The sequence below is a fragment of the Anabrus simplex genome, chromosome 1, assembly GCF_040414725.1.
Source record: "Anabrus simplex isolate iqAnaSimp1 chromosome 1, ASM4041472v1, whole genome shotgun sequence".
Lineage (NCBI taxonomy): Eukaryota > Metazoa > Arthropoda > Insecta > Orthoptera > Tettigoniidae > Anabrus > Anabrus simplex.
The window spans coordinates 675744045-675888223 of NC_090265.1; the positions used below are offsets into that span (position 1 = coordinate 675744045).

Sequence of the window (144179 nt, forward strand, 5' to 3'; positions counted from 1 at the left end):
CACCCACAGGGGAGATAAAGAATTCCGAAAAATCGAAAGAAAAATGAGTGTGTCCACAAAAGAATGGTAGAACTCGTAAATATATTATTATTATTATTATTATTATTATTATTATTATTATTATTATTATTATTGTTGTTGTTGTTGTTGTCCGTCTCTGTGGTGTAGGGGTTAGTGTGATTATCTGACACCCCCGGAAATCCTGGTTCGATTCTCGGCTCTGCCACTAAATTTGAAGAGGGCTGGAACGGGATCCACTCAGCCTCGGGAGGTCAAATTAGTAGAGGAGGAGGGGGGGGGGGAGGTTTCGATTCCCACTTCAGTCATTCTCGAAGTGGTTTTCCGTGGTTTCCGACTTCTCCTCCAAGCAAATGCCGGGATGATACTTAACTGAAGGCCACGGCCGCTTCCTTCCCTCTTCCTTGTATACCGTATCCATTCCAATCCCCCCACAAGGCCCCTGTTCAGCACAGCAGGTGAGACCGCTTGGACGAGGTACTGGTCCTCTTCCCAAGTTGTGTCCCCGACCCAAAGTCTCACTTTCCAGGACACTGCCCTTGAGGCAGTAGAGGTGAGATCCTTCGCCGAGTCCGAGGGAAAAGCCAATCCTGGACGGTAAACAGTTAAGAAAGAAAGGAAATCATTATTATTAACCAGGTAGCGTGACTGCCTCTTATTCTCCAAGGCCCTGGGTTCATTTTCCGGCCAGTTCAAGGATTTTAATTCTGGACTGAGGAGTAGAACGGGGTCCACTTGATACGAGATTTTCTTAAGCTCTTAGTTACAGAAAGAAAGCGCACCGTGGGAAGATGGCGCTACTGACCTAGTGTACATAGACGAACACTGGCTGACTGCCATGGTTACAGAGGTGTCGGGAAATTGATTGATTGCAGATAGATCCCCAGTCCAAAAACATATCGATTATTTTAAAAAAGAGTGCGAGGCAGCTGAGGGGCAGTCCCGCTGGGTTTTTGTGATGCCACCCAAAGCAGGCTGGACTTCCCTGAATTCCTTTCTCTATCACAGCAGATAATAATCTCAGGGGGCTGGGCACTTGGTCAGGACAGAAGTATCTTCAGTTCACTAGTTACGTTCCATTTTAGTGCCCTGCATCTCATCTCTAAAAGTGTTAGTTTTTAAAAAATGCTTAAGGAAAAGAGCAGCAGAAGAGATCAGTGGGTGTCGGGTAATAGGGACTATTCAACAGATGGTGTCATCGTGTACTGTCAAGTTTGCTCAAAGGCAGTGAAATGTGAAAAGAAATTTCAGCTTGAACAGCATTCAAAAAACAACTGCACATATTAAAGCAAAGGAAGAGAAGAACAGCACACCAAAACAACTACTTCTTACACAGGTAAAGCCCAAGTCCTGTGGTCTTAATACATTTTCAAATGATCTTTGTAGGGCTTTCGTATGCAGCAAAATTCCATGGAATAAATTAAACAATCCAGTTCTGCGATCATTTCTCGAGAAATATTGCGTAAATCAAAAAATACCAGATGAATCAACTCTTAGGAAAAATTACCTACTTCCGCTATATGAATCTACCCTGGAATTGATCCGTTTTGATATCGGAAGGAACTGTGTCTGGATATCGGTGGATGAGACAACGGATTCGTGTGGCCGTTACATACCAAATTTCGTGGTTGGTAAATTACATCTAGACGAACCCGGTAAGCCACATCTTCTTGCTTGTAAAGTACTAGAGAAAACCAACCATAGCACAATAGCAAGATTTGTAAATGATTCTCTGCGACTATTGTGGCCATCTGAAATTGAGACTAATTGTTGTAAAGTGCTTGTACTACGCACAGATGACACTTCGTATATGTTGAAAGCAGCAAAGGCCCTCCAAGTATTTTATCCAAAACTCATACACGTAACCTGTTTAGCGCACGGATTACACCGCATTGCAGAAGAAATACGCGCACAGTTTCCAGCTGTTAACAATTTAATTGGACGTGGGAAGAAACTGTTTCTGAAAGCACCAGCTCGTGTCCAGCTCTACAAAGATTGTCTACCTGAAGTTCCTTTGCCACCTGAACCTGTCCTGACAAGGTGGGGGACATGGTTATCTGCAGTATCATTTTATCAGGAACATTTTAATGAAGTGAAAGAAGTGGTTACAAAACTTGAAGATGAACATATTGCGTGTGTCCGTGATGCAAAAGGTGTGTTTGAAACCGCTACTGTTTATCAAGATGTGAATTTCATTCATGCACATATTTCTATACTTCCAAAAGCCATTGAGAGCTTAGAATCTTCTGGTACTCCCCTGCATGAATCACTTGATCTCGTTGAGAAAGCTGCATCTTCGTTGAATTACGCTCCAGGCGAAATTGGAGAGAAGATTAAATGCAAGTTAGAAAAGGTGTTGAATTCGAACCCAGGACTGAAGAAGATTAAGTTAATTAGTCAATACTTGAGTGGAACTAGGGTATCCTTGCCAGATGTATGCTCCGAAACGTTGGTGCCCATGTATAAGTACTGTCCAATTACGTCAGTTGATGTAGAACGATCATTTTCAGCCTATAAACTCACTTTGACGGACAACAGACATAGTTTGTCTCCAGAAAACATTGAAAGACTACTAGTTACCTATTGTGATGCTTCTTTTTGCAATAAATGATACCTGTAAATAGGTAAGTGAATAAAATTGCATGTTTTTAAGAGCATATTTCCTTATTTTCCGTGCATATATTGTAACTTTTTAGTGCATATTTGCATGCATATTTTCAGGTTTTTAGTGCATATAAATCCGGGCCCTAATTATCACAATACAGTCCGGCTCCATGGCTAAATGGTTAGCATGCCGGCCTTTGGTCCAGGGGTTCGCGGGTTCGATTCCTCGTCTTTCATTGGTTAATTCCGTTGGCTCTTCATAATTAGAAACCATTAAGTAGGGCCCCATCCTCATTTACGCGCAGGTCGCCTATACGACGTCAACTCGAAAGACCTGCACCAGGTCTATTCGGAGGCCACACGCCGTTTTTAGACATAATAATATGCACCTTTCATTCTTTCTTTCTTTCTTAATCCGTTTACCCTCCAGGGTTGGTTTTTCCCTCAGACTCAGCGAGGGATCCCACCTCTACCGCCTCAAGGGCAGTGTCCTAGAGCGTGAGATTTTGGGTTGGGAGATAAACTGGGGAGGAGGACAGTACCTCGCCCAGGCAGCCTCACCTGCCATGATAAACAGGGGCCTTGTGTGGGGATGGGAAGATTGGAACGGGGGGCAAGGAAGAGGGAAGGAAGCCGCCATGGCCGTAAGTTAGGTACCATCGCGACATTTGCCTGGAGAAGAAGTGGGAAACCACGGAAAACCACTTCGAGAACGGCTGAGGTGGGTATCGAACCCCGCTCTACTCAGTTGACCTCCCGAGGCTGAGTGGACACCATTCCAGCCCTCGTACCACCTTTCAAATTTTGTGGCAGAGCCGGAAATCCAATTACTTTTACGCAATTACTTTCCAACTCTGATTAACATAAAGCCTCAGAATTTGCCTGGTGTGAACATGGGAAACCTCGGAAAACCGTCTTGAGGGCTGCCGACGGTGGGAATCGAACTCGCCATCACCCGAATACAATCTCACAGCTACGCAACCCTAACTGCGCGGCCATCTTACTCGGTATGAAACCTACATCTTAGGCCGCTATTAGCCGTGGGCAACTAGTTCGCCACTAGTTGCCAGAGGATTTAAGTACCGGGCGATCAGTGGCGCAACTTGTGAATAATTGCTCGGTTCATACCGGGGAATATTCAGTTAATAGATTGGCGTCCTACGAAGAACTTCTTATTCTTGCTCTTCTATTAAAAAGGAAAAACCGAAGGGTTAGGAAAATGCGGAAACATCCTATATTTGTTTCTGGACTGACTAGTGGATTACTCAGTCTTACCATAAATACTGTCCCAACTTTTGAGGGTGGCTGTTCTTCCGCCCGAACGAGGGAATGGCTACAAAACCGGTATCGTGAGGCGTGAGTCATTGTTGGTTGAGCTGCAGAAGTGTACAGTTGTCACTTTGAAGTTTTCAAGATGGAATGGGGGAGTATGAGGATTGTGTGGCCGTGATTGCGTTACACAAGGTAGGGCAAGCACCAGGGGAGATTTTCAAAACCCTCCAGAAGCTGAAAATTAGTAAGAAATTTGTTTACCGCACTATAAATCGATTTGTTGAAGTTGGAACGATGAGAGATCGCCCGCGGCAAGGAAGACCACGCACAGTACGAACGCCAGAACTCATCAAAGCAGTGGCGGCTCGTGTGCAACGAAATCCGGTAAGGAGGCAGTCAGGGATGGCTCGTGAGTTACAGATATCAAAAATGTCTGTCTCGCACGTTAAGCATTAACCTGGGACTTCATGCTTACAAACGACGCAAAGGACATCATCTGACAAATGATCTGAAGCGCCAGAGGCTCCTTAAATCAAAGCGCTTACTTAAGCGTTACGCGGCTAATGGTTATCGTCGAATCCTGTTTACGGATGAAAATATTTTCAGTGTTGAGGAGACTTTCAACGCCCAAAACGACAGGGTATATGCCCATTCCTCTAGAGAAGCTGGTGAAAAGGCTCCAAGGATCCAGAAGGGTCATCATCCCTCATCAGTTATGGTGTGGTGGGGTGTGAGCTTCGAGGGCACAACGGAGCTCCATTTCTGTGAAAAGGAAGTCAAAACTTCAGCTAAAGTGTACCAGGAGGCAGTGCTTGAGGGACTGGTCAAGAATCTCAACAACACCCTCTTCCATGGACGGAACTGGAGCTTCCAGCAGGACTCAGCCCCAGTGCACAAGGCACGGGCAACCCAGCAGTGCTTGGAGGCAAATGTTCCCGATTTCATTTCCACTTCAGATTGGCCGTCTGCAAGTCCAGATTTAAACTCTTTGGACTACAAATTGTGGTCCAAGCTTCAGGAGATGGCTTGAAAGAAAAGACATTCCAATATTGAAAGCTTAAAGCAGTCTCTTCGGAGGCAGTTGCAGAATTTCCAGTTGATGTGTTGCGTATAGTAATGCCATTGATGAGTGGCCACAAAGACTTAAGGCCTGTGTGCGTGCAAATGGTGGCCATTTTGAATAATTATTTGTGGTTATGGTTCATAATGCATCTATGTAACACTTGTTATTAGGATATTAAAATATCTCTAACCATTTTGTGTCAGTAAACTTAAACGTTTGGGACAGTATTTATGGTAAGACTATGTATATTACACATTGTTTGATGATCTAAATAAGGATGACAGTAAATTTTTAAATTACTTGCGCATGTCAAAGTCGTCATTTTACGAATTGCTCGGCTTCGTAAAAGAAGAAATAACGGGAAACGACACAGGACTAAACAAGTGTTTCCCAGCTGAGCTGTAATTCACAAATATAGCCATATAATGGATCAATGGTACTTGTAAATGTAAACGATTATAGAATTTTTATTTGTATTACTTAATTCCATATAAGAGTAGTAAACGTTTTATAATACTCACATACCGGGCGAGTTGGCCGTGCGGTTAGGAGCGCGCTGCTGTGAGCTTGCATCCGGGAGATAGTGGGTTCGAATCCCACTGTCGGCAGCCCTGAAGATAGTTTTCCGCGGTTTCCCATTTTCGCACCAGGCAAATGCTGAGGCTGTACCTTAATTAAGGCCACGGCCGCTTCCTTCCAACTTCTAGCCTTTTCCTATCCCATCGTCGCCATAAGACCTATCTGTGTCGGTGCGATGGACAGCCACTAGCATATATATAATACTTACTTAGAATATTCTTCTCGCCTACGGGTTTTGCTTAGAATTCTGGAATCAAGTTCTTTAAAATGCTGTTCCAAGAATTCAGTGTTTCTATTTTGTCGGTGTAAGCTTCAGTTCTGGAATCCCAAGTGACCGGTTTTCATTCTACTTCAAAAATGGTCTTCAGTATTTATTTGACTTTCAAATAATTTTGCCATCTCCTTCATTTGCTGCTGTAGTTTATTTGATGTCTCCATGTTCAATAAATAAACTATCACAATAAGTAAAATATTCACTCTACCACAGCACGAGACCAAACAAGGTAATGAAGAGAGATAATGGTTAGGTGGTGGATCGTTGACTCAATTGCATTCCATCTTCCGCATTACGTCAAGCTGGTATGAGAACACGAACTTCAGTGACGTTTTCATATGCGCGGGGAGGTGGCGCAACTAGTCGCCCACGGCTAATAGGCTGCATTTACTGCAATGCCCCGTCACGCATTTGAGCAACTAAAAGTCGCCAGAGCAGTTGCCGGCAACTAGTTGCTCAGTTGCGCCACTAGTCGCCCGCGGCTAATATGCTCCGTTTGATCCAATGGTCCGTGACACGCCAGGGCAACTAGTTGCCAGGGTTGCGTTCACAAAATACGACTCCGAGTAGAGTTGGAGTAGAGTAGAGTATCGCGGAGTAACTGGTAAAGTTAACTCTGAGTAACGGTATTTCGTGAACGCTTCGAGTGAATACAGAGTAACAGAATATGGCTAATCAATTAAGGAAGGTTATTTGTTTTACCATGACCTCATTTGCGAGGAATTTAATGTCTCATTTCTAGGCGAGTTTCTTCATAGCAGCGTGCTATATGAGTTATTACTACTTTCCTCACCAAGTTGTGCCTTAAAACAGTATCCGTTATTCTTTACCTCGTAGGAACAATCTGATTACATTGACGATGAATATCAATAGATCGGCTCGGGAATGATGCAGGATAGGCCATTTAGGACAACTAACTGTAAAGATTATGTTGTTAACAACTACGACGAAACTGAATTTAAACAACATTTCCGATTGCCGGATCAGCATTCGAACGTGTACTCAGAATCATTGGCCCTAAACTTTTTAAATCCAAAATCGGGGAACGAGGAAGACCATTGCAAGACCCACGAAAAAAAATTCTGGTTGTAATTTGGCTCTTAGCACCTGATTCGTACATATCGGTTTCGTGAGAATTATAAATGCACTGTGTGGTATTTCTGATCGTATAATTAAATGGTCTCGTTCAGAAGGTCATCTAAAATATTAAAAAGTTACGTTGCATTTTCCCAAGGAAATCTCATAATGTTGAGGTTAATAAATCAGCTGCTCATTCATAACATGGGTTTTCTTATAAAAATTCAATCATGTTATTTCCGCCGATTATTAAAATTGGCACGGTGCCTATTTTTCCTGTTTTAAACGAAAATATCCCCTTCTTTATTCAATACATAACGCCCTTCTTTGTCAACAACTAAAAATAATTTGAATTCATTGCCATGTCAATATAGCCGCAGTTAATATTTCTCACCGCCACCAATGAATGCATTACTGCGCATGTCGAGTTAAATCTACCCACCTATTTACGCAGAGTAAAAAGAGTATACTCTAAGTTAACTCGAAAGCATTTTCTGAACGCCTTGTAGAGTTGACTCTTTACTTTTATGAACGGATAGAGTTAACTCCGAGTTTACTCGGAGTTGGAGAGTAGTATTTTGTGAACGCAACCCAGAGGATTTAAGTACCGGGCGATCAGTAGCGCAACTTGTGAATAATTGTTCTGTTCATACCGGTTAATAGTCAGTTGAGAGAATGGCGTCCTACAAAGAACTACTTCTTCTTGCTCTTCTATTAAAAAGGAAAAACCGAAGAGTTAGGAAAATGCGGAAACATCCTATATTTTGTTCTCGACTGACTAGAGGATTATATTATACATTGTTTGACGATCTAAATGAGGATGACAGTAAATTTTTCAATTACCTGCGGATGTCAAAGTCGTCATTTTATCAATTGCTCGGTTACATAAAAGAAGACATAACGGGAAACGACACAGGACTAAACAAGTGTTTCCCAGTTGAGCTGTAATTCACGTCTTCTTCTTCTTGAAAGATTAATGGGCACTTTATATTCACCCAGTCACATTATGTAATTCACTAATATAGCCATATAATGGATCAATGATACTTGTAAATGTAAACGATTATAACATTTTTATAGGTATTACATATTTCCATATAAGAGTAGTAAACGTTTTATAATATTCACCTAGAGTATTCTTCTCGCCTACGGGTTTTGGTTCGAATTGTGGAGTAAAGTTCTCTAAAATGCTGTTCCAAGAATTCAGCGTTTCTATTTTGTCAGCGCAAGCTTCATTTCAGGAACCTTAAGTGACCGGTTTTCATTGTACCTCAAAAATGGTTTTCGGTTTTTATTTGACTTTCAAATAATTTTGCCATCTCCTTCATTTGCTGTTGTAGTTTATTTGATGTCTCCATGTTCAATAAATAAACTATCACAATAAGTAAAATATTCACTCTACAACAACACGAGACCAAACAAGGTAATGAAGAAAGATAATGGTTAGGCGGATCGCTGACTCAATTGCATTCCATCTTCTGCATTACGTCAAGATGGTGTGAGAATACGAACTTGAGTGACGTTTCCGTATGCGCGGAGTGGTGCATCTATTTTTTTATAATAGGCTACATTTACTGCAATGCCCCATCATACATTTGAGCACCTAAAATTCGCCAGAGCAGTTGCCGGTTGCTCAGTTGTGCCACTAGTCGCCCGCTGCTAATAGGCTCCATTTGATCCAATGGTCCGTGACTCGCCAGAGCAACTAGTTGCGTCATTAGTCGCCCACGGCTAATAGCAGCCTTATCCTTGATATAATTCGTTTTTCTTCAATAGGTAAGGTAAAGGTGTATTCTGCCCGAAGGCAGGTCCGAACTTCCGCAGAGGTGTGCCTGAGCCGGAATTCAACGTGCGGTAGGGTGGACATTTCCTTTCCGCTCCTCCATTCCCTTATCCCCACCAACAGCGCGTGGCAACTCATCAAATCTTGACTACGCCCAATGTTGCTTAACTTCAGAGATCTCACGGGATCCGATGTTTCAATACGGCTACGGCCGTTAGCTTTTTTTAGTAGGCCTGTAATATTTCAGTTAATTCGCAAACCAGTGACTGGCCATAACGCTTTTGCAAAGTCCAATAACAATGGCAGAAGAAGACGAAAACGTTTTAATATTACACTGGGTTCGCAGATTATCGGCCTCTTGGCTACGCCGGAGAGCTAAACTGGCCAGATTTGGTGACTGCTGGATGCTATTTGTATGTTGTTGCCGTGGTATTTCTGGAGATGTGATTGCAAAATGGTGGGAAGTGCTATTCTTTGGATGACTGCAATGAGTGGAGGATATTTGTATGAATTGCGATGCGTGAACGGGGGTACGACTGAATGAATTTGTGAATGGATGTATGGAATGAAATAGCTGAGTAGCCCTAAAGCTGAGTATGAACGGATGAATAAATAAATTATAAAAGGGAGATAAAAAAGAAAAAGAAAAAGAGGCTCTTCAGTTTCTGGAATGTCTTTGTGCAGGCCTTTTCTAGATAAAGCGACGGCCTCATACTTATAAAACTTAAATTCAAGGTTTACTAAACCTAAACTACCGTACTTAATAAATAATGGGTACAGAAATATATTACAGTTGTGCGCTGTATAGTGACCATGAATTTATGCAAGATGAGCTCACTTCCCTTTGCCGTCATGCTATATGGTCGTAGAAACAAAAGAATTCCCACTCGAGCATGAAACATACCTCTGGTTAGAATCATCTCAGGCTGGAATCTACAAGACAAAAACAAAAAGATGACGAGCTATTATGAAACACTCCGAACAAGGTAGCTCCCTGCAACTTTGCGTTTTGTAGAAAGTTTATTCTTCACAAGATTGCGCAAATGATGGAATAACCACGGGCTATGGAGGCCCGAGATGGGAACAAAAATACTTCCATTTCTGTGCCATCACTTCAGTCAATCCTATTCGACATCCCTTGATCAAATCCCGCTCAGCCTCCTGTGGGTGGAGGAGGTAGAATGCATCCAGCATTTTCAACCAGTCGCAAGAGGTGTCTGAAAGGGAAATCCCCCACGAGTTCTCATCCTGGGAACGTGAATTAGCGACAACGGCCCCCCTAGCTGAGTCTAGATTACTTTAATTTGTACCAGGTTCCTCACTTTCATCGTTCCTATTCGATCTCTCATGGACAACACTAGTTCTCCTCCTAAGAGGAAGTGCAACTAGGCAAACATCCACTACATAACAGTAATCAGAGAGAAAAATGGAAGAGATTCGACACTTCGAAGGTATTAGCCAATAACGTTGGGATCGGAAAAGAACAAGATTTGACCAAGCAAGGTCGGATGCGAGTACGACTGAATGAATGTATGGAGTGAAACAGCTGAAAATGAGGAGCCTGACACATGTGGAAGCAATGCCAGGACTCAGCTGAGGGCCCCGTGGCCACCAATCCACGGTTCCAAATTAAGAGCCCCTGGGGCCCCTTTTAGTCGCCTCTTATGTAGGCTTGTGAGGTCTACGGCGTTTTTCATTTTCATGTCCTTCTCTTTCTTTTGGCGATACCTTCGTTTATAGAGTTTTACTTTCTCTTAAAACAATAATCACCGCCACATTTTCAACAGCACAACAGCAAATCCCACTCTCAAACAGGAAGTTTGCGAGTACCGCTCTTCTTCTTCTTGAAGTGCCATGTCCGTAAGCGGACGTTGGCAATCATATTGACTACGTCATCCTGTTGATGGCTGATCTGAAGAAAACTGTTGAGAGAAGCTCGAACGACTGACATATGTTTCATGACCGGAGCATAGGCGAGTTTCCGAGTCTTGAATGTGTTGATAATCACCCGCTCCTATCCTATTTGTGTCAAAACGTCCTTGTTTCGAGTCAGCTCTACCCAGCTGATCCGGAGCATATGGTGATAGCACCACATCTCGAATACGTGTTATTTTCTCAAAGAAGCTTCTGCCAATGTCCATGATTCTGCTCCGCAAAGAAGGGTTGAAAAAACATAGCAATGGAGAAGACGTATTCTGAGGTCCAGGTTGAGGTCGCGGCTTTTGACAACTGTCTGGAGCTTTATAGAATGTGATTCTCGCCTTCTCAGTGCGGCACTTAGCTTCCAGGGATTGGTCCCAACATTCACTGACTGGAGATCCAAGGTAAGTCATCTTTACAGCTCTCTGGAGAAGTATTCCTACCATCGACATGCCACCGGCTGCGTAGCCACGATCATGAAGTTTTGTCTTCTCGACATTCAGCCTCATATTGCATAAGACCAATTTCATGTTTTTGCCCTATTGAACTTACTAATAATAGTTACAATATCTTGTTTTTATATCCACCTTATTCAATACATAATACATGGATATAAAAACAAGAAATTGTAACTATTATTCAGCCTCATCCCAAACTCCTCACACACCATCATAACGTCACCCAGTAGCCTCTGTAGTCCTTCCTAGCTATCAGCAATCGGCATAGCGTCATCTGCATATCGAATGTTATTGATCAAACCCTCCGTTGATGCTCATGTTATCTTTGATGACACCGAGGGCTGTTCGGAATAACAACTGAAGGCGACAGTATACACCCAGGTCTCACTCCCCTCTTCATTTTGACCTCTTCTGTCGTCCGATTCCCGACTCTGACGTGGCTCTCTCGGTTGCCAGTAATGATTGGCTATAATGTCTGGCCGGTCAACCCGGTACAGCAATCCAGTAGAGCGTACTGCAGCAACTCGACGCCGAATGTTGGGCGGCGGTAAATAACCGGACTCCCTGAGGGGACCTACAGCTTCGGAGGAATGAGCTCTTTCAGGTGAGGTGATGGTCCCCTCGGAGGAGGAAATGCCATTGGATACCATCTTCGAAGGCAGCAGCTGGCTTACCTAATACTGGCCAGGAGATACTCTTCAGAAGTAGATCACTGGTTCTGGACTGAACATGGACCGACACAATGGAGTCCATTGTAAAATAGTTCTAAAAGCAGTGTAGAAGGGAACGGGAAACATCACACTACACTTTCCCCAGAATAATCAAATGGCTGGGTTCCTTACTAGGATGATAACTTATTATTCCTTTATTATACTTTGTTCTCGATATATGGGATTCCCAAGACACAATGACCAATTGTCAGATTTCTTCTAAGCGAAGAATGTGACAAGATATGATCTACATTATTCATAGTGTTTGCTAAAGCCAGGATATTGATTGCTCTAATTTTTTAAGATAAATTACAAAATATAAATAAATAAATCTATATATATATAAAATAACATGTCCTGACTGACTGATTCATCATCGCCGAGCCAAAACTACTAGACATAAAGAAATGACATTTTGGGGATACATTAAAATAAACATGTAGGTGTTCGCTAAGGGAGGATTTTTGGATTGGGATTCCCAAGACACAATGACCAATTGTCAGATTTCTTCTAAGCGAAGAATGTGACAAGATATGATTTACATTATTCATAGTGTTTGCTAAAGCCAGGATATTGATTGCTCTAGTTTTTTAAGATAAATTACAAAATATAAATAAATAAATCTATCTATATATATAAAACTAGCAAGGTACCCGTGCTTCGCTACGGTATTATACTGAAATTTGTAATTGAATGCTTATTGTTTTAGATATATAATCCGCCGAAATTCGCGGTCTGACACGTTTTCAGCGAGAATCCACCAATATTCCCGATCTGACTCGTTTTCTATTAGATTACGCCACGTTTCCTCCCATTTTTCAATCTTCCATTCCAGCAATCGATTTCGTACTTCCCGGGCTAGGCTCAGGTATTCTTCCCGGTCAGTTGGGTCCGTAAATCTTTGTCAGACCGTATTTTATTTTAATCATTTTTAATCTGGATAAAATCCTTCAGGAGATCCGGCGTGGTGTCTTATTGGGTGCCTTGGCGGCACTGAACCCGCGGCCGGACTGCATTCTAAGTCATTACCCGTCCAGGAGCCGTTTCCAGCGCGGTCCGCACATTTGACGACGGTCCGGAACATTATTATTATTATTATTATTATTATTATTATTATTATGATTATTATTATTATTATTAATAATGTTATTCTTCTTCTTCTTCTTATTATTATTATTATGTGTTGCTGGGATGAATGATGACAGGGAAAACCGGAGTATCCGGAGAAAAACCTGTCCCGCCTCCGTTTTGTCCAGCATGAATGTCACATGGAGTGACCGGGATTTGAACCACGGAACCCCAGCTGTGAGAGGCCGGCGCGCTGCCGCCTGAGCAACGGAGGATCCTTATAAGTACATTAAGAACAGTAAAATCAATTGGTCTCACCTCCTTTTACACCCCACCGCCGTTAGTTTTTACTGCTAACCCCCCCCCCCCCCAAATTAAAAGAACGCGTGTTTCTTTATGTTTAAGGGAGATTCCAAACACCAATGTTCACGTCTATTACCTTCCGTTTTGAGATATAAGTATCCCCATAAATATAATTTACTTTTGTCACTTCATTTCAAATTACTCCCCCCCCCACCCCTTAGTGAATTTTCCCGCAAAAAATACTTGTTTCTTTAATAGTGAAGGATCTTCTAAATACCAATTATCACGACTCTAACTTCTTCACTTTTTGATTTATGTGTCCTCATGAAAGGAATTCAACTCCTTTACACTCCCGCCCCCCAAGATGGTTTCCCCCCCAAAACGCGTTTTTCTTCGTTTTTAAAGGAGATCCAAATACGAATTTTCACGTCTGTAACAACTTTAGTTTTTATTAGATGTATATATTCTCATACAATTAAAGTCAATTAATTTTCCAATTCTTTCACCCCCTCCCCCCGCTTCATTGGATTTTCCGAGAATACGTGTTTCTTTACTTTTAAAGCAGATTGCAAATATCAAATTTCACGTCTGTAACATCTTCATTTTTAAGATATCAGTAGCCTAATTAAAAGAATTCAACACCATGTTCAGTCAATTTCACCCCCCTCCACCCAAGTGGTATTTCCGAAAATTAAAAATATACGTTTCTTTAGGTTTAATAGAGATAAAAATACCATTTTTCACTTCTGTAACATGTTAAGTTTTTTTAGATATACTGTAAAAATTCTCATTTTAAAATTTCACCCTTTTTGGGTTCCCCTTAAATGGAGTTTCCAAAAACAAATCACCTATGTTTCTTTACATTTACAGGAGATTCCAAACACCCACTTTTTACGTCTGTATCATTTTACGTTTCCAAGATAATCTTTCAAAAATTTACCCCAATTTGTCACTTCTGTTTAACCGCCATTAATAGGATTTTCCAAAAACTAAAAAAATACGTGTTTCTTTATTTTTAAAGGAGATCCCATATACAAATTTTCAGTTCTGTAATATCTTCCGTTTCTGAGATATATGTATCCTCATTAAAGGCATTCAACCCATTTTTCACCCTTTTACACCCCTCCTATTGGGATTTACAGTAAACAAAAACATACGTGTTCTTTTATTTTTAGAGGAGATTCTAACTACCAATTTTTACATCTGTAAATTTTAAAGTTTTAAGATGTACACACATTCATTTTAAAAAATTCACCCCCCTTTTCACCCCTCAATATTTGGATTTTCCAAAAACGAAAAAATACGTGTTTCTTTACATTTAAAGTAGACCCCAAATACCAATTTTCAGGTCTGTAATATCTTCAGGTTCTGAAATATAAGTAGCCTCATTAAAGGCATTCAACCCATTATTCGCCCTTTTACACCCTTCCTATTGGGATTTTCCGAAAACAAAAGAATACGTTTTTCTTTATTTTTAAAGGAGATTCTAAATACCGATTTTTACATCTATAAACTGTAACAGTTTTGAGATATAGATACACTCATTTTAAAAAATCACCCCCTTTTCACCCCCCCATTAACTGGATTTTCCAAAAACAAAAAAATACGTGTTTCTTTATTTTGAAAGGAGATCCCAAACACCAATTTTCAGGTCTGTAATATCCTCAGTTTCTGAAATATAAGTAGCCTCATCAAAGGCATACAACCCCTTTTTCACCCCTTTTCACCCCCCCTATTGCGATTTTCCGAAAACAAAAAAATAATTGTTTCTTTATGTTTAATGAAGATTCTAAATACCAATTTTTACATCTGCAAACTTTAAAAGTTTGGAGATATAGATTCACTCATTTTAAAAATTCACCCCCTTTTCACCCTCCCATTAATTGGATTTTCCAAAAACCAAAAAATACGTGTTTCTTTATTTTTAAAAGAGATCAAAAGTACCAATTTTCAGGTCTGTAATATCTTCAGTTTCTGAGATATAAGTACTGGTATCCTGATTAAGGGCATTCAACCCATTTTCCTCATTTTCACCCCTTTTCACCCCTCCTATTGGGATTTTCTGAAAACAAAAAAATATGTGTTTCCTTATTTTTAAAGAAGATTCTAAATACCAATTTTTACATCTGTAAACTTTTAAACTTTCGAGATATAGACACACTCATTTTAAAATTTCACCCCTCTTTTCACCCCCTTAGCGAAGGAATATCCAAAAATCCTCTCTTAGCGAGCACCTACATCTTAATATGAATATATCTCCAAAATTTCACTTCTTTACGTCCAGTAGTTTTGGCTCTGCGATGATGAATCAGTCAGTCAGTCAGTCAGTCAGTCAGTCAGGACAAGTTATTTTATATATATAGATAACTTGTCCTGACTGACTGACTGACTGACTGACTGATTCATCATCGCCGAGCCAAAACTACTGGACATAAAGAGATGAAATTTTGGGGATATATTCATATTAAGACGTAGGTGCTCGCTAAGAGAGGATTTTTGGATATTCCTTCGCTAAGGGGGTGAAAACGGGGGTGAAATTTTAAAATGAGTTGCTCTATATCTCAAAACTTTAAAAGTTTACAGATGTAAAAATTGGTATTTAGAATCTTCTTTAAAAAAATGGAAACACGTATTTTTTTTGTTTTCAGAAAATCCCAATAGGAGGGGTGAAAAAAGGTGAAAATGGGGAAAAATGGGTTGAATGCCTTTAATCAGGATACCGGTACCTATATCTCAGAAACTGAAGATATTACAGACCTGAAAATTGGTACTTTTGATCTCTTTTAGAAATAAAGAAACACGTAATTTTTTGTTTTTGGAAAATCCAATTAATGGGAGGGTGAAAAGGGGGTGAATTTTTAAAGTGAAGGAATCTATATCTCCAAACTTTTAAAGTTTGCAGATGTAAAAATTGGTATTTAGAACCTTTATTAAAAATAAAGGAACACGTATTTTTTTGTTTTCGGAAAATCGCAATAGGAGTAAAAAGGGGCTAAAAAGTGGTTGAATGCCTTTAATGAGGCTACTTATATATCAGAAACTGAAGATATTACAGACCTGAAAATTAGGGTTTGGGATTTCCGTTAAAAATAAAGAAACACCTATTTTTTGTTTCTGGAAAATCCAATTTAGGGGGTGTGAAAAGGGAGTAATATTTTAAAATGAGTGTACCTATCTCAAAATTTTTAAAGGTTATATATGTGAAAATTGGTATATAGAATCTCCTTTAAAAATAAATAAACACACGTATTTTTCGTTTTTGGAAAATCCAAATATTGGGGCGTAAAAAGGGGGGAGGGTAAATTTTTTAAAATGAGTGTGTATACATCTTAAAACTTTAAAATTTACAGATGTAAGAATTGGTAGTTAGAATCTCCTCTAAAAATAAAGGAAAACGTATTTTTTGTTTCGTTTAAATCCCAATAGGAGGGGTGTAAAAGGGTGAAAAATGGGTTCAATGCCTTGAATGAGGATACATATATCTCAGAAACGAAAGATATTACAGAACTGAAAATTTGTATATGGGATCTCCTTTAAAAATAAAGAAACACGTATTTTTTAGTTTTGGAAAATCCAATTAATGGCGGTTAAACAGGAGTGACAAATTGGGTGAATTTTTGAAAGACTATATCTACAGAATATCTTGGAAACGTAAAATGTTACAGACGTAAAAAGTGGGTGTTTGTATCTCCTGTAAATCTAAAGAAACATAGGTGATTTGTGTTTGGAAACTCCATTTAAGGGGAACTCAAAAGGGGTGAAATTTTAAAATGAGAATTTTTACAGTTTATCTCAAAAAACTTAACATGTTACAGAAGTGAAAAATGGTATTTTTTATCTCTATTAAACATAAAGAAACGTGTATTTTTAGCTTTCGGAAATACCACTTGGGTGGAGGGGGGGGTAAAAGTGACTGAAAATGGTATAGAATTCTTTTAATTAGGCTACTGATATCTCAAAAATGAAGATGTTACAGACGTGAAATTTGATATTTGCAATCTGCTTTAGAAATAAAGAAACACGTATTCTCGGAAAATCCAATGAGGGGGGGGGGGGTGAAAGAATTGAAAAATTAATTAAATTAATTGAATGAGAATACATACATCTAATAAAAACTAAAGTTGTTACAGACGTGAAAATTCGTATTTGGATCTCCTTTAAAAACAAAGAAAAACGCGTTTTGGGGGGAAACCATCTTGGAGGGCGGGAGTGTAAAGGAGTTGAATTCCTTTCATGAGGACACATAAATCAAAAACTGAAGAAGTTAGAGTCGTGATGATTGGTATTTAGAAGATCCTTTACTATTAAAGAAACAAGTATTTTTTGCGGGAAAATTCACTTAGGGGGGAGGGGAGTAGTGTGAAATGAAGTGAAAAAAGTAAATTATTTTTATGGGGATACTTATATCTCAAAACTGAAGGTAATAGACATGAATATTGGTGTTTGAAATCTTCTTTAAACATAAGAAACAAGCCTTCTTTTAATTTTTTGGGGGGGGGGGGGTGCCGGTAAATAAACTTAACGGCGGTGGGGTGTAGAAGGAGGTGAGACCAATTGATTTTACTATTCTTAATGTACTTATAAGCATCCTCGGCAGCGCGCCGGCCTCTCACAGCTGGGTTCCGTGGTTCAAATCCCGTTCACTCCATGTGACATTCGTGCTGGACAAAACGGAGGCGGGACAGGTTTTTCTCCGGATACTCCGGTTTTCCTGTCATCATCCATTCCAGCAACACATAATAATAATAATAATAATAATAATAATAATAATAATAATAATAATAATAATAATAATAATAATAATAATAATAATAATGATGTTCCGGACCGTCGTCAAATGTGCGGACCGCGCTGGAAACGGCTCCTGGACGGGTAATGACTAAGAATGCAGTCCGGCCGCGGGTTCAGCGCCTTCTAGGCACCCAATATGACACCACGCCGGATCTCCTGAAGGATTTTATCCATATTAAAAATGATTACAGGAAAAGATGGCAAAGATTTACGGACCCAACTGACCGGGAGGAATACCTGAGCCTAGCCCGGGAAGAACGAAATCGATTGCTGGAAAAGAAGATTGAAAATGGGAGGAAACATGCCGTAATCTAATAGAAAACGAGTCAGATCGGGAATTTTGGTGGGTTCTCGCAGAAAACGAGCCAGACCGCGAATTCCGGCGGATTATATATCTAAAACAATAAGCATTCAATTATAAATTTCAGTATAATACCGTAGCGAAGCACGGGTATCATGCTAGTATATATATAAAATAACATGTCCTGACTGACTGATTCATCATCGCCGAGCCAAAAGTACTAGACATAAAGAAATGACATTTTGGGGATACATTAAAATAAACATGTAGGTGTTCGCTAAGGGAGGATTTTTGGATATTCCGTCGCTAAGGGGGTTGAAATTTTAAAATGAGTGTACCTATATCTCGAAACTTTAAAAGTTTACAGATCTAAAAATTGGTACTTAAGAGTCTCCTTTAAAAATAAGGAAACACGTCTTTCCCCCGGAAAATCCCAATAGGAGGGGTGAAAAAGGGTGAAAAATGGGTTGAATGCCTTTAATGAGGATACTTATATCTCAGAAACTGAAGATATTACAGACCTGAAAATTGGTATCTGTGATCTCCTTTAAAAATAAACAAACACGTATTATTTTGTTTTTGGAAAATCCAATTAATGGGAGAGTGAAAGGGGGGTGAATTTTTAAAATGAGCGTATCTATATCTCAAAACTTTAAAAGTTTACAGATGTAAAAATTGGTATTTAGAATCTCCTTTAAAAATAAGAAACGCTTTTTTCGGAAAATCCCAATAGGAGTGGTGAAAAACCAGTTGAATGCCTTTAATGAGGATACTTATATCTCAGAAACTGAAGATATTACAGACCTGAAAATTGGTATTTGGAATCTCCTTTGAAAGTAAATAAACGTGTATTTTTTGTTTTTGGAAAATCCAATTAATTGGGGGGGGGGTGAATTTTTAAAATGAGAGTATCCATATCTCAAAACTTTAAAAGTTTACAGATGTAAAAGTTGGTACTTAAAAATAAAAAAAACATAGGTGATTTGCTTTTGGAAACTCCACTTAAGGGGAACTAAAAAGGGAGTGAAATTTTAAAATGAGCATTTCTACAGTATATCTCAAAAACTTAACATGTTACAGAAGAAAAAAATGGTATTTTTTAATCTCTATTAAAAATAAAGAAGCATGTATTTTTTGTTTTCGGTAAAACCACTTGGGTGGGGGTAAAAGTGACTGAAAATGGGGCTGAATTCTTTAAATTAGGATACTGATATCTCAAAAACTGAAGATGTTACAGACATGAAATTTGGTATTTGGATTCTTTTAAAAATAAAGAAATGCGCAATTTTGTTTTCGGAAATCCACTTAAAGGGGAGGGGGATTGAAAAATTACTTGAATTATTTGTATGAAGATACTATTATCTCAAAAACGAAAGATTTTGCAAGCGTGAAAATTGGTATTTGGAATCTGCTTTAAAAGTAAAGAAACACGTATTCTCGGAAAATCCAATGAAGTGGTGGGGGAGGTGAGAAAATTGAAAATTTAATGGAATTAATTGTATGAGGATACTTCCATCTAATAAAAACTGAAGTTGACACAGACGTGAAATTTGGTATTTGGATCTTCTTTAAAAACAAAGAAAAACGCGTTTTGGGGGGAAATCATCTTGGGGGCGGGGGTGAAGAGGAGCTGAATTCGTTTCATGAGGACACATATCTCAAAAACTGAAGATGTTAGAGTCGTGATAATTGGTATTTAGATCCTTTACTATTAAGGAAACAAGTATTTTTTGCCAGGAAATTCACTTAAGGTGGGGGAGGAGTGTGAAAGGAAGTGAAGAAAAGTGAAATCTTTATATGGGGATACTTATATCTCAAAACTGAAGGTAACAGACGTAAACATTCGTATTTGGAATCTCCTTTACTCATAAAGAAACACGCCTTCTTTTTTGGCGGCAGTGGGATGAAAAAGGAGTGCAGACCATTTTACTGTTCATAATGTACTTATTCTAATCATAAACCGATCATTTTAAATCTATCCTTGGCTCGTTTTCAAGAGCCATCTTACCGGGCGAGTTGGCCGTGCGGTTAGGAAGGCCCAGCTGTGAGCTCGCATCCAGGAGATAGTGGGTTCGAACCCCACTGTCGGCAGCCCTGAATATGGTGTTCCGTGGTTTCCCATTTTCACACCAGGCAAATGCTGGGGCTGTACCTTAATTAAGGCCACGGCCGCTTCCTTCCCATTCCTAGGCATTTCCTGTCCCATCGTCGCCATATGACCTATCTGTGTCGGTGCGACGTAATAGCAAATAGCAAGAGCCATCTTAGAGTAGATTAGAGTAGATTCTCCTGGCATAGAAAAATTTAAACACATTTGAAATAAACGATAGGAATTATATTCACCATGTAATTGTTCACCTCTATAATAAGGTCAATAATGCATGGAAGTGTATCATTCGTATCGCCAAAAATCCCGCCACTTGCCAACGCGCGAGAATGGCGCTGGTCACATTGTCAGCAATGAAAATGGCAGCATATGTAATTTACCGCCATGTAGCGGTCTTACACCTTGCTGCGGGGTCCAGGACATTAATAATAATAATAATAATAATAATAATAATAATAATAATAATAATAATAATAATAATAATAATAATAATATGTATGTTCAGTCTTCAGCCCTGAGGCTGGTTGAATCCTCTATTTTTTGCTAGTTGTTTTATAGTTATTATACATGGACAGAAAAGGACTAGAATTGGGAAAGTAGTGGCCGTAGCCTTAATTAAGGCACAGCCCTAGCACAGCTACGCGACCCTAACTGCATGGCCAACTCACTTCATAACATTTTGTTTCAGAACAGCTGTAATGACAGGGGGAAACCCGATCTCTCTGTGTTGTGAACATTTAGCATACGTAACATATGATGTAATGCCTAAAAATTACTTTTCTAACATCTCATATCAGACTGAAGTAAAAACTATGTGCTATAATACCACATAAGGGTGTGATTGTCCGGCTCCATGGCTAAATGGTCAGTGTGCTGGCCTTTCATTACAGGGGTCCTGGGTTCAATTCCAAGCAGGGTCAGAAAATTTAACCATCAATGATTAATTCCACTGTCATGGGGGCTGGGTGTATGCCTTGTCTTCATTATCATTTCATCCTCATCACGATGCGCAGGTCGCCTACGGGTGTCAACTCAAAAAGACCTGCACCTGGCGAGCCAATAATGTCTTCGGTCACTCCCAGCAATAATAGTCATATGCCATTTCATTTCAGGGTGTGATTGATTTATCTGGTATTAGAACTAGGCATCAAATATGGCAACTTTATGAATGTGTCAACTGATATATCAGTAACAATGTAGCAGGCTGTGATTTTCAACACGGATGACAATAACAACAATGTATTTATTGAAAATATGGCATTACAAACATACAACATAACAAAAAAAAATTTACAAATAAATTATTTATAAATTTATTGTAGAGCCTCTGGAATAGCATTTTTTTTTTAATGTGTTTACAATTGGCTTAACGTCGCACCATCACAGACAGATCTAACAGCGATGATGGGAGAGGAAATGCCTGGGAGTTGGAAGGAGACAGCTATGGCCTTAATTAAGGTACAGCTCCACCATTTGGCAGGCATGAAAATGGGAAACTACGGGAAACCATCTTCAGGGCTGCCGACAGTGGGGTTCAAACCTACTATCTCCCGGATGCAAGCTCACAGCTGCATGGTCCTAACCACACAGCCAACTCGCCCGGTATAAAAAAAACCAGAAAATTTCCATAGTAGGAAAACATTCCTCAACAATAATGTTTGATGGTTTGTCTTGGAAATCCACACTGGCATGTTGGACTTACGGCTTTCCCCCCATTTACACAAGAGATCATATTGACCATGATTTGCTCTGATCTTGTTCAACATAACATTCTGACAGGCACATTCAGAGTAAGCTATCAGGTTTAACACTGCCTCTGAGAAAACTATGCAGCTGCAGTGAATATTAATCCAATCCAATGGCAACAATCCAATCTTGCTTTCAGGCCAGACTCATACAGAAGTTAGTGGCTATCACATCCTTAGCTGTTCTGACTGAAGACTGTCTAGAATGGAGGCTGTTCTTCAGTACCTGCAATATTAAGGTTTGCAGTTGTCTTCTTATTCTCTTCAACCTGAGACAATTACCAGAAATAATTACAATAATAACTCAGAACTGTACAACTGAAAAACAAGATTCTAACAGCAGTATGTAAAGCTATGGTAAAAGGTATAGTCTTCTAACTAGGAAATTTAAGAATATTTAAGATTTTTCATGTAAAAAGAAGAAAGGAACATGGCTTGTTTTTATTGAAGTAAACCAGAAAAATACAGTTTATGAGGTGCTTACTATCAATCTTTCTTCTTGTCAATGCCTTTGCTCTGGGAATGGCAAATGAGAACCAGTCCTGTAAGCACCAAAAAAATACCAATCCACCACAACCCTGAGGTAACTTCTCCAAAGAGTAGAAATCCCATCACTACCTGGAATGAAAATGCAATTATTTTTTATCAAAGTCATATAAATAGCACACACTACAATGCATGACACTGCCAAAATGTACATGTATGCATCCATGGTGGGCAGAAATTATCCACGTTAAGTGAACATTACTTCAATTTGTTCACTGCTTCTCTCAGTTTTCAAAGTTAGAATACTAGGAAGGAGGACAGAAACATAGATAGAGGATAAAAGAGCAGAGAGAACAACAGGATGAAGAAACAAGGACTTCAAATCCATATTGATTCATTTACAGACCCCAAAGGGTTTGTTTATGTTTCATATAAGGTCCTGCACACCAGTCAACCAAACAAGCAGTGTTCTCCCTAGGACCTTTTTGATTTTACAGGCCACCTGGCTAAAATAACCTAGGTAATTGCACCGACACAGATAGGTCTTATGGCGACGATGGGATAGGCAAGGGCTAGGAGTTGGAAGGAAGTGGCTGTGGCCTTAATTAAGGTACAGCCCCAGCATTTGCCTGGCATGAGAATGGGAAACAACGGAAAACCATCTTCAGGGCTGCCGACAGTGGGATTTGAAACCACTATCTCCCAGATGCAAGCTCTTCACAATTGTTTCTTATGACAACTGTTCTAAAGAATCTACAAGATCCTGTTTACGTACTTAAATTACATTAAATTGTATTATTTATATATATACACTCATTTTCGCAACCAAAGCAATTACAGACTGGTTCATCAAGCTATTCACCGAGTTCAGTTGGCATTTAAAAGCACAGTGCCGGACATTGAGTGTGTTGCGCTGATCTTCAGGAGCTTGCAATTTGCTTCAATCAACCGACTCGTCTTCGACTTCTAAACAATTTTGGGACTTCATATTCATTAATTATATTCTGACTTTGCGCCTCATTCGCTGGCTCATTTAACTTTTCACCTCTTCTTGTAAACATTATGAGACAGTGCTGAAATTTACGTGTGTTGTGCTACTATACAGAAGATCGCGCCTTACTTCTTATAAGTGACTGACTTTCTACTTCTTCTAGATTTTACGATTTAAAATGGCACAGTGCCAATCCCCATTAACATATTTTGCCTCTTCAACTGTTTTTGTGAAAGACTCACTCTTTAATTTCTTATTTACCTATGCATTGTTTTTTGCATTTTATTCAGCTGATGATGACCCAGATTAGGGTTGAAACCGGTACCGCTTCCGCTTTTAATTAAATAGGAATGTAATACTACATTTCATATTTATTTGTATTGAATAGGTTGAACTACCTTATTTATTATTTCAATTTCATTGCAGCTCACAGCTGCGTGCTCCTTACCACACGGCCAACTCGCCCAGTGACTGGATTAAGATTGGGGGATCTGGAGGGCCAATCCATGGTCGTAACTCCACTGGAATGCTCCTCCAATCACCTGTGTGCCACCACAGAGTGGTGACATAGTGCATTTTCCTGTTGAAACATGGCATCTCCATCAGGGTACTCTAGGGCCAGAAAGGGATGCAGATAGTCTGAAAGAATGTCCACATAATGAGCACCTATCAGCACTCCCTGCCACTGGACAGTGGGGCCTAACTGTGACCATGAGAACGCCTCCCAGACCAGAACAGAGCCACCTTCCGCCTGGACACAACCTTGTTGACACACAGGATCCATAGTTCATGGGGCTTACGCCACACCATCACGCGCCCATCAGCTCAATACAACTGGAACCGGAATTCATCAGACCATACCACATGCCGCCACTGATCCACAGTCCATTGCCGATCCACGCGGGCCTATGCATGTCGTTGAGCTCTGTGTCGAGGTGTCAGCAAAGGGATACAAGTTGGTCGTCGGCTGGTGGAGCCTATGCGGTGCAGTTTGTCTCCTTACAGTCCTGGTAGAAATGGGCTCCTGACTCCCAACATTCAACTGGGTGGTGATGTGACTTACAGTAGCCAATCCATGGTTCGACATCATTTCAGGTGAACACCTGTATTTATAAATCTACTTCATAAGATCCACTCCTCGAAGCACTACCTCTATCAAGAACCTCGGTGTTTATATTCAACCTATTAACTCTTGTTACAATACTTACGGACATATAATGAAATCAAGCCGTTTTTAAATAACTTAACTATTTTTATATAAGGAACTCTTTTTTGTAAACACCAATTTACTAGTGATTCATAGACTAAATAAGTCTATTTTATTAATGTAGGACCGGGCGAGTTGGCTGTGCGGTTAGGAGCGCACAGCTGTGAGCTCGCATCCGGGAGATAGTGGGTTCGAACCCCACTGTTGGCAGCCCTGAAGATGGTTTTCCGTGGTTTCCCATTTTCACATCAGGCAAATGCTGGGGCTGTACCTTAATTAAGGCCACGCCCGCTTCCTTCCCATTCCTAGGCCTTTCCTGTCCCATCATCGCCATAAGACCTATCTGTGTCAATGCGATGTAAAGCAACTAACATATATATATTTATGTAGGACATAATGTATATTTAAATCACCTATTTGGCTTCAAATTTTGTTAAGTCCAAGTTGAATGTTTCATTCAATTAAGTAGTCTATATTTTTTCATTTGATCTAGAAACTGGTTGCCTCATTTAGCCTTCCAAATATGGCTCCACTGCCTATACATTTTAATTGAATCAAGCTGTTTAACGAACATAAATATTGTACATATTTTTAACGATTGAAAAACTACAACAACCTATATTTTATTACATAGTGATATTTCAAAATTTCTAGTTTGTTAACTTTTTAATTACACAAATGTTATGGTGTACACTCCACTATGTAAATGCTTAATGAATATCATGTAACATTTGTAAATACTTTTCAGTTTTTACATGAATACTTTTTTAATTACATATTAACTATAAGAGTCATATGTCAATGTAAAAATTTTTTGAATATCTTTGTAAAGATTCCCTAGGCTGATGATGGCAATCATTTTTCCGAAACCGGTACCTTAAGTTTGAATAAATTAATATGTGATGACTACAATCTATCACATAATTTAGTATTGAATAGGTGGATACTTATATCTTGCTTTTTTACTATTTGATGTAAATCTCGATTCAATACGGACCCTAATAATGAAGTTTTTGAATCACAGTAGCCCGTCGAGCGCCCAGTATGGTTCTGCGGAGGAGACGTGATGTCCATTCGTTAAACACCTGTGGTCTTCCCGTGCGATGGCTTACACAGGTGGTAACATTCTCTCTGTGATACTAAAGATCCACCCTCGGCAATGTTGAACTCAGAAGCCTGAATTCGCGTGTAATTTCCGCAATGCTATGACCCATGTGCCAATGATCGTCCCATGTTCAAAGTTGGTTAACTCACGACGTGTTGCTATTTTCACGACACTGGTGTCTGTGACAGACTGCTCAGTTACACCGCAACTAGCCGCAATGCTCAGGGGTCATACACAGCACATTTTCTAATGGGACACCCCTTCCCATGGCTTTTGGTCACTCAGTCTATATTATTCCATAAAGAACTCTTTCATGTATTCAAACATATTGCATGTCCAGGGAGTGTGTGCAGTTTCACACATTGTTTAAATACTGCAATATCTAAGAATCTCTTTGGAAACATGTCCAAGACAGGCAGTTTTCAGAATCACTGATCACACTATTCCAAATGTTGGCTGTTGTGTGCAGTCAGTTGTTTCTGTTGTTTGATGACAAAATGGAGGGATGTGGTGGGGGGTAGTGATTGTGACTGAGGAAGCATGCCTAGTTCATCAGTGAACGTGACAGCATCCAGGAGTTGTGCATACAAGAAACATTAATGATGGCGAGTGAAGGTTCAACTTCCAGCTGAGTCATTCCTACCCAGTGTGTACATTGCCACAGGATACTTATAGAGACAAAGTCAACATAAATGCAAAGAAAATTCAGGATCTTCAGGAGCTCAAATAGTATATTACAGATAGTCATAAAAATGTTTATGATAGACTGTTTCTATAACATGAGACCAACCAAGACTGATGAGTGAGCCCTTACATCAGAACTATCTGAAGCTATTAAAAATATTATACTGAAAATGTCTTGAATAGTTTTGTAACATTGATTATTGAGTTAGTAATACTACCAGAAATGTTAACCCTTTGCCGTTCTTATTACTCCAGTGAGCTCAATTTTTATGACTTGCCTGCCATGCTGAACATTCCAAACCGTTCGTCACACATGTGGCCCAGAAGAGTGTTGACAGAAATATTGAAGGGTCTTCTGAATCCATGCTGCATTCCCACGACTCACCAAGCTCTCAGCACCTTATTGATAGTATTTCCTGTGTATATTCTACAAGCAGGCCTAGCTTAAAAACATTGTCTTCCAGTTACAGATTATTCTGGTTCGAGTTCACACCATGTCGTCTACTTACCATGTAGTAGTGTCATTAGGGTTTGAAGGAATGCAACATTGGAGATAGGTTGGAAATTAATGAAGATAGTGAACTTTCTAGTGGTGGTTCAGAATGTAGTAGTGATAATGATTCCGAGAATCATGAAAATCGTGAACAAATATTGTGTGAAGACCGAGGGACAGTGCTACAGAGGAATATTACTAGTGATATCTGGAGTCACGATAATTGTTTTGATGAACTGGTAATATGGGAGAACAATGCTGGTCCAAATCATATTTAGCTTCCAGGAGTTCAGAAAAATATTTTGAATTATTTGTGGGATGGGAATTTTATGAGCTTGTAGCAAAGCAGATAAATATTCATTCCAAATATTTACAAGAAAAATTGGCACTGGTGATACTACCTGGCAAGACATTAATATTTACAAAATGAGGACATATGTAGGTGTTCTAATTTATATGGGTTTGGTTGTTTTCCTTCAAACTGCCAATTACTTCCTATGCAACTATTGTGTGCGCCCATTAGTAAGGCAGGCAATGACACTGAAATGATTGAGAAAACTTCAGCCGTATTTATTCAAAAGCAGGGTGAGTACAAATAAATATGTAATGATCACTTAGAAATGAATTGCAAAATAAAATACATTTATGTCTTTATTTATCTGAACTTCTATGTTTGTTATTTAAAGGCTGGCATTTATGTTGTGTCTATTGGAATTTAAATGCCACTTGTTAGTAAACAAGGTAATTCTGACAGATGCCCTTAAATAGGGAACACCAACTACAGTTTCCAAAAATATCTGTCAATATATAATTCATTTATTAACATTCATTTTGAAAACCCTCACATTTGCCATCACATTGAATTACAGAACTTCAGGATGACGTACAGTAGACTGGTTTATCTCAGACAGGTTTAAGTTAATATATAAAAACAATTTTGTCACTTGATTTGAGCTACTGTGTGCTATTCAGTTTTTTGTGCCTCCTGAAAAAGTCATGTGGACACAATTATGTTGTTTACAAAATGACCAATTAAATTATATGATAGCATTCTGTAGTGATGGGGAGCCTGAAACGGAGTCTCAAGATTTCTCGAGATTAGTGCGAGCCCTGTTTCTCGCGAGAAATTTCGAGAGGTCTCAAGAGCATAGACCCCAAGCTGTGTGGCAAGCAGTGTGTCATAGGTTTACACTTATGATATATAAGTTGATTCCCATAGGGTACCTGAAATATTTGTCCCAAATGAGTAAATTTATAATACCAATATAGTTGGCCCATTATTGGACATTATAAACTTTCCAGCGAACTCATTCTTGGTTGCCAGCGTTTCGCCCCAGCATAGTAAGTTGGGCTCATCAGTTGGTAAATACAGTAGCACACCTACCACGACACACGGCTGGTGCATACCGTGGAAATGCTGGCAACCAAGAATGAGTTAGCTGGAAAATGTATAATGTCCAATAATAATAATAATAATAATAATAATAATAATAATAATAATAATAATAATAATAATGTTAATCGCTTTACATCCTACTAACTACTTAACGGTTTTTGGAGACGCCGAGGTGCCAGAATTTAGTCCTGCAGGAGTTCTTTTATGTGCCAGTAAATCTACTGACACGAGGCTGACGAGCACCTTCAAATACCACCGGACTGAGCCAGGATCAAACCTGCCAAGCTGGGGTCAGCAAGCCAGCACCTAACCGTCTGAGCCACTCAGCCCGGCATGTCCAATAACAGACCAACTATATTGGTGTTATAAATTTACTCATTCACGACAAATATTTCAGGTTCCCTATGGGAATCAACTTCTATATCATCTGATGACCAAGAAGGCACCAATTTTTGAAAAATGAGGCAGTCTCTCATAGTGCATTGGCACTGCTGATGGCTCCAAGTATAATGTATAATGTCCAATAACAGACCAACTAAATTGGTCTACTGGTAGATGGAGCTGAATGTTGTTTGTGCTGAGTATACAAATAGACAACCGCGGGCCGTCTCCATTCCGTAAATACATGTCAACAAGCGACTAGGGTGTTCACTTCTACCAAGGTCTATTTTGATGCAGTATAAAATATTTATAAAGCATATGCATTCAGGTGGCCATGATCGTTAAGGTGCTGAAGTCTAAATGGTCTGACACCGAGGTTGGCCAGTTCAAGTCCCGTTGGTCGAAAAAAATTTCACCATCAGAATGTTGGCCGGCAGGGTAGGGGAGGTGGTGGTATACAATTTCTAATCACTAGATTAGTGCCAAAAGCCTGGATTAAATTCCAAACCTCTCCGCAGTGCTCATAGGGAGTGAGGGCATATGACGCTGTTGATGGTGAATCGTCCGTCGGATGGAGACGTTAAGCCTTGAGCAGACCCCTTGGTGGTATTCGACAGGAGTAGGCTATGTGCCAGCACCAGGTTTCATCCTCTCCCTACTATCATATATCACGTCATTCATTTCATCTCATCAACTCCTCTGATGAGGCTGACGCCGGGAAGGGCATCCGGTCATAAAAACCCACCACGACAGATTCATCTCACCTCATACCCGACCCCATAGGGAAACGGGACAAGGGTTGGACAAACAAACAAAACATTCTGGCATTGTATGCAGCCTTTAGTACACGAATGAGTAGGCTAAGTATAGAAACTGCTGTAGGTATACATCGTTATCACTCATAATTTATCAGACCACACATTCAATATCCATCTGATGAGTGCCTGTGTTTACCGACATTATGGTGACAAAGGAAATAATTCTGTACAATGTTATAGAGTATTCGCATCATAATTAGGTACATTGGTATATGACAGTGCAATGTGTAATTGTGTCTAATTGTACACAACAACTTTAAGATGATATCCAAAATGCAACGCAAGTCGTAGACATGGGATTATTTTGAAAATATGCCACACAGCACAGTCCGCTGTGTTGTTTGTTCAAAAGAAGCACAATACATCAGCAGAAATACTTCTGCGATGATCCAGCACTTATAAACAAATAATATCACTGAAGGGGAATCATCACAGAGAACACTTTCGGCCTAGTCTGCATCGCAAGAAGCTACCCTGTCAACAACACCTGCAAGGTATCCAGGTACGTGTATATCCTATCTGCAGTTGTTAACAAATTATACGGGTTATTCAGCTAAGATGTCCACCTCAAATAATTTGCAAACTGTTTAAGATACTGCCATTCTGTTTTCACTTTTGTTAATGGTATTAAGGGGCTCATTGCTGAACATGCAGTACTTTTCCACGCTTTTGACAAAATTTATTGGCACACACGTTTCCATATGAGAACATTATTTCATACAATAACTTCTGATGATACACTATCAAGCTTACGCTCGTAGTTACTGGGATGTCGCACAGATCACAGCACAGGAGAATTGGTCTTGAGATTCTTGCAAGAGTCTCAAGATCTGTGACATCAGTCTCGAGAGGCTCAAGCAAGAGCACTGCCCATCACTAGCATTCTGTAGAACATTATGATAATAAAACTGTGCTGAAGTAATATTTTTAAAACACATGAACATTCTGATCTGTAGGGATTAATAAAAGGTATTTTTCTTGAAATTCAATGAAAAGAGAACAGGTGAGGACAATATGCCTCAAGAAGTTGTTATAAGAAACTTACTGAGCAGAAATAGTTGGTAGCAGTACTTGTCACTGTTGCAGGAAGAGATGAACTGGAATGTTGAAGAGCTTTTGCAAAGAAAGTCCATACTGCTGCATTGCAAACTAAGACCATGACTAAGATGACTGATTGCAGAACTATGGAATACTGAAAAACAGAGCAATTTCAACATTATTACACCTGTAAAATAATTACCATAATTATTTTCACACAAGAAATCAACAAAATGGCTGACAACATTTTCAGTCCCAGGAATAATTTGCGCAAATAAAATTATTCACTCATGTCCATAAGTTAAAGGATATTTTACATCCACGAGAAAACAATGCATCATTGCAATAATGTGCGAACTAAACTATGGTTGGACAACATGAAAACACATGGCATACCAGGCATGCTCAGTATGGGACTGATTAATGTGCTTGAAATTATCTATGGGGGCAGAGATCTTGGGTACCATGGTTCTGACTGTGTATCGTGTGCGTTTTCGAGTCGTAGGGAAGCAGAATGGCACAATGAACACACTTTAATGAGATTCTTAAATTAATGAAGTCATGTGTGGCCGTATCATCAGCAGATATGAGGCCAGCCACGGATAGAACGCTTTTCTTTTGCTAGTTGCTTTACGTCGCACTGACACAGATAGGTCTTATGGCGACGATGGGACAGGGAAGGGCTAAGAGTGGGAAGGAAGCGGCCGTGGCCTTAATTAAGGTACAGCCCCAGCATTTGCCTGGTGTGAAAATGGGAAACCACGGAAAACCATTTTCAGGGCTGCCGACAGTGGGGTTCGAACCTACTATCTCCCGAATACTGGATACTGGCCGCACTTAAACGATTACGGATAGAACGAGGTGGGCTGGGAGTTGAATGTCGACCGTAGCATCACAGCTGTGGAGAAGATTTCAGGAGAAAACATTCAGCAGCAGTAGGGCAAGGTTGATCACGTGCTACAACCCAGCGTCAGGATTGCTATCTTGCCTTAAGTGCCCAAAGACGTCCAACCAGTACAGCTACATACATGGCCCTCTGGGTTATACACATCTCCCATCAGACTGCGTATCGTCAGCTTCAGCAGGTTGCTCTGTATGCCCGTTGCCCCGCCAGATGCATTCGCCTCACACAAAAGCATCGCATGGCTTTTTGAATGTGATACCTTGCCCACCATGATTGTATTCAGGAACAGTGGGGTAGAATCCTGGTCACGGATGAGTCACGGTTTAACCTGGAGAGTGATTCTCGCTGTATATATATAACTGGTGCGTCTGGGACCCAATATTGTGGAAAGGAATCCATATGGTGATACCAGTACTCTCGTCTTGAAAGGCATCATATTAGGAGAACATATGCACCTGCACGTGTTTCCTATGGGTACTCTGATGGGTGCAGTCCATAGGAATGACACCCTGCAGACGTATATGGGATTTTTTTTGTGGTGTATGTGGACCAGAGTTTCATGTGATGGATGATAATTCCCACACACGGACAAATACCCGAGGACATTATGCATCTAGAGTGACCAGTTATAAAAATACTCTTAAAGAGAAAATTGTATTTTGTCCACCTTTCAATACAATATTGAGAAAACTTTGCACTCTAAGTAAATAATTATAAGCATTTTCATCACCAGTACATGTTTCGGTCTTTATTAGACCATCTTCAGCTGGTTAGTAAAACTGACAGGAGATATTAATAAACACCTAGAAAACTATGAATATAATACACAAAATGATTATGATGTGTTGTGAAATTAAATGTTAATTAAAAATATAGTGTGACTGTGTAAAAGTCTTCTTGTTGTAAGTGTTAATGGTGAATTCACACTGTTCTAGTACAAATATAAAATGGCTGTGTTAATGAAGTCATCTTGTTGCATTCTCGATAACATGTTAAAAGGATTCTAATATAAATGGCCCATTATTGGAAATTATAAATTTTCCAGGTAACTCATTTTTGATTGCCAGCGTTTCGACCCAGTGTGCCAATTTGGGTTCATCAGTTGGTAACTAGCACGCCTACCAAGATGCATGGCTAGTGCATATAGTGGAGGCCATTGCATAGGCTACTTGGAGCCACAGGCACTGCCAATGCACTATGAGAATTGGAATTCACCACAAAATTGCTGAACAAATTAATCACGTACCCGTCACGCCGACTTGTACTTAAAATAACTTTTACATAAGAAAATACGGTGTTGCAATGAAACTCTCACCATGTCAACAGCTGAGATTCAGACTGGCGACTCGTGCTTGCCGGGTCGAACAAGTGCAGGCTGTTTGAAAGGTCAAGAACTATGCGTGCGCCTCCCATACCGCAGCTGCCGTAGCGCAGAGTACAAACACCGTGCATTCGGTCTGGGTTTATATGACAGACCCTGTATAAGTTCATAACATATATTTAGATGGAGTGAACTTCTGCAATCCATGTTCTTCATTCACTGCTTATGGTGCAGGTTAAGAGACTGCTTTGACATTTTGTGAATTCCGATGATGACCAGTTTAGGAAATTTAACTTTTTCCCCACAGATAATATTTTTATTCAAATGATTTTTGCACCACTCAAAGGGTTTTTCTATGGAAAACATTTTCCATTAGCAATTTATACTATGGCAGGAAATCAGAGTCCTTAAAACTAAAATACTCATGCTTTACTATCAACTAAATTTATTAACCCAGCACCAGGCGTGTGGTGAGGGAATCTCTTATTCCTTGATTTCATCATGTCCCACTGCACAACGGTTTTACACACGTGTCTATCCTTCTAGATATTCCAAGTTCATTATTTTCCGCATCAGTCTGCAACTGTTGAATGTTGGTGAAAGTTCTTACTTTCGTTTGTGGTGCATTGTCGTCATCCTTGTAGTTTCAATGAGACTTTCCCTCACTTTGCGTCTTGTTATGTTAGTCTTTCTGGCATTGTTGAATAATGTAGGCTAAATATATTGACTATATTTGAATATATTGAACCATGGGTGATGAGAATGCATGGAAACAGTTACAATGGATAGATAAGTGGAAAAGGAGATGAACAGGAAGGAGGAAGCAGGTGAAGATTTAGGTGATATAATTGACGGTTGTAGTGACAATGTTGAACGAACTGAACAAAATAGCAAAAGTGAGTTTTCTGGAATTGAAATGGAACTTCTTGTTGCAAGTTCTGACCAAGTGGTACGAAACAGGCACCTATACACAGAGAAAGATGAAAGAGCCACATGGGATGTACACTGCAGAAACAAGACACATAAAACTAGGCAAAGGAATCTCATGAGACATGAGGGCAAGCACAAAATGTAAATACAGCAATGAAAGCATGGAATTTATTTTCCCTGAACCCACCTTCGAGCTTGTTTTCTTTGCGGCGTTGCTCACAGGAGCAACTGCCGCCTTGGTCGCAGCGATCTTCTGGAAAGGTATTCCAGTTGAAAATGAGGAACCTGGCAGGGACTGTGCTATCATGCTGAAGTCTAGTGTCTTGGCCAGTACATTCAGAGAATTAAAATTACGGCGCACTTCCTGGTAGGAAAGACCATCCAGGGTCTTGATCTCCTGGATCTTCTTCTCACTCAGATAGGTCGGACAGTTCCGATCCCGAGGAGAATGAAGACCAGAGCAGTTAGAGCACTTGTACGGAGGTGTGCACTCCTCCACGCCGTGAGCTACTTTCCCACATGTACCACACACAGACTGATTCGAACAACGAGATACCATGTGTCCGAATCTCTGGCATTGATAGAACCGCATAGGAGGCGGGATGTACGGCCTCATATCGCAACGATAGGTTGTTACCTTGACTTTCTCTGGCAACACTGACAATTTGAAGGAGACTATAAACGCACCTGTGACAACGTCTTCACCGTTGACTTTGCGTGTTTTATGCCGGACGTCGGTCATGCCATGGTGCTTCATGTCTTCCATCAATTCATCGTCAGTGTTCAGGACGAGATCACGGTGGAAAATAACTCCACGAACCAGATTCAAGGTTTTGTGCTCTTCCACTTTGACGGGGATGTCGCCAAAGTGGTCGCACTTAAGCAACCGATCTGCTTGGAGCGCAGTGTTCGTCTTTAAAAGCAAACCACCATTGCGCATTTTCTTAATGTCCTCAAGTTCACCATAGACACCTTCAATGTGGCGACTAAATAGAATGGATTTCACCAACTTGAAGTCCTGCCCATCGGTTCTGGTAGCAACCAGGAACCTAGGGAAGCTGGAACCCAGACTAATTCGCTGCGCTTGTTCCTAAGTAGTTGCCCCCCTTAGGGAATCAAAAGTTACAGACTTGGGTAGCGAACTACCCGAGGTGGCAGGCGGAAGTTGTTTCGACGCCATGCCCAAAATCATCCTCCCCGAATGCCACCCACTCCGATCAGGGGTCTCTGTACCCGAACCAAGCAGCCAAGGCAATACCCACCTGGTCGTAGCAGGTACTGCCCCGGGTCCAATGTTGGACAATGCCTAATACGGGATGACTGAGACAATGAGCACTAGGACTCCCTTCCTCCAGTCACCCGCAATAGCATGTACCCCATAGCGTGTACAGAGCACTAAATATAGGAAAAATAATTAATAAGAATATGTCCTGGCATTCGGCTGTGCGGGGACCTGTGTTGTCAGCCAGATACTACTACCCGGGTACATGACACTCCCACCTGCCTCTTCCTGGGTGGTTGCTGGCATGGGCTTTCGAGCATAGTCGCACACGTAGGAGCTCCATCACCGAGCAGCACGCACATCAAAAATTTAGAATGCTCTACATCTAACCCTCAAAAAACAATAAAAGAATAAAGAGGGGACCATGGCCACATGACCCTTTAAGTCGCCTTCTGTGACAGGCAGGGATTACCTATGAATGTATTCAACCCCTCCCATCCACAGGAGGTCCAACACAGTTTACCAAACCGCAATCCATGTCTGCGCCTAGGTCGCCCCTTTTTGTCGCCTCATACGACAGGCAGGGGACCCGTAAACTAAACATTCTTAAGAAATGAAACTAAGAGTTTGTAAGTCAATACGGAACAGTCATGAAGTTTATTGTTTGCGACCTAAATGTTATGAAGTGCTTTCAACAATATCAGCTTCATTGCGGTATCCCAACCTTGAAGTGGGAAGGAACCAAGTGAGTTGGCCATGCTGATAGGGTCTCAAAACTGTGAGCTTGTATTCAGGAGATGGTGGGTTTAAATCCCTGTCAGCAGGCCTGAAGATGGTTTTCCACGGTTTCCCATTTTCACATGAGAAAAATGTTGAGGCTTACCTTAGTTAAGGCCATGGCTGCTTCCTTCCAACTCCTAGCCCTGACCTATCCCATCGTCACCATAAGTCACTTAATGCACATCTGCATACCGTATCACTACTTAATCTTACGTCCTCCTGTGGGTGGGGGTGATAGAATAACATCAGCAGTATACCCTGCAAGTCATAAGAGACGACTAGAAAGGCGGTATGCTCCCACTTCTGTCTGTCACGTTCCTCTCTCTTATCTTTCATATCCGAACTCGCTTGGTCAACTCTTCTTCTTTTCGGACGTTAGGGAGTTTATTATTTTCACGCCGTTCGTTCCCCTTTCCTTTCTTTTGCTGATAACTTCATTTTTTTGAAGTGTCAGACCTCTTCCATTTTCCTTCTGATTAGTGTTGTCGGAGGATGGTTACCACCGCCACTTAATCTTACATAGCAGGAACGGGACCTGACAACCCTCTCGACTATTTGGCTTGTGGAGCGAGTTTTCAGGAGGGATTTGTGTAATATTAAAATATTGTTTATGTAAATGTATTTTTATATACTATTATTATTATTATTATTATTATTATTATTATTATTATTATTATTATTATCTATTATTATTATTATTATTATTATTATTATTATTATTATTATTATTATTATTATTATTATTATTATTCTACTAAGTTAAAATGAAATGTTCTTCTTTATTATTATTATTAACACAGTACACTGGAATCATATTTTTCTTCTTTCCATTGTTTAATTTTAATATATAAATAACAGCAGAAAATACCTACAACAACTCGAAAGAGGCAAAAAGAGCACTAAACTATCAAATAGGCACTGGAAGCTAAAATAAGCAAAAAAGGAAAAATAAAAACTGGCCCTACCATTCCCAAACGTACGGAAATATGTTTGTGTCTATTTGACACTTCAATATAAACACCAAAATAAAAAAGGCATTTTGCCTAAATTCCGGGCTCTAGTAATATCATTCACATATCGAGAATTACGAACATGAAGAGGAACGCATAATCGGATGTACACAATGACAAGTGAGCGTGGGAAGAGGGAGCAACAGAGAGAAGACAAAATACGACTAGGGATAATCTCCACTCCCATCTTCAAATACATTTGCTCTCTCCTCATCAATCCCAATCCCAGTACTTCTAAGCCCCTGATGAGTTTGCTTCTCCTTCCCAGCTTCAACAGGAGGGTGGGCATCAACACTCGTTGAGAGGCCATCTTGACAAATCTTCCATCTTGGTGGTAGTGGTGATTATTGTTTTAAGAAAAAGTACAACGAGGAAACCATCCTCTATTTGTACACTCATGTTCATAAAAACCAGAAATCTTGAAGGACTAGATATAGGAAGTTCATATTCACAGGACATGTGAATTAGTATGTTCTGAAGAAACAATTAGTATTTGAACCATGTCCGCCCTCAGGTTCAAGGTCCACATTGATATCTCGATGCACCACTACCGATTGGTAAACTGTGCCTCCGGCTCTAGTTGTCATTATAAACCAAAGGTAACGGATCAGTGTGACTTAAACAGACGTGCAGGATGCTTCGCAGGCGTATGCAAGAACCGTACCATCAAATGAGTGAGTTTGAAAGAGGGCACATTATTGGCATGAGAGAACGCGATGCATCCATCCGGGAAATTGCTGCTCGTGTGGGACGAAGTGTGTCGGCAGTGTGACAAGTGTGTATAGAATGGTTCACAGAAGGCCGTAGAACATGACGAAATGAGTCTGGATGCACCACAAAGACCACCCCTCCAAGAAGATAGACACCTCATCCGAATGGCATTGCAGGAGAGATCTGCGTCCTCCTCAGCTCTGGTACAACAGTAGGACAGTGTAACACATCGTACACTATCAGGGGTGACAGTCCATCGCTGTTTATTACGGTCTGGGTTACTGGCGCGTCGTCCACTTCTCTGTCTACCTTTGACTAATGTGTATAAACATGATAGACTGCAACGGTGTATGGAACAACGTCACTGGGGACAAGAATGGCAGCAGATAGTGTTTTTGGACAAATCCAGGTACTATTTGTTTGAAAATGATTGCTGCATTTTGGTTCTCTGCAGACAGGGAGAGAGGCATCACACTGAGTGCATTCGCACAAGACATACAGCTCCAACTCAAGGCCTTATGGTGTGGGGTGCTTCTGGGTACAACCACAAATTACAGTTGGTGCGTGTCCAGGGCAATGTGACCAGTTGGACCCACATGAATGACATCCTGTGACCCGTAGCCATACCCTTTCTGCACGATATCCCAGACAGCATATTTCAGCAGGATAATGCACGGCCACATGTTGCTGCATGAACACGTGCCTTCTTGTTGTCACAGGATGTCAGACTGTTGCCCTGGCCCGCCCGATCACCAGATTTGTCACCGATCAAAAATGTGTGGGATATGGTGAAACGACGGGTGCGGCGCTGTGACCCAATGCCAACCACCAAAGATGAACTGTGGAACCAGGTGAATGCAGCATGGATGGCTATACCCCAGGACGCCATTCACACCTTATACGCATCGAGGCCACCACGCATGGAATAAGTTATCAGTGCCCATGGAGGATCCAGTGCCTACTAGGCAACAGGACACATACTGAACCTAGGTGACTGAAATGCTAATCGTTTCTGCAGAACATACTAATGAAAATGTACTGTGAATATGAACTTCCTATCTCTAGTCTTTCAAGGTGTTCTGCTTTTTATGAACATGAGTGTATTAATCAAAAGTGAAAAAGATTTGAAGAAAAAAGAAAAATTTTAAGAACTACAGGGGAGTCACATTGATATGTCACTGTGCAAAGGTGTTTGAGAAGATTCTGGAGAATAGAATCAGAAAGAGGGTGGAAGAGAATTTGAGAGAAGAGCAGTATGGCTTCAGATCAGGAAGGTCCACAGTAGACCTTATATTCGCAGTAAGAAAGTTACAAAAGCATTATTATGAGTGGGGTAAAGATCTACTGATGGCCTTCTTGGACTTTGAGAAGGTACAGGACCATGTCCAGAAACAAGGTATGGGGAGCCATACATATAAAAGGTGTTGAGAAGCAGACAACAGAAAAAGTGAGGGAGATGTACCATGGGAGTATCAGTTATGTAAAAGTAGGAGGAGAGAGAAAAGACTGGTTTGAGCAAAAAAAGTGGAGTGAGACAAGGAAGTGCTCTGTCACCTTTGCTCTTCGTTGTAATAATGGACAAGCTAATGACAAAAGTGGTAAGGGAAACTGGGGAAGGAAAAATGAAAGTGATGATGTTTGCAGATGAATTGTTAGTTTGAGGAGAAAAGAAAGAAGATATCCAGGAACAGTCAGATGCATGGGAAGAGGAGGTGAAACAATATGGAATGAAATTTAATGCCAAAAAGAGCAAGATAGTGATTACAACAAAAGAAGGAGAGACCTACGAGAGGGCTAATGCTTGGAGGAGAACAACTGAGGAAGGTAGAGAGTTTCAAGTACTTGGGAAGTATCATAGAGGAAAGTGGAAGAAATGATAAGGACATTAATCGAGTGTGGAAGACAAGCAGGAGCATTCCTGAAAAATGTCAAAAACCTTGTTTGGAGCAAGGATGTCCCCCAGAGAAGCAAAAGAGTGATAAAAAGAGTGAAAGAGGGTGTATACAGAAGAGGAGAGGACTCGGCAAGAGTGATGAGGGAGAAATATTGGGAAGACAAGAGATGGAGAGGCTTATGTTCCAAGCAGACCTGCCCAACAGCTGGAAACTGCTTATGATGATGATGATGACGATGATTATGAAGGAAAACAGAAAGAGGCCCGACACTTGGAAGAATGAAGGTATCGACAAAAGAAGGGAAGGGCCATGAAGGGCTTGAAAGGGGCCTCGTATTCTAATACCGCTGGAGTTGGAAGAGAACAAGAATTGACCAAGATAAATCGTATAGGCCTAGGAGAGATGTATGTCAGGAGCCTGATACAAGTAAGTGGAAGCAGTGTCAGATCCAGCTAGGGGGACAGTGGTCGCCAACCCACACTCCCAAGATGAGAGCTCCTAGTCTCCCATTTAGTAGCCTCTTATGATAAATGTTACCATCCCCTTCACAGGGGGAGAAAAATATGGTTTTAAAGGTACAACAATGGAATTATTGAGGCACCTTACATAATAAACTTTAAATATTGTACTGAGACATACTTCGGCGAACATCAAATGTCAGTATGTACTAAACAAAATATAACATTCTGGTATTCCTTGCATAATACATCTACTACATGTTACAGTTTAGCGTAATAAGTGTCAGGCTGAGTGGCTCAGATGGTTCATCAATCAATCAATCAATCAATCAATCAATCAATCAATCAATCAATCAATCAATCAATCAATCAATCAATCAATCAATCAATCAATCGATCAATCAATAAATCAATAAATCAATCAATCAATCAATCAATGATCTGCATTTAGGGCTGTCACCCAGATGGCAGATCCCTTATCAATTGTTTATCTAGCTTTTACTTAAACGTTTTCAAAGAACTTGGAAATACGAGGTCTGTAAATTAAGTAGTGGCAACGTAGTCCAGACACTCGCAGGAGATCGGGCATGCACAAATAGGATATGGAAGTGATCAGATGGTGCTGTAGTCGATGTGTAGTGTGCATTTGACAGGCATCCAGTTGAGAGTTTTGTTGCAGTGTCGCGTTGAAGTGAAGAATGTTGATTTCACCGCTTTCAAGCAAGTTTTAAAAAGGTGATCAGCATTCGTGGATTAAAATCGCGGTTGTCAATAGCAAAAATGCATCAGAGTGTTATCGAGGATTACGTGAAGCCTGTGGCATTACCGTACGGTATAGGACGGTTATACGATGGGTCAAGGGGCATTTTGTGCAGGTCAGAATGAGACTGCGGATTTGCACTGCACAGGTTGGCCGTATTAACCAGACATGAGTCCTTGTGACTGCGATCTGTTTCCAAAATTGAAGGAACCCCTCCGAGGCCGCCGATTTCCTGAGGTGGTATCTGTACTCCGCGCAGAACGCTCTGTCGCTGTCATCAACAAAGAACGCCTTGCCAACAGTCCCCAATGACTTCCTGACATTTGGCAAAAAGTAATAGGAAGGAATGTAATGCAATTGTACTTGTTAGTTCATTAAATATTGTGCTATATCAATATTGCCACTACTTTGTTTACAGCCCTCGTATGTTGAACATTTCCCTTGATAATTTATTCCAATTCCTAACTCCCCATCCTTTAAATTAATATCTGTCCTAATTTGTCCTACTGAATTCCAACTTTATCTTCATATTATGACTTTCCTACTTTTAAAAGCTCCGCTCAAGCTTAGCCCTATACGTCTACTAATGTAATTCCACGCCATCTGTCCACTGACAGCTAAAAACATACCCCATAATACCAATATAAATGGTCCGTTATTGGACATTACAAATTTTCCAGCCAACTCATGTCCAATAATGGACCATTTTTATTGGTATTATAAATTTATTCATTCGGGACAAATATTTCAGATTCCCATAGGGAATCAACATCTACATACCACATAGTCGAGCATCTCCTCTCCTTACTGCCAAGTCTTCCTAACCCAAAGTTTGCAACATTTTCGTAATACTACTCATTTGTTGGAATTCACCCGAAACAAATCGTGTTGCTATCCTTCAGATCTCTTTCAAGTCTCATATCAAGTAGTCCTGGTGTGAGTTCCATACACTAGAACCATACTGTAACTGAGGTCTTACCAGAGACTTATACACCTTCTCCTTTACAACCTTACTACAACCCCTAAGTACTCTCATAACAATGTGAAGAGATCTATAACCTTTCTTAACAACCTTGTTACCGGGCAAGCTGGCTGTGCGGTTAGGGCTGCGAAGCTGTGAGCTTGCTTCCGGGAGACAGTGGATTCGAACCCCATGTCGGCAGCCCTGAAGATGGTTTTCCATGGTTTCCCATTTTCACACCAGGCAAATGCTGGGGCTGTACCTTAATTAAGGCCACGGCCGTTTCCTTCCCATTCCTAGGCCTTTCCTGTCCCATCGTCACCATAAGACCTACCTGTGTCGGTGCGACAAAGCTAACAACCTTGTTAATATGATTAGCCCAATGAAAATAATTCCTTATATGTTGATATACCTAGTGTTGAATAGATATTCCCCATGAGGTACTATCACCCTATCAACTCACTAATTAAAACTGTTTTCCTCTTGGTGAAACTTACAACTTGACTTTTCATCCCATTTTCCATCATACCATAATCTGCTGTCCTTCTCACAACATTATCTAGGTCCCCCTGCAGTTGTTCACAATCCTGCAACTCATTTACTACTCTATAAAGTATAATGTCATCTGCAAATAGCATTATCTGTAATTGCAGTTCTTTACTCATATGATTTATATATATATATATATATATATATATATGTGTGTGTGTGTGTATGTATGTTTAGTCATCAGCCCGAAGGCTGGTTGGATCCTCAACAGTTCCGCCATGAGCTGTCATAGATGGCCTAGGCATCACTGAAGAGGCGTACTAGGGAAATGAGGAGTGAGGTAGTTTCCCGTTGCTTTCCTCACCGAGCCAGAAGTTGCTATTACATATCAGTCTGCCAAGCCCACTGAAATGCATGCACCAACAGACCCTATGAGCAATATTTTCACACCATTCATAGCAGGGACTGGCTGCGTAAGGAATGGCATTACTAGCATCGCTCATACCTCAGTCACTTTCATTTTGTCAAAGCCAAGGATAAGACAGAGACAGATCAATGAAAGTAACAAAATTGCTCTAGCCCATACCAGAAGACTTAGTGCACTGTAAACACTAGGTCCCGCCAGCAAAGGCATAATATATATACATATATATATATATATATATATATATATGAAAACATAAAGGTCCAATAATACTGCCCTGCAGGCCACCCCTCTTAATCATTACAGGATCAGGTAACACTTCACCTAAGTCGGCAGTTCGATCCTGGTTCAGTCAGGTGGTATTTGAAGGTGCTCAAATACGCCAACCCCGGGTCGGTAGAATTCCTGCGGGACAAAATTCCAGCATTTCGGCGTCTCAGAAAACCTTAAAAGTACGGTAGTTAGTGGGGCGTAAAAACAATAACATTAAATAGTATTATTAATTAATAACTGAAGTAGTGAGAGAATTGTACTAAGTAGCCTAAACTATTTCTGCAAGTAAACGCTGGAAATAAAAAAAAGAACTGACCAAGGCAGGTCAATATCACGCACGGTATTCCTTGCAAAATACATCTACTACACGTTACAATTTAGCGTAGTAAATGAAGTGGAGAGAGAATTGCTCCAAGTAAGTCTGTTTAGGCGAGCAAACGCTGGAAATATATATATTTTAAGCCCTGGTTAGAATCGCGTCTATATAATTCACAGCAGCTGTGCACCGACTGCATAAAGATAGGTTAGGATATTCAACATCAACTGCGAGAAAGTATTTTTAATTTGCAACCAACATGTTTTATTTATTTCATTTATTTGTGCAAACAGAGTTCTAGTAATTATCACAGTTTAAAATTCCACAGAGGTATTTAAAGCTGAAACAATATTAGGATGTTAATTCAAGTCATTGAATTCTGAAGCAATCGATATTGGAATAAACTTACATTCGAGATTGTGTCTTGTATTCCAAATAGCTTCATAAATAAACTGCCGCCGGCAGCACTTATTCCTGCAAGAACAGCATAGAATAATCCGCCTTCGGTAAGGAATTTCATTTTAGTTACCACGCTCTTTAAAACTAATTTCGGTTTGACAGTTTGACATGTATCAACAGGTACCAAAGCAGGTACTGTACAACGAAGAGAATCTGTACAAGGATCATGGAAGAAAACAACCCACCTATACTCAGTGTTGCCAATAAGTTGCAGCGCCCTTAAAGTATATACTACTAAAATCCCCTAAACGCCTATCTGTTCCCGTCTTTCTATAGGGTATATCTAACAAAACAAAACTTTTTTTTTTTTTGTTACTTGCTTTACGTCGCACCGGCACAGATAGGTCTTATGGCGACAACGGGATAGGAAAGACCTAGGAGTTGGAAGGAAGCGGCCGTGGCCTTTAATTAAGGTACAGCCCCAGCATTTGCCTGGTGTGAAAATAGGAAACCACTGAAAACCATCTTCAGGGCTGCCGACAGTGGGATTCGAATCCAGTATCTCCCGGATGCAAGCTCACAGCCGCGTGCCCCTGACCGCACAAAACAAAACCAGGAATACTCTTGGTGGTATATATTGGTGTTCTGTGGTGTAGTCCATCTATTCTATTATCTTTGGTATAGTCACTCTTGGTCTCTACTGTATTTGGTTGTAAGAAGAACGATATCGCAACCGGACTGACGGAGAAAACTTTTCTTTTCGAAAAAAAAAAAAAGTTACTTTGTTACTTCCGGGCGCGTGATTCAAACTGACGAAGTTATCGTATTTGCTCTGTTAGAGCCAGCTAGAGCGCAAACGGCTGCCCCTGCTGTGCTTCATAGAAGGGTGGGGAAGCGAGGTGTATGATAGACGAAGACGCAGACAATGCTCCGTGCAACTGAACAAGTTTCTTCGTTCGACTCGGGCAGAAGTGTCCTTGTCTCTTAGATGTAATACCCACAGTTTGTTTATTAAGAGCCAACGGCCGTAGCCGTGTTGAAACACCGGATCCCGTAAGATCTCCGAAGTTAAGCAACATTGGGCGTGTCAAGATTTGGATGGGTTACCACGTGCTGTTGGTGGAGGGTAAGGGAATGGAGGAGCGGAAAGGAACTGGCCACCCTACCGCACGTAAACTCCGGCTCAGGCACACCTCTGAGGAGGTGCGGACCTGCCTTCGGGCAGAACACACCCCCCTTGTTTATTAAGCAGCCGTAATTGCACACGCAGTAATTAAGATACATTTCAGTGGCGTATACTGAGGGCTACCAAGGCTATCAGTGAAGCCCAAACCTCAAATGCGAGCGATGGAAATCTAAAGCACATTATATTGTAAGCATCTGACACATTGTTCCATTTGCAAACCTTGAAAGCAATGAGAAAACACGTCGCACGTATTTCTGAGAACAAGGCTTCGGAGACTGATATTGCAGCCCAGACTCTCGTCCCTTCCCATCGACTCGCCTCACGCGGCTTGCTGCTGTCTGCCTACAGGTGCGGGGACCGGCGGAGGATAGCTGTGCTAGGCTTCGGTCCGTCAGATCGCCACTGCTAACTATCACCATGCGTTACTCATCGTATATACTTCCTTACCTCATCCTTCTGTCTTAAATATATAGATAACGGAGTGCTGGTATTTCACTCCCGTTTACTTCTACATCCTTGTAGGAAGACACTGCAGGGCTCCTGTTATAGGAGTAATACAGTTTTCTTTTTATTGGTTGATCTGCTAAAATGAAACGCAATCTTTCAGGTTTAGTGTTCTCTTTTGTTGGTTGGAATTGAACCCGTGATCATGGGTCGGACACCACCACTGATCTTCCGAGGAAGATAATTAACCATTGAACGATGGGTACGACCGCTGTAAAATTCAACATTGTTATTTAACGATAATAATAATAATAATAATAATAATAATAATAATAATAATAATAATAATAATAATAATAATAGTGCATGGCATCTACATAGGCTTGGTGGTGACCTAATAAGGATAAAATGAATGGCGAAGACGTCATGAACACCCAGTTCCCAAGCCAGGGGAATTAACAGTATGAGGGGGTTGATTCTGAAAATTGAACCGGGGCCGTCGGATCAAAGGCAAGCATTCTATCCATTTAGCCTCAAAGCTGGACTTCAATTTGCTAAACCTTAGGCTACCAACTCGATTGATCAGGTGTTGAGTATTGGCGGTGGCAGAGGCCAGGGCAGTAGCTTGTGAAGCAGCCTTGAAAACACAGCGGGCAGCTCCGTTGGCTGTAGAATGCAGCTCAAAATGCTTGATGTTCCCTAAACCAACTATCGAAAAGTGGTAGCCTAAGTCTAGTGCTAGCCCACGTCTTGATACCAGCATACGCCACTGATACATTTGTTATATGTCTTTTCACGAGAGTTTAATCCTGATGTAAACATGGTATGTTCACGCCTCCGTCGAAGAAAGAGTTGTGATTCGCTGAGCTTGTACTACCGACTTCCACCCCGTCAACGTCTCGTGTTCGGACGTACAGGGCTGCGCATCGCATACAATAACAGTGCGAAGATCTGAACTTCTGAATAAACGACTAACCTGGATTCTGTTCACTTAGGTTTTTTTTTTTTTTTTTTTTTTTTTAACACATTCACAATGCACTGCCTATGGTCACTTCTGAGCGGTTTTCCTCTTTTGTGCTTCACTACACGCGATGGTCCTACCTCTTGCTCCATTTCTCTCACTATGAATACTGACACTGACTGCTGCTGCAAGATGCAACACCTTATTTCCACGTTGTACAGACTGGGACTTTCCCTCACTACGATACGACTTCCTGTGTTACACCAAATACAGTAGAGACTATACGCGACACTTCCGGATGTATAAGCTTTTATAGCCTTGTTAAAATGGGAGACAAATCGCAAGTGGCGCTCCTAGTGGCTTGACCTGAAAATTCGCGCTAAATTCAACTATCAATGGAAATGTAAATACGGAAATGGATATATAAATTACGTCTAGAAAAAAAGTGTTACTAAGTTATTAACTTCAAAGTTGCTAAAGCAATTCTGGATAAATTAATGAAGAAATATTTAACAGGTTATTATACAGTTAAGGAATCACCCGAGCATTTCTCCACTCGTTTGTTAGTCTCAGTAACGTTCTTTATTATACAGTACATACGCGAAGATGTATCGCTGCCGTCACACTAACGTACATTCCTTTGCTCTCAATATTGTTAAAAGAATGAAATGCCAAACGAAAGAAGCAATACGCCCTATGGTTTGATTGCATTAAATCTTCAATATTCTCCCCTTTTATTTCGATCTTCACCTAAAAAAAAGTCCATGGCAGTCCAATCGGCCGAGCGCGGAAGCCATTTAACTGCCCAAAAACGGCTTACCCATCTCCCTGGAACTATGTATGTATGTATGTATGTATGTATGTATGTATGTATGTATGTATGTATGTATGCTCAGTCCGAAGGCTGATTGGATCCTCAACAGCTCCAGCACTAGCTGTCATGGATGCCCTAGCCATCACTAAGGGGTGTACTAGGAAAATAAAGAGTGAGGTAGTTTCCCGTTGCTTTTCTCATTGAGCCTGACGTTGCTAATACATTTCAGTCTGCCAAGCCTACTTAAATTAATGCACCAACCGATCCTATGAGCAACATTTTCACAGCATTCATAACAGGGACTGGCTGCATAAGGAATGGCATTACTAGCATCGCCCTTACCTTAGTCACTTTTATATTGTCAAAGCCAAGGCTAAGACTGTGGCAAATCAATGAAAGTAAAAAATTTTAAAAATGTTCTAGCCCATATCAGAAGACATAGCGCAATGTTAACACTATTTTACGTTTCACCAGCAAAAGCATTCTCCCTGAACAATGATAATTTAAGTGCTGCATTTTTATTTATTTTAGTTTTACGATTGGCTTTACGTCGCACCGACACAGATAGGTCTTCTGGCGACGATGGGACAGGAGGAGGCTAGGATTGGGAAGGAAACGGCCGTAGCCTAAGGTACAGCCCCAGAATTTGCCTGGTGTGAAAATGGGAAACCTACGTGCTGCGTGGCACGCTGAGTGAAATGCGATGAAGCGCCATCAAGACAGCCGCATTCACTGCCGAATACCCAGAGGAACATCTTCCAATAATCCAGGCAATATTTCCTCCGAGAACGGTAGCATTCCTCACCTTTCAGGCGATGAGGAAAGAACAATGCCGCCCCAAATACTGACAATAAACCGATACTGAAATATGCGCACTACTGTCAGATGAGGGTTTGCTTCCGCTCTCCTTAATGCAGTCACCTGCCAATGGACACGAAGGTTGAATGACGGTTGGCAGCGATTAGGGTGCCGGACCCCATAAATAAGTGTATAGCTTCTCTCCCGTTGCCATTTTTTGCTGCGCCATAGGCTAGGTGCAAAGAGGATAGAATAGGTGCACATCAGCTATTTCTTCGTCGGTATACCGAAACGGGGCATTCTCACTATACCGCAAACTTAGTAGCAATGATAATAATAATAATAATAATAATAATAATAATAATAATAATAATAATAATAATAATAATAATACAAGTTTCTTTACGTCGCACCGACACAGATAGGTCTTATGGCGACGATGGGACAGGAAAGGGCCTTAATTAAGGCACAGCCCTAGCATTTGCCTGGTGTGAAAATGGGAAACCACGGAAAACCATCTTCAGAGCTGCCGACAGTGGGGTTCGAACCCACCATCTCCCGAATACTGGATACTGGCCGCACTTAAGCGACTGCAGCTATCGAGCTCGGTAATAATAATAATAATAATAATAATAATAATAATAATAATAATAATAATAATAATAATAACCGCCTCTGTGGTGTAGTGGTTAGCGTGATTAGCTGCCACCCCCGGAGGCCCGGGTTCGATTCCCGGCTCTGCCACGAAATTTGAAAAGTGGTACAAGGGCTGGAACGGGGTCCACTCAGCCTCGGGAGGTCAACTGAGTAGAGGTGGATTCGATTCCCACCTCAGCCATCCTGGAAGTGGTTTTCCGTGGTTTCCCACTTCTCCTCCAGGCACATGCCGGGATGGTACCTAACATAAGGCCACGGCCGCTTCCTTCCCCTCTTCCTTGCCTATCTCTTCCAATCTTCCCATCCCTCCACAAGGCCCCTGTTCAGCATAGCAGGTGAGGCCGCCTGGGCGAGGTACTGGTCATTCTCCCCAGTTGTATCCCCCGACCAAGAGTCTGAAGCTCCGGGACACTGCCCTTGAGGCGGTAGAGGTGGGATCCCTCGCTGAGTCCGAGGGAAAAGCCGAACCTGGAGGGTAAACAGATGCTGATGATGATGATGATAATAATAATAATAATAATAATAATAATAATAATAATAATAATAATAACAGCGCTGTACAAGTCCCGTCTTTGTTCAAATACTGTATATGCGCATATTTTAAGTGGTGGCATAATCCAATTGTCTTGTTAATGAAGAGATCACCAAAAATATATAGGTACCGGTACTTGAGTTGTCGGATAATGAATTCTTTAATTTATGTGAATAAAAGTAAGCCCCTTTATACTGCAATAATAATAATAATAATAATAGTCCAACTCGTTGGCTGAATGGTCAGCGTACTGGCCTTCGGTTCAGAGGGTCCCGGGTTCGATTCCCGGCCGGGTCGGGGATTTTAATCGCTTCTGATTCATTCTTCTGGCTCGGGGACTGGGTGTATATGTCCGTCCCAACACTCTCCTCATCGTATTCAGACAACATACCACACTACCAACCACCACAGAAACACGCAATAGTGCTTACATCCCTCCATAGAGGGTTGGCGTCAGGAAGGGCATCCGGCCGTAAAAACAGGGCCAAATCCACATGTGCTACACAGTTCGCACCCGCGACCCCACAGGTGTGGGAAAAAGCGGCAGGAAAAGAATAATAATAATAATAATAATAATAATAATAATAATAATAATAATAATAATTTGTTGCCACTTTAGCGTGGGTGGATCGTCCACTGTATTTATTTATACGAGCCATGGTTGCTTGTAATCAATATTCTAGCTTTCGCTAGTGGTATAGAACCAGGGATTGTTAGTTCTCCTCGAGCACGCTTACAGCCGCACCTCCGACGCTGACAACTTCGTCGCTTGCTAAAGTCAGACGCGAAGTGATTTCAGATCTGTTCTTCCGTCCATTGGGAAGCTACACCAGAGCAACCACAACAAAAGCAGTACAGACCAAAGTGGTCGGAAAGTGGCCTTCTCGGAAAGAATGAAAGCCTACTGGAAAAACCAGAAGAACCCACAGAAGAACTGAATGAGTTATTTGCTTAACGCCTTCTAATATTGGGAGAATTAGCTCATAATAATTTGTTTATCGTCTACGAGATGAGATATCTCCTCGCTGTTATTAGGCATCGCCAATCTCTACGGCTTCTCCTATTATTTTTGCTCGGCCGGGTTGCTCGTCAACTTTACTTCAGCTCCCTGCCGACCTCAAAAAAGTCCATGGCCGAACTCCGCACTGGAAGTTTGCCATCCCGTAATACACTTAGTTCTTCCGTCATGTCCTTCACCACCACCACAACTACCACGACCCGCAACTTCACCCTACGATGCATCTCTCTCACAACTTTAACCTACTCCCATCCTTCGCCAGTCATGTCTTCATCTGTTCCAATACTACCCAACTCTGAACACCCCAGCCTTCCATGTATCCCACCTCGCTACTTCCAGCACCAGCGCATCACCGACGCACCAGCCTCAACTATTGCAACCGCCGCACAACCAACTTCGTCACCACCGCCTCAACCCACCATGTTTAGCTGCGTCGTTCGCGGCGTTGCTACAGCCATCACCGAACAAGAAGACTTACGTGAACTTCAAGCAGCAGGCGTCCCAGCTCGGCGGGCGTTCCGCATTCTGAACTCATCTGGTCCGACCACCTTAGTACGCCTCCATCTACCATCAGAAGACGCAGTCCATCGCCTCATCTCCAGTGGAGCACGCATCTACCGACGTCATCATCCAGTGGAACTCTCTCGCACCCCTCCTCGACCTTTCCCCAGACGTCCTTCCGTCGCTACCCGTTATCGCACCCGGCCAGCTCATCCTCATTATCTACCTCGACACTACGTACGCCCACCACTTCTCGCAACTCGTCCCTTCTTCCACCCACCTCCACATACCGATCTCTATCGACTCCTCACAACTTCCCTAAGTCACATCGCTGCAGCCCTACAACTCCTCAACCCATTCCTCCGCCCTGGCACTCCCGTTTAACACTTCACTCCTTCTACACACCCACTCTATTTCGCATCACCCTAGCCAAGAGACCCAACTATTCCTCCTCCATGACTTTGTAACATCGTTTTCCCATTTTCTCCTTCATCACACCTCACTCTCACTACACATCTCCCGGCCCGAGAGAGCGCGTCACGCTTTGAGGGGCCCACCCCGTCCGTCGGGCGGGGAATGAAAACTTATTCGACGACGACGAGATGAATCTTCGTATCGCATTTTTACGACTGGATGCCCTTCCTGACGCCAACCTCATCAGAGAAGTTAATGAGATGAAAGTAGGAAGGAAGAGGTTGAAATCCAGTGCCGATATATAGCCTACTCCTGTCGAATAGCACCAAGGCTTAACGTTCCATCCGACGGATGAATCTTCAACAGCATCGTATGCCCTCACTCCGTATGAACTCTGCGGAGAGGTTTGGAATTTAATCCAGGTTTTTGGCACCCTATCCAGTGATTATAAATTGTATACCAACACCTCTCCTACCCTGCCGGCCAATATTCTGATGAAATCTTTTTCGATCAATGGGACTCGAACCGACTAACCACGGTGTCAGATATCGTGGCCACCGGGTGCGCTCTATAATAATAATAATAATAATAATAATAATAATAATAATAATAATAATAATAATAATAATAATCTGTATCTCCTGTTTTATTACTGCGAGCCGTAGCTTTTAAGACATATTACGTAGGCCTACGTACCAATTTTAAATTACCGTAATCTAGAAAATGCCATCTACAATAGTCTGGTGATTAAATTATGTTAGTGTATTTACAACCTATTATACTGTAGTTGCTGTGGGCTGGATTTTTTAATTTAAAAAATATTATTCAGCAACGCTCGGAGATCAAACATCGATTTCAGTTCCCTCCAACAGGTAGCAGTACACTTCCTAACATGTAGGCCTACATAAAAACCAGCGTCAAACATTGTATAACTCTTCCCGGACTATAATTTTTCGTAATTAAATATTTCTCGTCTCGATCATGGCCACCAGGTGGGCGCTATAATAATAATAATAATAATAATAATAATAATAATAATAATAATAATAATAATAATAATAATAATAATAATAATAATAATAATAATAATAATAATAATAATAATAATAATAATCTGGATCTCCTGTTTTTTTATTAGCGTGAGCAGCAGCTGTTAAGACATTAGGTAGGCCTTCCTACCAATTTTAAATTACCGTAGTCTAAAAAATTCCATCTAGCCTGGTGCTTAAACGATTATGGTACGGTATCGGTAGTGTCTTTACAACCTATTATAGCTGCTGTGGGCTGGATTTTTAATTTTTAAAATATTATTCAGCAGTAGAGCCTCCGTTGCTCAGGCGGCAGCGCGCTGGCATCTCACCGCTGGGTTCCGTGGTTCTAATCCCGGTCACTCCATGTGAGATTTGTGCTGGACAAAGCGGAGGCGGGACAGGTTTTTCTCCGGATACTCCGGTTTTCCCTGTTATAATTTCATTCCAGCAACACTCTCATCTTTCATTCATTAATCATTACTCCAGAGGAGTGCGACAGGCTTCGGCAGCCGGCACAATTCCTATCCTCGCCGCTAGATGGGGATTCATTCATTCCATTCCTGACCCGGTCGAATGACTGGAAACAGGCTGTGGATTTTCATTATTCAGCAATGTTCGGATATCAAACATCGATTTCAATTCCTTCCAACACTTCCTGACATGTACATGAGAATCAGGGTCAAACGTTGTGTAACTCTTCCAGGGTCATGCTTTTTCGTAATCAAATGTCTCTCGTCTCACTGCCTAATAGACATTTGTCATTATAGGCCTACACACCTGCTACTAAATTTGCGTAAATCTGTTGCGTTACGAAGGTAACAAGTGCGCAGCGAATGTTGTTTCTGCTCGTTCTAAAAGCGCGCCCTATTATAGCCAAAATGTAAATAAACCTCCGTGAACCAACTAGTCAAAACTGTCTATCATAACACGCTCCTTCCTTTCAGCCATGTTAATTTGTACTCGTGTCTTGCGATTTTCAGGCGTTCACATTTTTTTAATTGTGGCTGGAAGGTCTATGTTCCATTTAGAATCCAAGTGACTACAAGTACTGTGCATATTTTGCAATTAACAGATGTTATGGCGTACGAAAATAATAACCAATGAGGCTGGGGAACAATACTGCAACCCCAACGTTCATTCTCCGCCTCCACCAACAGTTCACAACTCGTAAGTCCTCCACGCCACCCCCACCAGCTGGAACCGAACTCAGCCGAACAGTCCCCCCCCCCCGGGCTCTTGGTGAAGCTGTTGCTGGGGTTTCCTACACTGATACAATCGTTTTGACGTGGGCTGATCAAAGCATAAAGGAAATGTCACACTCAGAATAACACAATGTCACATATAGTTCAGTCAGGTTTATCGCATATTATCATGGTGCGATAAAGTATGACATACAGGCGTCAAAGAATTAAATCGCAAGAATTGTTTTCTTTTTTGCTCTTGCTACTATCTAGCGGAGCACTCCGGAAAATGATAATGACACACTTGTAAGAGAAACTGTTCAACGTTCTGAGAAACAGCTGACCTATATTGCTCTCCCAAACGAGTCCGAACAACTTTGAAGTGCCGATTCCGGAGCTGTTTATCTTAAAGAAATGCTTCCTCAAATATTGTTATCAGTGTTGCATCCAAGTGTAGAAAAGGAGTGTAAAGTGATTCCCATGTTTGCAGTTATATAAAATTTTCGCCATCAAAGGTGGCACCCGGTAGCTTTTCGTATTTCAAGCTTCTATGGAACAGCAGGTAAAAATCAGTGAACTTGAACGGCTGTATTCGGGTCGAAGTTGCAGCTGCTGTAAGAATGGGAATGCACTGGACAGTGAAAACATATGTGATACAGCTTCTCGGCAAACCTTGTTATAAGTAACAACGAAATGTTCGTAGATATAATCAGTAATTACTTGTAAAGTTCTTCAAGAGTCTTGCTCAGGTGAGGACAGGTTGTAGGCTACATATTCCGAGCAGGCCTTTCTTATACATGACTCCTTTTTCAATTTTCCTCATTTTCATATCTATTGTGTTAAGAAAGAGTTTGCATTTATATTATACTCTACCTGATTTAGATTGCATTGCATTAGATAAGATAAGCATCAACACTTTTTCTTGTGCATATCTTTCATTCTTTGAACAGTTGTACAGAATAATTAGAAAGACTGTATACATTTTTTTAGGTAAACAGCCGAAATGGAGCATGCAGATTTGGTGGCTGAGATGAGCCATGTGGAACACCTGAGCACTCAGGAGCGTCTCCACTTGGCTCGTCGAAGAAGGTTACAACAGCTGAAAGTCTGGAGCCAGAGGGAAAAAGAATGGATCAGACAGTCCCGAGGCGGTACCAGAGAAAAATCATCCAAGAGACGTCTGTATTTTAGTGACAGTGTTATGCTTTTGGAAGCAGCTGGCAGAAATGACATTGATGAAGGTAACCCATTAATTGAGAGGAATATATTGTTATTGTCCAAAACATCTTTGAACAGAAATGTTAATTAGTCTACATTGCTGTAACATTTCCTAGAAGATAGGCTATTTCACACTGGAGATGTGATCCAACTGCAGTCCTTCGTAAACTATTTATCTGTAGATCCTTGAAAGATAATTAACTAGTATTCTTTTTTGGTGTGACAGTAATAAGAACAAGGCATGAACTACCATTGGTAACAGGATGAAAGGATATGGAAAACAGGGCGTAAGTTACAGGACCCACTTGTGCGGACATGCTTCAAGTTGTTAAAGTTAGGATGAGAACACCTCTTATTATTTAATCCATTTGAACCATAACAATTATTCACATGTAGACCCAGATATCTCCTATTAATTTCTTGGAAAACAGACTAAATATATTTGTAAATATATTTGTAATAATATAACGACTTAATTAGGCCTACAAGTCTTTCTGTGTATTAATCATTGTCTCTGAATGATCAATTACTGTGATTCATTTTGTAATAGTGAACTAGAATATGGCAAATAGTATATTTCTAGGTGTATTGGGAATATTTAACCGTTACCATGTCACAGTTTTGGCTTGTATACTTCCTATTCCAGCATGGTTGTAATTTAACTTACATCATTTATGCCTTTACCTTTCAGGTGAACTATCCCTATCACTGTAAGCACTTTTGTCCAAAAAAAATTCTGATATGAATTCATTATGTCACCTACGATTCACTTCAAATTATCCTTCTCTTTATCTTCTATATTTGTTTACAAACTGGTGGAAATCAACTTTTTTTTCTAATAACTCTCTTTGACTTTTAAGATTGTGTTCAATTTTGGAATCTTCTTAAATTGTTCAAGCAGGTCCTGAGGTCCAGGGTTAGTAAGGTACCAGGTTACTCGATTCTCGACCAGGTCAGGGATTTTTACCTAGATCTGAGGGCTGGTTCAAGGTCCACTCAGCCTATGAGTGAACAATTGAGGAGCCATCTTGCTTCATAATCTGCAGTCTTCGGGTTGAGCAGTTTTGCTTTGTAGGCCAAGACCTGTCAGGGCTGTAGTGCCATGGGTTCATTTTAGAGTAGGCCTAAATTAGAAGAGCCTCATAATTTATCTCTTACTTGTCACGCATATGAAATGCGTTTTAAAAGTTGTATGTTACAGTTCTGTTAGTAGGTGCCAGTGAGTTAATTTCTATAAGCCTTTGTCCTAACTGTTTTACTGTTTTTAATTGCACAAAGTACTATAAATAGAACTACACAAAGGCTCGAGAAATAAGTAAAACTATTTTATTTCTGAAATGTTGTTATTGCTGGGCTGAGTAACTCTGACAGTAGAGCGCTGGCCTTCCGAGCCCAACTTGGCAGGTTCGATCCTGGCTCAGTCCGGTGGTATTTGAAGGTGCTCAAATACGTCAGCCTCGTGTCGGTAAATTTACTGGTACGTTAAAAAACTCCTGCGGAACAAAATTCTGGCACCTCGGTGTCTCCAAAAATTGTAAAAGTAGTTAGTGGGATAAAACCAATAGCATTAATTATTGAAATGTTATTGTAAACAGAATTCTGAATCGGTGTTTAAGAAGAGCTTTCTAGATAGAAGAATCTTTAAACCAATCTTTCCAAAGCTGCTACTTCTTTTTCTCAACAATTTTAAAAAGAATTTACTTCTAGAAAATATATTTTATTCTGAATATCTGGCTGAATAGTGGGATTTTTACTAAATTTGCTGAAGTCCTGGGTTTGGGACGAGATGTTTGTCCTGTGTCTGTAACATTCCTGCAACTTTCACTCTGCACAGTTTACTTCCTGGTGGGAGGGAATAACAGCCAAGTTGCTTCACCACTGGCTTCTCATCAAAGCAGTGGTAGTCATTGTCATAACATTGATTCTCTCACACTCTCTTCTTACCCCATTGTCCACTGGTGGACAGTGGTCTTACATGGCTGTCAATATAATTAATGCATAGTGCCATTGATATGGAACACACTACGGGCTGCTAGTAAGTGATGATACTCTTTGAGCACGTCATGGGTAGCTCTTAACTTAACCCTATCACTAACAGTGCTTTCCTGTAAACCAGAATCTAATCACTTACTGTCAGTAATTTTGTTACATAATCTAAGCATCACTGTTAGTAATTTTGTCACCAGCAGTTACTCTTTCCAGTGAACCAGAATCTGACCTCTCACTAACAGTAACCATTGAGTGTCATACCTGGAGGCATTATAACCAACAGTAATGTTGTCCACACCATAATAAGTGCCCTGTGCATTCGTTATATTGGCTTCCAAATAAAACCATTGTCCATCAGTGTGCTTGAAGGAGGCACCTGAGTGAGGAAAGACAGAGAGACAGTGGTATGATGTCTATGTTGTTACAATGACAACTACTCTTTGAATTAGAGCCATATCTGTGAGCCATAAGTGAGAGTAGAATTGTTGCTAGAGTTGAATATCATTAAAAACCAGAACATCTTGAAAGACTAGAGATAGGCAAAAAGGGAGGTAATACTTTATATAATTTCCAGTGATGGGAAGAGTACAAGAACCGAGTGAGTTGGCAATGCAGTTAGAGGTGCGTAGCTGTGAGCTTGCATTCGAGTTATAGTGGGTTCAAAACCCACTGTTGGCAGCCCTGAAGGTGGTTTTCTGCTATTTCCCATTTTCACACCAGGCAGATGCTGGAGCTGTAGCTTAAAAAAGGCCACGGCCACTTCCTTCCTAGTCGTAGCCTTTTCCTGTCCCATCGTCACCATAAGACCTATCTGTGTCAGTGCGATGTAAAGCCAATTCTAAGAAAAAACAGTACAGAAAAAAGTAATTGGGCTGAATTACTGTTACCTGAGAAATATATTACTCAGTTAAAAATTACTTTTTCAACAAGTAATCAGTAAAATTAAAATTACTTTGCAGAATACTAGTCTTAAAGAAATCACCGACTTTTTTTGCATGGGGCTGCAATAATACAAAGTTTGCTAGGAAAAGATACTACTTCATTTTTCTTTTCTTTTCTTTTTTTTTTTTTTTTAAGCAAAGAGACATTAAATTACCATCATCAGTTGGTGAGATTAAACAGGATACTTTGAAACTTTACCATCAGTTTTATTTTAGTTAATTACTTTTAGCGTTTCAAATAATTTGCCATTTACTCTGCAAATAAATTAATTGGTTCTTAAGATTGTCATCGCTAAGCCTCAACGTCTTTGTATTTGCAAAGATGCCCTATAGGGGCACTTAAAGGAATACCTGTGTTTAATTTTAAGAACGTCCTTGGTATAACTATGATGTAATACCAAAGAATGAGTTAGCTGGAAAATTTGTAATGTCCAATAACGGACCATTATATTGGTATTATAAATTTACTCATTCAGGACAAATATTTTAAATTCCCTATGGGAATTGGCATCTGTATTAATTAACTATGATGTCTTTGAAAGTACTGAAGAGGTAAGAAAGTATCTCATCTAGAAGTGGTGAAGTTACTGGTTGTTGTAGTAGAGCTGAAATAGTTATCTCCACCATATTTTGTATATCCCAATTTGTGTTTCCGTGTAATACATGTCAATTACGAGAATGTAATGATTATACAGTTTTATTTCAAAGAGTAAGTTGCAAGTATATTTTATAAAAGATAACGATTACAAGTAAAAATCACTAAGATGTAACCGTTACAAGTAATTTAATTACTTTTGCTCAATTTCTTGTCAACTCTGAAGATTATCTAAATTTTCTCTTCTTGTAGTAAGAAGACTGCTGATGAAGGGTGTCAATCCAGACTCTACAAATGAAGATGGATTAACAGCATTACACCAGGTACTGTGCTATGCCTTACAAATGTAGATTAAGAAAATCATGTTATAAATTGTACAAGGTCTGGATTTTTAAGTTTTGTTAGTGGCATTGTGAAAATTGGTGGTCAAAACCCTGAAATTGTGGATGGGTCCGGTACACAAGCTGACTGTCTCCAATTCGGGTCTCAGAAATTTTGTAACCTAAAGGGCGAATTCCAAGTGTCCAAAAATTAACTTAGATCCAAAAATTATGATTTATCGCAATTTGTAAGCAATTATTAAATGCAAATATTTGCCAAGCGCTACAACTCTCTTGCCATGGTAGCCATGTTTATGACATCATAGTTTATCCCTTCAACTTGTGGAAGGTCAGCCATGATGAAACTGTGACGTCACGAGCCAACATCTGACATTTAGATGTACATAAAAACACAAACTAAGCACCCCATTGGTTACAGCAGAAAATGAGCACTTAACATCGCATAATTCATACTGATGATATAAATTCACCATACAAATCACAGTGAACCATTAAAATAGTGGAATTTAATAACAAAGGAAGAAAACATCCGAGATCGCTTCGATACCGATCGAGTGCCCGAGCATTATGGAGCAATTTGTGGTTCCCAATTTACGGACGTGGGTGCATGTTTAGGAATCAGAAACGCATGTACGAACGATATGAAACGATACGTGATGCAGAGTTTAGGAGAAATCCTTCCTTTATGCTCGCCAGGGACCCACCGACCCACCCAGAAAAGTGTTATTACCCACACAGAAAACGGAGGCTACATTGCATTGCAAGTTCACACAGTAGCAAGAATAGGAACTAGTGTGTTCAAATGGTATGCACAGAAGGTTATTTAGGTATCCATTTCACGTACTGCCGGCATCGTCTACGAAGCCAGCCAGCATTAATTTGAAAGCACTCGAGGTTAGTTTCATCTCGCTTTGATATGCAATCAAACTCCAAAAACACACATAAATCCACCTTGAATGTACGAATCATTCCTTAATTAGTTAACTACATAATGCCGCACAATGGGCATATACGAGTCATTAATTAAATAAATATAACAACTTGAATTGACAGTAATGGCACAACTGTCACGACCACGTGGTAATTGCTGCAGGTAACCGCTCCTCCATCTTTGATCTACACATGCACACGAGAAGTACCAACTTAACGAAAGTAACCACTTGGTGATTGCCTTCAACCCCTAACGCCAATATTTAACTGTTTATTGATGAAGAAAGTGAATCATATGATTACATGTCACAATGTTTATTTGCTATGGTTATGCATGTTTTGTCCATAATCCATTATGAGCCATGTATATGTGTATATTCAGATGAACCCCAGCTCATAAGGACTGCGAATGTTACACCCCCTTCCTTCCACGAGGAAGGGTTGGCGGTCCATGCTTACGTCACATTCTCGCAAGTGTACCACATGTGCTGTCTGTAGAGGTACAAGGGGTGGTGTGACGTCATACATATGACATTTTTCTTGTCCACGGTGAAACGTTAAATAATTAAGTTGGCCGGGCATGAGCAGTACCAAAAATTCGTATTTAGTTTTCGGATATTAATTCCCTGTCTCTTTCACACCCTGTGAGTTTTCGGATATTAATTCCCTGTCTTTCTCTCACACTCTGTGACATCAGGTATGATGTCATCACCCCTCCATCACCAAGTAAACATGGTTGCCATATGCTCTACCAGTCCTATATTGTGTCCTCTTCATTGTTCTATATGTCAGGTAATAGTACAAAAACCTAGTATTTTCGCACCTCTGCTCCTTCCTTGTACCCTATTGAACATATCTAATAGCAATTGATGGCACCTGCAAGTGAACTGGAGATAGTCGGCTTGTGTACCGTAACCTTGTGGACAGTTTCAAATACCTAGGGAGTGAATTAATGCAGAATACAAGGCTGGACGTGGAGATGAGCAAGAGGGTGCAACAGGGCAATGCATTCTACCAGAGTGTAAGGAGCCTTGTCTGGAATAACAAAGTTCCAAGGAAGTGTTAAGAGATAGTGTACAAAATGTATTATACTCTCGTATTTACTTATGCAGCTGAGACCTGGACAATGACAAGTAGGGAGGAGAGTAGAATTCAAGCCAGCGAAATGAAATACGTATGAAGTATGATAGGAAAGAAAGAGTGAGAAATGAAGATGTTAGAAAGGAAGTTAGTATAGACAACCTAAATGAGAGAGTTGATAGGAATACACTAAGATGGTTTGGGTATTTAAAGAGTATGGAGGAGGAAAGAATACCAAAACAGAGATGAAGTTCAAGGGAAAGAGAGCGAGAGGGAGACCTAGAACAAGGTGAATCAATTCAGTAAAGAGGAATGCAAGGAGAAGAAACCTGGGATGGGACAAAATGATGGAAGAGGAATGGTGGAAGAAGAGAGGAAGGTGGAGAAGTGCGATAAATTCCCCCACCTGGCAGGAGCTGGATAAGGGGAAAGGAAGATGATGAATAATTACTTGGGGAACCTTATACTTATTAATTACTTACAAAATAAAATTATGTGACCGTTGATATCGCGCATGCACCTATCTTAAGCCTCAAGGCCTGACAATTAACATCTGTTCCATCCGCGGTGACTTACGAATGGAAGTGCTGTTGTAATGTTTCAAAGTGGTAGTGCAATTGTGCTTTAGTTACATATTTACTGTATGGCTCCATAATGAACAGTTTGGTAATGAATATGCAGTGATTCAGAGAACTCGCTTGTCTGTCACGACTGATGTTTGTAGCTAGCTGTTACTCGTGCCGTACCTACAAGCTGCTGCGACTTCTCGTCATACGCAGATAGCAGTGGTGTATGCTGAGTCCAAGACGTGGGCTACCACTAGACTTAGGTTATCCCTTTTTGATGGTTGGTTTAGTGAATGTCAAGCCTTTTAAGAGTTTTGAGCTGCAGCCAATAGCCAACGGAGTAGCTTGCTGTGTTTTCATGGATGCTTCACAAGCTACTGTCCTGGCCTCTGCAACTGTCAGTACTCAACACCTGATCAGTGGAGGAGATGGTAGTCTAAGGTTTAGCAAATTAAAGTCCGGCTTTGTGGCTAAATGGTTAGAATGCTTGCCTTTGGTCTGATGGCTCCAGTTCAGTTCTCAGAATCAACCCCCTCTTGCTGTTAATTCCCCTGGCTTGGGAACTGGGTGTTTATGGCGTCTTCGCCATTCATTTCATCCTCATTAGGTCACCACCAAACCTATACAAATGCCATGCACCATTATTATTATTACAAATTTAGAATTTTACAGCTTTACCGGAGGTCGTACGTATCGTTCACTGGTTTATTAGCTTCCTCGGGAGATCAGTGGTGGCGACTGACCCATGGTCACGGGTTCGATTCTAACCAGCAAAAGAGAACACTGCACCTGAAAGATTGTATTTCATTTTAGCAGATCTACCTATAAAAAAGACAACTATATTGCATTTCTAACAGCAGCCCTGCAATGTCTTCCTACAAGGATGTACTGTAGAAGTAATGGAAGGGAAATGTCAGCACTTTGTTATCTATGAGGTGAGGAAGTATATACAATGAGGAACGCATGACTGTTAGTAAGCAGTGGTGATCTGATAGACCAAAGCCTAGCATACCTATCCCCCCAGTCCCCGCACCAATCAGGCATACATCGGCAAGCCTCCTGAGGTGGGTCAAGGGGAGAGGGATGCAGAATCTGGGCTGCAAGATCTGTCTCTGATGCCTTGCTCTCAGATATACGTGCAATGTTTTTTCTCATTGCTTTCAAGTTTTGTAAATGGAACAGTGTGTCAGATGCTTACATTATAATGTGTTTTAGATTTCCATCATTCTCATTTGAGGTTTGGGCTTCACTGATAGCCTTGGTAGCCCTCAATATACGCCACTGGCAGATAGTATATGTAATGATTTGCTCTTATTTTCATTGTGTAAAATTTTAAGATCTGTGTCGACGTCTGTGAAATGGTGAGAGCTGTCGTATACGTGTTATCCGAAGTCTGAATGATGGATTGTACCTAACAGAATTTTTATGTTCTTTGGTGTGGAAATTTCATTTTGTTTGGCCTATATGTTGTGTTGGAGTTTGGTTCTTGACATTTGAGTTCATAAACTCCTGATGTGGAGAAAGGTACTTTTTGTTTAAGTTGCATTTGCTGATGTGTCTTTGTAGTGTGTTATTAGTTCTGTCAGCTATTTTTAGACCTTGTTTTTTGAAAATTTTTGGTCCTTGTACCTGTTATTGTATACACAATATTGAGGATTATGTCGTCGTCATCATCATCATCATCATCATCATCAACTTCTTCTTCTTCTTCTTCTTCTTCTTCCTTCCAAGTATTGGGTCAAATGTCCCGTTACAGTCTTGCATTTTCTCTTCATCGCTTATCTGTTTCTCTTTGGTTGGTAACATAGGATCGCCTTTGGTAGTCTTCCAGATTCCATCCTTGAAGGTGACTTTTCCAGTTTTCTTGGTAATCACAGATGAAGACTACAGGGAAAGAATGTGCTTTATCCATTCTGTTTCTGTCAACTAGGTCAAAGGCTGTCTTAAAATTAGCAAATGCATCCAGGAGATAGTGGGTTTGAACCCCACTGTCGGCAGCCCTGAAGATCGTTTTCCGTAATTTCCCATTTTCACACCAGGCAAATGCTGGGGCTGTACCTTAATTAAGGCCATGGGCGCTTCCTTCCCTCTCCTAGGCCTTTCCCATCCCATCATCACCGTAAGACCTATCTATGTTGATGTGGCATGAAACAAATTGTAAAAAAAAATTTAACAAATGTTATACGAATTTCCAAGTTCTGTGTTTTTCAATGAACATTTTCGTGGTAAAATAGACTTCAGCACATGAGCATCCCTTTTGAAACACTTGTTCTTTTCCAATTACATTTTTGTAATGCTTGAGTAGTTTTTCTTTGACAATATTAGCATAAATTTTTTATCCTGAGTTGAGTATAGTTCTCTCTCTTTAATTTCTATAATCTTTCACATTTCCCTTCTTATGAAGAGGAATAGGTATTGCTTTCTGGCAGTTCTTTGGTGGTCTGTTTCCATTGTAAATTACATTTATAAATCTAAGAAACCTTTGCTTGAAGATGTCACTTGAGTATTTGAATATGGTACCGGTACCAAAGTTCTGCATTTATTGACTCTTCCCCAGATTTTTTTCTATTTCTAAGTTTTCTGAGTACTAGCTCCAGTTCTATGTATTTGTTGTTTCCAGGTATGGTTTTTCTTTGTTTCCTTAATAATCATTTTTCTGTGTCGGGTGGATTGGTGGTTTTCTTTTGTGATTTCGTATATTGTTGGGATTTCATTTTAGAAATCTGTTATGCTCATTGGTGTTGATATTGCTCTCTGTATTATTGTAGTCAGTCCTGCCAGTTTATGCATGTTCAAGTGATAGGTTTCGTTGTCTGTTGTGTGTGAAGTCTGAGTGGATTTCCTGTATATTTTCTATGACAGGAGGTTGTTTAATAATGTTATTTGCTTTACATCCCACTAACTACTTTTACAGTTTTCGGAGAGGAGGTTTTTTTTTCCGGTTACGGTACACATTCACGCTATCTCCAGTTTACTTGTAGGCGCCGTGATATGCTATTAGATATGTTCATTAGGGTACAAGGAAGGAGTAGAGATGCGAAAATACTAGGTTTTTGTACTATTACCTGCCATATAGAACACTGAAAAGGACACTATATAGTTGCTGGAAGAGCACATGGCGACCATGTTTACTTGGTGACGGAGGGGTGATGACGTCACAGGGTGTGAGTGAGAGTGAGAGAGAGAGAGAGAGAGAGACAGAGACAGGGAATTAATATCCGAAAACTAAGTGTGAATTTTCGCATTATCATAGATGCATATTATGTCATCTATGTATCTCCTCCAGTGTAAGATACCTTTAGATGAATGGTCGATTAAGAAATCGTTTTCACGGTTATGTAGGAATATATTCACTATTATTCCTGATAAAAAATGAGCCCATGTTAAACCTTTCCTTTTTGACAGTAGATTTTGTCATTGAATGCAACATTTTTTTGGTTTAAAGTTGTTCCTAGTAGGTATTCATTTTTATTATGTAGTGTAGAGATCTGGCTGATCTGTTGTCTAAAACTTTTGAGCATCATTGTCCCTTGTTCTACGAGATTACGAGTAGTCAGAAGATGTCATCTGTCTTATGAGGAACAGTGGATCTTTTTTATCGTTTCTGACAGTGACATTTCTGTTTTAGATATCTTTAAAATTATATTTTGCTGTCAACTATGCTTTTATTCCTTCAACTACTGGTTGCATTTTAAAAATCTGTTTTTAGCTTATAAGGTTTCTATTACATTATTTTGCTTTTTAGGGGCCGATGACCTAAATGTTAGGCCTCTTTAAACAACAAGCATCATCACCATCATCATCATCTTGCTTTTAAAACAATGGCTTCTTGTTTTTTTATTACACTTAAATTTATATTTTAACCATTCCATCAAAATAAGGCATTGTGAATTAGATCCGGTCATTGTAAATTCACAATCATTTTCATGCTAGTCAGTAGGTAAATTTTAATTTTAAATTATAATTTCATTTCATCTCATACTATCAGGGGCCGATGCTCTAGATATTAGGCATCTTTAAACAGTCATCATCATCATCATTACGATCTGGATAGGATATTTTTCTTGAATTTTATCAGATTTCATGTTACACACATGATCTTCATTTATTTATTTTTATTAATTAATTACATCTAGCAGGTTGTTATTAGGAACTGTTTCTTCTTTAACATCTTGTTAAGTGTCCAAGTAAATGAAATCATGTAACTCACGGGGCTGGATGAATGTGTATGATTTTTGCTGTTTTATTTAATGTTCACAAGATTTTGAGAACTAATTCCTATGTGTTTCTGCAGTGTTGTATTGACGATAATGAAGAAATGATGAAGTTACTGCTGGAATATGGAGCTAACGTCAATGCTGAAGACAGTGAGAAATGGACACCTTTGCATGCTGCTGCCACATGCGGACATCTACATTTGGTTAGATATCTGATTAGTAGGTGAGTATCTGAAACTTCCAAGGAGGCACTACGCTCTGTATATCACCGAGTTACTTGCAATTTGAAGAGATAAAAGGCACTTCTAGTGGTTTAAAGTGATGTGTAGTTTAGAGCCAGGATTACCTACTACAGGATGTAGTATACCATTCAGCCAGCGACTCGATGCCAAGCTTTGGGCGGTGGTAAATAATCCAACATTCTAAAAGGAGCCAGCGGCTTCAGACAAAGGAGCCCCTTTTCTTCAGGTTAGGGACAGCCTCATTGAAATTTGGCAGTTTGGTAGAATGCCTTTGGGTGTGGCCAGCCCATCATAATAACAACCTACGTGAAGCATCAGATTGGATCCAGGCAAAGACCGAGGGAGTACCCCAGAAGCGACATTCATCTCTTGCATCTCCAAGGAGGTACAAGAAGTGGATGGAGGTTAATGATCCATTGCCTTGGACAAGGGTGATTAGTAGTTTAGGGCACCAATAATCCCCATTTTTGAGATATTCATGATTATTTATATATAACAAGTCTGTACAGAGTTATCCTCCATTTACAACAGACCTATGAATGAACTAAATAATGAATTACATGAATAGTTGTTTAATAATTGCACGACTGATCATATGGCAAACGGCAAAGTTATATACATGTTAAACCTTGGTTGATTCAGCGTGTTTTGTCTAGCTAAGACCGTTTGCTGATTCAACCAACTTCCCTCCCATATGCTTGCTGCGCTACAGTGCCGCATATCATTACATCATTGCACTATTACACTGCAGTATTCACACACAATAACTCTCCTCTGTGTCCAAGTGTGTCTTGCTCACTAATCATATGTCCACTTCCTTTATTGTCTTTATATCTAATTCCCTCACTTCACTTAAATAGACACTTAATTTACCTACCCTTATCTACTCTTTTCCTGTAACTTCCGTATACACATATTTCTAACTACAGCTAAGTACTTGCTTACATTACTAGGATTATTCCATTAATTTTTCATCCATCTCATAATTTTACGATCATTCACATTCTGATTTAATACTAATAGTTCACTATTACTAAAAAAAATTTCTTCTAATCACTATAGTTTCGTTACATACTTTTAAGAGATGAAATCTTCTTATTTCCCCACACAACACACATCTTGCATTGTCCTTTTCCCTTATACATCCCTTGTTTTTGTGGATTCCCATCATCCACCATATAAGCCCTCTTCTTTCTCTTCTGTTAACATTACCGTATAATCCTGAATACCACCCGCACTTTTTCCCCCAAAATATTGGTTCTAAATCTTGGGTGCGTCTTATTCAAGCTGTTCATTCTCGTAAATATTTACTACGTTTACATGGAGTATTGAAATAGATTTGAGTACGGTTACCGTACTCAATATACCACATGTAAACGGGCAGTCAGTCTTATTGTGTTTTAGTTGCGTTCTAGAAAACAAGATAGATTTTTCAATATGTTTACAGTGGCATGTAAATGCAAAATGTAAGGTAATCAAATATGGTAAATCAAAGAATATGGGTAAATATGAAAACCGCTGCTGCGGATGCTCGATCGTCATTTGTTTCACAAGTGTTGTTGGCATGCTGGGTGCGCGAATAGCTGATCTCGTGGGATATCATACTTTGCGAGAGTCGAGACTGTTGGTTACGGAAGTCTACCTCGCTCACATCTGAGTTCCATATCTGTCCTGTGATAGTGCTGTCTCGATAGTAAGCGATGAATTCAAAACGGTGTCTGCGGTCATTTACTGTGCGTGATAAACTTAAGGTTGTAAGCGAAGCTCAAATATACGGAAATCGTGCCGTTGGCAGAAAGTACGATATTAATGAATTGTATATTCATGATTGGCAGAAAAAGAAGGAAAAACTTCTAAAAAGTAACGGCGATCGCAGAGCGTTCCACGGGCGGAGTGTAGTGTTTCTGGAAATTGAAGAACTGCTCCACAAATTTGTGATAGAAAAACGTGAGTTAGGATGTGGTGTTTCTAGTGAAATGTGTCAATTGAAAGCACTAGAGATCTCAAAAGAACTCAAAACACAGGGTTTTACTGCAAGGCGCGGATGGATCCGAAACTTTTATCGGAGAAAGTGATTGTGCATTCGGAGACGTATGTCTATTTCAACAACGTCTCCCTGGGGCATATGAAGAAAAATTAATGGCCTTTCAGCATTGCATTATTCATTTGAGGAAGCAAAATTCTTATTTGCTGTTGCAAATTGGGAATGCTGACCAGACACCTGTCTATTTTGAAATGCTGTTGAAAAATACAGTGGATACGAAGGGTTCTAAAAGAACAGGTGGTAACAAAAAGCAACGATGCTTGGTAATGTTGTGCGCATTAGCGGATGGAACCAAACTCCCTTCATATGTGGTTCTGAAAACGAAAACACTTCCGAAAGGAAACTTGCTGTCCAGTGTTACTCTTAGAACACAAGTCCGGCTGGATGGACAGTGCATTAGTTAAGGACTGGGTGAAGTGCGTTTGTCAACGTCACCCGGGAGCTTTGTTACAAAAACGAAACATGCTTGTGTTGGACAGTTACTGAGGACATACAACTGACGCCGTAAATGATATGATGAGGAAAGGAAAAACCGATCTTGCGATAATTCCCAGAGGACTCACTTCTATTCTACAGCCTTTGGATGTGTGCGTGAACCGGCCTTTCAAAACTGCAATGAAATAGTTGTACACCAAATGGATGTCTGATGGTGATCACGCATTAACACCAATCGGATGAGTGAACAGGCCTGAAGTGGGACTAATATACAGCTGGATCAAGACCGCATGAGCGCGCATTCCCAACGATCTAGTGTCCAAAAGCTTTAAGAAATGTGGAATTTCAAATTCAGTGGATGGTAGTGAGGATGACGGTTTGTGGAAAGATGCCACCAACAAAAGTTCCTGTGTTGAAACTTGAGATGACGACGGTGAATTGTGAATGATCTGAGTATTGGATCAATTTTATTTATGATTTTTGTGATGATTTTATTAATTGTGAGCTGTTGAATTTATATTTGTAGTATATTTGAAAAAATTAAATAGGTATGTAAGTTACATGATTTTTATTTTTTTTCTGTATTTTGCTGTCTCAAATTTAGGGTGCGGGGCCTTATTCATTGGTGGGTGGTATTCGGGATTATACGGTACTTATCCTCACATTAGTTTCCTGGCTTATCATATCGTCCCTGCTCTGGCAAACTAGCGAAACTGACAAACTAAGGAATCTGTAGTTCTGAAGTTCTGGTCTAGATTTTGTTATTTATATATTGTCTACCCTCTGGCAAAGTCTCACATCTGCAGCTCATTCTGTATGCCTAACATATAAAACCAATAATTAAATATAAAAATTGATTTGACATGAGTAATCACAACTTCTTTCAGCTCTCCTAACATTTTGACAATTTTCAGATTCGTTAGTTTGCCAGAGCAGGGACGATATTAAATACCGTGAGGGTCGGCTTGCTCCTGCACTCAAGACTCCAACAACTGTCTTTGAATATGCTTGACCCTTCGTACAATTCTCTTCCATAGTATAGCCTCTCCCCTAACCATATCTATCTCCCAATAATTACCTAATCCTAAAGATGTCTACTTGAATATTCTCATCACATATTAGTCTTGCACCACAATTTGCTGTAGAGTATGGCAGTTCCATTACAATTTTGCTAAACTTGCTTACTATTTGGTTCAGCATCTCACTCGCCTCTTCTACTCCCCATATCTCAGAACCATATAACATTCTGCTCTTTACTACAGCTTGAAAAACCAATTTTTTAATCTCATAGTCTATATTAGGGAACTTATTTTCTAAAATCTTTATTACTGAAGGTGCTGCTAGGCCTTTCCATTTTGCTTATTTGGTGAGTCCATTTCCTATTGCTACTTATATAATATATTCCTAAGTACTCTAATTTATTAGTTATCTCTATTTTTTCTTCCTTTATCATCCATTGCTCATTTGTCTCTCTTTTTCCACCCTTCTTACATATCAACACTTTCGTCTTGCCAATGTTAATTTTCAATGACAATTTTTGAGAGAATTCTATCACCTTATTTATACTTTTTTTTCAAGCCTCCCTCTGTTAGTGTCATCAGGAGAACATCGTCCGCAAAGATCAAGCCCGGTATTTCTAGATTTCCTAATACTGGACAAGCCCATCTCTCTCCACCATGTGCCTGTAGTATATCATTTATAAATATCAAAAAGAGAATTTTTGATAATTTGCACCCCTGTTTCAACCTCATATTTGACTATCAATCCACATACTACTCCATCATCTACTCTAATACTGCAATATACCCTTTCATATATAGCCTCAATCGCCCTTCTCATCTTGTTCGACCACAAACCTACTATGTTGGCGTAGCAGGGGAAGAGGTGATATTCCTACATGGCACATCCCAGGTGGCGGATAGGGGGGTCCTAACCGGCTTTCCGGCGGACTTGAAGGAAATAAAATACCTCTCACGGACCAAACACACAACCGCCTGTGGGTGGGGGACTCAGACGAAGAATACACCCACGGTATCCTCTGCCTGTCGTAAGAGGCGACTAAAAGGGGCAACCAAGGGATGATCAAATTAGAACTATGAGACTGCTTGTAATTAGTACCATCACACAGGGAACACCATGGGTCGCTTTTACTTGCGCGTAATACCACTATGTTAGGTACAACATAGGTTTGTGATTAGTAGCGACAGTGTGTGGCTCAGGATGCATTTTACAGTACCTTTGATTACAATACAATAGATTTATTTTGTCTGGCAAGATTAAGGCCATTAGACCCTCTCTTCCATCTAACCAGAAAATACAGTTTCTACATGTGCAAAATTGAAATAAGTACAATTGAAACATCTTGCAACTACGTATGAGCAACACCATGGGATGAGCGACACCATGGTTCTGCCTTGCCTATGCTTAGTACCCACTATGTGAGGAACACCACGGGATAGTGTGACTCCCTGTGGTTAGTCCACTTATGTGAGAAACGCCATAGGTTTGCATTGCATGTATAAGTTTGCTTTGCCTGTAAATACGGCTGCAATGTGCGAAACACCATAGGTCTGTGTTACATGTGCGAATTTCATTACCTGTGAGTAGTACCATAATGTGTGGAATATCGCGAGTCTATGCTACTTTTGATTAGTACTGCAACATGACAAATAGCATGGTTCTATTTTCCTAGCGATAAGTACCATTATGAGGGGCCGATGACCTGGATTTAGGACCCGTTTCGACTACAAGCGTCATTGATTCAGTATTGTGCTTTAGAAGCAGTCCATTGGTCAGTAATACTATTGTTTAACACTAGTTTTTGGGAATGTGGGGCATTGTGGGTCAGATCCACTGATTGTTTTAACTTCATATTGATTCATTCATTCTTCGTCCTCACGTTTCCAAATTCTGATCAGTGGAGGATTATGGATTTTTAAATTGTCATAACATTTCGTCTTATTTCGTACCATTAGGGGCCGATGACCTAGATGTTAGGCCCCTTTAAACAACAAGCATCACCATCATAATAATCATCATCATCATCATCATCACCATCATCATCATCATATTGTTTGACACTCCTAACCGGGCCAGCTTCTCAAACAATGCCCACCTGTAAACTGTGTCGAAGGCCTTCTCAAAGTCCACTGCGGCAAATAATTTACCTTCTTTCCTTTTTAAATATTTGTCTATTATTGTTTCAACTATAATGATATTATTGGTTGTTCTTCTCCCTTTTCTGAATCCACTCTGGAATATCGTGAGGATGTTGAACTCTTCTGCCCACTTCATCAACCTTCTTGCTAAGATTCCTGTATATACTTTGGTGAGGGAATCTAATAGTGTTATTCCTCTATAATTACTAGGATTACCTCTATCCCCATGCTTTTTATAAATTGGGCAGATTATGCCCCACTGCCATTCCTTCGGAAATTCTGTAAGCTCAAATATCTTATTATATACCTTTACTAGAGTTCCCAGCATTTGTTTACTTTTAACTGCTACTTTCCAAAACTCATTCGATAAACCACTTAATTCCCCTGGTTTCCTACATTTGGCTTTGCCCATCACCTCTAATACTTCGTATTCTGTTATCTCATCATCTAAGTAAGGTATACTTGTCTCAACACCCCATGCCACATCCAGACACCTCTCATTATTTTTCCACACCTGTTTTCCTTTTAATAATTTCTGGAAATAATCAACCCACTTTTCCTTATTAATTTTAGATTTTACATAACCTTTCTCCCCTCTATTTATTCTGTTAATTCTACTTACCTTATCTTCCTGATTATTTTTACATTCTGTATTAATCAGCCGCGCCTGCTCTTTCTGCCAAAGTTTCTTTCTTTCTACTAATAACTCTTTATACTCCTTCCTCATTGTACAAAACTGTTCCCTCATCTCCGTATACAAGGACGGTTTGAAAAGTTCTCGGAATCACCACTAGATGTCAGCTCTAGAGCAACGAGGTTCCCACGCAATAATCACACACCCTTTGTGAGTGAACACGTGGCGCATCAGTGCTCTAGCTGCAGGAGTGTGGTAGTGACAACTCTTTGTTGTTGTTCCCACGTAGTGATTTGTGACAATGGAAAAAAACTGAGATTCGAGCAGTGATTAAATACTTTGTAAAGAAAGGTATGAAAGCAAAGGAAATTCATGCCGACTTTCAGAACACACTGGGGGACTCTGCTCCTTCATTTTCAACTGTTGCCAAGTGGACCAGCGAGTTTAAATTTGGTCAGGAGAGCTTGGATGATGATCTGCGTAGTGGACGGCCAAAAAGTGTTACAACCCCAGAATTTATCGCAAAAGTGCATAAAATGGTCATAGAGGATCGTCGACTGAAAGTGCGGGAGATTGCTGAAGCTGTAGGGATGTCTTCTGAATGGGTATATTATATTTTAACCGAAGAATTGGGTATGAAAAAATTATCCGCAAGATGGGTGCCGCGGCTCTTGACATTGGACAATAAACGCACCAGATTGGAAATGTCCGAACAAAGTCTGGCCCATTTTCAGTGCAGCCAACAAGATTTTTTGTGCCGGTTTGTGACTACAGATGAAACTTGGGTCCACTACTATACCTCAGAGACAAAACAGCAGTCAAAGCAGTGGAAACATGCTGATTCACCACCACCAAAGAAAGCAAAGGCAGTGCGTTCGGCCAGAAAGGTCATGGCCTCAGTTTTCTGGGATGCAAAAGGCATTCTGCTGATAGATTATCTTCCTACTGGCCAAACAATTATGGGGCAATACTATGCAAACCACCTAGGCCAACTACAGGAAAAGATACGCGGAACAAGGCCTGATTTGGCAAGGAAAAAGGTCATCTTTCATCAGGACAACACTCCGCCGCACCAAGTGTTATTGCAATGGCAGAACTTCATGAACTGGTGTACGAATTGTTGCCACATCCACTTTATTCACTTGATTTGGCACCATCAGACTTTCATCTATTCCCCAAGCTGAAAATTTTCCTCGTTGGACGGAGATTTTCTACAAGGGAAGAACTGACAGCCAAATTGAAGAGGTATTTTGCAGGCCTGGAGGAATCTCATTTTCGAAATGGGATCAAGGCATTGGAACATCGCTGGACCAAATGCAATAGTCTACAGGGAGACTATGTTGAAAAATAAAAGCAGTTCCACCGAGGTAAGATACTTCATTCTAGTACATTCCGAGAACTTTTCAAACCACCTACGTGTACCCTGTCTCCCTGTAGGCCTTCAGGGTTCTAATAACTTCCAGTCTCTTGGATTTGCATTCCTTGTTATACCATCCTTCTCCCCATCTCTTTTGTTTGTGTTTCCTTTCCACTTGGGCTCTGCTCTTAAAGGGTTTCTGTAACAATATAGCTAAATCCACATTCCTACAATCTAGTGCTACTTCGATACTGCTCTTAATAATTTGAAATTCTTCCCTTTTTAGATATGCATTTATTTTATTTTTGGTGTTTTCACATCACTTGTATTTTTGAACTATAGTACTCTTCACTTTTTCCCTCCTTCCAGTAACGTTCTCTTCTCCCTTATGTCTCCTTAATGTAACATAAATTGGGAAATGGTGTGACTTCGCCCAATTCTTTACTTCTGTCTCCTTTAACATCTCCAATATATCTCCTGAGCACACCACTAGGTCAATTGTACTCCCTTCCTGCATTGTAATGTATGTCGACTCTCCTCTTTCATCCCCCCTCCACCATCCATTTGAGATAAATAGGTTTTCAGCAGCACATAATTCCAAGAGTTTATTCCCATAGATATTCCTCTCTTTATTTTGACTACTTCTATTTCCTCTCATTACCTCTCTTCCCTCCTTATTGTAAACTCTTGCATTCTAGTCACCCATCATTATAATTCCTGCTTCTTCATACTTCCCTCTAATTACACTTATTTCACCTATTATATCCTCAAAAAAATTCCTGTTCGCATATGTTGATTCTATCGGAGGATTGTACAAAAACGCCAGGCATATATCTTTCTGTCTAAGCCTTATCCATCTTCCATATCATTCGGTATTTCTTCTATTTGGTTATTAATTTCTCCTTTTATTAGGAGTGTTATTTCTGCAGGGTTTCTACCCCTGGCCCCTTTCTTCTTTTTCATTACATTTCCAACCACGAATCCCTTAGAGACTACCTCTCTCTCTTCTGGTAGCCAAGTTTCTAAAAATGCAAATATATCAAATGCTTCAACCATCTCTGTCACTACCTTATTACCTAATTTACTTAATATTCCTACTATATTTACAAATCCTATCCTTAGTTCTAGTTATTTCTTCTTACTTACATCATCCCCATTTCCTACTTTGTTTTTATTACTCTCGGACAGATTTGAAGTCTTACTCCTTGTAATCCTAGCTTTTTCTACCTCTAACGTATACTCTTCTGGAGTTTTAGGCATTTTACCATTCTCTTTCTCCCCTTATCAGTCTGTGACTTATTTCTCTTTGCCCATAGATCTTTTAAACTTAAATTTTTACTCTTCACCATTGTCGCTCGTCTTTTTACTTCTATCCCGTTGCTGTCCTCTGGGTGTTGCTCGGTTGGGCTGTCTTCCAGTGCGGTGACCTCCGCTTCCGTGTGTGCTGCTAACTGCTCGTCTCCTATATCCGACCTCGAAATGGACTTTGTTCCTCTTCCTTCTGCTGTATCACTCCTACCTACGTCATCACTGATCTCCCTCAATGTTACCTTGGTCACTTCTGTTGCTGCCTCACATATCACACTCTGCTGATGTTGGTGTTTTGTGTCTTTCCCGTAGCTGCACTGGTGACCACGTGCACCACCAGCGACCATCTCCGATGATCAGACTCTCTCCTTCAATGTGGGCCTTTAGTCCCTGATGTCTGGCTTTCCCTAGGTGTCTGCGTAAAATGTTTTGTTCCTTGATGTCGCCGTTGTCCATGTCCCTTCTCACCCAAATTTTCTCCCCTTTTAAGTTACTGCTATTTCTCAGCACTATTTCCACCATCAGGGTTGATGTTAGTTTAACCTTGATCGGCCTTCTGCCCTTCACTTTCCCCACTCTATATACATCGTCTATGTCCACCTCACTAAAATTTATCTTCATTCTTCTTTGTATCACTTCTACCACTTTATATACTATTTCCATGGTCCATTACTGATGTTCGCAGGCCCATGCATGTCGTTGAGCTCTGTGTCGAGGTGTCAGCAAAGAGACACGAGTTGGTCGTTGGCTGGTGAAGCCTATGCACTGCAGTTGCTTCCTTACAGTCCTGGTAGAAATGAGTACCTGACTCCCAACATTCAACTGTGTGGTGATCTGATTCACAGTAGCCTGTCAAGCGCCCGGTATGGTTCTGCGAAGGAGACATGATGTCCGTTCGTTTAACACCTGTGGTCTTCCCAAACGGCAGTTTACACAGGTAGTAACATTCTCTCTGCAATGTTGAAGATCCACCCTCGACACTGTCGATCTCGGAAACCCAAATTCGCGTGTAATGTCCGCAGTACTATGACCCATGCGCTGTGCGCCAATGATCATCCCATGTTCAAAGTCAATTAAGTCGGGACGTGTTGCCATCTTGACGACACTGGTGTCTGTGACAGACTGCTCAGCTACGACGCAGCTAGCCGCAATGCTCAGGGGTCATACATGGCACATTTTCTTATGGGACTCCCCTTCCCGTGATTTTTTGTCACTCATTGTATACAGAAAGGATCATAAAACACAGTGAGAAGTTAGTGTGGGATTAAGGGAGAAACCAAACAAATGAGGACATTGTCTACATCTTCATACCTGCCATCTTCAAATACACTGACTGACAGAGCAAATGCAACACCAAGAAGGAGTGGTCAGAACTTTATGCCAATTGCAGGGTAGACTGATGTCACTGAGGTATGCTCATGATGTGAAATGCACCGCTGTGCTGCGCACGTAGCGAAGGATAAATGGGACACGGCGTTGGCGAATGGCCCACTTCGTACCGTGATTTCTCAGCCGACAGTCATTGTAGAACGTGTTGTCGTGTGCCACAGGACACGTGTATAGCTAAGAATGCCAGGCCGCCGTCACCGGAGGCATTTCCAGCAGACAGACGACTTTACGAGGGGTATGGTGATCGGGCTGAAAAGGGCAGGTTGGTCGCTTCGTCAAATCGCAGCCGATACCCATAGGGATGTGTCCACGGTGCAACGCCTGTGGCGAAGATGGTTGGCGCAGGGACATGTGGCACGTGCGAGGGGTCCAGGTGCAGCCCGAGTGACGTCAGCACGCGAGGATCGGCGCATCCGCCGCCAAGCGGTGGCAGCCCCGCACGCCACGTCAGCCGCCATTCTTCAGCATGTGCAAGACACCCTGGCTATTCCAATATCGACCAGAACAATTTCCCGTCGATTGGTTGAAGAAGGCCTGCACTCCCGGTGTCCGCTCAGAAGACTACCATTGACTCCACAGCATAGACGTGCACGCCTGGCATGGTGCCGGGCTAGAGCGACTTGGATGAGGGAATGGCAGAACGTCGTGTTCTCCGATGAGTCACGCTTCTGTTCTGTCAGTGATAGTCACCGCAGACGAGTGTGGCGTCGGCGTGGAGAAAGGTCAAATCCGGCAGTAACTGTGGAGCGCCCTACCGCTAGACAACGCGGCATCATGGTTTGGGGCGCTATTGCGTATGATTCCACGTCACCTCTAGTGCGTATTCAAGGCACGTTAAATGCCCACCGCTACGTGCAGCATGTGCTGCGGCCGGTGGCACTACCGTACCTTCAGGGGCTGCCCTATGCTCTGTTTCAGCAGGATAATGCCCGCCCACACACTGCTCGCATCTCCCAACAGGCTCTACGAGGTGTACAGATGCTTCCGTGGCCAGCGTACTCTCCGGATCTCTCACCAATCGAACACGTGTGGGATCTCATTGGACGCCGTTTGCAAACTCTGCCCCAGCCTCGTACGGACGACCAACTGTGGCAAATGGTTGACAGAGAATGGAGAACCATCCCTCAGGACACCATCCGCACTCTTATTGACTCTGTACCTCGACGTGTTTCTGCGTGCATCGCCGCTCGCGGTGGTCCTACATCCTACTGAGTCGATGCCGTGCGCATTGTGTAACCTGCATATCGGTTTGAAATAAACATCAATTATTCGTCCGTGCCGTCTCTGTTTTTTCCCCAACTTTCATCCCTTTCGAACCACTCCTTCTTGGTGTTGCATTTGCTCTGTCAGTCAGTGTAGAATGGCTCTCTCCTTATCAGTCCCAGTTCTTCTACATCTGTTTCTTCTCAGCCCCCAGCGAGTTCGTTTCTTCTTTCCAGCTTTGTCAGGAGGGCAGGCTTCAACACCCATTGAGTAGCCATCTTGGCAGATTTTCAATCTGTCATTGTATCCTATTCATATTCTTATCTTTTTATACAGGATGTTGCTGAGCTGAGTGGCTCAGGCGGTTGAGGCACTATCCTTCTGTCCTCAACTTGGCAGGTTCATTCCTGGCTCAGTGCGGCACTATTTGATGGTGCTCAAATACGTCAGCCTCGTGTCGGTAGATTTACTGGTATGTAAAAGAACTCCTGCGGGACTAAATTCCGGCACCTCGGCGTCTCCAAAAACCATAAAAATAGTTAATAGGACGTAAAGCAAATAACATTATTATAATTATACAGGATGTTTCAAATATACACGGCATAATTTCAGGGTTGGGTTCCTCAAATATAGAGAAGGAAATAAGTTGATATAAACATGGGTCTGGAAACTTGTACTTTTCGTGATATCAGACTCTGTCTTGAACTAGAACCTCAAGTGTTGTGGGCTATCTCTCATGTACTGATGTCCTCCAGTCATTACCTTACAAGAAGTGTTCTAAATGCCCACCTGCCATACAACAGGCTTATGCTCGACGTCGCATGGAGTTACAAACACATTCAAATATGTCCGGTATTATATGTCCCGTTTGAAAGGTCCTTACAATTCTGCTGTGAAGTGTTGCTTCATCCTCCACAGTAGTCGCGTACATCAAAGACTTTGCTTAATTTTACACAAAGAAGTCCAACAGATTTAGATCAGGTGATCGTAGAGGCCAAGAAAGTAAGCATTTCTGGACTCATGTTCTTATATACTTTTTTGCCTTCTCTGTATGCGAGAAATCCAACCTTGAATCACACTATATATTTCTTGACTAAACCTCCATAATTTTTGCATGAAAGAAAGCGCTGCTGTTGCTTAACTCATGGGATATTACTTTTTCAACAGTGCAATAACTCTCCTCCTTTGACTTCTGCAAATGACCCAGCCAAGATCAGATAAACATCAGTCTCTTCTCCTTGTCCCTGTTGAATGCAGACACACACAGTAAATTATGATGCATGAAGGACATTTTATTGTATTGATTAATGATGACTTTTGAATTAGGCCTACAGTGTTTCATTATTCTAACACAGCATCTTTCCTTCCAGGGGTGCCAATCTGTTGGCTGTAAATGCAGATGGAAATATGCCATACGATATATGTGAAGATGAGGCAGCCTTAGACTACATCGAAGGGGAAATGGCACGCCGTGGGGTTACTCAAGAATTAATAGATGAAACTCGGGCTTTCACTGAGACTCAAATGCTCCAAGACCTTCAGCAGGCTGTTGCCCTTGATTTGGATATCGAACTTCCTGACCACCAAGGTGCTACTCCGGTGAGATCTCTTGAAGACTTTGATATTTCAGTTTCATTTGTATTTTCCATCTTCAGAGAGAGAAAGAATGGGTGCATTCCATTTAATCTCTCATCACTTGATTTGTGTCTCTGCTTATTAAACTTACTCTATAAACTACTACAGATGTTGATATTAAATGTATTTTTGGCTATGGACTGATTTAAAAGCTGGCTTATCTGATCTTAGCAATCATCATAATCATAACCATCCTTTCTCTTTATCCAGCTTCTGCCAGGTTGGGGCCTTTATGGTACTTCTCCACCTTCCTTTCTCCTTCCACCATTTCTCTTCCATCATTTTATCCTAGTTGAGGTTCCTTCTTCTTCTTGAATCGATCCACCTTGTTCTAGGTCTCCCTCTTGCTCTCTTTCCCTCATACAGTATGCGCAACTTTTAGTGATACCTGGTTTTACAGGGATGAGGCGTAAGGAGGGAGCTCTCCCGGTTCTGGAAATACTGCCAACTGAATGGAAATGAAATCTGAATTGAATTGATAGTATGATCGATCGAAATGAATTGTCTAAAGTTTTATTTATCTTGGCATGAATTCTCTGAAATATCACTTCCACAATCACTTTCACAATTGCCACTGCTATCTGCAGTAGTATTAATTCTCAGACATATTGTCCCCACTATGGCAAACTAGCGAAAGTGACAAACTAGGAAACCTGTAGTTCTAAAGTTTTGGTCTGGATTTTATTAATTATATAATGTCTACCTTCTGACAAGTCTCATCTGCAGCTCGTTCTGTATTGCTAACACATAAAACCAATCATTAAGTATAAAAATTTATTTGACACGAGTAATCACAACTTCTTTCAGCTCTCCCAATTTTTGACGATTTGCAGATTCGTTAGTTTGTTAGAGCGGGGACAATATCACTTCCACAATCACTGTCACAATCATCACTGTTATCTGCAGTACTATTAATTACAATCTTGTCCATGGCTATTTTCATGACACCGTTGTGCCTCCAGCATTCCTCTTCCATTTCTTTCACCTTTCTGCAATACCCCTCCCAATATGCGGCAAATACTAAATGGAATGCTCCGATGGTCAGTTGTCATAAGTTAACTGCTGACATGTCTCCCATAATACTGCGTCTTTTGAATTCGCATTCTATTTTTGCCCATGCCAATTTAATGGCATTGAGATCACAGTTGTATGGGGGAAGACGAAGGACGACATGACCTGTTTCACCAGCCATGACATCAGCAGCATAAATTTTATTAACCCTTGTCTAGTCGCACGAAAATTATGGCATTACTAGTCGCGCACGGAGGTAACCTCCGGGGTTAAAAATGTGCGTCATTCTCGTCCTTTGAGATGTTGTTTTGGTATGTTCGTTTGCAGTATTCTTCGGTATAATTAAAAGAAATCCTTTTAAGTACTTGTAGGTTATTTTTACACAGTTTGATCTAAAAGCAGAATACTGTACACCACAACTATGTCAAATGATCTTATGATATTAAATTTAAGAGACTCACCATACCTATGACGATCACATCATATGAAATATGAAATAATATTTTTCTAAAATAAGTTTAGAAAAACAAAATGACGTCATCGACCTCCAAAATAAAAAAAACATGCACTAAAATATAAGGTAATTTACTTAATCACACACGGAAGAAACGTCCAGGCGATGTCACTCGTCACAACAATGATCCCATACTCGCACAGAAGATGGACGATCTAGCCAAAATGCTGACAGGACGAGTCCAAATGAACAAGGAGAAAAGTATAGGGATGGGGAGGCCCACAGTTCAACTGGGAAGTTCAGTACCATGCAAAATGTAATCGGCCCGGAAGAAATTTCCGTGAGCGACTAATTAAAGGTTAAGAGGCCTGTTTTCCTCACTCATGTTCAATCCTAACCCATATTTTGGCTTTGCTGTGTAAACGACAACAGTACTAGTACGTAAATTGTACACCAGATGTCTCACGGCGGTGCATAATCGATTCATAGTTTGTGTTTCAAAGGTTGCTACTATGAATCAGGAAGATAACCAAGGTCTACCGATTCAGCACTAGGGAGCCCTGATATTACTAAAAGTTGCGCGTACTGTACTTCATCTCCAGCTGGACTGAGTGGCTCAAATGGTTGAGGCGCTGGTCTTTTGACCCCAACTTGGCAGGTTTGATCCTGGCTCACTCCGTTGGTATTTGAAGGTGCTCAAACACATCAGCCTCGTGTCGGTAGATTTACGGGACTAAATTCCGGCACCTTGGTGCCTCTGAAAACCGCAAGAGTAGTTAGTGGGACGTAAAGCAAAATAATAATATTATTACCGTATTTACGCGAATAATCCCCGCCACTGAATAATCTCTGCACTCTAACTTTTCAAAGGTTGATTTTGAAAAGAAAAAAATGCCAACATTGACTCAAATAAAACCCGCACCCGAATTTCGTACCTCATTAAATATATATATATATATATATATATATATAGGTATTATTAGCGTAAATACGGTACTTCATCTCTATCATGTTTGCTATTCTTTCCTCCTCCATCCGATTTAGTATCGAAACTTAGTTTATTCCTATCAATTCTCTCAGTTAGGTTTTCTGTTCAGACTTTCTTCGGGGCTGTTGTGCGATGGGGTTTGGTTTTATTCTCTTTATATATGGTTGAAGATTAACTTTCATTATGTTAATATGAGCTTATTACTGTATAGACGACTGAAATTTTGAAAGTATATCATGATAAGTAAGGAGGATACTGTTATGTTTCAGCTTCACATTGCAGCAGCTAATGGTTACTTGAGAGTTGTGGAATATCTTCTAGACCAGCATGTTTCTGTCGATGTGAGGGATAACGATGACTGGCAGCCCGTTCATGCTGCCGCCTGCTGGGGTCATGTAAGTTCCCTTTGTTAATTTATCACAAGTTTATACCGAGAATTTATTAAGACAGTTACCCTTTATCACTAAATTTGTTTCTGTGTACCTGTGCTACATCTTTAGCAGTGAAAAAGGATATCTCGATATGTCATCATTAAGAGAAACATTCCATTGCTACCTGGCAAAAAGGTCAAAATGTTTTATGAGAACTTTCAGAGATATGTGCGAATTGGTGATTGATACTCAGCTTGGTTTACAACAAGAAGAGAACTACAGCAAGGCTATCTATACAAATAAATCTACCATTCCTGCCCTGGATTCACATGGGAGCAATTTTTGAATTTATGGTGATAGACCTTATAAGATTTCCTTGTAGGTGATATTAGTATTGGAAAGGAACAACAAGTGTCAAATCAAGTCATAAATAAGTAGGTAACTTGTAGACAATATTAGTTGTTTTTCCTTGCGATGTATACTGGAATTATTGAGCAAAAAACTATCTACCAAAAGATCAGCAACAGCATACACCTATCATTATAAGTGATTTTATGTTATAGTTTGTAGTAAAACATCAACCTTAAAATTAGAAATCTATTTTTGGGGGTACAGTGAGTTTGTCAGTTTGAATTATGTGCCCAGAAGTAACAAAGTAACGTCATTTTCTCTAAAAGAGAAATTTTCTCCACCAGTTCGATTGCACCATCCTTTTTAACACGAAGAGCATCCCTTATTTTTATATCACTATAGTTCTGATACATTCTGTATACTGTGCGTGGCTCAGAGTGTCTTTTTCAAGGCACTTCAGGCTGCCTACCTGTTAACTTGCTTCTTTCTTCCAGTGTGATATTTAAACCATTGCTATGCTTTCACTAAAACTAAGGTCATTCCTAAACCATAAATGAAAATTACATACTGTAAAGTATAATTTTATATTAATAAGAATATTGCGGAGAGTAAATAATATATTTTGGTAAGGATTGCGGGTACCCCCAAAATCATATTTCACCGGGCGAGTTGGCCGTGCGGTTAGGACCGAGCAGCTGTGAGCTCGCATCCGGGAGATAGTGGCTTTGAACCCAACTGTCGGCAGTCCTGAAGATGGTTTTCTGTGGTTTCCCATTTTCACACCAGGCAAATGCTGGGGCTGTACCTTAATTAAGGCCACAGCCGCTTCCTTCCCATTCCTAGGCCTTTCCCATCCATCGTCGCCATAATACCTACTGTATCTGTGACGGTGAAACGTAAAACAAATTGTAAAAAATAATTAGATTTCTAATTTTGAGGTTAATGTTTTACTGCAAACTATAACATAAAATCACTTTTAAAGATAGGTGTATGCTGTTGCTGATCTTTGGCAGATATTTTTTGCTCAACAATTCCTCAGCGCATACTAGGGGTCTATCATTGATGCAGCATGAGCTAAGAAAGCCATTTTCTTTGTGCCTTCCTTCACTAAAATTGCCATTATAGTAGAACCTTGATTATCCATCTTAATGGACAGCACATACTGAGTGGTTAATCAACAAAACAGGATAATCCATGTCACCACTTTTAATGGACTTTAAATTACTTAAATATAATCATAAAATATAGTAATCCCTCTTAAAGGACAAATTTTTACAGGTAGACAACACAATAACCATCATAAATATTCATGTAAATTACCAATAGAACAAGAATAAATTAAATCTACCTGGTGTCATTTAAGCTGCTTTAACAAGTCTGTTACCTTTTTTTACACTCTCCTTCTTTATGTCCATTGTAGCTTTCTAATTACAAGAATGTTGAAAAATCCATATCGTCCTCTTGCTTCAAGATGACCATTAAAGTCTCAGTCGACTCCTGTGTGGTGTGAAGCAGTACATGATTGACTGTGATGCACTCTTCTTCCCTGTTCCCCTCACTTTCACATGTTCCTTTGCAGCTGAAATTACGTGAATAACACAGCACCTAGTTCTTTTAAAGATGATGTCTTCAATGTTTTTCTTTTAGCGAGTCCATGCAAACTGTCAGACTCATCGCAAATCTGAACACTTTTTCTTTATTCTTCATTAGGTCCCACACTGCTGTAACACCAACCTCTGATGTTATATTAATTTTATTTTCAGTTATTAAAACTACACATTTTCTCTTTGCTGCAGATTTCAGACTCGACATTTCTCGACTGATAAGTGTTCATTTTACCTTTCCTAGCTTTACACTGATATGTTAGAAACTGCAACATGTTGTACAACACATTTGTTATTAATATCAGAGGTGACAATGGCAGACTAAAAGGTCCACTGAATCAAGCTGTAGATGTCCCCCTCAGCCTTGTAATAACTCACAAATGTACATCATCTGCTCACTAAGAATTAACTCGTTGGGCTGAATGGCTCAGATAGTTGAGGCGCTGGCCTTCTGACTCCAACTCAGCAGGTTTGATCCTGGCTCAGTCTGGTGGCATTTGAAGGTGCTCAAATACGTCAGCCTCGTGTCGGTAGATTTACTGGCACGTAAAAGAACTCCTGCAAGACTAAATTCTGGCACCTCGGCATCTTCGAAAACCATAAAAATAGTTAGTAGGACATAAAGGAAATAGCATTAAGAATTAACTTGCTTCAATTTAATCGTCTCCCACAAGTACAACACCATTATAGTTGGTTCGTTATTGAACATTATAAATTTTCCAGCTAACTCATTCCTGGTTGCCAGCATTTCACCCCGGTGTGCTAAATTGGGCTCATCAGTTGGTAAATAACACACCTACCAAGACGGATGGCTAGTGCGTACCGTGGAGACCACTGCGTAGGCTACTTGGAGCCACCAGCAGTGCCAGTGCACTATGAGAGACTTTCTCATTTTCAAAAATTGATGCCTGCCTGACCATCAGATGATATAGATATTGATTCCCATAGGGAACTTGAAATATTTGTCTCAAATGAGTCTCCACTTTGTTCAGTGTTATTGTATTTCGCGTTACTGCTTCCGTAGAAGAAGAGGAATATCAGTTTAACATGGGGTTGAAATGCTGGCAACCAGGAATGAGTTAGCTGGAAAATTTATCATGTCCAATAACGGACCATTTATATTGGTATTGTAATACCAAGTGTTTTCAATTTTATATTTGGTGATTGCTTTTGTTGTATGTGATATTATTCCTATTATGCCATCTGTGGTTGAGGATGACTTCAAATGTTGAACAGAGGTTGAAACTAGTCCCACAATGAATAAAGTATAGGTACAACAAATTAAGTGTATTGAATAGGTGGACCTTCTACTTTTGATTGTGATCAGTTGTCAATACAGATCCAGAATGAATTTATTACTTACTAACATATGTACCCGTTCTTCGTACGGGGATTGGTAATCGATTTCACGGCTCCTTCATGAATTTATCCGAAGTTTCACGCCTGTATTCAAAAGTTTAATACGGCATGTTAAACTGATATTCTTCTATGGAAGCAGTAACGCACAATGCGATAAAGCTGAACAAAGTGGAGACAGAATGAGGACGATCACAGAATTTATTGAATGGTACAGTTCCTGGTCTGAAGTTGCGCGTAATTCTCGGTTACATATTGTTCATCTTAAACCGGGAGTGAACTTGTGCCTGAAGACTCATGAAACCAATCGTTGACGATAACCTCTCTTTTTCTGTTCCTGAAAAGAGTAAAATGGCTCTTTAGTTAAACCCTTTAACCCAACTTGAAAGGGCAGGACAGCCTGTAAAACAGTCTGCTAATGATATCTGCCTTGTTATCCTCCTATCAAAAAGGTGCACATGAGAAAAACGTTCTTAAAAATTTCTATGAAGGCTGATAGTTTTCCGTTAAGGTTGGTCATTTATATTTTGTGGGAGGGTAAAATCACTGTTTTGACTTCCTATAAACTCCAAACTAATCCGGTATTTAGAAATATTATTGGCCCTAAAATCTATCTGAAGACAGGTGGATTCTAAATATAAAGTTTGTTAGAAATATATCCAGTAGTTTCCCACTACTAAGAACTCAACAAACTGACAAACAGACAAATCGACACACAGACAGACACCAAAGATTAAAAAAATGCAGGTGGTCATTATTAAACCTGAAATGGATAACTGTAAGCAATTCATGCCAAAATATTCAATGTACAGACTCATGGCCATTACAAATTTACTTATATAGATAAGAAATCTGCTCCTTGTACAACACCTTTTGGGCCATGTCCACTGGACTTAGCCTGTAAAACTGTTGGTTAATGATATCTACCTTACCAATCATCCTATCGAAAAAGTGCTTATGAGAAAAAAGTGTTAGAAATGGTTTCAGTCAAAGTTTGTAAAATCCCATGCATGTTGGTCTGGTATATTTTGTGGGAGAGTAAAATCACTGTTTCCTAAAAACCCTCAGTCCACTCCAGGTATTTGAAATGCTATGGACCTTAAAACCTACCTTTGGACAGGGGGATGCTAAATATGAAGTTCGGTTAAATTATTTCCAGTAATTTTTGCAGTTATAAGAAATATGCCTTTAGGCTTTTAGGCTAAGTCTGCTGGAACTTAGACTGATAAATGATCTGTTAATGAAAGCCCCCTTATTAATCCTCCTGTCGAAAAGATGCACATGAGAAAAAGTTTTAGAAATTGATTTCCATTAAGTTTGGTTGTGAATATTTTGTGGGAGCGTAAAATCCCGGTTTCGGTTTCGTGTAAATCCACAGTCATTTCAGGGATTTAGAAACAATATTGGCCCTAAAACCTACCCAAGGACAGTTGGATTCTAAATATGAAGTTTGATAGAAATATATCCAGTAGTTCTCAAGTTATAAGAACTCAGACAGGCAAACAGACACCAAAGCTAAAAAATGTGCAGATGGTCATTACTACACATGAAACAGACAACTGAACAAAAATGTTGCCAAAGTAGTCGGTGTACAGACACACGGTCATTACAATTTTATTTATATAGATGAGATTTCAGATTGACGCACACTGAAAAATATTTGTGATGCAGTATTCTGACAAGGGTGAAAGTGTTTAACCTTAACGGAGAATGAGACGAAAGTTATGCACTCGGAGATGTTACACGCTAGTTATAGGTGTGATTCAGAAAGTAGAAAAGCCACAGCGTAGTCACGCCGCTGCTACACGCGCCATGGACTGGGAGTGGGCACATTATATTATTCATCAGTAATGGAATGGACACTGTAAAGTATGTTTGAGATTGTTGACTTTGAATAGCTTCTCTTTCTTTCATGATGGATCACATATTAACCAGTTAAGTTAAAAGATAAATGATTTTACACAACATAAAATTAATTTTTAAAATGTATGAAGTTGTGTCTTCAGGAGGCGTGATTAGCTCAGTGACTTGGCTGCTGGCTTCCCACCCAGAAGGCTGAGGTTTGAATCCCAGTTGATTCTGGGTCAAGATTTTCATCTCAAGAATCACGTGTCCCAGATGAGCATCCGGTCTTAGACCCCCAGCCAAAACCAAAATGAGCCTGGATGTTTCCAGCAACTCCAGAAATAATTCTCTGGTTCCCTCATACAACCTCTCGCTCTGCCACGGCTGGATCGGTGCTCTCTCTATTACACATGCTTGACATTTGGCTATTTAAGCCGGCCGAGTCCAGAGCTCCGGGGCAGCCGTTGGTGGAAGCTGGAGAAGGAGACAACACTGTCCTCTGCATTTTGTAAATATTAATATAATAAAAATTAATATAACAAAAAACAGTCTCTTTCAATTGTTGCTAAATTTCGTTATTATAACTCCGTCATCAAACCAGAAGCAATGTATGCAAGTGAAACATTATTCAAACTAAATACCCAAGCAACAACAGACAAACTGCAGAAAGTGGATAGAAGAATTCTCCAGACAATTATTAAAAACATCAGGTTGGTGATGGCCAGTGGAGACTTAATTCAGTGATTTACAAAGAAAGCGAATCAATTATTGACACGATGAGAAAATGGAGGATTGCATTCTTTGGTCACATACACTGTTTGCCACATTTTAGACTCCTAAAACAGCTTTTTGATTTCTTTTGAAATAATAAAACAAAAACACTTGGTTTAAAGAAATACAAATGGATTTGGATAAATTGAAAATAACTACAGAACAAATTGAAAATAGAGAAGAAGATTCTAAACAACAAATATACAAAACTATTACTTACAGCATCAAAACAGAAGCAGAAGAATGTGCTGGAAGATCGTCTAGAATGAAGAAGTTTTGGGAAAAGAAGAAATTATTAAGTGTTAAAAAATGAAATTTTTTTGATGTTCTTACTTTTTGAAGATTTTATTGTATAAGGTTGATTTTGGTGCTCCAATGTGGGCATAAACAGTGTAAATAAATAAGTTAAAAAAAAATAAAGCATTTGAGACACCACCAGGCATGTAAACTCTGGTTCCCGCCAGAGACGGGTACCATCCCCTCGTCAGGACTCCAACTTTCGCTCCCTCCAGGTCGTGGCTGGCTTTTATACCCTAGGGCAGACTCACGTGTATGGTAGCAAGCATTTCCCTGGAGGGAGCATCAGCCAGATTATCCAGCGAGGCAATGGGGCACCACGAGAGGCTAATGCCTCTCTCTGCTCTTTTCTATTACTATCAGTGTTTAATATTTTGAGATCTGCGCTTATGTCCATGAAGTAATGCAGTTTTTTATTCTTTGTATCTGGTGTAGAAATGACATTTTGTTTGGCCAATAAATATAGCACTACAGTTCATTTGAATTCATGTATTCCACATTTGGAAAGTTTGTTTATATGAAGTCATGTCTTCAGTGTGGATACCAGTCTATGTGCGTGTACATAGCTATATTATGATCATGAACATGTTTATCAGAGAGTCACTGTACAGTTGCACAAAAAAAAAAAGGAGTGCACTCTTGATAACAAGGAATTATTGTGTTAACTTATTCATTTGTTTAATGCCACTGGATCTGAAGAGGTCTCTGCGAGAGGTAAAAAGAACACTCTTGATATCAAAATTGCGCTCATTCTTTTGTAGAGCAACTGTATATTGCTTTAAAAGAATAGAGATTCATTTTTCTTGGGCAAAGAATAATCCACAGTCTGGTTAATCAAGGGTAGTCTAGGTTCTTCTGTACTTGGCTCCTGTTTGCTATGGATTAACATTTCCTACACCTAAACCTTCCTTGGTTAGTACTCTAGACAAGTATGAAAATGCATCAAAATCCATATGGTGGTTCTTGAGATTAGCCTGCACAAACATAGAACAGACTCCGACAAGAGACTTTATTTTATGATATGTATATGTACAGTACGTGCAAAGAAAACAGACCTCTATTAATTATGTTCTTTCTTTGAATTTCAGTTGGAAGTACTTGAGCTAATGTGCCAACATGGTGCTGATTTGAATGCAAAAACAAAGCACGATGAAACTCCTGCTGGTAGGTTCTCAGTAATTTAGAATAAGTTTTAGGCTACATTCTAGATATTTATCATTGCTAATGAATGAAAATGATTTTGATAAGGAAATTAGAAAGATCAATGTTACATCATGGTAATTTTCTTTCATATGTTTGCAGACATTTGTGAAGATCCAGAACTCCGGGAACGCATAATTCAACTGCGTAGTGAACAAGAAACAAAGAGAATGCAGGAAGCAAAGAACCGCCGCGTGAAACGTTCACAATCTAATACTCGCACTCAGTCCGTTAGACGCACATCAATTCGAGACAAATCCCTCACGGCCAAGAAGGATGCTGCTGAAGAAGCTCGGTTACGAATGCAAGCCCGTGATGTAAGTAGTCACTTCTTATGATGGGAGGAGTATGATGCTTTTTAAAAGTGTGTTGATCACAGTGTACTAAAGGGAATTTGAAAGATCACTTCAATACAGGAAAAAGGTTCACTACTCCTTTCTCCTATTAGTGGCTTCTGTAAAAATAAGCAAACCTGTTAAGTGCCAATAATGACAGGAACCCCTGTAGGTGGGGGACGCAGACAAAGAATATACCTATGGTATCGCCTGTCGTAAGAGGCGACTAAAAGGGGCGACCAAGGGATGATTGAATTAGAACCATGACATTATTTGTAATTAGTACCATCGTGCGAGGAACACCATGGGTCACCTTTACTTGCGAGTAGTACCACTATGTTAGGTATATAATAGGTTTGTGATTAGTAGCAACAGAGGGTGAATCAGTATGAGTTTTACAGTAGCCGTGATTAGTACCACTATATGAGCGATACCGTGGGTTTCCGTTGCCTGTGATTAGTATCCACTATGAGAGGAATGCAATGGGATAGTAAGAGTCCTTGTGTAGTACACCTGTGTGAGGAACATCATGGGTTTGGACATGATATAGGCTTTTGGGCTTATGCCGAGTGGCTATGGGAAGTCCACTTTTGCCCATATTGGCTATTGGCTAAGTTCTTTATGGAGCATTTTGAGGAGGAGGCTATTGCTTTGGCGCCCGTCACACCTATGATATGGTAGGGATATGTGAATGATACATTTGTGGTCTGGACAGAAGGATCTGAAAAACATTTTCTTCTAAACCACCTAAATCAGCAACATCCTTCAATTAAATTCACTACGGAGATGGAGTTGGATGGATGTCTTCCTTTCTTGGATGTTCTAGTAAAAAAGAAACCGGATGGCTCTGTAGGACATACCGTCTATCGTAAGCCTACTCACACAAATCACTATCTTCATGCAGACACTCACCACCATCCAGCACAAAACAAGCCATTCTCACGACCCTCACCAAGAGGATATAGATGTTGATTCCCACAGGGAACCTGAAATATTTGTTCCGAATGAGTAAATTTATAATACCAATATATTTGGTCCGTTATTGGACATTATAAATTTTCCTGCTAACTCCTTCTTGGTTGCCAGCATTTCGCCCCAGTGTGCTAAGTTGGGCTCATCAGTTGGTAAATAGCACACCTACCATGACGCATATTGGTATTACTCACCAAGAGGGCGAGACAAATTTGTGAACCATCAAATATCCAGGTGGAGACGGACACGCTCAAAGTCACGTTCAAGGGTAATGCATCCCAGAGAAACGACCAAGCAAAGCTCACAGAAGGAAGAAGTGAAGGGAACTGCCTACTTGCCTTAAATTCACAGCACCACAGATCGAATTGCCAAGGTCCTCTGCAAACACAATGTAAAAACCATGTTTGGCACAGTCACTAAAATTGCTCACAGTCTGGGTAAAACTAAAGACAAATTGTCCCCACTTTTACATCCTGGGGTATACGAAATTCCCTGTACTTACAATAAGGTATACATTGGCCAAACATGCCGGTCCATTGGTACCCATATCAAGGAACATGAACGTAATATTAGTCTCAACCATCCAGACAAATCAACAATAGCTGAGCACGCTCTATCGTTGGGCCATGATGTCATGTTCCAAGATGCTCGAGATGAGTAAATTTATAATACCAATATATTTGGTCCGTTATCGGACATTATAAATTTTCCTGCTAACTCATTCTTGGTGCCAGGTCCAGGATTATACAGAAAGCTGTGGAAATACGTAGAAATCCTAACAATTTCAACAGGGACACTGGCTATCAATTAAGTAATACCTGGTTGCCAGCCATTAAGGATTTACGTAGGTAAGTTCCCTTCTCTGTCCCTTCACTGTTGTTATTTCGTTTTGGTGTTTTCCAAATTTGTACGTTCCTGATTGCCAGATGTTTCATTACAGGCTTGTGTCAATGTCATACACCTGTCACTGTCATGTTGTGTACGCCTGTTATGTGAACCTCAGACTGTTTCTGATGGTTCCGTCAGCTTCCACTTCGAACACTAGCACTGTACCGCATCCGGGGAGTCATCTGGTGATAATGAACTTTCCATTTCTATTATAATGTCTAAATTCAAAGCTCATTGTTTAATAAGCCTTTCTCGTGGACAGTTGAGATTTTCTTCTGATGACGCAGAACAAGTTCTCTGCGAAACGTAAAGAATTTCACCTTATTTACTAGACACGGCTTAAGCCCGAAAGCCTATATCATGTCTATAAGTATGGGCCGTGAAAGCATCAGTGGCAACATCATGTGTTTGCATTGCCTATGAGTGGTGCTGTAATGTGAGAAACACCATAGGTTTGCGTTACCTGTGTGTATTACTTTACCTGTGAGTAGTACCACAATGTGTGGAACACCGTAAGTGTACGTTACTCATGATTAGTACCGCTACTTGAGAAATACCATGGTTCTTACTTTCCTAGTGATAAGTACCATTATGAGAGGCCGTTGACCTGGATTTTGGACCCCTTTAGACAACAAGCATCATTGATACAGGATTGTGCTTTAGAAGCAGCCCCTTGGTCAGTATATACTATTGTTTTAATATAGTTTCTGGGAAGGTGGGGCATTGTGGGTCGAATCTACTGATAGCAGCATATGGAGGAAGAGAAATGAACATGATGTTATTTGCAGATGATATTGTGATTTGGGGAGAAGACGACAGGAAGGTTCAAGAACAGTTGAATGTGGTGAATGGGAAGATTGAAGAATGTGGATTGAAAATAAGTGTAGAAAAGAGTAAAACTCTTGTTATGACTAGAGGGGAGAAAGAAGGAAAGGTCAGATTAGACTTGCAGACAAGCCCCTGGAAGTAGTGGAAACGTTTAAATACCTGGGGAGTGAATTAATGGAGAATGCTCGACTGGATGCTGAGATTAGTAAAAGGATTCAAGCTGGAAGTTGTTTCTATCATAGTGTAAGAAACATGTTATGGGACAAAGATGTGCCAATGGAAGCAAAGGATACTATGTACAAGATGTATTACGTACCCATAACAACTTACGGAGCAGAAACTTGGACAATGACAAAGAAGGATGAGAGTCGAATACAGGCAGCCGAAATGAAATTCTTGAGGAGTATGATACAGAAGAGTAGAAGAGACAAAATAAGGAATGAGAAAATCCGGGAAGAAATTGGAGTGGAAAAAATGAATGATAGAATAGAGAAGAGCCGACTAAGATGGTTTGGGCACATAAAGCGAATGAGCGACGAAAGAATGCCAAAAAAAGGCGATGGAAATGCAAATCCAAGGAAGGAGAGGCCGTGGACGACCACGATTGAGATGGAAGGATACCATCCAACGCAGCATTATAGAAAGAAACCTGGACTGGGACACAGTGTTGGAGGAGGAGTGGTGGAAAGACCGAAGAAAGTGGAGAGGAACCATATTTGCCCCTACCCGGCTACAGCTGGATAAAGGGAAATGATGATGATGATGATGAATAATTGTTCATAGTCTCTTTTTTTTTAAATTCTAGTCAGTGGACTAATTTTAATTATTTTAAACTGCTAATTGTTTTAAATTCATATTCATGCATTCATTCTTCATCATCACGTTTTAAATTCTGATCAGTGGATGAGGTTTGGACTTTTAAGTTTTCATTACATTTTGTCTCATTTCGTACCGTTAGAGGCCGATAACCTAGCTGTTAGGCCCCTTTAAACAATAATAATAATCATCATCATCAATAATGACAGGAGGGTACTTGGAATAGAAATGGACCTGATGGATAAAGCTGTGTGTATAAATTGGCATCATTGGTGGGGTCATGTTTGGTGGAGGAGGATAGGTTTCGTAGGAGAGAAACGGACTCTAACTTGGAGGGTAAGAAAAGCAGAGGGACACCAAGTCAACGATTGTTAGGCTTCTTTTTAACAATTTAAAGGTAAGAGGTTGGTTTCAAGTCAAAGATTGTGGAAGTGCTTAGTTAATTCAGAGGTTTTTGAAGACTGTGAACACCGCAAGGCGTAGTAGTCTATAATAAAGATGTACAGTATTGCCTTTCATTCCTCTTTCATAGTTTCTTGTCTTTGATGTCCATATGATGACATGTCACTGAGGTTCTTTTGTCTTTCTGTTCGTACCTAGGTTTTTGCATCACCAAGTGATGACGCAGATGCAAAAGCTCTTGCAATTCCAGCCCCCCCTCCAGAATCTTCCGAAGCTGAGGATCGTCCGCACAGCCCAGCATATTCTTTCAGCAACACTCCTAATGGTGATGTGTCTGACGTTAATCAAGAAAGGATGTTGGTTCCAATGAGAAGGCCTCCAGAAGGCAAAGATGATACTGATGATTTGAAAGGAGAATTCTATAATGACATGAAGAATTCTGCTCTCGGTAAGGCAAATCTTTTTTTATTAAGTTCAATTATTTCAGTACATTGTTTCTCAAGAATATTTTCATTTCACATTACCATTTCTCATTCATTATCATGTTGCAGTCCAGCTCGATAGCTGCAGTCGCTTAAGTGCGGCCAGTATCCAGTATTCGGGAGATAGTAGGTTCGAACCCCACTGTCGGCAGCCCTGAAGATGGTTTTCCGTGGTTTCCCATTTTCACACCAGGCAAATACTGGGGCTGTACCTTAATTAAGGCCACGGCCGCTTCCTTCCCACTCCTAGCTCTCTCCTGTTCCATCGTCGCCATAAGACCTAAAGCAACTACCAAAAAAAAAAAAATATATATATATTGGGTATTTATTTTTAGGCCGGCCCCGCGGTGTAGGGGTAGCGTGCCTGCCTCTTACCCGGAGGCCCCGGGTTCGATTCCCGGCCAGGCCAGGGATTTTTACCTGGACCTGAGGGCTGGTTCGAGGTCCACTTAGTCTACGTGATTAGAATTAAAGAGCTATCTGACCGTGAGATAGCGGCCCTGGTCTAGAAAGCCAAGAATAACGGCTGAGAGGATTTGTCGTGCTGACCACACGACACCTCGTAATCTGCAGGCCTTCGGGCTGAGCAGCGGTCGCTTGGTAGGTCAGGGCCCTTCAAGGGCTGTAGTGCCATGGGGTTTGGTTTGGATTGGATTTATTTTTAGAGATATTACATTTTTTTCGTGCCTATGCCCACATTATCTTCATAGAAGTTAAAGGGCCTAAAATAAAATTCTTTCCTTAAATCTGTAAAGTAATGTACACCGGTGAGTAATTGAATTTAAAGATAGCTGCCATTTTGACGAAATGGCACCATGGTCACGCTAGTTAATGTAATAACATGAAGTGGCCTGTAACTGCGATGTTGCCGGACCTTGTACTGGCCGTGTGTGTAACAGTTGAGCACAGATGGTTAGGACACAAGATCTCATAGCATTTGATAGTGACCAGATTGTTGCTGCCAGATGTGTGGGTCATTTCATCTCCGAAGTCATGCAAGCACTGGGCATTCAACATGCCACCGTGTCAAGAGTAGTGTACCGTGATCATCTGGTTTCGGCAAAAGCCACTGCCAGAATCAGTTGCCAAACCTGAGAGAGTTGGTTTGGCTCTGCGGTTAGGGGTGCGCAGCTGTGAGCTTGCATTCGAGAGATAGTGGGTTCAAACTCCACTGCCAGCAGCCCTGAAGATAGTTTTCCATGGTTTCCCATTTTCACACCAGACAAATGCTGGGACTGTACCTTAATTAAGACCATAGCCGCTTCCTTCCCACTCCTAGCTCTTTCCTATCACATCATCACCATAAGACTATCAGTGTTAGTGCGACATAAAGCATTTTATAATTAAAAAAATGAAATCAACTGCCGGGGTCTATAGTGTGTTGATGATAGAGGTCGACATCGGCTAACTCGGATGGTGGGAGCGGATAGACAGTCCACAGCAAATCAGATCACACACAAATTCAATTCTGGACAACAATGAGGTGTGAGTAATCTTACCATCCTGAATCATCTCAGAATGGGGTAAGGAAACTACCTTTCTACTCAGGAATCTTTGCTCACTGTTCGTCACAAGATACAAAGACTGACATGGACACAGAAACGCCATTGGACTGTCGAAGCATGGAAAAAGGTGGCCTGGACAGATAAGTCAATGTACCAATTGGTACAGCTGATGGCAGGGTACGAGTGCATCAGCGAGCACATGAGATAATGGATCCCTCTTGCCAACAGGGTGCAGTCCAGGCCAGTGGCAGTGTTATTCTTGTATGGGGACTGTTTAGGTGGGATGAAATGGGATGCCTGGTACATCTGCCTATGTCCTTGACCACTGAACAATATAGGAACCTGCTATCACATCATTATCACCACCAATTTATTCACCTCCAGCACCCAGCAAAAGACCTGTGCCTACAGCAAGACAATGCATCGGCACATCACTTGTGAATTGTAGCCAATTGGTTTGATTAACACTCCATAGACATGAAGATGCTTGGCTGGATCCCAAAGTCAACTGACATTCCTACCAAGCACATCTGGGATGATGTCAAGAGGGATGATCATGCCATAGACTTGTTCTGACCAATCTCTGTCATTATGGAAGGCAGTGCAACAGTTATGGATCAGTATGGCTCCCCATCACTTCTGGTGTCAATGGACTCCATGTTGTACAGTGTTGCCACCATCAGAAGGGCAAAAAATGGTGTTAGATGCAGCTAGCCAGGTATCTCTAATTTAACACGTTCCCTGCGGCAGTGAATTTTGATGACTTAATTTTACATCATATTGGCCCACCGGTGACCCGACGCTGCCTTTAGTTATTATTGGTTCAGGTCACCGATGACCTGCCGAATTTGACTTTGGTTAGTCACTGCTCTGAAATCCAAAACAATGATGGAGCACTTCTTGTGTGCGTTCTTGTTAAGGAGACATTCTGATGTATTTACCTCTGTGTGACAGTTTTTCAATTCAAGAAGTGCATGACCCAGAAATGACCCCGGAAGTAAATGTTAGTTTCTCGTTCATTGATTTGTTTTTATGAGTATATGATAGGCCTATTTTAATTATTTTCATATTATGCTTAGTAACAAAATAATTCTCACAAAAGATGAGGCTGTACGTAGGGTCATCATCAGATACTGGAGAGAAATCACCGTCACTTTCATAATTTTGTTTCAAATCAAGACCAATTCGTCCGGGAACCAGTGTCGTCCTAAACCTCTTTCTATTCCTGCCGGGCTGAGTGGCTCAGACGGTTAAGGCGCTGGCCTTCTAACCCCAACTTGGCAGGTTCGATCCTGGCTCAGTCCGGTGGTATTTGAAGGTGCTCAAATACGACAGCCCCGTGTCAGTAGATTTACTGGCACGTAAAAGAACTCCTGCGGGACCAAATTCCGACACCTCGGCGTCTCCGAAGACCTTAAAAAGTAGTTAGTGGGACGTAAAACAAATAACATTATTATTATTATCTTTCTATTCCATGCCACTGGGGTGTCAGATGTAAAGGCTCCATGCCTTAAAAAAAAAAAAAAAAAGATGTGAACTTGCTTGTAAATGTTATCTACAGGAGATAGTAAACGTATCAATAACTATCCCAGTAAGTAAAAATCTGAAAACTTATGTCCACTTACCTGAGAGCAATGTAGAAAGCAATAGGTTACACGAGATGTCAGGAGGGTGGCACCGATACTCCTCGTATTAAACAACAATCTGCCATCTGAAGGCGTAGGCTTCATCTACTGTAACCGCGCAAGCGATTTCCGCGTAAAAATATAGGTTAGACAACAATCCGAACACAGGGTGACCCGAAGCGATATGAATGGAAGATGCAAAGAATTTAATTTGGGTCATCGGTGGGCCGATCGAAACTAGCAGTATGCCTCGATCCTTTACTTCAGTAGGAATACTATGTTGCCATTATTATCAGAAATTTGTAACTAGGACTTAGTTACTTACTGTGCAAATTTGGAAAGTTCGCACCGACGGGTAAGAGTAACATGCTTCGGGACACATGGTGACCCGAATTGCAAGGAACATGTTAATTGTCCATCAGTGTATGTTGCTTCTCTTTATAAGTTTACATTTTAACAAATTCATGAAGGATTTTAAAAAATCAGAAATCACAGCACAGTGTGAAGATTTCTGTTGTTATTCTGCCATCTTTGTTTGCATCACAGATGAACTCGGCATGCCTACTGTTTAGCTCTAGTATTTACTGCCGTAAACTAAAGTAGTACAGCGTATTACCCAAGGTATGGCAAGACATGCTGAAGATGGACTCAGCCCTCGAGAGTTAACAGAATTGTTTACATAGTTCTCGTCTACAACGAGCAGTGGCAGTGGTGGACCGGCCATGTCAGCCTGTCTATGGATGGGTGTGGTAGTCAACAGGTTAAAACTAAAATGACTTTTCATAGAGATGGTGTGTTTTACTATCAACCAAATTTATTAAAGCTACTACAATAGAACCCCTATTTAACATTTTTAGAGAGACCTGATTTTTTTAACGTTAAATGGGGGTTTACCTTATCGAGGTTTCAGTACAGAGCACACATTTTCCAGAGATCTTTGCCTGTATTTAATATACCTGTACATTCATACATTATTTACACAGTGACAGCAATAAAACAAGGAGATATCTAGCCTACACACTGTACTGTAGTTACAGTTACAAAATCGCTTCGGTTAAAGGTTGTTCTTATAACGTTATACATGATTTTCCATAAAAGTTGGAAAAGATACCAAACTCGCACAAAACACATAAAAATCGGTATGAAACAGCAATCGATTTGTTTAAACAGTTTTGCGGATGTTTTCCAAGCAGTGGCTTACTCATTAGCACATATTTTCTAATTCCAGTAGTCTGAGCACGCATATTCAGTTTCATTCTTAAATATTGTAATAACATCACTCCAGAGGCTTGTGGTAAACATTTCCTTTTTTTTTTACTTCAAATGGCGTCGCTTAACTTAGGTTTACTACTCATGTGTTATGAAAACATATTTCAAGCTCCCTGTAGGATAACGATAACATTTTCACAATAAATTTACATGGGAACAGCCTTTCTGAAATTTAAAAAGACGCGAAAGTATATAACCTAACCTCTGAAATTAGTTATGGACACCGCTGTATTTTGAGAAGGAGAAGTATTACATTCTTGGGTTTTTTTTTTTTTTTTCAGTACATAGAATTAAAATTAAGCAATTGTTTACTTTGGCCTTTTTTCTTGTTTTATTTCGGCACATAGTATTAAAATCAAATTATTGTTTACTTCGGCCTTTATTTCTATGGAGTTAACAACTACTGTCATTGCACTTATTGCGAAAACATGTTATCCCGATGTTAATATAGGAATTTACGAAGTTTATAATAACATTGTCATTAAAACAGGGGTTGGTACAGTGACCACTATTTGCTTTACGTTGCACCGACACAGATAGGTCTTATGGCGACACTGGGATAGGAAAGGCCTAGGAATTGGAAGGAAGCGGCCGTAGCCTTAATTAAGGTACAGCGCCGGCATTTGCCTGGTTTGAAAATGGGAAACCATGGAAAACCATCTTCAGGGCTGCCAACAGTGGAGCTCGAACCCACTATCTCCCGATTACTGGATACTGGCCGCACTTAAGCGATTGTAGCTATCGAGCTCAGTACAGCGACTGCAGTCGGATGTGTATCTGAGTCAGACATCTCACTTTAGCCCTAAGTGCCAGCGCTGTAAATTCCTGTTCTGCTTTGAATCATCCTTAGCAAGCTTATGACGTCTTTTTCATAGATTCTTAATGTCCCATGACCAAAAGGAATAGAAATAAAACATTTGAGAATTTTAACATTCCCTTAACGCTAAATGCGGGTTTTGCGCTATTGTGAATTACGTTAAATCGAATATAAAATTGCATTGCTCTTATGAAATAATTTTCGGCACTTGAAATTTCCACCATTAAATGCAGGTGTACGCTAAATCGAGGTCACGCAAAATTGGGGTTATACTGTATGTACAGTTATTTACAAGTGTACTTGAGTTCAAGTTTTCCACTTCACACAGTTTATATTCACTAACTTGGCTAAACTCACAGCACTCTGGCTCATCAAACTTCTGCTCTCCAATATGGCCTGTCATAGCACAGTGTTATCCCTAGAGCAGTTCACCCCACATTTTGCACAAGCTCAGCTCACAGAGTTCACTTGCACTTAGAGCTGACTTGCTGATTCACAGACTTACTGGTTCACTGAGCCAACACTCGACGCCTAAGCCGAAGAACTCGACTTGCATGTTGCACCAAACTCTGTGTGCTGTAAGACTGATGTCTGACTCCTGTCACTCCCTAGCTTAGCTCTTTAAATATGCCAGCAGAAGAATCTAGGGGGGAAAAAATCTTGCAGTTTCTGCTTCCATATTACAGATGGTCATTCGGGATCTCTGGGGACGATGTTTGAAGGGTAATTCACTTATGAAAAGCCATGTCTCCACCAACGATCATGCTTAGTTGGAAAGCCAGCATTTCTAGCTATAGCCCGACAACGTACTTTCCATTGCAGTAGACCTTTGTGCAGAGCTAGCATGCCTGTCTTATCCCACTCCTCTTGACAGGCTTTCCAGAGGCCATTGATAGTGCATGGATGTCTATTTCCTAAGACCATTTTTAGGAGCCCATATGCACAAGAAGTCCATGGATGACACATTGGGAGCCTTCACCAGAATGTCAGTAAAAGGAATTGCACGGATTCCAGTTTCCATCTCCATTCTCTCTAAGAACACGAGTCGAACAAGAGGTGTGGCTGGATGCTTTATCTTGATGTACCCATACCTGATTTTGGCCCTCCCATACTGTGTTGGGATATCTGTGTTGTTAATTGGGTGTTAAAACCTGTTGTTCATAGTATGTAGAGTTCACCTTCACATTATTAGCGACACAGCAAATGGTTAACTTGCCGTTGTAGCAGTATCCAGCGATGATCATGAAACCCCTTGGAAAACTTTCCTGGCAGTCTTTATGCAATGTTTGATCATTTTTTTGTCTCTATGGTGGTAGTAAATCGAGTGACGTTTGTTACAGTCACTAAGGTACACATATGCTGCGTTTAATGTCACCCCATTTTTCCATCTCTCCCCTGCCAGATAGCTCTCATACAGCTTTCTTGTGTTAGTGCAACGTTCCAAAATGTGATGAGGCAACTTTTCTAATTGCAGGTGCTTGTTGAGTACGGTGTTAACTGTTGAAACAGATAACGCCTACTTATGTACAATAATCCTTTCAGGGGCAGGGTTAACATCTAAGATAAGGGCCTTCACCTCTCACTTTCCTCACCACTTCTGGTGTATGGCTGGTGGCTGGTCGTGGATTTGCCTGTTTTATTTTGCTTCTGGAATTAAGCCTAGTCAGCCTTTGCCTTTCTTATTCAATACAGCACTGATCCCATTCTTTGATATCAAGAAATCATGCTTCTTGCACATTCCTTGGATTGCAGAATAGCTATATTTAGCATCGGAAGGGTTGTTTGTAGCCTTCTCAGTAAGGGTCAATCTGCTTTGGCATCATTGCAGCTAATGTCACGAAACTTTACACACACGTTCTCAGTACTGACGTGAATCATCGCTCCTCATTTTGACGTGCTCAAGTTGATAACAGTGCCATCGACGGCCTTCAAACTCGTCACCAGATATCCCGATTGACCTTCTGTATTCTGGGCACATCTCTGTTGCTAGCCACGCCCAGAATCTTCTAAGGGGCTGGGCCAACTTCTCCACTGTGTGAATGACGCCATCCTTCTGCTTTCTGCTGACCCCCACACCCTTAGCCTTCATTGTTACACACAGTTTGTTGTGGCAATCTTTACTTATGTATCCATTCAGTATGTTCATACCATGTCATACTATTCTTCTCCAATAATTACAGAGAAAAGAAATTACTCCTCCAATCACGTACTGTACCGCAACTGTTCTTCTCATCCTACTATCTTTCTGCATCATGATACACAATTTTTTCTGCCACTTCAGTAATGTAGAGCTTTTTCTAGCCACGAACTACCTATAACGAGAACTCACACCAGCCGTCCGAAACACATGCTATTGCTTAAATTGCCGCCATGAAATGATATGATATGTGCGTGACACAATTCTTGGTTGTGACTGGAACAGAATTGCCAACAGAACAGGTAGAAAAATACCAACTTCCAAATGTCTGGTTGTCACTAGCACTCTACCAACGTTGACGCAAATAATACCTGCACCATGACCTTTTGCCATCGGATTTTGAAACAAATATGCAGGGATTATTTGTGTAAATACGGTTTACACAGTGTGCAGTCTTTGATTTATGCTACTTACCATTTGTTGTAGGGATTGTGAACTAAGTCAAACTTTCTTGTACAGAGGGATAGTATATCGTTTCCTCTTCCTTTTGGTAGATATACGTAGGTCAATCATAAGTCATGGCAACTTTTTTTTTTCTTGCGAACAGGAGACAACACGGAAAATCTAAGAAATGCATTTGGAAACGTACGGTATGTACTTGCGTATGCCACTAGATGGTGTATGTAAACAACACTGTAGGTCTAAGCATGCCTCCAAGTTCAGTGTGTGAGTGAGAGCATCACAAAATGGACTTCAACAAGCAGGAGCAATGATCAAATATTAAAATAGCAGCTCTCCGCGGCAGAAATGCACACCAGTGCCATGCGACTGATCTAATCTCCAAAGTCAAGAAGCCATTATGTGGACAACGGTTTGCTAACAAAGAGGACATCGTAGCGGCATTTTGGAGAGAGGTGTCACACGTTAGCGATACACATGCAGCGAATGGTATTCTGCGCCTGCCCCACCGCAGGCAACTCACAGTGGAAACCTTGGGTGATAATTTCAAAGGTATGTAACCAGTGGAGACCTATCCTTTGTACGTAGTCTTGTGTATTTGCTGTCTATATCATAATAAAACAATATTTACCAATGGCCTGTGTTCTGTCACTTTCCTACGAGAATTTCCTGCAGTCAGAATATGTCTTCATGCACCATGCATAAGCACTTGCCCTGTATTCCCAAATGCATATCTTAGATTTTCCGTGTTATCTCGTTATTCGCGAGAAAAAAATAGTTGCCGTGACTTAGGACTCGACCATCATATCAATTCTTTCTATGGACCTTCCCTTTGAGCAACTTGAAAGTCATCAGTTTTAGCGCTGTGACAAGCATTCTTGGCTGGAAGCGTTAAAGTGCAGCTCTCTGATGAATGTATCTCTTTTCTTTTGAACAACAGTTATGACAATTTGGGTAGTAGTGATCTTAATTCTGATGATACAGCAGTGATAAGCAATGTTGCATTGATGGAAGTGAATGCAGAAAGATAAAAAGCTGTGGTGAGGTGCATGATGTTGAGCCACGTGCTTGTGCAACAGGTGCCTGTGCATTCCATCAGGAAGGTATGTCTACTCACGTAACTCAGAATGAAGTATTTTGTGATGTAGAGTCACTCTTAACTCACGGTGAGTAGTAGTCTCCTCCCGCACTAACGAGTGACCGCTCTGTGACAGCTCCTGTGCTGAGGAGTAAGGGTCCCAGATGTGCATTGCCTTTGGCTTGTTTCACTTTTTTCCCTCTATCTTGAGAAAGTTTCTCTCGCAGAGTGAAAAAGCATAATGATTTAGCCAGGCTGAGTGACTCAGACGGTTGAGGAGCTGGCTTTTTTACCCTAACTTGGCAGGTTCGATCCTGGCTCAGTCCGGTGGTATTTGAAGGGGCTCAAATACATCAGCCTTGTGTTGGTAGATTTACTGGCACATAAAAGAACTCCTGTGGGACTAAATTCCAGCACATCAGCATCTCCTAAAACGGTAAAAGTAGTTAATGGGATGTAAAGTCAATAACATTATTATTATTATTATTATTATTATTATTATTATTAATATTACATAACGATTCACTCACACTCACTCACAGTATGTTAGCACCAGACAAACTGTTATTTTATATATATGTGGATTTTGGTGTGGTGTTTGTATCCTGGCATGTAGGCTTCTCTTTGCTGAATTTAATCTATTCACCGGGCAAGTTGGTCGTGCGGTTAGGAGCACGCAGTTGTGAGCTCAAATCCTGGAGATGATGGGTTCGAACCCCACTGTCAGCAGCCCTGAAGATGGTTTTCCATGGTTTCCCATTTTCACACCAGGCAAATGCTGGGACTGTACCTTAATTAAGGCCACAGCCACTTCCTTCCCATTCCCAGGCCTTTCCCGTCCCATCGTCGCCATAAGACCTATCTGTGTCGGTGCGACGTAAAGCAACTAGCAGCAACAATTTAATCCATTCAGTATCTCTGTTTCCTCTGTATATCTAAAGATATATCTCTAAACAGAGGTGGGTAAATTCATCTTTGTTTTGCACATTGCTGGCACTTAGTTAAGTTCATAACAGGAAGGGAAAAAGAATGATCAGTATGAACTGAATATTGAGAGAACTTTAGCAGCTTGCCTTGTACAGCCAAGGAAATATTTTATAGAAATTGTGCAGATGTAGGAATTGCAGAAATGTGTCCTTAGCTGGGCATTACACCAAAGATCAATCAGATCAGTCGGAATCATTCTCGGCCAAAAATGAAAAAGATCTGATAAATAAATCAAAGTATTCTCAAGCTCTTGGAAGTCTGAAACCTCTTCGAAAACAAATAGGCTATCAGTCTGGCAAGGCAGCTGTGCTGCTGTCATGCACCAGGCTGCTAATCTTTTCCCCACTCCCCCTCCTCTGCCCTTGACGTCGTACCTCCAATGCACTCAGTGTGCAAGGCAACTGTGCTGCTCTCATGCACCAGGCTGCTTCACCTCCTCTCCCCTTGACGTCGCACCGCCAATACACTCGTCATGCAAGGCAAATGTGCTGCTTGGCCAAGCTCAAAGGATTAGCTTATTTCTATACGCTTCATTTCGTGTTAGGATCGTAATGTACTGTATAGAGTAGAAGTCCGTTATAGCAAGAATACATAACGGCCAAAAATGTACTCGCTGTAGCGGATTGCCGTTATATCTGATTTTTCGTAAATGTCGGGAAAAACCCCACACTCATTACAATCGGTATGTAACGGCAATCCGTTTTTAAAACTTGCATTTTCGCTGATTTTCATATTGCGTCCTACTTGTAATGTGAATGTGAATGCGGGTGTTCAATTTCATTCTGAAGAATTCGGGTAATATAACTCCAGTGGCTTCTGTGGCAAACTTTTCAGTTTTCGTATTCAAATAGTCACCTAACCTATCTTAACCTCAAATGTATCGTGAAAACATATTTCAAGCACAAGTGGTGTAATGATAACCTTTTTGCTATAAATTACTCGGGAATAGCCTTTCCAAAATTTAACCAGATGTGAGAAAATACAGTGCGTCGTATTGCGCATTCCTCATTAAGGCAATTTCTCGCTTAGCACTTTGTAAATTTGAACTCCTGATTCATGTCGTATTAAATCTATTTAAAAATACCTCATTTATCGTGTCACATAATTCATTATTATCGCTCAGTACGATCTCTTTTTTTTTTTCAGCCCTGAAATTGTTCTTTATCATCTCTTCTGAAAGGAACGCGATTCCCAACACAGATTAGAGCCCTCGCCACAAGAGGCAGGTCGGGGAAAGTTACACGAAAACTGGAAATGGCTTTGGTTTTCGTAACTTTAGAGAGTAAATTATAGCTTCAGGCAAGTTCAGTTTTGCTCTCAGTTTTTTTGTTGATATTGCTGAATATCCCAGTAAACCTGTTTGTGCTTATATTTTGCATTCCATTCAGAAGTTAGAAATGTATTCTATGTTGAGCGATGCAGTGAAGGGTAGCAAATATTTGTCGCGTGATAGACTACGTAAGGATTAGGAACATAATCGTGTGAAGTTGACTAGCGTGGTGCATATTTGTCTTGTGGTAGCCCTGTTATAGATACTGAAAAAGTCATGAAATCGTTTATTAACGACGACAAATCCAGGAAGAGGACAGGCATCTGCATCTTTCAGCGGTGGTGCATATGTTGAAACCCACACCGTGGAGTTTCGACTCGGGTCGATGTAAGTGTTGTCGCATTCATGTATTCAATAGTAAATTTTCTCGATTAACACATTATCTTTCCTTTTCCCCTGCAGAAATGCCTAATGAGGTTTTACTGAATAAACTAAACTAACCTCCGAAGTCAGTCATCCACTCTGCACCGTATCTTGAGATTTATCACATTCTTGCTTAATTTTAGTACATAGCTTTAAAATTAAGTGATCATTTGCTTCAGCCTTTATTTCTAATGAGTTAACTACTGCTATTGGCCATGTTATTTATGCATTTATTACGCAAACATGTTCTCTTTCATTTTGAATTGTGCTTATAGAACACCAGTTGACGAGTATTACTATTGACTCCAATATTGCCTTTGAGTTCAAATGTCGACGGGAGAGCTCGCTAATGCACATAGCAAAAGATCTATACCGAAGATGATCGATCACATTCATTATAATCGCTGAAGTGTATAAATATTGATAATGGAAAAGAAAATATGCATGCTTAATCGCTTGTAATAACGGATGTGTCAGCGATCGGGTTCTCACTGTTACCGAAGGATAATACACAGTTTAATATAGGGATTTTCAAGGGACAGAAAAAAAGCTGTCGTTATAACGGAGTTCTCGCTATATGCCGTACTCGCTATAGTGGATTTCTACTGTATTTATAATAACTTCATCAGTTCATCAGAATATGGAAAGTTGGTAACCTGCACTACTGGGCCTTGGTGGTGGTACTAGAGTGACCAATTATATTTGAATAAATTTGGCAAGCAGTTTATGGAGATGGCAACTCGAGAGCTGCTTTCCAAATTAATATACAGTGGAACATTGATTATCCAAATTAATTAGGACTAGCTGCCATTCGGATAACTGCACATGGAACCCACAGACTGCATACAATTTGTAGGTTTCTCGAAGATAATATTAAAATTGCAATGCAGTACCAATATACAGAATGCAATAGTTAATAGAAATGTCACAATACCTTATTGCCTGAAGTGAATCACTGATTTTTCATTCTTCTAACCTAGATCTCCTTTTCCTAACAGTAATTATTATTATTATTATTATTATTATTATTATTATTATTATTATTATTATTATCATCATCATCATCATCACCTCCGTCATTGTCCATTTCATCATCAGCCCCAAATGTTTCGTGGACACGTTTTATGATTTCATCTTCATTTAAAGTTTGAAAACCTGAATGAGCGATTCATAAGCATCCTCTTCATCACAGTCTTCAAATTCTGAGATTGATTGAAACAAGTCTGTAATTAATGTATTACTACTGCACTTTGGACCCATTCCTTTGGTTTCTTCTGTTGACCAGAGTTTATTTGATACATTTTAAAAATGATCTTTTGTCATCCATTCCTTAATATGTAGCTGCAGTCCTTAAGATTTAGCTTTTTGGAAAAAGCATCAACACACTCTTGGTCTTGATCTGCTAGATGTAAGCACAGGAAAAATTGCTTCTTATGAAGTCTCTTCAATTTGTTCAATTACACCTTGAACCATGGGTTGAATCAAGGCAGTAACATTAGTAAAGACATCGTCAGCCACACTATTTTTTAATTTATTTTTTAGAAAAGGAATGGACTCAAATTTGTAACAAAAGAAAATGTGGTTTTGAATATTTGACATTTTGGCAACATTTGGATAATCGATGTTCTGCTGTATTTATGTTTATTTTGTACATGATATATTTTGTGCTTTCTTCATTTTATGTCACGTCCAGAAATCCCTGCAGAAACAAGTTATGTTACGGAAGGAAACGGTAAGATTAATATCAATGTGACAGTAACCATCAATGCCGGCACCCTGGCTGATCTAAAGAAACAGCGATCTCAGATCCGGAACAGCAGTCCAGAGGGCAACTCGAGCGGTCTCTCTCCCATCTCGTCGGTGTCGGGATCGGATCTACTGGGCAACTCTGTACCTACTGTCCAGCGATTCACAGGCAACACAGCCGATGTGGTTGGTGACCCTCGGACTAGACGATGCTGTGTCATATCGTGAGCAGTAGTCGTTATCCATCACTTATCTCGTCTTTGTTCATTTGTTCAATTTTTTAAAAAAAATTTTAATAGAATCTAGGTAGTACAAATTTTTTCATATTACGAGACATTCCATTTTATTATGATATTGTAATATATTTTATTATAATTGCATGGGTACTCCCGTGACAGTGGGAGTAATAGTGCTTAGTGTCCCATGTATGTTGCAGTTTTAATTACTGAACGTTAATCGTTGTTTTGTATAAATGTGGAAGTATCAACATACATACTTCATCCTGTTAACAGGCTGAGCCTGTATATGTTATTATATCTTAAAGATTACCTTCAGTATTAGCACAGTATGAATTTTGTGTCAGAATTAGAGCTCCTGATGTGAACTATATATTTATGCATATACCATGTGCATATTTAAACAGAATGTTATATTTTGAAAACATGACTCTCAATAGTGCCATCACCTCATTGCAAGATTCAATAGATATCAAGAACCATTTTAATTTTTCTCGTTTTCCCATGACTGTGTTTTTTGTTTCTTCAAGCTTGGTGTTTTGTGTTTTTCCATGTTCTGCTTTGATCTTGAGTACAGTGTTTTTATGGCAGACTCTTTCTGGGGTAAGGCATTATAAATAAATTAATAAATTAATTAATTAATGCAGTCCCTGCTTAATATCTGAAAACTAATAGATGTTAGCTGTGAACTCTTTTGCATATATGATTTGCTGTTATGATATGTATGAAACATTCACCTCTCTTTTCTTCATCTCTTAATAGTCAGGATCACTGTTATCCTTATGTGACTCCATATTAATACTATTCTTTGCTTGTTGTAAAGATAATCGTTAGCTTTTTTCAATATTAAGACATCAATATAATTAAAATTGCTGAGATCACATGTCAGGACATTCATAAAATTTTGTATTCTTTATATATTTTATTGCATAACTTCCCTAATTGTAGGGTTGCCACTAGGATAAAGTATACATCATTTTCCAATATACAACTTATCACTGTTTAAGATATTATAAAAGTTACTATCTAATAAATCATATTAGTATTGTATATGAAAAAGAATTGTTTCTCAAAATTAGTATTGATGTGTGGATTGCAGCTACTGCTATGTTTGTTAGCAGATTTTTTTTGCATGCATAATGAAGTCTAAAACTGGGATAACAATTTAGGAATTGTTCTCTGGGCTCCCACCATTAACCCTGTGACTGATATATACTGCAGTCCTTATTTTTATTTATAATATGGGACTATAGGTTCATAGATGCTCTTCTTCTCTAAGTCCTCTTCTTCTGGTTTACCAGAATGGGATTCACATTGCACATTTGGATCAATGATCATTCTGTTCTTGGTTTGCGGTTTAAAGGCTATGATATCTATTTGCCTGTTGCTTCCATTTACCATCAATCCAGGCACTTCCTCATGGACCATATAGCCTTATTCTTTGATGGCACTGGCCATCATGTAATTCCAATGTAATTGGTCCGTTTCTGGAAATTATACATTTTCCAGCTAACTCATTCTTGGTTGCCAGCATTTTGCTTATTTCCAATAACGAACCAATTATATTGGAATTATGTATTTACTCATTCAGGTTCCCTGTGGGAATTGAAATCTACATCGGCCATCATGTGTCAAATCTTGTGATTTAGACTATTCCTTAAAACATCTAAGGGCTGCCTGGCCGAGGCAGTAAAGGCATGCTTGGTTCACCCAGAATGACATGGGTTCAAATCACTGTCAGGAAGTCATAAAATTTGAGAAACTAGATTTCCACTTCCTGAGGTGCACATGGCCCTGAGGTTCACTCAGCCTACACCAAAAATGAGTACCAAGTTAATTCCTGGGAACAAAGGCGACTGGGCATTGAGCCAACCACTCTACCCCATCAAGTGCCGAGGTTACAGATAGTGGAAACCTTTACCTTCCACCCCTCAAAGGGCCTTCATGGCATGTACGGAGATGACTTTGCTTTGCTTTTGTTTTAAACATCTCTGAATGGACAAGCACCTAGAATATAGACAAGTGTTTGTATTCTCTGTGGTGTTGTCGTGGGATGTGCCCGGTAAGGAGAGAACTGCAGCAACATTGGCTGTCATTTTGACTGCTTCCTGGCATTCCGAACATGTAAGATCATGATGATTCAATATCCACTTACTAGTTGGTGTGTATTCCTTAAATAATGTGACACTCTCACCCTTATAGGGCAGCTCACTCTAGTGCAAAAATTCACTTTCTCATAATTCGGTAGAAACCTTCATTTTATCAGGAAATTGAGTGTGACTGTTGATGATTATGTCAGTCACTTCAATGCCAAGTTGATTCAAGCAGTCATAACTCTCTGCTTTTAGGTCTTTTGTGCCATTTATATGAGGGCTGTTCTCTGTACTCAAAATCCGATATGTTGAAGTTGGGATATTAAGAGGTGCAGATGAAACCAAGGCATTTGTATTTCCTTGCCATGTATAATCTGGTGTATCGGTTGGTAGTTGAAAGAACTCTTTCAGGGCATTTTTTATTTATTATCTTACCTGGTTTTATGCCATGTTTAAAAATACCCCACAATGTTGCCAAAAAATGTTTCATCTATGTTTTTAAACTTTTTGTGTATATTATAATATCCCAAATGTACATGCAGCTCACCTTCATTGGGGGTCTGCCTGAAAAGAGCTGCACCACCTCGGGATGAGGACACGAGTTTGTTCAGCTCCACGCCTAAATGGTAGCGTGCTGGCCTTTGGTCCAGGGGGTCCTGAGTTCGATTCCCAGCTGTCAGGGATTTTAACCTTCATTGGTTATTTCCTATACCTTGGTGGCTGGGTGTGTGCCGTCCTCATCATTAGAAATCATCATAGGTAGTGTCCGATCCTCATCTACGTGCAGGTTAGGGTGGGCTGAAAAAACTTGAATTCTTTTTCCAAGTCGTAATACCGCAAAAAAAGTTGTGAATTGGGAAGAATAAAAATGGGTTTAAAAAAAAATCTGTTTATATTTTCTGGTCGTGCATGTGAGCCTCTTCCCAAATGCAATAGCTCAAATTCTTGTGTATTAGAACCACAGAAAATAATGTTTAAATGTTATTTAAATCCATAAACATCTTCCGGTTGCGCATTTCCTTCAAAGTTAATGAAAAAAAAACTATATACAAATAAAGTAGATCACAGTTCAAGGAGAAAGAAATAGTATCAACTTCTGTGTTAATTTTTGTTTTCTTTATTGAATACAAGTTTAAATATTCAAAAACAGATTATTTTAGACCATCAGTACTTATCAACAGTGTTTTAATTTGAAAACAAGTTTTTGTGCAAAGAATCGTAAGTCCAAAAATCTTTTGTAGAACAATTGAACATCACAGTTTTCACTTGTTCTTAGCTGAAGGTAATTTGAATTTGATTTATGGGTTAAGTTGGGCATGGTTGATCTTGACAGTAGAGTCGTTCTGATAAAACCATCCCTAGACTCGGCTCCACAAACTTTTCTTGAGGCTTCTGTCATGAGTTTCACACATCGTTCGATTGTGTGCATGTAAACTGGGAATGTCTTGAATATTATATCTGAATTAGGTACTGAGTCACTTTGAATATATGAATTAACCTCATCGTCACCGATATCTTTTAATACTGGGAGAGAAGATAAATCACAGTCCATCCAGTTAATTGTTTCAGAGTAGTCTTGAGTCTTGAAATTGAGTTTTGGCAGTAAGAATGTTCTGATAGTTGTTCTCTTTCGATCTAACTGTCTCGTCTTTAGAATTCGTCGAAGTCCGAGCTCTCTTATGTGTTTTGTGTTATCTTGTGTCATGGCTAACATTAAATGTTCTGGATGAGTGAAAAAGCCATTTAGTTCTATCACAGCATCGACAATATAACGTAAATTTTCAGGCAAGTACCTTGAAGATTGTATTGATTGGTACACAAGTTTTAGTGCCTCTCTAAAGTATTTACTTGTTCTGATACTAAACCACATTGGCATGTTTGACTTCAAAATAAATACAACTATTTCTTGAAGTTCAGGTGTTGGACTTTCTTCACTGAAGTACAATCTGAGAGTTCGATTTGCTGTTGTCAACCACCTAGAGTGTGACAAGGGACCAGGATCTCATACAGCCAAATCCTCTTGACAGTTTTCTGACTTTATTGCCATGGAAATATCAAGTAGATATTGTTGAACCGTACTTAGTATACTTCTGTTTATTGTGGGGATCTCACAGTCAGTACTCTTGAAGCCAATCACTGGACGTTTTTTGCAGCCACTTAGCTTTTCACTGATTGGTCATCTCAACGATTTTGGACCTGTTGATTTACCGTGTAGATATTGACACAGATGCCAGAATGGGATTTCATTGAAATGGAGGAGGCAGACTGCCCGTTGTAACGGTTTCCCCAAATATATTTTGATTCGGCGAATTAAACTGTTTTTCCAACCTGTATTAACAGCAGTGCCATCACAGCCTACGACTACTAACTTTTCCAGAGATATACCAAGACCAGACAGATAAGAAATAACAGAAGTGAGAATATCTTCATAACTTCTGGAAGTTGGAGTAACATGGCCGATGTAAACTGAACCAGGTTCTTGAATTAGCGAGTAATGCTCTTCCACTTTTACTCTACAGAACCTTTTTGAATGTGTTAGATCTACTACTAATGTGTCGTCCTTCCTCCCATCAAAATAGAGACCTTGTAGTGGATATTCTTCAGATTTACTGCACAATTCAGCTCTAACATTGAATTTGTTTTTGTCTAAAACATGGGTGATGTCAGAATTGGTAATTAATCCTACGTCGTGCAAAACACTTGATGCCATTGCAGCGGTAGCATGATCAGAAACTCCATAACAATCGCTCTGTAATGCAGTAGATTTTAGCTGCATTCTCATCTGCCAATTATCAGAGGAAACCTTTTTTGGAACTTTAAAGTCTTGGTCGCTATCGCTACCTTTACTAGAAGGATATTGGTCTTCATCATCAATTTCAACAATATTTACATTTGAATGTGAGCAGGAGAGTTTCAGCTGAGATTCATATTCATTATCCGAAGTTAAATGGCTGTCATGCGATCTCCTTTCCAATGATTTAATACGTTTCTTTGTTTTAGACACATCCACCCCTCCAATTTTTCCTATTGTGTGCTCGTAATAAGTAAACAAATCTTAACTCAATAGCAGGTATTTTATTTGATTTTGCACAAACACAGTTGACAGTTATATCGCATTTACATAAATCAAAGGTTCTGTTACAAATGCAATTAACAACAATGGGGCGTTTGCAAGCCGCTACATCAAAAAGCAATGAGCATTTTTGCTTAAACTCATCATTTTCTGCTTGAACGAATCTTTATTCTTATCCCGTGTATATGATTTTCAAATGCTGTAATATTTATCATCTCCAAAAACCGTAAAAGAGTAGTTAGTGGGATGTAAAGCAAATAACATTAATGTTTATCATGCAACGCATTTATAAGTTGCACAGTTCTCTTATCTGTAACCAGATGTATGCTTTCTGATACAAACCAATTATTTTGTTAGCTACTGTACTGGCAGCATGTGAAAAACTGACGCTCTTACTATTAACTTTAAACGCCAACTGGTATCTCTCCTGTGAACAACACCGAATCACGTCCTCACCGGTAGGAAGCTTGTTTGATGATAAGTCTTTAAGCGCACCAAATATAGGGCAATTAAATACCTGTCTTGTGATGATTTTCTTAGGTACAGCCATAGTATATCACTGTTAAGTCACAAACTTACACAAAAATGTCATAACACAAAACTTTTTTTTTTTTTTGCTAGGGGCTTTACGTCTAACACAAAACTAACATTGAAATACAGTAAATGCAAATGACACAATAGTAACTGGAAGAGCGAATGAAACACGCATCAAACACAAGAAATAAACACAGACTGACGCAACAGTGGAAAATTCTAAATTCCCATGGAGGGAATTAGATATTTTTCACCAATAGAGAATGTCAAAAATGTCAAAAACATATCAGATGTAAGGCTTTTGAGGCGTTTGTTCTATTAACCAGCGTTTCTTCTTAGGTCTGACACTAGACTCATCAGAGTGGGATGTGTCAGACCCTACCCACTGACGCTGGGGTGTACGATAAGTTCTGATAAGTTCACCTGCATACACCCCAGCGTCAGTGGGTAGGGTCTGACACATCCCACTCTGATGAGTCTATTGTCAGACCTAAGACAAAACGCTGGTTAACAGAGCAAACGCCTGAAAAGCCTTACATCTGATATGTTTTTGACATTTATGACACAACAATGGCGCGGCATGGTGGCGAGAGTGGTAGGTGGTTTTTGACCCAAGACGACGAGCGCAGGAATTTGATAGATTTGACGGCTGTTGCACGAGTGAAAGACCTTAACAGATTTGAACCATTCTTTTTTAAAATCATTATCATTTTGCGTAAGAGTCAACTAGAGCTATTACATTCGAATATTGACAAGTAAGATAGAACATTATTGAAAAAATATACATTTTTCCGAATTTTGGCAAATGTTAGAGCACATGCGCAACCGGAAGAAATGAACCGATTTTGTTCCTTTTTTTACCCCGTTTTATTCTCCCCAATTTGCAACTTTTCCGTGGTATTACAACTTAAAAGGAAGAATTCAAATTTTTTCGGCCCATCCTAGCGCAGGTGCCTATATGGCGACAGCTCAAAAGATCTGCACTTGGCCTCTTCAGAAGCCACACGCGATCATCATCTTTATTATTATTATTATTATTATTATTATTATTATTATTATTATTATTATTATTATTATTATTATTATTGTTGTTGTTGTTGTTGTTGTTGTTGTTGTCCCAAATAACCACGAGTTTACTATAGAGTCAAGTCTGTTTTTTCCTTAGATGACCTTTTACAGTGAAGTTATAAACATTTATATGTGGTAGGCTGAAAGTAGGAAGTATAAACAAAATGATGGACGAGTGTAGAGTGAGAAATCAACCGAGAGGAGAGATACAGACAAACTTGAAGATACAAAAGAACATGGACCTTCTCCACTTTGTATTACCTTGTCATCTTTTCTCCTCATCAAACCCATTATTTGAGATCTATCTCTAATACTCTTTGGTCTTGTGGCATGGTGTATGTATAAATATCTAGAAGGTGCTCATTCAGATACTGAGGTAGGTGAATATGAATGGTGATTTTTTTAGTTTGTTGAGAACATGGGACACTGGGTGCTGGTGAATGCTGGTTGTTTAGCTGTTGGTTGGATGGCTGCATGAAGGAATGTCCAACACCATCTTCGTCCATTTGCATCTTATTTCCCTTCTAATACGCTTATTATATACTAGATGTGTTCGGTTCTTCCTGTCTTCCGCTCCAACAACAGCTCATTTTGTTGAACATGTATAAAAATATTTTTGTATTAAATTATGTATGTGCATAATATGCATTTTGCTGTATGTTATACTGATTTATACGTTCTGCTGTGCATTGCTGTGTTGATTGTGTATGGAAATTCCTATTTATGATGTCTTGTTACTTGCTAAGTAGTGAAATACTTGCTGAGAACTGACCATTATAAGTTGACTGCATTTAATTAAATTGAGTTAAAGGTAGTAACGTGAGATACAGGAAAATTTAATGAATAATGAGATCTTCATAAGCCAACCATCGAATGGAAGTTCTTGCATTAAAATAAATATGTACCAAGCGAGATGGTCGTGCGGTTAAGGGGCACGCAGCTGTGAACTTGTATTTGGGAGATAGTGGGTTTAAACCCCACTGTCAGCAGCCCTGAAGATGGTCTTCCGTCTTTTCCCATTTTCATGCCAGGCAAATGCTGAGGCTGTACTTTAATTAAGGCCATGGCCGCTTCCTTCTCACTCCTAGCCCTTTCCTATCTGTGCCGGTGCGATGTAAAGCAGATTGTAAATATATATATGTTTTCAACTGACATAAGTGTTCAAGATGCTGCTAAAAAGGACCAGCTCTTGTGCGGTGAAAAAGACCAAAGCATATTTTTCACAAGAAGAAGGCTTTTTGAATAAAAGGATTATTTTAAAACACACTTTAAAATCTACAATTGTTCACCAGTACTGTTTCTTAGTTATTTCCTGTATGACTGGACATTGATAAATTGTGGTGGAAGCAGAATAGGATACCACCTCACTATGATGTAGCAGTACAAGATTAGTTGAATGAAATATTTTTGTAATACTGAATTGGTTGACGCACTCTTGTTCGATGGTCAGCTAACTCGACTGAAATAACAACACCAATCTTTTGCCTTTCCCAAGATTAAGCAATATGGCCCAGATATACTATAGTTTTTCATGTTTTTTATAATATGTTTTGTATATGGCATTACAAACATTACTAACAACAGAAAGAAAGAAAGAAAGAAAGAAAGAAAGAAAGAGAGAAAGACTAAAGTTACAAATTAATTTCTAAATTATTTATATATTGTAGAGCCTCTGGAGTAACATCCAAGAAATCCAGGAACAAGGACACTTTACATCCATAACATACCTTAAGTCACTTGTGTCCCCTGGGTGGTGCTAAAGAACTGTTGTTTCAAAGCAAACAACTGAAGCTTAGAAGATAAACATAGCCACATAATCCATGTGATTTCCTGGTTTAATTACATTACTATGAGTTTACCATGGTTATAGCCTTGATTCTATCACTGTAATCAAGCGAGTTGGCTGTGCGTTTAGGGGCGCACAGCCGAGAGCTTGCATTCGGGAGATTTTAGGTTCGAAGCCCTGACAATGGTTTTCCATGGTGTTCCATTTTCACACCGGGCAAATGCTGAGGCTTTACCTTAATTAAGGCCACGGCCACTTCCTTACCATTCCTAGCCCCTTCCTATCCCGTCATCGCCGTAAGACCTATCTGTGTCAGTGCAGCGTAAAGCAAATTGTAAAAAAATTAACTTCACTGTGTTGTTTGTTTATTTATTTTATTTATTTATTTATTTATTTATTTATTTATTTATTTATTTATTTATTTATTTATCATATGGTAAAACAAGCATTACTATTGACTGGGAATTACTACTTTGGAGTTCTGCATAGTTACGTGAGAGTTTGCTGATTAAGTCTTGAACTGAGTATTATTTACCAGCCCTGAAGAAGACAAATGGCTGTCTCTCAGCAAGTCTTTCCCATCTGAGTACTTATGAAGTTTTTCTCTTTGTTGTTATTCCTTTCTTGAAACTGGCATAACAACTTGCAATAATAGACTGTTGAGTTGAGTGCATGGACTCCATGGCCACTGAACTGACATGCTTCATTCCATTAAATGATTGCTACCTGTTAGATTTATTTTTGACTGTGTTTTGGAAGTGTGCATGCATTCGTCTTGTATATTTACAGATTACTTTGGAAGGAAAGTGAGAAAGTTTTACACTTAGGAAAGAACATTCTTTTCAGTATTTGCATCTGAAATTTGACTAAATTTTACATTGCTTCTTTCCCCATGTATGGAAAACATTGAAAGCAGATTATATTCTGTGTTAGCAGGACATTTGACACGCTACTATTAAGCTTTGCCGGGCTGAGTGGCTCAGATAGCTAAGGCGCTTGCTTTCTGAGTCCAGGTTGGCTGGTTCAATGCTGGTTCAGTCTGGTGATATGTAAAGGTCAAATATGTCAGCCCCATGTCGGTAAATTTACGAGCACATAAAAGAACTCCCGTGAGATAAACTTCCAGCATCTCGGCATCACCGAAAACCATAAAATAGTTAGTGAGACGTAAAAACAAATAACATTATTATACAATTAAGCTTATTCCCTTTTGACGTATGAGACATTTTACGGGAATTTGATATTCCTATGCATTTTACACAAACTAAATTTTATATAATGATTAATATTTATGCTCTACAAATAGAGCCTGTATGTAGACTAAAATTATGTGCCACAATCCTCAAATATTCTAGGATTCTCTGTGTGTCTTTATACTCTTGTTATCTTTCAGCCATGGTCTGTAATGTTCGATTCACTCTGTCGTATTGTACCCTTCTGATGTTCCTAATTTTTCTGCCTGCATCTATCTCAAACATCATTTTCTGCATATATTCTTGTTTTCTTTAGTTCTTTCATGAATTAACCATAAGAGAGATGATATTTCCTGACTGAAAGTTGAAACCTCTTATTTGTCCTCTGTTCGTTATGCAAGGCCACAAGATGTTGATTAAAAACTCTGGCGGAGAGCGTCGCACATTGCTCTCCATCTTCCATGAATAATTTCTTCTCAAGTGTATTTTGTTATGTCTGTTAATGCCTGTGAAACTTGATCTTTCAGCTCATCATAAGTTTGTGGAACATTCTCTGTAGGTACAAATACAAGGCTCAGAATTTTATAAATATTTGTTGTGACTGATCAAAGATCATCATACATATTTTGAAGGCCTCTTGACTGAAACATTCTATAAATACTCTGACCAAAACGGAAGAGACATATTGGAGTGTTTACCCTAGGAAGTAAAGCTGAGTGAGAATTAATTATTGCAGTCTAAAAATCACTGATAATAGTAAAGATTCAGGGAGAAAGTTCTTCAATATTGTCATCGTAATGAGGTATTCAGTCTTTTATCTCTGTGATGTCTTCTCAGTTTGACTCACTCTGGAGCAACACACTTCACCTCTTTGTAGCTTCGCAATCACAGTCCGGCATTTCTTCGCGAAAGTTTTCCTTGGTCTTCTTCAGGAATGCATGGTTAGTATTTTGCCTTTATTCATGTCAGTCATCAAACTACTGTGCCGAAGTCTATGGCCTATCCACATGGGCTGTTACTTCCTTATCTGACTTGGCAGCTGTCTCCTCTCTTTTACAGTTTCTAATACATCATTATTGGTCATCTTCCTTGTCCAGCTTATTTTCTGCATTTGGCGCCAGCATCTTATCTCAATAGCTTCTAGCCTCTTGATATGTGTCTTATTGACCATCCAGATTTCGACAACTCAATAGACCAAACATATGCCTTCGTTATTCATTTATGTATTCTGAATGACACCGTGCTTTGGCACAAGAGGGATTGCTTGTCTTGAAATAATTGCTTTGCCATAGCTATTCAGTTCCTAAATTTTTCTTGATGGTATGGCAGAATACTTGGTTGGTTAGCCTCTGAAAATCTGTGGTGAAGTGTGATATTTTTTGTAGGGTAGGCTGAGATTTAATGAATCTCAAAAGTAACAAATGTGCTTAATTCCTCCAAAATCACAGCCTTATTCTACTAGAGGCCGTGTACCTTAACCCATTAGAGGTTGAAACTTCCTTCCCTTCAAAGGGTATACATGTTACTCATACCAGGTATGGAAAAAAATAAAAATAGAATAATAATCTTAACTAAATTGTATTTTTCACTTACACATTAATAAGAGAGCAGAAGTGTTATCTACAATTAATAAAAAGAAACCTTGACAACTCCGTAAGTGCATATGTAAGTACATTAGCGAGTCTTTAGAAAGTATTATAAGTTTTAATGCTACGCTTATTATGTTGGTGAAGTTTAAAGTTAAAATGCCGTATTTTAAGACTAGTAAATAAGCACACATTATCGAAGGATTCCGCGATTGATGGTGTGAACATGATTAAACGTTTTTTAATATATCAGCCCAACACTGAGTTACGTAATTTAATAATAATAATAAAGCTATATTATTCAAAGCACAAGGGGGGCACACATGGTCTATAAGACTAGTACAGGGTTTGTTTCATCTCTTTCTCAAGGCTGCGATATTTCACTTGATACGCATTGTAGTATGAATCGTGGTTAAATCATGTCATAAAACAATGTTATCTTCTATTACACCGTTGAAAATTCTATCCCTTATGTTTCATTATACTGTACTGTTTTAGTTCTCCCAAATACCCCTAGATTGCAGCAGCTACTAAGACTAGTGGACTCAGTGGACAATCAGCGTTGTGGGTTTCTCCCACTACGAAGACCAGCAGCTCCTTGAGCAAGCTTAAATGCATGTGGTTACGAGATATAAACCCTCTTCAACCTCCCCAAGAAGTAGTTGCTGCTGCTTGTCCACAGAGCAGGCTGAGCTGAGCTGAATAGCTGTTGGTTGTCGGCAAAGAGATGCACTAGGCAGCGCGAGTTCAAATATATAATATTTGAAATATCAATAGAAATACACTAATAAGAGTGGAAGAAAATTAATTTGGGAATTTAAGGGTAGGCTCAGCCTTAGAGCCCTAAGGGCCCGCTGGAAAATCTCCTTGTATAGAGCGCTGTGTGTATGTATTTAGTAGTTTCTTTGGTAACAATAAAAGGAGGTTATTGCAGCTTATTAGTTAATCATGTTTTCCGTTAACTATAATGACGTAAATTTTCTGTGATATTCATTATGCCAGAATATTTTATTCATAATAACAGTATGTCAGTTGGGAGTAAGCTTAAAGTAGTACGGTATATCAATCAATGCGGAGTATGCTAAATGGGGTGTTGACCTTAATAGTAGTATGTCAAATTGGAGTATGACAAAACAGTATGTCAGATTTCATGTAACCGTTGGTTATACATTCAGAAGATAGATTGCTATGGATATTATATACTAACAGGATGATATTAATATTTATGTTCTGTACTTAGCTTCATTTTTACTGCTTGTGGACTGAAGACAAAAACATTTTCATAATTTCTATAATAATTTCTAAGGTTAAGTTGTTAAAAGAAATCTTCTATATTCAGAAAGGGGTGCCAAGTCTGTTGATCGGGATAGTCAAAGGAATTTGGAGAATATTTCTTGTAGGAATAATAGAGGTGAGTAAATAAAAGGATAGTGATGGTATCAGTACACAGAAAACGTAATTGGTCTCTGTTAGAATTGAGGGCATGACTGGTTTCTCACCAAAGTAGCCACAGCTGAAATCCCATCCGAGACATGTGGGAATTAAAAAAAAAAGAATAATCACATCCTTGTAATTCAAATTTCACATAAAAATGAACGTCACGTGTCTATGATCACATCAACAGTTTATACAGTTACAAGGTACATTTAAAACAAACGTTGTGGTTATACTCTTTACTTCCTTCCGTACAATATATTTTTTTTATAATACTGGATTTATTTTCACCAGTATTCACATCAATGTAGAACTTTTATTGTATGACTGAAAACCCTCATAGGACTAACAATGTTATTTTCTTCTTACATGAATTTATAATTTTTTTTGTATATCAGCATTCATATTAATTTATTGACGCCTAAGCTGATGATGGAGGATTTGAGGATTTTACCAGTCTTTGGTATGAGAACTTGACGTACAGTAGACTCCCTCTAGTTTGGCTTCGGTTAGTTCGGCCGCCGGAAAGTCCAGCCGGTGTTTGTCCTTGAATAGAGGGGGGAAAATGAGTCACACTGAGGAAAGTACAGCTTTACAATTGGCAGCGACTTATATCATGCAGCAGACAGAAGCAACAGCGGTTAATGTAATGTTTATAAATAAGTGGCATTGATTGTGCTTCGAAAAAATCAATTGTCATAAAAGACCCGTGTTGTTGCTTAGTCCAGCCTAGGGTCCGGTTCCGAGGTGGCTGAACTAGAGGGAGTATACTATACATTCAAATCTGTAATATTTGAAGCCATCTCTTTTCAGTTTCGACTCTGTTAATTTATAACTGTTCAGTTCTTCAGTCTACTGAAACTAATTGTGAGTAATAAATTCATAAACTGTGTGAAAAAGAAAAGATATGGTAACAGTAATATACTTGAAAAAGGAAAGACTTGATTAAAACAGAATAACATGTTTCGTTCTTGAAAGATCATCATCAGATGCTATCAAATCACACTCAGATATCTAGAAATGTGTAAACTTATTTAGAAATATAGAATTTGAAAATGTTCTTTGAAAAACGAAACATACCATTCTGTTTTAATTAAGTTTTTTTTCTTTTTTGCAAGCATAATACTGTCACCATATGTTTTCTTTTTCAGGTAGTTTATAAATTTATCACTTAAAATTAGTCGCTGTTTCTTGATATTCTGAAATAATGCTCATATTTACAGCATTTACAATGTTATTTCATAGTCACTGATGTTTGACCTTTAATCTACAAACATTTTTCCCTTATTGTTTGAATTTGACATATTGTTTGCCTGTTAAGTTATTCAATATATGAGAGTAGAAAAGATGGAATTATACACCAAAAAGCAACAGAATCAGATAATTATTGCTTTCTTTCCCAGCGGTTATTATGTCAACTGGCCACTTCTTAGCAGTTCTCTCTCTGTTGTTATTTTGGAGCTTAAAAAGTGGCAGATTTTATTTATGTACAGTAGAGCCCCGGTAATCTGAGCTAATTGAGGTTGATACTACATCAGATTACAAAAGACTCTGATTACACAGAAATAAGAATAAATCATAAATGCATGAATTAATGTTTAATGAGTATAAAATAGGTTATCCATATTATACATATCTGTGTTAGACATGGGCTAATATCACAGAGTTTAAAAGAAAAACAAATTTAAATTATTGTCCAGAGTCGTTTGTTTTAAAATGGAGCCTTGTTTTTGAGCAATAATGTCATGCCATCTTCTAAAAAGCATCGTGTGAGTCGGCATAGCCTCCGCTTACTACTCGAAGTAACATATTGCTGTGTCCACTAGTGCCAAACTCTCGGCTGGTCATCACTGCTACAGTGTCTTCAGGTACTACTTCATCACCTCTGCCTTCAGTGGGGCCGCTCATAATTTCAACGATTGAAATGTTGGTCAAGGTTAGGAGTAACGTGCAAGTTTGTAATAACAGTCAGCCTTCCACTGATTTATTTTTGATAACAGTAGTACTGAGCTCGATAGCTGCAGTCGCTTAAGTGCGACCGGTATCCAGTATTCGGGAGACAGTAGGTTCGAACCCCACTGTCGGCAGCCCTGAAGATGGTTTTCCGTGGTTTCCCATTTTCACACCAAGCAAATGCTGGGGCTGTACCTTCAGTAAGGCCACGGCCGCTTCCCTCCCACTCCTAGCCCTTCCCTGTCCCATCGTCACCAAAAGACCTATCTGTATTGGTGCGATGTAAAGCAACTAGCAAGAAGATAACAGCAGTCACTTGGGAGGTATTTTTCTGACAGGAGATCTTAAATATGACTGATACTTGACCTCAATTAGGGAAGGGACAAACAAAGAAACAGCGTACAGACTCCTAAAAAATCAATCTATAGTGGTTTGAGTCAAGGCTCTTTATGTATATGAACATTGTAAATAAAACAGTGTATTCATGAGAAATATATAAATGAATTTTTTAGTGTATTTTGTAAAATTAGTAATTTTCATAAGATCGCTTGAATTACACGGAACCTTGAACTACTGGGGTTCTACTGTCCTCTTTACATACATTTTGATAGTGTTTTTATTATTGTCCTTCTCATGTCATTTTAGCATGGGCTTTCGTTTTAACATTTCTATTCCTTTTATAGAAATGTTAATTATTTCATACTCTGAAAACCGTAAAAGTAGTTAGTGGTACGTAAAGCAAGTAACATTATAATTATTTCATACATTCCATTAAGTTAACATACATTCCATTACTGAATATACAGTGGGTACATAAAATAGGAACATATTGAATGGTGTCTGTAGATACTAAAGGAACAACTACCTACAAGTAATTATTATTTTTAGTGTGTGTAAAAGAGTATCCTGCATAATTGTATTGCAGTGTATTTTAATGATAGTGCTTTTATAACTGCCCATGTTGAAGGTTATTTTTTTAATATATATTGGACATAACAGTGGTACCATGCTTATTTATTGGTATCAACATACCCTAACTTTTAATCTTATGTACCAGTGTGAACCAAAGAAGATTCTATTTTCAAGATTGTTATACATTTTCTCTACCTATTCTAAGTCATTTCCAGAAGTAGACAATTTCAACAGTTATTGTTATAGTATGTGGATGATTATGTAAAAAAAAAAAAAGGTAACAGGAATGCTGTTAGGATACAAATTAGTTCTAATCTTAACTGCAATAAAATATCATTCTTCAAGGAATATCAGGGATTCAACTCTTCCCTAATTAATTATGCATTTCTTAAAAAACTCTTCTGGATTAAGATTAGTATGATAACTTCTAGATATGCTTATTTGTGTTTTGGTTTAGGCTGTACACTGACTGAAGGTGGCCCATCAAGTTAAAAAAAAGCCGTGGCAGTTCTCATTGTTCATTTAAGTGTAAATACTTTTGTTCATTTTGTAACTGATAACTGTCAATTCGGATCACAATGAAATTTGTAAACTTTAATTGTGTGGTCTATACGATCTTGACAGCTTTATTGACATTGCAGATATTAAAATTTCACCTGGATAATACATTCAAATGTAATTGTTGTTTGAGTCTGAGAACAAGTTTTGAATTTTGCTAGTGAAATTCAGTTGAAAATATTCTGCTTGTTGACTCAAACTGTAGCCTGTAGATCTCACTCCCTACAGATTGCATGATGTACTTAATGTGATGGTGACAGTCTTTCCCATTCTGTGCTTATATCTATTATTTAGTAATTCTCACAAAGCTTTTAAGCATCTTAAACACAATTCTTTGTGGCACCTGTAATTGTTCTGTTGTTACTTTGTGATGTGCAGCACCATTTTTCATCTTGATAACAGATTTTTCTGAATGTGCTGCTAATTTCTATTTTTTAAGCTGAAAATTACAGAGGTACAATATTGTTATTGATAGTGTACTGTTATGAATAATTGACATACTCCTTGTTTGTAGTATTTCCACTTATACTCTTAACCATTGCATGTGGAGAATTTTATCGTAGAGGGGAATATAGGCTGTTGTCTGCTTGTACTTCAGAATTTACTTTCTTTTTTCTTTCAACTTCCATAACGTTATTATACTCGTAACATTTCTGCTTATTTTAATGTTATTTCCTTTGCCTAATGTAACTGCTCTTGCACAAGATACCATACATCAGCAGATTAGAATCTTATAACAGTTCACTGAAGTCATTTTATTATTATCTGCAGTGGTTTTGGATTTAAGGGAATACTTGAAAAATTGTATGTTCAAAGAAACAACTTACCCCAAAGTAGGTTATATTGTGTACAGAACACTTTTCCTTCACATCCACCTCTTAGAAATTAGTTCCCTTGTTTCCAAGTCGATAAACTTCCGAAATTTTTGATCTTAGAAACAGCACTTTTCTTCATTTCTGCTCTTAGCATTAAACCTTTATTTATTTTGATATGTCTTCTTTTCTCACTGTATCTCTCCTTGTTTTCTGAAACATACTTGCCAGACATTTCATTTCTGCTGTGAACATTCAATTATTTACCTTTTTTTCCCCCATGCCAGGTTTGGCTACATGTAAATGGTGTATTTTATATTCTTTGTGCTTTATTTCCTTAACCTTCACTGACCACTCTGTGTTTCCAAGATAGTGGACTTGATCCCAAATGGGGTCAGAGGCATATGAAGGCGCTTGAATATATCTTCATGTAGATGACTTTTGGCACATTGAATCTCGTGTTAGAGCCGTATTGACGGTTGAACTTCTTAAAAAATTGTACACAATTATTTTGATATCCTCCTAGTCAATATTATAATATTCTACATCCAATTAAGACGAAACATTACACAGACATAGACATGTTTCCACCCGGCATTGGGTCATCCTCAGTAAGACATACGAAGGTAATCCCGAAAATAAGGTCTGCTATTTTTTTGAATAAGTACATAGATCTGTTTATTTCTACAATGGTTTACATCATTTTACAGCTTGAACATTTATCTATTTTTCTACATAATCATCATTTCGGTCGATGCATTTTTGTAGACGCTGTGACAGTTTTTGTATGCCCATGTCATACCAACTCCCCACCATGTTGTTCAGAAAGTTGTGAACCTCATCTTTCAACTAGTCATCGGTGCTGAATCGCTTTCCAGCCAAATGTTCTTTCAACTTAGGAAACAAGTGATAGTCACTGGGTGCCAAGTCGGGACTATAGGGTGGATGGGTGATGATGTTCCACTGAAACTGTTGCAGGAGAGCAACGGTTTGCCGGGTGACGTGCAGGCAAGCGTTGTCATGGAGAATGTTTACGCCCTTGCTCAACATTCCTCTTCTCCGGTCCTGAATTGCCCATCTTGAGTTTATTCAGGGTCTCACAGTACCTGTCAGCGTTAATTGTGGTCCCAGCAGGCATAAAGTCGACCAACAATACCCGTTTTTGATCCCAAAACACATTTGTCATGACTTTACCGGCAGACTGTGTTTGCTTGAATTTCCGCGGCTTTGGCAAAGAGGGATGCCACCACTGGCATGTTTGTTGCTTGGTCTCAGGTGTAAAGCTGAATGCCCAGGTTTTGTCACCCATGACAATTGAGTCCAAAAAGTTTCCTGTTCATTGTAAAGCGTTGAAGAAATGCGCGGGAAGAATCGACTCGTTGCCGCATGTGGTCTTCAGTCAGCATGCGTGGCACCCATCTTGCGTACACTTTCCGGTATTTCAACTTTTCCATTAAAATTATGTGAGCGGCACTTCGGGAAACCTCAGGAACCAAAGTGCAGAGATCATCCAGGGTGATCCGCTGATCTTCACTCATGATTTGCTCAACCTTCAGGACTGTCTCAACAGAAATTGACGGTCTCCCGCTCCTTTGTTCATCGTGAATTTCAGTCCGACCGGCTGCAAACACTCTACACCACTTACAAACATTTTTGACATCCATACATGACTCACCATACACTTCCGTCAATTGGCGATGGATTTCAATCGGTTCAGTACCTTTTGCGTTCAGAAACCAAATAACTGCACGCACTTCGCACTTGGCGGTAACATCCAACAGGAACTCCATTCTCAAGGGCTGCCATGCCAAGACTGAGTGCCTCAGCGCGGCGTGCGCATGCTTATGTGCAAGCGCGGGAAACACTCTTCACAATATTGTGACCAACAGCCACACGAACAGAGTTCTGTATTTATAAAGAAATAAGAGACCTTATTTTTGGGATTACCCTCGTATATAATGAATTAAAAACATCAGAGACACAAAATAAAATGTTAGTTAAAAAGTTTTTTCTTAAAAAGCATGATGAAAGTTAAATGCTGTGAGATGGTGATCGTTAAAACAGTCTTGAGCTGGAGATCTTTTTGTTTCAATGTTTTTTTTTGTCCCTTGGTGTGGTTGAACTAGTATCTGTAAACTGTTGGCTTAGTTGTTGCTCCGACATGGGCTGATATACATAAGCATTACTGAAGTTGAACAGTCTGATTTTTAGTGTTACATGGCCTGCTTGTCTCACCTGTGTTCTCTGACTATGGAGTCCAGCTTATGTATAACAGCCCATGTCGGAACATAACAACTAAGCCAACAATTTACAGATATTAGTTGAACCACACCAAGGGACAACAAAAACATTGAAGCAAAATGACCTCCAGGTCAAGATTGTTTTAACGATCACCATCTCTCAGTTTTAAACTTGCATCATGTTTTTCAAGAAAAAAACTTTTTAACTAATGTTTCATTTTGTGTGTCTGATGTTTTTAATACATTATGTCTTACTGAGGATGACCCAATGCCGGGTCAAAACATGTCTATGTCTGTGTAAAGTTTCATCTTAATTGGACGAAAAATATTATAGTATTGACTAGGAGGATATCAAAATAATTTTGTACAATTTTGTAAAAAAAAAAAAACTACTACCTGTCAAATCTATGTATTTTTATGTCATTTAACTCTTCATTGTCAGCCTCTGTGCACTGTATGGACCTAGCTGGATTTTAAAGTGATGGATCCTTAAACTTCCTCTGTAATGGACGACAGTCATTTAAAACATCAGTGAGGGTTTAGCCTACCTAACATTTCGATTTAATCACGTTTTGAGCTCATTATAGACTCTCAGATTACATATTCCTTGAAGTTTCGTATTCTCATGCTGTAAAAGTATCTTTGGTAAGTTTTCTCTCTTGAAAATTCAACACCATTGTTGTGCTTAAATATTGACGTTTTGGCATACAACATTCACTTTCACCTTTTTTCAGTGTGCGCCTCCGTAGCGTAACAGTTAGTGTTATTAGCTGCCGTCCTCGGCGGCTCGGGTTTGATTCCCGGTACTGCGAGAAATTTAAGAATGGCAGGAGGGCTGGTATGTGGTTAAAATGGAACGTGTAGCTCACCTCCTTCGGGGGAGTGTCTGAAAAGAGCTGCACCACCTCGGGAAGAGGACATGAGTTTACTTTACTTACCTTTTTCAGTGACATAAACATAATATTTACCAATAAATGGAAAACTGTAGTCCGATATAGTGCAAATATATCTTTGAAGAGGGGTATTAATTTTGAAGAGTATAGTTTGTCACACTGAACTGTTGAAAAAAAAATATATGTATATTTTGTGGAAATATTCCAATAAACATTGTTCATAGAGTTCCTTGATACAGCGAATTATCACCTGCAGATATTTTTTAAGCAGTACATCATTATTTAATATAATATTGGATTTATTTATATTCTAGTGAATGTTTCCAGTGAATGTTAGGTGTTACAAAAATTCTCATTATACGAAGGTTCAAAAAATGTTCAAAGTGAGCCTCTAATTAAAATTCTATCACCTTTAAAGTGACACAAACCTGTTAAACCTATTTTTATGGACACTTATATAGATTGCTCTGTCGTATAGACAGGTCAGCATTTTAAATTGAGATCTTGTCATTCTTTTTATAGTATCTACAATGTTCTTACCAATGAAATATCTTTTACAAGTAACCTGATCGAACCAGTCTGAATTTTTACTTGCTCTTTCTATAAAGGGAGTTTAATATATAATGCAACGCATTTTTTTCTAAAAGTAGGTTGGTTTTATTGAAGATTCAAATACATCATGTTATTCCCTAATACCTTTGATTTAAAAAATCCTATTTTTCAATATAATCTCCGTTCAATGCTACGGCCTTATGCCACCGTAATGTTGGGGCCTGTATGCCTGCATGGTACCACTCGACTGGTCGATGTCGGAGCCAGCGTCGTGCTGCATCGATAACTTCCCCATCATCCACTTAGTGCTTCCTGCGGAATGCATCCTTCATTCGGCCAAACAGATGGAAGTCAGAAGGCGCGAGATCTGGGCTGTAGGGTGGATGAGGAAGAACAGTCCACTGAAGTTTTTTGAGCTCCTGTTGGGTGCGCAGACTTGTGTGAGGTCTTGCGTTCTCATGGAGAAGGCTCACCATGTTTTTGTTCACTGCCAGGTCTCTGTGGACATTCTGTCCTGGTTTTCCGCCTAAAGAAACTCAAAAGGGTGGATAGTTACAGCGCTGCCACCTATAAGAAATTAATGAAACTCGATGAAACGGGAATATTCAAAGATGTCCCGAACAAAATTCCAATTGTTTAAAACCGAAATTGGCCAAGAAATAAAATGTGTTGCATTGTATATTGAGGCTTCATAGCTGAAGAAGTAAGGGTGTCCATGATATACCTGGGAAGAGCAAGTTGGCTGTGCAGTATGGGTCATGTAGCTGTAAAGCTTGCATTTGGGAAATGGTGGGTTCGAACTCCCCCATTGGCAGACCTAATTACACTAAATACTGAAATAGTGTAACTGACCATTTGTAAGTTGAAAAGAAAACTATGACTAACTGAGAAAGAATTACTCCTTTTCAACACAAGGCAAATATTCTAATAGAATCTTAAAACATATACTTTTATGACCATAAAATGACATAATTGTATATTGAGGATATTAATTTGTGTTGTAATCATGTATAAGCTGACATGTTTCAATCTTGCGGTGGTACGTATGGCAGGAAGACGAAATACAGCAGGTACTTGCGTCTTTGCCGCCCAGAGAAATCTGTTGTAGCAGAGCATGCAATACACAGTACACAGGGTGGTCAGAAACAATGTGAATCAGGTATGTGTGCATTAGAGGGTTGGTTGTACTGTTAAAATAATTAGGTATCTCACACTGTTATAATTTTATCAGCTGCTGAAGTTAGCCAATCAGATTGCTTTTTGGACAAATTCAAATGGGCTTTGTGAGGCGGTTTTTGTAAGACCCCAATTAGAGTATGACGCTAGTGTATGGAATCCTCACCAGGATTACATGATTCGAGAACTGGACAGGATCCAGAAGAAAGCTGCACCATTTGTTCTGGGTGATTTCTGACAAACGACAATGTTGCACAAACTTTGGGATGGGAAGACTTGGGAGTAAGCAATTGAACAGCTCAACTAAGCAGAATGTTCTTCCAAGCTGTCAGTGGAGACATGGCTTGGAATGACATTAGTAGACAAATAAGCTTGAGTGGAGTTTTTAAAAGTAAGAAAGATCATGTAATATGAAGAAAAAGTTGGAATTAAAGAGGACAAATGGAGGTAAACACTCATTTATTGGAAGAGAATTAGGGATGGGAATAATTTACTAAGGGATATGTTTGATAAATTTCCAACTTCTTTGATATGATTTAAGAAAAGACTAGGTAAAAACGGTAGAGAATCTGCCACCTGGGCAATAGCCCTAAATGCAGATCAGTGGTGATTTGATTGATTGATTGATTGATTGATTGATTGATTGATTGATTGATTGATTGATTGATTGATTGATTGATTGATTGATTGATAAAATCATTTTCTTTTTCTTTTAAAGACTATAAAATTGTCACCTGACTGGAACTCATTGTGTCGGACTACAGAGACCCTACTGTAATTTTATTATTATTATTATTATTATTATTATTATTATTATTATTATTATTATTATTATTATTATTAGCAGCAGCAGCACCACCACCATCTTGCCTGATAAGATGGTGTGAACGAGCCTTATCTAGGCAAGCCTTACTTTGTCTCACATGGACCAGCCATCTCTTTTGGGGTCTTTCCTGTAGTCTTTTTTTTTTTCCTTTCTTTTTCTGCTGGGTCCTCTTCATGTATGCACTTGACATTCTTCTTTTCACATGCCCAAATCATTGAAGTTGTACTGTTCTCAGCTTCTCCTCTGGACATTGCTAACTCCCAGTTCTCTTCTAACATTTTCACTCCTTCTGTGGCCCCACTTGTCTTCTATGTTGTATTTCTGATTTCACAAGTTTGTATTTTACCATATCTCTCATTCATAAAGTGCAGTATGTACAGAGCTAAAATATTAATGCAAATTCAGTGTTTTGTTTTCTACATTTAAACCTGTAGTTTCACTTATACATCTCTTGGTTTTGTGATTCAGTTCTCTCTCTGACAAAATATCTTAATTTCCTTTAACTCTCTAATTACATTTCTACAGACCAACCATTGTTTCTGCATGAAAGCAAGCTTTTAATATTCCTTTTAATATTCCTGTTGACACACAGTTTCCAAAATTTCTGTAAATTGTTGCTCTGCCGTACATATCGTACTTCCAGGCTCCTCCCACAACCCGCACGCTTGCTAAGTCTATGGACCTGCTAAGGGCTCTCCTGCCACAGTCCGAGTGGACTTCAAGACTAAAGACAAAACATCGTGCTTGCTGGACAGCAGCCATGGTTTGAAAGCCTTTGCTATTTCCTTGAAAATGGAAAAGAAAAATGTTTACAGCCAAAATAATAAAGATAACATTGTATAACTGAATAGCACACCACACAAGTTCGACTTCACTACATTTGTCAGTCTCTTTATGTAATCAGTTAGAGTGAAATAACGTTAAATGTTTTTGAGAAGGTGGCGGGACGGTGCCCAAAAGCCCTTCATGCACAAACCACCACTGCCTCATCCCCAACATCACTGAATGCTAGAAGTGCCTTTGTGGTGCAACAGTTGCATAGTGGAGTGTGGTGTTCATGTAATAGTACGTAAGTTTACAGTGTGTCATCTATTAGGTCATGGCTGTGCACTGTTACAAGACCTCCCTTTCTCCATGCATGTATTCAGAAACACTCCTCTCTCTTCCTTTACTTATGCTGTCCTTTCGATGATATTATATGCTTACTAAACTAAACCTGTCGTTTATTAAAGGGGCAGTCAGAACAGCTTCAGTTTTACACTTTTTCATACCTTTGTATGCTATTTATTTTTAACTAAATTTGTCCTATCTTCATACAAATTAAGTTAATAGGACTCTTTCTGCACTGTACCTTCACAAGACTGTCTATGTAACATTGCTATCTTTCTCATTTACAGTTTGCTTGTAAGATACCATCTTGTTGCCATTGATGCTTTCATGGCCTGTACTTATAGATATGATATAAGCTTTTAGGCTTATGCCGTGTGAAGAAAATAGGTGAAATTCTTTACATTTTGCAGAGAACTGTGCTCTGCGTCATCAGAAGAAAATCTCGACTGTCCACGAGAAAGGCTTCTTGTTCAAGAAGGTGAGTACATTGTAAAGTGGTTGGCGATGTTGCTGAGGGCTCCAACATACATATCGTACTTCCAGGCTCCTCCCATAACCTGCACGCTTGCTAAGTCTATGGACCTACTAAGGGCTCTCGTGCCACAGTCGACTGGACTTCAAGACTAAAGAGAAAACATTGTGCTTGCTGGACAGCAGCCTTTCTCGTGGACAGTCCAGATTTTCTTCTGATGACGCAGAGCACAATTCTCTGCAAAACGTAAAGAATTTCACCTTATTTTCTTGACACGGCATAAGACCAAAAGCCTATATCATGTCTACATAAGATACCATCTTATTCAGAATAAGTAGCTGATGTAAATTCATTGGTAAGTAGATTTTTAGAATGTCTTTATTGTGGTAATATTTTGAATTTACATGGAGATGAGTTATGTATCCTGTAAAGTAGGATATGATGAAAAAATATCTTATATCCAAATGGAAGTTACAGCAGTTCACAATTCACCAAAAATGTTTCCATCTTTTATGTAAATAAGTGTACAGAATATATGTCACTCATTATTCATACTTCTTACTATATAGGCCTATATGCCCTATATTCAACTTATAATAGTCCATTAATATAATTCAGATTTGATATAATGTGATGATATTCTCAATTTTGGCATATTTCTGCCATGATTAAGACTAATTTCCCAAGTTCAGTATAGATAATTTTATTAAAGATGTTGGATTACAGCCATTTCAAGGATTTGATGAACTGTAAATATTTCAGTTTTAAGTCTTCCAATGTTGTTATATATTCAAATGCTTTCTGTCGCAATAACCACACGTTGAACAACAATTCTGTGAAGTGCAATAGCTGTCTCTACATTAATCAAGGGAATAGTTGCATATATGTATATCTGTTAATATCTTCTCTCCAAAGTTCTGCATTTTTAAAACCATGTGTTCCTTATTGTGATATAGATTGTATCTTAGTGATTATGACTTCTTCAGAGGAGTCAAGAAAGTAAATGTTGTGTCCGAATCTATCAGATTCTGTATATTTTGGACCAGTTTCTTGTCAGTTGTTTAATTTCTTGTTTATTCTTGTACATATTTAAGAGTGTAATTAGACATCAACTAAAATCCAATAGTAGTATACACTGATGAGCATCTGACCAAGTAAGTGGCGGTGTGGTTTGGGTCATGTTGCTGTCAGCTTGCATTCATGAGATAGTGGGTTTGAACCCTGCTATCGGCAGCCCTGAAGATGATTTTCCATGGTTCCCCATTTTCACACCAGGCAAATGCTGGGGCTGTACCTTCATTCCCACTCCTAGCCCTGTCCTGTCCCATCATCACTATAAGACCTATCTAGCTACTGTTTTTATGAAATAGCATTGTGATGAGCCCGACAAATATAATACCACGGCTTTGCAGGTTACTGCAATGTCATCAGACCTTTCACTGGTCGTGTGAGTAACAGTTGACTACAGGATGGGTAAAATATGAGATCTCAGCGCATTTAACTGCAACCAGATTTTTTACACCTGAGATATGGGCCATTCTATCTCAGAACTCTTGCAGGCACTGGACCTTCCATGGGTCACTTTGTCAAGAAAATACTATTAGTACGTGGACTCAGGCAAAGCCACCGCTGCCAGGGTCAAATGCCATGGTGTGCAATATGTTCATGACAGGTCGTCAGCTAGCTCAGATGGTAAGAGCAGATAGATGGGCCACAGTGCAACAGATACTCGCACATTCAATTTTGACAACAACGAAATTTGAGCATCCATACCATTCAGAACAATCTTCTCACAGTGAGGTACAGAATCTATCATTCCACTAGGGTATTCTGATCATCGCACATCACAAGGCACAAATATTGAATTGAGCAAATGAACAAAGCCATTGGATTCTCAAAGCATGGTAAAAGGTTTCATGAATAGATAATTCGAGGTATCAGTTGTTCCATGCCAAATGCATCACCAAGCACATGGAGCTGTGGATCCCTCTTGCCAATGCCGGTGGTAGTAGTATCTTCCTAATGGAGACTGTTCACATGAGTTGACATGGGACCTTGGTACATCTGGCAATATCCCTGACCGACAAACAATACAGGAACCTACTGTCAGATGATGCTCACCCTTTTGTTTTCCTCCAGCACCCTGCAGGAGACCTGTACCTACAACAAAATATTGCCCATCACTTCTGAACTGTGGCTTGTTGGTTCAGTGAACACTGAACAAACATGAGGATGCTTTCCTAGTCCCCAAGATCACCCAACCTCAGTCCTGTTTAGCCCATCTAGGGTGCATTCTAAAGGGATGTGTGTGCCCTAGCCTTGGTCCAGTCAATCTCCATGCATTATAGAAGGCTATACTGTGGTTATTGATCAGTACTACAACTCCCCAACACTTCTGGTGTCTGGGGAGTCCGTGTCTTGTTGCATTGCTACCGTTGTCAGGGCGAATGGGGGTGTGACTCTTATTAACCAGGTGTATCTCATTCAGTCGCTCATCAGTGTATTTAAGACAATCTATTGTTTTTTAACTTCACTCTTGACTACGTTGGTTACTGTATAATAACAGAATTGTTAACTGTCAAACACATTGAACTGTAGTACTGCCGTATGTTTCTGTATTTATATTTCATTAGTCTAGATCTGAGGTTACTTTTCAAGATAATCTGTGCCTAACTTGATTGTCTAAAATTTGGACTAACCCTATGCCAAAGTGCATAAATGTACAGCCAAACCATTGACATATACTTGTCTTTGTACGTACTCATCATCATCATCAATTTCCCTTTTCCAGCTGACACTGGGTGGGGGCAAATATGGTTTCTCTCCACTTCGTCCTTTCTCTCCAGAATTCCTCAAACACTGTTTTCCAGTAGTGGTTCCATTGTCCTGTACTGTTCCTCACAGAGTCCATCCATCGTAATCTTGGTCTCCCTCATCCTCTCTTCCCTGTCATCTGTCTTTCCAGTGCTTGTTTTGGCAGTCTTTTTTTCTTCTTTCATCCGCTTGACATGTCCAGATCACCTCAATCTGTTCTATTCTAATTTGTTATTCAGATTTTGCATGTCTGGCTCTTTTTTGTATGTCTTTATTTCTCTCTCTATCCCTCCTTGTCTTCTGTACCATACTCCTGAGGAAATTCATTTCAGCTGCCTGTACTCTACTCTCATCAATCTCCATGCATTATAGGAGGCTATGCTGTGGTCATTGATCAGTACTACTACTCCCCCAACACTTCTGGTGTCTTGGGGAGTCATTGTCCGGTTTTCTGCTGCACATGTCATTATAGGTAAGTAATATCCCTTGTACAGGACTTCTTTAGCCTTCATTGGTATGTCTTTATTCAATATTAATCTCTAGGGCCCAGATGTTTATGACATGTCATATATTATTTCCGTGGAAAATGCAAGTTAACCATGATTTCAATCAAATCAATCAATCAATCAATCAATACTGGTCTGCATTTAGGGCAGTCGCCCAGGTGGCAGATTCCCTATCTGTTGCTTTCCTAGCCTTATCCAAAATGATTTCAAAGAAATTGGAAATTTATTGAACATCTCCCTTGGTAAGTTATTCCAATCCCTAACTCCCCTTCCTATAAATGAATATTTGCCCCAGTTTGTCCTCTTGAATTCCAACTTTATCTTCATATTGTGATCTTTCCTACTTTTATAGACGCCATTCAAACCTATTCGTCTACTAATGTCATTCCACGCCGTCTCTCCGCTGACAGCTCGGAACATACCACTTAGTTGAGCAGCTCTTCTTCTTTCTCTCAATTTTTCCCAACCCAAACATTGCAACATTTTTGTAACACTACTCTTTTGTCGGAAATCACCCAGAACAAATCGAGCTGCTTTTCTTTGGATTTTTTCCAGTTCTTGAATCAGGTAATCCTGGTGAGGGTCCCATACACTGGAACCATACTCTAGTTGGGGTCTTACCAGAGACTTATATGCACTCTCCTTTACATCCTTACTACAACCCCTAAACACCCTCATAACCATGTGCAGAGATCGGTACCCTTTATTTACAATCCCATTTATGTGATTACCCCAGTGAAGATCTTTCCTTATATTAACACCTAGATACTTACAATGATCCCCAAAAGGAACTTTCACCCCATCAACGCAGTAATTAAAACTGAGAGGACTTTTCCTATTTGTGAAACTCACAACCTGACTTTTAGCCCCGTTTATCAACATACCATTGCCTGCTGTCCATCTCACAATATTTTCGAGGTCACGTTGCAGTTGCTGACAATCTTGTAACTTATTTATCACTCTATAGAGAATAACATCATCCGCAAAAAGCCTTACCTCCGATTCCACTCCTTTACTCATATCATTTATATATATAAGAAAACATAAAGGTCCGATAACACTGCCCTGAGGAACTCCCCTCTCAACTATTACAGGGTCAGACAAAGCGTCACCTACTCTAACTCTCTGAGATCTGTGTTCTAGAAATATAGCAACCCATTCAGTCACTCTTTTGTCTAGTCCAATTGCACTCATTTTTGCCAGTAGTCTCCCATGATCCACCCTATCAAATGCTTTAGACATGTCAATCGCGATACAGTCCATTTGACCTCCAGAATCCAAGATATCTGCTATATCTTGCTGGAATCCTACAAGTTGAGCTTCAGTGGAATAACCTTTCCTAAAACCGAATTGCCTTCTATCGAACCAGTTATTAATTTCCCAAACATGTCTAATATAATCAGAAAGAATGCCTTCCCAAAGCTTACATACAATGCATGTCAAACTTACTGGCCTGTAATTTTCAGCTTTATGTCTATCACCCTTTCCTTTATACACAGGAGCTACTATAGCAACTCTCCATTCATCTGGTATAGCTCCTTCGGTCAAACAATAATCAAATAAGTACTTCAGATATGGTACTATATCCCAACCCATTGTCTTTAGTATATCCCCAGAAATCTGATCAATTCCGGCCGCTTTTCTAGTTTTCAACTTTTGTATCTTATTGTAAATGTCATTGTTATCATATGTAAATTTTATTACTTCTTTGGCCTTAGTCTCTTCCTCTATCTCGACATTATCCTTGTAACCAACAATCTTTACATACTGCTGACTGAATACTTCTGCCTTTTGAAGATCCTCACATACACACTCCCCTTGTTCATTAATTATTCCTGGAATGTCCTTCTTGGAACCTGTTTCTGCCTTAAAATACCTATACACACCCTTCCATTTTTCACTAAAATTTGTATGACTGCCAATTATGCTTGCCATCATGTTATCCTTAGCTGCCTTCTTTGCTAGATTCAATTTTCTAGTAAGTTCCTTCAATTTCTCCTTACTTCCACAGCCATTTCTAACTCTATTTCTTTCCAGTCTGCACCTCCTTCTTAGTCTCTTTATTTCTCTATTATAATAAGGTGGGTCTTTACCATTCCTTACCACCCTTAAAGGTACAAACCTGTTTTCGCATTCCTCAACAATTTCTTTAAACCCATCCCAGAGTCTGTTTACATTTTTATTTACCGTTTTCCACCGATCATAGTTACTTTTTACAAACTGCCTCATACCTGCTTTATCAGCCATATGGTACTGCCTAACAGTCCTACTTTTAAGACCTTCCTTTCTATCACATTTATTTTTAACTACCACAAAAACAGCTTCATGATCACTAATACCATCTATTACTTCAGTTTCCCTATAGAGCTCATCTGGTTTTATCAGCACGACATCCAGGATATTTTTCCCTCTGGTTGGTTCCATCACTTTCTGAATCAGCTGTCCTTCCCATATTAACTTATTTGCCATTTGTTGGTCATGCTTCCTGTCGTTCGCATTTCCTTCCCAATTGACATCTGGCAAATTCAGATCTCCCGCTACAATCACATTTCTTTCCATGTCATTTCCCACATAGCTGACTATCCTATCAAATAATTCCGAATCCGCATCACTGCTACCTTTTCCCGATCTGTACACTCCAAATATATCAAGTTGCCTATTATCTTTAGAAATGAGCCTTACACCTAGAATTTCATGTGTCTCATCTTTAACTTTTTCGTACCTTACAAATTCTTCTTTCACCAGAATGAAAACTCCCCCTCCCACCTTTCCTATCCTATCTCTACGATACACACTCCAGTGCCGTGAGAAAATTTCTGCATCCATTATATCATTTCTCAGCCATGATTCAACTCCTATTACAATATCTGGTAAATATATATCTATTAAATTACTTAATTCTATTCCTTTCTTTACAATACTTCTACAGTTCAACACTAACAATTTTATGTCATCCCTACTTGATTTCCAGTTCCCTGTTCCCTTATCACCGCTCCCTAGGCCATCCCGTTTCCCTGAATGTACCTCCCTATTACCCTTCCAAACAAATTTCCTAACTTATACGTACTACTGCGGTTTAAATGAAGGCCATCCGAGCGCAGATCCCTATCTCCTACCCACCCATTAGGATCTAGAAATTTCACTCCCAGTTTCCCACATACCCACTCCATAGTCTCATTTAAATCCCCAATCACCCTCCAGTCAGTATCCCTCCTACACAGTATTCCACTAATAACAATCTCCGCTTTCTTAAACTTCACCCGTGCTGCATTTACCAGATCCCACACATCTCCAACTATGTTGGTACATATATCAGCTTGCCTTACGTTGTTGGTACCAACGTGAAACATTACCACCTTCTCCTTCCCCTCCTCCCTCTCTTCTACTTTCCTCAACATCTGCCTCAATCTAATTCCTGGATAACATTCTACCCTGGTTCCCTTTCCTCCACACACTTTCCCCACGTGTCTAACGATGGAATCCCCCATGACCAGAGCCTCAACCCTACCCACCTCATTTGATCCCCTCCCCTCCTGGTCAGCCCTATCTTTCCTGATAGCTGCAGAAGCTACTTCCTCCTCCCTTTTCTCCTTCCCATGACCCTGTTCCACCTGTCTTTTCCTATCCTCTACTCTACATTTCCCTTCCTCCTACTTCCACACATGTCAGCAACAGTTCCCTGTCCCTCATCTTCCCTCTGTTGTTCTACCTGGAGTGACTCGTACTGATTTCGCACAGACACCTGTCCTGAATTCTGATCCTGAATAGAGCCCTTGGCCTGCAATCTCCTTCCCCTTAGAACATTCTACAACTCCTCCCTTTCCTTCCCCTCCCTCTTGTACACCTACTGTAACCTGTACATTGTTTGAGGGAGTCCTATCTTCCTTCCTGTCTTCTGTGAGAATCCTAATTATCTCCCTCAAACTTTCCAACTCCTCCCTCATACCCCTCAATGCCTCACCACACCCACAATAAGTACACTCGCGCTCCTTAGCCATTCTTTACGGGGGGAAAATTTTAAATTAAAAAATAAAATAACTTATTTGCAAAAAAAAAAAAAAAATAATACAATTTTTGCAGGTCACATAAAGTCATATCTTGGCTCTCTTATCGCTTTTTTGTCATTTTCTGGTACTTTTTCATATTATGACCATATTTCCCCGAGAATTTTCGTGTTTCATATTTTTATCTTTTTATTCCATTTTCGCATACCTGCTTTCAGTAATCTCAAAGACAGATTTTTTCACATCTCCTAACTGTTGTCTGTATTTTCTTACAATTATCTTTCTTATATATATATATATATGTGTGTGTGTGTGTGTGTGATTTAGGAGGGTAAACTGTATAAGAAGGGAGAAATGCATATAAAACGACAGAATAGTGAGCCTCAATTGAACTTTAATGACTTGACATATTTCAAATATGGCCCAGTAATATCCTGTGATGTTGAGCGACCTTTTTGCCATTACAAGTCAATGTTGCATGAAAATAGAAGATTGTTCCTACTTGAAAACTTTAAAATATATGTAATTTACTATTGTAATTCTTTCTGATCATCCATCAAAATGTAATATTTATTTAATTCTGTGCAGAGTCGACAGTTACCTCTGGAACAAGTAATTAATAAATTCAAAATATAATAATAATAATACTTATTTCTCATTATTGAATGATCTAGATTGTAAAAGTATATTTTCAATATAATGTTAATTTAAACAGCGGCAAGATTTTGATGAATTCGATAATGGGACCATAAAACTTTAAAGTCATATTTATTCCCACATTTTAATACATTTTTAGGTCATAAATGCTTACATATTTTAAAATATTTTAGGTCATAAACATCCGGGCCCTATTAATCTCCGTATCAGGGACATCCTTCTACTAATTTCCATATCCAGTCTTCTATTTTCTGTCAGTTCACTTCCCAAGTATTTGAAATGTTCTTCTATTTCCACCATCTTGTCTCCAACTTTGATAGCTCCTTTTCTTTTTTTTACTTCCTCTGCTCATCACCATTGTCTTGCTCTTCTCCACTTTGATCCTTAATGCCCATTGTTCAGTCGTTCTATTCAGTACATTCCTCCTAATCTTCTCCCCAGATCACATCATTATTACATTAATTCTACTAACAATAAGTTGATTGCGATGAGAAACATTGTTTTAAAAAAACAGTCTGTTTCATATATGAGAGTTAAAATTATTATTCAAACTTAAATCTAAATTTTGACATAGGCTATATATTATCGATGTTTGAATAGAGACACATAACAAGATAAATACAATGTGAGGTCGGTAAGATGGTAAGAGGAAGAAATAGAAAGATGAGACAAGGACAGGCATGAAAATACAGAATGACGAGGGCAATCTCCACAACCTCATCCATTGCCACCTTCACATAGATTTGCTTTCTTCTTGTCAATCTCAGTTCTTCTCAGCCCCCAACAAGCTTGTTTTTATTTCCCAGCTTTATCGGGAAGGTGGCCATCAACACTCATTTAGGACCCATCTTTATTTGCCTGTAGTTTGTTCCTTTCCATTACTTATATTGACCAACCAATCGAGTTGGCCATGCAGTGAGGGCTGCACAGCTGTGAGCTTGTATTCAGGAGATAGTGGGTTCAAACCCCGCTGTCGGCAGCCCTGGAGATGGTTTCCCATTTTCACACCAGGCAAATGCAGGGGCTGTACCTTGATTAAGGCCATGGCTGCTTCCTTTCCATTCCTATCACATCGTTGCCATAACGCCTATCTGTGTCGGTGCAACATAAAGCAAAAATAGTAAAAATTACTTATATCGACCTGATGGGATAATTTTCTCCTTCTGTGTTTGTCCTGCTTTCCAGCCTTGTGCTCTCTGTATTAATTTTTATGTATTTATCCAGCTTTCTTCTTATCCTGCACTTCCCGCGTCATGACAAAATCTGTCAAGATGGCCTCTCAGTAAGCCTTAATATTCGCCATACTAATGAAGCTGGAAAGCAGAAACAAGCTGGTCAGGTACTAAGAAGAAATGGATGTAGAAGAACTGAAATTGATGAGGAGGGAACCGATCTATGTGAAGATGGCAGTGTAGGAAGATGCAGAGATTGTCTTTGTTCTTGTCTCCTCTTTCTGTTGCTCCCTCTTCACCTTCACTGACTTGTGATTGTTTTTATCCTATTATGAATTTCTGTTCATGTTCTTAATGTTTCTACACTAACATTTATGAAAATTGCAACACCAAGAAGGAAACACGTGATTGAAATGAACTTTATACCACAGATTAAGTACATGACAATACACAAATTATTAAGTTTACAGATCTGTACATGACTTTTGAGCTTGAGTATTCATTATTTTGTGTAGCTTCCATGCACTGCAATCAGAGCCTCTAATGTCATAGCATGGAATCAAAGAGGTTCAGCACATGTTCCTGGAGAATCTCCCTCCATGCAGTTTGTATGCAAATCCACAACTCTTCATCATGACAAACAAATTGTCGACCAACTATATCCGAGACATGTACAATGGGTGCTATGTCAGACAAACGTGCTGGCCAGGGAAGCAATGGTACCCATCATTCTTCGAAGAAGGCTTGCACATTCCTAGTCACATGTGGCCGGGCATTGTCCTGGTGACACGTGGAGTTGTCTGAAGGAGGGGGATTACCTCAGGCTCTAAAACTTCCCTCATGTACTGGTTGGTGTTCAGATTACCCTCAATACATAGGAGGTGAGATCAGTTGTTGTACCCAATGGTGCCCCAGATCATCACACTTGGTGCTCGTCCGCTATGTCACTTAACAATGCAGGCTGCCTGATTGCGCTCACTGTGGTAGCGTCGAACATGTATGCAGCCATCTCTGTAGGACAGGTTGAAGCGGAACTCATCTGAAAACACGAAATTTTGCCATTCAGGGCACCAGTAATGGTGTTTACATGCCCATTGCAGTCTGAGGTTTTTGTGGTTTCTGGACAATGGAAGCCAACACAATGGCATGTGTGTAACTAGTCCAATCCACACCAGATGTGTCAAACCATCGATGCAGACAGATTCACGCTGTTGCAGTGCTCCAGTATCGAGCCAACACTGTTGATGAAGCTGTACGGTCTGTTATGGCCAAGCGGGCAAGATGACAGTCATCTCTTGCTGTAGTCATGTTGTGTAGCCCAGTACCGCTCTTCACTGCGCATGACCTCCTCCTATCCACTGCTTCCACATCTGCATCAATGTCATAGCAGCATGCCCTGTTCAAACTCGCTCCTATGTTAATACTGCACCCATTGACGAGCCATACTAACACTTACTTTCACATTTCAACTTTGTCGGTCACACTAGACAGGGCCCTGCATGTACCCCGTCTCTTTGTAATCCTAATCACTTATTTGCTGGTACACTGTTCTACACATCCAACAAGTTTGGACTCATTCAGGCCAGTCTTTCACAGTGTTGTAATTTTCACAAATTTAGTGTATACATGACTTGATTTGTACCTGTTTATGCCTTTCTGTTACTTAAGCTGGATTTGATATTGAAATTTATTTCCAACAACATTGAGAATATGATGTAAAGAACAGTACTATTCCTTCTAATGTTCTGGCACTGGGCTATGTGCTCCTTGGCCCAAAGAGTTTGAGTTCATAAAATTTTGTTTGTTTTAATAGAAGAGTACTGTTCATAGATCCATCTTTAGAATTTACCTTTTCAGGCTAGTCTTAATGACATTCGAATGTCATAATTAGGTTTATTGTATTGCTAGTTTGAATTGAAGTATAATGTTTATGAGGGGTGAAACAGTAATGATGTATTTTTTTACACGCCATATTCTAGGTAATAGAATATTTGGTTGGTGTTTAAAAAAGTGAAATGGTTAGTCATATTTTACATTGAAACAACAGAGTAGTGTGAGCTTCCCATGTGCTGCATTATGCACTGTGGCAGTACACTGATCATCCTGTTATAAAGGGGTAATATTTTTAAAATAAGCTTACTTACACTCTGGCACTACAACTCCTGTTTTACAATCCAAAACTAGGTAATCTTTTGTATTCACAACTTCTTGATCTTCTCACACCTATCATCCTGAAATCCTCCTCAGCAAACATTGCCTTGGTCATCCCCACAATCTTCTACCTCTTGGCTTCCCTTTGTACACTTTTTTCACTATTCTCTCTTTGGGCATTCATTCCACATCACCTAACCATCTCATTGGGTATTTTTTATATCACCTATTATGTCTAATCCCATGTAAATGGCATTAATTTCCTCCTAATTTTTCATTGTCATTGATGACAGCTCTGTGTATTTTCCTTCATATATTTCTTCCTCCGTCTGCCTGCTTGGCTGAACGGCCTTCTTTCAGTTTATAGGGCTGCAGGGTAGATTCCCAGCTGGATCGGTGATTTTAGCCACATTTGGTTCATTCCTCAGGCTCCGAGGGCCAGGTGTTTGTGATTGTCTTAATTCATATTTTCATTTACCTACAACATATCACACACTACCAACCACCACAGAAACACACAGTAGTGAACATATCCCTTCACAAAGGATTGGCATCTGGCCATAAAACTGAGCTTAATCCACATTAGTGACAACCCCAGATAATTGGAGAAAATGTCAGGAAAACTCTTTCGTCTTCTTCTTCTTCTTCTTCATTGGCCACAGTAAGAGTCTACATTGCACAATGTCATTACCGGCTTCACCCTAGAATGGTATAACTTAATTTTTAAATTTCTGTGAAGCTTCATATTTTGAATACTTTTCACAGTACAGAATAGCTTTAGTTGTCAGCTGCTATACTTGTTTTTGCTCCCTTCGTTCTGTGGTGATAATTGGTCCAAGTTATTTAAAACTCTTACAGCTTTCAAAGTAGTGTTCATTTATTTGTATGGGGTGGTCCTCTCCCATTTCCCTTAGTCCAAAATGAGGATGTGTACTGTTTTGTAGCTTGGTTAAACTGAAGTCCTTTTTCCTTAGCTGCATTTTCTGATTTTTGCAAGTCAGGTCGTTACACAAGCAGTGCTGTAAATTTAGTTCCAAATACATTTAGAAGAAATGTTATTCTAAATTATTGATTAGACCCTGTAGGCATGGTTATTACCTTTCTCCCTCAGTGATCAGTTCATAATAAATTACAGTTCTTGATTTCATACAGTGAACAATGGCAGTATATTTTCTGATAAATTCATGGAAAGAAATTTTGGATGCATTGTCTGTGACTCATTGAAATTTGTAGAGTTGTTCCACCATATGGTCTTTTTTTTTTTCTCAGTATTTAAATATTTTGGTTTCATAGTCTCTCTTTCATCAGACACCGAAAATGAATCCATGGAAGATGAGACTCTTGTGATAGGTGTAAATATATCTCACTTGGATCAGTGTAATAATCAATCAGTATGGCTGAAGAAATTTTGTTGGTTTAGTTTACAAGAGATGTTGATCTTCAAAGCCATTCCTAGTAGCATTTAAGAGATCATCCAACAAAAGTAGAAAAAGTCAAGCTGAGCAAGATAAAATATAGAGAAGAAGGACTTTCTTAGACAATTATTTTTGTATTACATACACCTAGTAGAATTCAACATTACATCTTCATCAAATAGCAGGGGAAAAAATCCTCTGCAAGGAATACTAGACAGGGTATTTCAAAACTGTCTATACAAAGTGATACAAGAGCTAGAGAACACCAAAACAAACTTATTTTTTATAGAAATGTTTATCTGCTGAACTCAGTTGTTATCTT

At 39.7% G+C, this 144179-nt stretch overlaps 2 protein-coding genes across 4 annotated transcripts; one reads left to right on the plus strand and one right to left on the minus strand.

Annotated features, from left to right (window-relative positions):
• Positions 1-20895: 20895 nt before the first annotated feature.
• On the minus strand, positions 20896-43732 carry LOC136872030 (transmembrane protein 42). Of its 2 annotated transcripts, none has more exons than XM_067145862.2 (4): positions 43536-43732; positions 30680-30826; positions 22558-22691; positions 20896-22299 (listed from the first exon to the last, which is right to left on the minus strand). In XM_067145862.2, the coding sequence occupies exons 1-3, from the start codon at positions 43644-43646 to the stop codon at positions 22560-22562; spliced, it is 390 nt and encodes a 129-aa protein (XP_067001963.2). In that variant the 5' UTR covers positions 43647-43732; the 3' UTR covers positions 20896-22299; positions 22558-22559. The 2 variants fall into 2 exon arrangements, with proteins under 2 accessions (XP_067001963.2, XP_067001956.2); XM_067145855.2 differs by having other exon boundaries at positions 20896-22342.
• A 9515-nt stretch (positions 43733-53247) lies between these two features.
• Positions 53248-107046, plus strand: MYPT-75D (Myosin phosphatase targeting subunit 75D). 2 transcript variants are annotated; one of them, XM_067135879.2, is made up of 10 exons: positions 53248-53811; positions 54053-54303; positions 58058-58128; positions 65017-65162; positions 78080-78308; positions 81067-81192; positions 88481-88556; positions 88695-88909; positions 93032-93281; positions 106579-107046. In XM_067135879.2, exons 2-10 carry the CDS (start codon positions 54066-54068, stop codon positions 106857-106859), a joined length of 1632 nt encoding a protein of 543 aa, XP_066991980.1. In that variant the 5' UTR covers positions 53248-53811; positions 54053-54065; the 3' UTR covers positions 106860-107046. The 2 variants fall into 2 exon arrangements, with proteins under 2 accessions (XP_066991980.1, XP_066991981.1); XM_067135880.2 differs by lacking the exon at positions 106579-107046 and adding an exon at positions 101276-101521.
• Positions 107047-144179: the final 37133 nt, after the last annotated feature.

Bases quoted from the DNA above. Each gene is read 5' to 3' on its own strand.
- MYPT-75D (XM_067135879.2), top strand. From the start codon at position 54,066: ATGGAGCATGCAGATTTGGTGGCTGAGATGAGCCATGTGGAACACCTG. The intron at 65,163-78,079 runs GTGAGTATCTGA...CTTTCCTTCCAG, and splicing joins GTTAGATATCTGATTAGTAG to GGGTGCCAATCTGTTGGCTG. The intron at 93,282-106,578 runs GTAAGGCAAATC...TGTCACGTCCAG, and splicing joins CATGAAGAATTCTGCTCTCG to AAATCCCTGCAGAAACAAGT.
- LOC136872030 (XM_067145862.2), bottom strand. From the start codon at position 43,646: ATGAAATTCCTTACCGAAGGCGGATTATTCTATGCTGTTCTTGCAGGA. The intron at 30,827-43,535 runs GTAAGTTTATTC...TCTGTTTTTCAG, and splicing joins TACAAGACACAATCTCGAAT to TATTCCATAGTTCTGCAATC. The intron at 22,692-30,679 runs GTAAGTTTCTTA...TTTTCATTCCAG, and splicing joins CTACCAACTATTTCTGCTCA to GTAGTGATGGGATTTCTACT.